This window comes from Oratosquilla oratoria, chromosome 9, assembly GCF_046742065.1.
Source record: "Oratosquilla oratoria isolate Oo_2021 chromosome 9, ASM4674206v1, whole genome shotgun sequence".
NCBI classification, from domain to species: Eukaryota; Metazoa; Arthropoda; class Malacostraca; order Stomatopoda; family Squillidae; genus Oratosquilla; species Oratosquilla oratoria.
The window spans coordinates 28,943,279-29,060,778 of record NC_134785.1 but is presented as its reverse complement, the minus strand read 5'-3'; the positions used below and the strand labels follow the sequence as shown (position 1 = coordinate 29,060,778).

General features: G+C 37.9%; 3 protein-coding genes across 7 annotated transcripts in view; 1 reads left to right on the top strand and 2 right to left on the bottom strand.

Annotated features, from left to right (window-relative positions):
• The first annotated feature begins 1,942 nt into the window (after nucleotides 1-1,942).
• Nucleotides 1,943-61,319, top strand: LOC143028292 (REST corepressor 3-like). 4 transcript variants are annotated; one of them, XM_076190163.1, is made up of 12 exons: nucleotides 1,943-2,193; nucleotides 10,849-10,944; nucleotides 11,178-11,240; nucleotides 11,430-11,504; nucleotides 12,524-12,738; nucleotides 12,824-12,937; nucleotides 28,658-28,803; nucleotides 38,157-38,259; nucleotides 38,576-38,686; nucleotides 43,990-44,128; nucleotides 50,220-50,383; nucleotides 60,195-61,319. In XM_076190163.1, exons 1-12 carry the CDS (start codon nucleotides 2,073-2,075, stop codon nucleotides 60,312-60,314), a joined length of 1,467 nt encoding a protein of 488 aa, XP_076046278.1. In that variant the 5' UTR covers nucleotides 1,943-2,072; the 3' UTR covers nucleotides 60,315-61,319. The 4 variants fall into 4 exon arrangements, with proteins under 4 accessions (XP_076046278.1, XP_076046279.1, XP_076046281.1 ...); XM_076190164.1 differs by lacking the exon at nucleotides 10,849-10,944; XM_076190166.1 differs by lacking the exons at nucleotides 1,943-2,193; nucleotides 10,849-10,944 and adding an exon at nucleotides 2,201-2,221.
• Nucleotides 61,320-99,674: 38,355 nt separating this feature from the next.
• LOC143027921 (lopap-like) lies at nucleotides 99,675-105,028 on the bottom strand. 2 transcript variants are annotated; one of them, XM_076189568.1, is made up of 2 exons: nucleotides 104,939-105,028; nucleotides 99,675-101,182 (listed from the first exon to the last, which is right to left on the bottom strand). In XM_076189568.1, the coding sequence occupies exon 2, from the start codon at nucleotides 100,392-100,394 to the stop codon at nucleotides 99,675-99,677; it is 720 nt and encodes a 239-aa protein (XP_076045683.1). In that variant the 5' UTR covers nucleotides 100,395-101,182; nucleotides 104,939-105,028. The 2 variants fall into 2 exon arrangements, with proteins under 2 accessions (XP_076045683.1, XP_076045684.1); XM_076189569.1 differs by having other exon boundaries at nucleotides 99,689-101,182; nucleotides 104,939-105,022.
• A 429-nt stretch (nucleotides 105,029-105,457) lies between these two features.
• LOC143028014 (uncharacterized) overlaps nucleotides 105,458-117,500 on the bottom strand; it is a 25,528-nt gene continuing 13,485 nt past the window's right edge. Inside the window, exons 2-5 of the mRNA XM_076189656.1 lie at nucleotides 110,185-110,300; nucleotides 109,880-110,034; nucleotides 106,877-107,010; nucleotides 105,458-105,563 (exon numbers count right to left, since the gene is read on the bottom strand). Coding sequence (XP_076045771.1) covers nucleotides 105,458-105,563; nucleotides 106,877-107,010; nucleotides 109,880-110,034; nucleotides 110,185-110,300 — 511 coding nt within the window. The remainder of the gene's footprint in view (nucleotides 105,564-106,876; nucleotides 107,011-109,879; nucleotides 110,035-110,184; nucleotides 110,301-117,500) is intronic.

Sequence of the window (117,500 nt, the reverse complement as noted above, 5' to 3'; positions counted from 1 at the left end):
ACCTTGCTTTTACTCACATCTATCTTCAACTTCCTCCTTCCATACCCCCTCCCAAACTCCGTCACCAACTTCCTTAATCCCACCCCTGATCCTGCCACAAGCGCAGCGTCATCCGTAAACAACAGCTGGCTTATGTCCCATTTTTCTCCATTTTCTTCAACCATCATCTTGGACAAAATAAACAGAACGCCTGATCCAGACGGATAGTTCGGCCACGCGACGACCAACAGGCGGATGATTTGTCCACTCGCTGCGACAACTCGTCACACCGGCAGATAACGTCGAGTGGGGGACCAACCAGACACATTGCCACGTTCTCTTTTTCTGTCAAGTATATATTGACCAGCTTGACTTCGAACACTGTTCCTTTGAAGAAGGCATTCAGGCGAAACTAGTCAGGAATAAAAGTATCCCCCCTTAGTCCGTGTTCCCTTTACTTCCTACCCACATTCGTCACAATGTTCACACAATGGTAATGATGATGATGATAATGATAATAATAATAATAATAATAATAATAATAATAATAATAATAATAATAATAATAATAATAATAATAATAATAATAGTAGTAGTAATAATAATAATAATAATAATAATAATAATAATAATAATAGTAATAATAATAACGATAATGACGACAACGATGACAACGATGACGATGATGATAAGTAAGTTTATTTGGCAATTAATCAATATACATGAAGTGCAGATAATGAAAAAAGCACATAGTTCGAAATAATTAGAATTGCCGAGGGTAACACAAAAATAGCATGTAAGCTTATTTCCATTGTGATCCTTGACGATGATGATGATGGTGGTGATGATGATGATGGTGGTGGTGATGATGATGATGGTGGTGATGATGATGATGGTGGTGGTGATGATGATGATAGTGGTGATGATGATAATGATGATGGTGGTGATGATAGTAACATATAGTATCAACTGGTAACGCTCCACATTAGCAAGATGAACTTCTAAAATATAGTGTGTTCCGAAGATGCACGATTTTGTAAATGTCGTGAAACATCTTTTACTTTTCATAATATTAGTCTGCCTACAAGTTAGTTTTACCCAACGTAAATGTCAAGAAACAAAAGCACTAACACATATAATGATTCAAAAAAATAGCGGTAAGTGAACGGTCGTATCTTTTATTGATAACTCAAATATATAGAGCAAGACAGTTTGTGCATGCAGGTAATCATATTATCACAGAAATCAAACTTTGAGTCATATCTAACGTTGGAAGGTTTATCTTTTTAGCTAATTCCTTCAAGTCCCATCGATATATTTAACTTTATCGAATGGATGCTGAGGAGATAGAATTCTTTCATTACTGATTTGTAAAGAGCTTCCATATAATAAAGAGACATTGCACCCATTCCAGGCTATGGTATACTAAAGTATCACATAACAAGTTAATATCTTATCATCACTTTCATTGGAAAGTACTGCTTGACATCTTATTTAATCTAAATACTTAATGTTGCCTTACTCCATAGTCTCTTCTGAAAAGAAATTGTACATGTATGACAATTCTTAGCAGACGAAGCTCGGGGCTTTCCTTAGCAAAACTATTTTAACAACTGTAGAAACGATTTTGTTATAATATTATTTCTGTTTGATGGCTTTGACCTCAAAAATGATTTCTATTTAACTGAATCGTTGGATATCTCAGCAAATGCATATATATCTAGGAAAAATATTGGATCACTGTTGAATGATAGATTGACCGTACCTACCGTACTAAGAATATTTCTTCGCTATATGATTATGTTTCCGTATTTTTCAATAAAATGCATGGAAAACTATCCAACGGACTTGAGGATTAATATTTGATATGAAACCTATAAAGAATTTTATTTGAAATAGCTTGTGATATTTGTATATTGCAATGTACATGGCTTACCTCATTTAGGTACGGTGAAAAGTGTTGTTTACAGCTCATCGGCGTATTTCGGAGGAAAACGCATCCTAGTCCTACTCGACGTCTCGTCTCTCCTTTCATCTCGCTGTTCACCCTTTCTTTTTCGTTCTCCTCTTTCAAGAATAAGGAACAAGTAAAGATGGTTACAGCAAGCAATAAGAACAACAATGAAAGCAAGGAAGAAAAAAAGGGAAGAGGTCCAAGTCCGAGCAATGGACATTTTTCCAACGCAAATGATGAACCCTCAGAAAAGGATGGAGGTATGATGTAAAACTGAAACATTTTAAAGTGAGGATAGACTTGTAATATATATATATATTTGTATTCTTAGCTTCTGTATGTTGCTTTTACGATGTGATGTAATAATTGTATTTATCAGGGCTTTTTTTGTAATAACTTTAATGATTTTCTGGCCTATTTCTGAATATTGTATGAAGTGTAAAAGATTGAACTGAGTTTAAAGGACCAACCCTTGGAAACTATATTTAGTATTATTTGACATTACTGCATGGAAAGTCTGCACAATGTTTTTTTATGTAATTATTATTCAAACAAATTCAACTTCTTATGACAAAATTACTTGCAATGTAAAGTTGCCATAAACAAATGATGATAGGGCCAATATATTTATTGTGAAATAAGAATCTATACAAATAGCAGAGTGGAGGAACTCAAAGGTTACTAGAATAGAGGGTGAGATCGTGCTTGCCAGAATATCAGAAAGAACTAACCAAAAATGTAGTAGTGTTTGGATGCATACCGTACTAGTAACTATCCTAAAACACACATTTTTGTGAATTTGTAACTGCATTTATCCATTGTGCTTGCATTTCTTGTATGTGGGAAACTAAAAGACGTTTGCAATTGTTACTCAATGTTTATTATGATTATTAATTTTGATCATGGATAAAACGAAGGTCCATAAAAGATGATGTTTATTTTCATGGTTGCCAGCTGGCTCGGCCCATCACCAACTCAGCTCATCAGCTGCTTGAGACACTAATTTCGTTTTGATAGATGCAGAGGTTGAAGAAACTAAATTATAAATTTGTCCACTCTAACCTAATCAAACCTACCAAACCTAATTATGCATAAAAAAAAGGAAGACAAATGGAGTTAGTCATGGCAGGCCGGCAGGCCGACTTGGTACAGTAGATGGCACAAGTTGGTGATGAGCTGAGTTGACCCTACACCATTTTCGCTGTAGTGATTGGAAATAAGAATTTTTTTTACCATATATCAATTATTATGGAGTCTGTCAAACAGTCTTAGGTAGTGTCGTCTTCTAGTGGATAATGCATCATCTCTTGAACTGTCTAGGGAGGTCTAAATGTGGTTTGCTTGGTTAATTCTAGGCAATACTTTGGCTGATGATAGTTTTTTTTTTTTTTTTTTTTTTTAGCAAAAAGGTCAGAAAATAAAAAAAGTTCTACCAACACCTTAGAATGACAGCATGTCAAATCAGTGTCTCCATTGATAAATAGAAATGTAAAATTTTAGAAATATTGGCCAATATAAAAAAAATTCAGACCAAGCTTAACCTAATCTAACAATATAAAAGGGAAGAGGTTTCTAGTATGATTTTGAAAAGAAATGGTGTTAGTATTAAGTGAAACAAAATTGAAAGAGAAGGGTAGGTTTTAGTTTGATGGGCATGGTATCAGTAATGATGAATGGGTAAGGAAGGGAAGAAGTGGCACTGGTGATGAGCTAAAGTGTGTGATAGAGTGTCTTTGAGGATAATATGGGTGAAGGTGAATTTTGGATGGGGATATAGATTTTCTGACTGCATATGGTCCTGGTAGTGAGAAAAGTGAAGAAGAGAAAGAGGCTTTTTGGATCAATTGAAAGGAATGGGTACAGAGTTTTAGGAGAAATGTAAGAGTGTTGGTATTGGAGGATCACAATGCTAGAGTCAGATATGAAGCAATAATTGGAGTAAAAGGAAGGTAAAGGGTGTCTGGTAAGAACTATGATGGAGAAGTATGTATAGAAAAGGAGTTCATGATAGCAAATGAAGTGTTAAGGAAAGGTGAGCATAAGTATATGTGGGAAGGTGTGATTGACGGAAGGTGGTCAAGAGGGTGTTAATGGACTATGTAGTGGAACCTTAACGTAGAATTGGAAGTTATAAATATATTCAGGTGAGAGCATGTAATAGTCAGATTATCATCTGGTAGAATGGAAATTGAGAGTGGAGGTATAGTGGAAGGTGAGGAAAAGGAAGGGTGGCAGGGAAGTGCTGAAGGTGAGTAAATGAAATTAAAATGAGAAAGAATACCAGCAGAATTTGAGAGAAATATGTGGTGTAGTGAAGGATAAAAGAGAAACAGGAGTAGAAGAAGAATGGTTGTATTTCAAGGAAGAAGTCATTGAGTGTGCAAAAACAGTATGTTGGATGAATAGAATGAGAGAGAAAAGAGAGCAAATGGTGGGATCCTTCTATAACTAGTACAATCACATTTGCCCCTCTTTCCTTTGGAAAGTAGAACTATACAGGCACTTCTTCAGTCCTTCAGCACTCTACTCTCCCATAGGCATACATTAAACAACCTCACTAGATAGTCTGCTATTAATCTACCTCCTTTCTTAAGACAATCCACATGACACTCATTCAATCCAGGTGTGTTACCTGCTCTTATTGTTTTTAATTTCTCCATTTTTGTCTCCCATCACGATCATTTTCTTAGTGCCTCCCACTGCTACCACTTTCATCGGCTCTCTAAAATAATCTGCCCATCTTCCCCTTACTGCCTTCTCTTCTGTTAACATCTGACCATCTGTGCCTTTAACATTTTCTTCTCTACTTGGCTCATCTCCCCTTCCTCTCTAACTTCGTTCCAAAATATCTTTTTATTAATTAAAAAAAATCCTGTCATACTCCCCTTCCATTTTACATCTGCTCTCCATTTTGCCTCCTTTATTTATTTTTTTTTCTTCTCTTCTTTTCTCTTTGTCTCACATGTTTCTCTCGTCATACTTTGCAACCAGTCCCTGAATGCTTCTTCTCTACTACCTTCTTCACTTCATCATTCCACCACTCCCTGTCTTTCCTTCTATTCCCTCCCATCCTTGTTCAACATACCATCTTTGCACAGCTTGTCAAACCCTCCTTGAAACACCCCATGCTTCCTCCACTCCTATCTACTCCATCCTTCACCACCTCCTACACTTTTGTCAGCTTCTTGTACTTGTGATCCTTTTCCTTCTCATTTAAATAGTTTACTCTAAGCACCTCTCAATGTTTTGTCCTTTTACTCTTTCTCTTATCTTCCACTCTCAACTTATCTTCCAAGTGATGATCTGATATTCCCCCACTTTCTCCCCTAAGAACATCGCCATTCAGAACTCTCCCTATTCTTTTCTTGGATACCACTATGTTGTCTATGAATGCCTTATCAATCACCTGTCCACCACCCTCTCCCATGTGTACTTATGCTTGAGCTTTTTCCTTAACAATGTTAGCCATCATCAACTCTTCTATATACATCTCCACCATTAACTCTTCACTATGATTTTTACCTGGCACCCCACATTTCCCAACCACTCCATCTATTCATTCATCCCCTACCCTAGCATTAAGCTCTCCCAAAACCACTACATTGACATTCCTCCCAAAACTCTAAACACTCATTTAAATCTAAAAAGCCTCCCTTTCCTCTACACTCTTCTTACTGCCAGGCCCATATGCATGTACAAAGACCCATATCTCCCTTCCCAGTTTCACCATCATCCACATTAACCTCCCCCTACTCCACCACATGTTTCCCTATCTCCTCACATACTAGTAGAGCCACCCCTGCCCTTTTGTCCTCTCCTCACTCCAGACACCCTCCTCACTACACTTCCAAACTCAAAATCACCCCTCCCTTTCAACTTAGTTTCACTTAATGCCAACACATCCATCTTCCTTCTCACAAACATACTGCCTATCTCTTCCCTTTTACTCTCATCTGTACCACACCCATGCTCATTAAAAGACCCAAACCTTAGGGTTCTGTTTGGAAAACTCCTCCCTTACCCTCTTCTGCATTGACTTATAGGAATGTACCTGTTAAGGTTACAGAGAGCAGGATACCTAGTCCCATCATTCTGTCCCATTTTAGCTGCCTTTATGACCCAAGTGAGAAAAATTGGTGGCAGTATTCTTTCTTCCCCCTACCACAGGGGACAGAAGTGAAAATGAAATATATACACAAAAATGTGGCACAGGACAATATTAAGAGGGACAGGGCAGCATAATGGAGGGACAGACACAGTACAATAAAGTATAATAATTTCTCTATGAGTAGAGATTTTCTCCAGCGTAGACCAAATGATTTGTGGCTCTGGTTTATAGGGGTGCCCCTTATAATCTCCAAAGTGTTGGCTGCATGCTACTGCATAAATTATACTGTATAATAACATGCAACCAATACCCACAAACCAGTACACAAAAAAAAATTGAGCTGTAACAAACACAAGACAACCTTCATATCCAATAATACATTAAAGAATAAACACACACCTAAACATACTACAGATAAACATAAATGGACTAACAAACACAGAACTGTTCCACTTCCTACTTGAACACAATATATATATTGTACTTGATCAACAAACAAAACTGGCACCACAAATAACAATTCCCTCATTCACAGATTACACAATGATAAAAGAAGACAACATAAGACAAAGGCGGCAGACTCATAACACTAGTACACAACACCACACCCTTCACCAACAAAACACAAGACGACAGGCAATCAGTCAGACACCATCACTGAAATAATCACAATCCAAGCACAAAGAAAACAACCAACAGTATCACAAACATGTATATCCCTCCAACAACATCAACCCCAAGAGGATAGATCCCACAGTCCCAACCTCTTAACTCAATAACAAACCACATACTGAATGCACACCATCCAGTCTGGCTTGTCACATAAACAGAAGATTAGAGAAGACACAAAATTCATTAACCTCTTCAGTATGAGTCAAATTCTTGCATGCACCATTGGATGCCTGATGTACAATGATGCATCACAATACTCTGTAAAATATAAAGGCACTTCTGATTTACTCATTTTCTTTCACTCTGAGTAATGATAAACACAGAAAGTGTGATCAAGCCAGTTCACAGAATTCGGGGGTCACTCAGCTACTACAAAATGAATAATCAGGACACCAATGCCAGCCTACGTAGGCATCATTACATAGAAGAGATTAACAACTCCCCAACCTAAATATAATTAACTTCAGCAACAACCCCACCTGACAACCTCTCTAACACAACAACTAACATCTCTTGACTTAATCATATGTTCACCCTCCATTCTTCTGATAGACAACAATGCCAGTGAAACAAAGAAAAAATGTTGATATTTTAGAATACTTCAGATGCAAAAAAATAAGAGCTTTCAAAAAAGAAAAAATTCATACTAATCAGTACATTTAGAATATGATATTACCAGTGGTTGATATCAATGCAACAAAATTTTTGTTGAGCTGTGTAATCTTTTTGTGTAGAATATATATAGGGACCTTGCCCAAAGCTATGTTTACATCTGTGGGAAGTGTAACTGTTCTCTCTGATGGGTCTTTTTTTTTTTATTGAATCACTCCAGTACTTGTGTGATGGTTGTAAGCAGAGTGCTAGTAGAGTTGCTTTCCTTGAAATCATGTTGGTTGGGGGAGGTGGTTACTATGACCAACCTCTCCATAAGCTTAGATATTGTGGATAGTAGTGAGATTGCTCTATATCAGGGTTTCCCAAACTTTTTCAGGCTGGCGCTCCCTTGGCTTCTAGAATAGACTCCTAGCGCCCCCTACCCCATAAACACATGTGAGCTTTCTTTTTGAAGTGAAAACAACAATATTATAAACAAAATATGTATTTAAAAAACAATGATATAGTACACAAGCTCCCCCCGATATCAAAGCACCGCCCACTTTGGGAAACGATACTCTATATGATACAGGGTTTTCTGGTGGTTTGTTTAGTCTCAGGATGGGTATTAAAAAGTGTAATGAGGAATAGACATTTGGGAATGGAGGCTAAGAAGAGATTGTATGAAGGAGTGATTGTGCCAGCAGCACTGTATGGGGCAGAAACATGGAACATAAGAGAAGAAGAGAGATGGAGTTTGAATGTGTTTGAGATGAGGTGTCTGAGAAGTATGATAGGGGTTACTAGGCTGGATAGAGTGAGAAATGAGGAGGTGAGGAGGAGAACAGGGGTGGTTAAGGAGTTGGGAGACAGTGTAGGTGAAAGAATATTAGGATGGGTTGGACACATGGAAAGAATGAGTGAAGAAAGACTAGTAAAAGAGGTATGGAAGGCAGATGTGGAGGGAGTGAACATGAGGGGGCAACCTAGGATGAAATGGATGGATGGGGTGAAAGGGGCTTTGAGGAAGAGGGGAATGTCTGTTGAGGAAGGATGGGAGAGGACAGAAGATGGGTGAATGGAGAATGGTTGTATATGAATGATGTTGTGATGCATGAGGTGGAATGGGTGGGGGATGGGGGTTGAGGTAGTATATGTGAAAAAAATTTGACGCAGCCCGAAGGGATTTTTCCCTGTCTTCTCCTTTTCTGCATGAGGGGATGGAGAGGGGGGGTCGCCAATTTAATGAAGCGGCCTTGCTGTGGATGTGCTGTGTCTTGTGACACTGCTTCTGACCCAGAGCAGTGGACAAGATGCAGGGATGACCCGTCATCCAGGAGGTGCCAAGATAAGAGGGAGGGTAGAGGGTGGAGGGGAGTGGAGTGTATTAGGGATGGAATGGGTGGGAATGGTCTCTATGCCTTTTTCTTTTTGGCTACCTCCCTGTAAGGGGGAAAAAGCCTTTGGTATATGTATGTATTTTCCAGACATTTGGGATGTTGTTCTTTAGCCTGGAGTAGTTGGAAGATATAAATTGAGGATCTTATGGCAGTTTGGTCTAGATGTTTGAGATCTTGTTTGGACCTTCATATTTGGATTTTTTTTTTTTTTCTTTATTGCTCCTGTGTCTGTTCACTAAAAGGGGGCTGGTTTTATTATCAGGTTGATTTTAGGTACTTCTTTTGATGTCTTCTTTTTTGGTATAGTGTGCTTGAAGCTAGTTTTGAATAAATGCTTATTGATGTCACATTGCTGTTAAAGTTATGGTATTTTATTTGGGGCTGCTTCAACTGTTTCATGGGTGGTAGATTCAATTTTGAGTTTTTGAATGCTTGTACTGCTCTCAATTTTTTTTCTGTTGTCAGTCTTTCCACCTATTTTGTTTGTTAGTTTTTCTGTTTATTATTAATTTTGTAATGTTTGTGTTTAGTTACTTTAGTTGTTTTTTTTCTTGGTCTGTGAGTTTTTTTTTTTTTTTTTTTAATGAAGCTCTCCATATTTGTCCATTGTCAATATTTCTGTTTTGTTTGTTATTTTTCTCTGGGTTTCTGCTTGTTATTAATTTGTGGGGATGAAATGGGTGGGGGTGAATTTATGCCTTTGACTTTGGCTACCTCCCTTGTAAGGGGGAAAAATCCCTTGGTATATATATTTATATATATATATGTATGTATTAATTTGTTTTGTAATATTACAGTTTAATTGCTATAGTTGTTCTTTTCCTTGTTGTGTTGGTATTTCCCTCTTTTGTTTTTTCTTGAAGAGATTATCACCTATGTGTTGTTTGGGGTTGAATGATTTTCTGTAGTCTCATGGTATGTTTCTTACTTGCTTTCTGAATGGAAACTACCATTTTGTTTACAGCTTTATCGAGAGATGAGAATTGGTCTATTTTAGTGCTTTTTGGTAGTTTATGAAAGTTGTTTTGGTCATGGGCTGTAGTTTCTTTTCCAGTTCTTTAGTGATTGTAACTTGGAGGTGATCAGATGATAGGTCTTGTTTGGTTTCCCATGTAGTTTGGGTTTGTATGGAGGATGAACACATTGTTATGTCAGGTGATGTTGATTATTGATTGTGTTGGAGAGGTTGTCTGGTGGGGTTGTTGCTGGAGTTAATTTATGTTTAGGATGGGGAGTTCTTCAAGAACTGTTCTGCTTTGGTCTACTGTTTGTGTGATAAGCCTGTTTCAATGGTGTGCATTCAGATCACTTGTCACTATGTGGTTTGTTATTGAGTTGAGAGGCTGGAGGTTTGACATAGAGGGATATATATATATATATATATATATATATATATATATATATATATATATATATATATATATATATATATAAATATATATATATATATTTATGTAAAGATTGACAGATATAGAGGCGAGGTGGCAAAATGAAAAGTTAAGGCTAGAGTAGTGAGTTTATTCAGAGCCAGATGTTTCAACCTTTATGGTCTTCCTCAGTGGACTGAAAACAGGAAAAGAATAAAAATTTGTCAACAGCTTTTAATGTGATCTGACAACCCTGTGTTACCTCACCCCGGTCTCATTTCCTCTCACTCACCAACTGCCAGCTGCATATTTTCTGTGTTTATTATTACTCAGAGAGAAAGAGAATGAGTAATACAGCAGTGACTTTATATTTTATAACGCAAGTAGTGTGATGCATCATACATTAGTCAGTCAATGCAGCCTGCAAGAATTTTTCTTGTATTGGAGAGGAGTGATCAACTTTCATTTTGAGTGGAGATTATTTTCCAGTGAAAAGGATTTTAAAGGGAATGTTTAACATCCAAATTGAGAATATTTCCACACTGAATATTAACCAAATTGGAAACAATATTATAAAGTTATCAAAATACTAAAACAAAGATTTAATCTAGAAGTAGAAAATTCATCTGTTGTATATTCATTAAATGTAGTACACTTTGAAATTTCAAAAATAGTCTTGTAAAAATCTATGTTGTAACATTTCTCAGCTAACTAACTTGTTTAATTACCCAGCTGTGTGATTTGTTGTTTGTTTATCTTTTCCTCTGCATCCAGCTCCATGGAGATGGGTGCCACTGCTGTATTCTAGTCAGGTGCCCCACTTCCAGGAGTACAAAGAATCCCTGTTTCCTCAACCCCACTGTGGGTCTGGTTAGTGGGTGTTTCTGGGCTTCTGGATGCTATGGGGTTCTCATGGTTTGGCTATGAGGCTAAAACTTTTAAGGCATTGTTATTACTAAAAATTATGGGAAACAATACAACATAGGTCTGCAAATGTAATATGGGTCTGCAGTATTAGTATTTAAGAATATAACTGAGCTCAGATGTTATAACTGGTTGATTGTTTATTATGGTATGTAGATAATCACTGTAAATTTTTGCAGAGAGTGGAATGCGAGTTGGGAAGGCATATCAGGCAGAAATTCCACCAATACTTCCTCCGAATGGTAATGTTTTGATATGTTCATACATGCATAAATACATATAATATACAATACATATATATATAATAGTACCAGAAGGCCCTTTCCCCTTTTCTCTCATGGTTTGAAATATTACTTTTCATTGGACTCTTTATATGTTGATCTTCATTTGGCCTTCATGATTATTACTTATATTTAAATATTCTTAATCAGAACGCCGTCCAGAGCAGTGCCCTGAAAGGGCCCTCCTTGTTTGGGCTCCCAGTTTTTCAGTTAATGAACAAAAATGTAAGTACCCATCATTTTTGCACAATTATGGTTTATGTGTTTAGTTATACTTAGTAAATAATATTATTTGTAAGTAAATATATATATATATATATATATATATATATATTTATATATATATATATATATATATATATATATATGCTATCATACCACACCCAACATGACTTCATACATGAAATTTCACATTTACATGAATAGTTGAAATATCCCAGCATTTACCAAACACTACCATGATTCCCGGTAGCATGATTTGAATAGCCTGCCTGATCATGTTGTGTGCCAGTGTCAGGAGGGGCACTGGGAAAGAGGGGAATGTCTGTTGAGGAAGGATGAGAGAGGACAGATAGGGGTGAATGGAGAATGGTTGTGTATGGATGATGTGGTGATGCATGAGGGGAGTGGGTGGGGGATGGGGGACTGAGGTAATATGTGTGAGAAATCAATTGACGCAGCCCAAAGGGATTTCTCCCTGTCTTCTCCTTTTCTGCATGAGGGTCGGAGAGGGGTGTTGCCGATTTAATGAAGCAGCCTTGCTGTGGATGTGCTGTGTCTTGCCACTCTGCTTCTGACCCAGGGCAGTGGACGAGATACAGGGATAACCTGTCATCCAGGAGGTGCCAAGATAAGAGGGAGGGAAGAGGGTGGAGGGGAGTGGAGTATGTTAGGGATGGAATGGGTGGGAGTGGTTTTTATGCCTTTATTTTTTGGCAACCTCCCTTATAAGGGGAAAAAGCTTTTGGAATATGTATGTAAGAAAATCAACATGAAAATGAGAACACTCCCCAAAATGACAAATGAAGCTGTACATTCTCTACTGCCGTTAAGTTGAAACAATGCAAGTCAAGGACAACATAGGCTGAGGACCCCCTGTATGCTATTTTTGTAAAGAGGGATTTTTGGAGTTGTAGGCTTTCATAGAAATTTTGGGCAGTGGTTAGTCGGTGAACAGTGTATATTGCCTCTTTATGTTTAGCAAAGAGTTTGAATTAATTTATCATTCTTATTTTTTTTTTCAGTGGAGGAATACATTTGGCTGGCAAAGGACAAGTTTGGGTACAACGCTGAGCAGGCATTGGGCATGTTATTCTGGCACAGACATGACCTTGAAAAGGCAACAGCTGACTTGGCTAACTTCACACCTTTTCCAGATGAGTGGACTCCTGAAGACAAAGTTCTATTTGAACAAGCATTCCAGTTTCATGGAAAGAGTTTCCATCGTATCAGACAGATGGTGAGCTCTACAAATTTTATCACAAATGAAACAGTTGATGAATAGAAAATTTATTTTTTGTTTACCCTATGTATTTTTCTCACAGCTCCCTGATAAGACAATAGCTCAGCTTGTTAAATACTATTATTTATGGAAGAAGACTCGTCAACGCACCTCCTTGATTGATCGTCATGCCCGGAAACATGCAGCTAAACATGAGGTAAGCCAGAATAAAATTTGAGGTTTCTTAAGTCAGAGAGAATGATAGCAGAATGGATCACCATGTGAGCACAAATTCAGAAGACTATACATCACAAACTTCTACATTTCACCGTCATCCACACTCCAAGGATATAAACCTTAACTCCAGTCACTTAACAACCAAGTAAACTGTGCAAGATCCCTCAATCTGACTCATCCTTCCCAAAACATCACACAAGCTTATCTAGCCGGATGCATCAAAATAAAACTAGCATCGTAATATACAAACATCTACAACAACCATGGATGTGAAGTCAGATTTGAGGAGCTGGCAGATTTTGGCCAGAGTCCGAGTTAGTAAAGTTCTTGTGACTCCAACTCCTTTACGGGATGGATTTTCGGTGAAAGTTGCTTCACGCTACTGTCACTAAATAGTAAGTACTTTGTGTTTCTTACTGGTCTAAACTATTTCCATTATCTCGTGACCCACAAGGTGTTGCCTGCCGTGTTGTTACGTACTGAATCAAAACATTCAGCATATACCGGAAGCTGTCCACTACCCTGAGTATGGCTGTACTGTATGTTGTTGTGGCAAAATAGCATGCAGTTGATACTTTAGGGTCTATATGGAGTGCCCCTATGGACCAGAGCCACACATAATTTTGTCTGTGATAGAGGAGAACTCTGCTCACAGAGAAATGATGACACTTTTATTATACTGCTACTGTCCCTCTGTTATGCTGTCCCCCAACCCCTTGTTGCTGTCCTGTACCATTTCTCTGAATATTCATTTCCTTGTTTTGCCTACCCTGTGGTGGGGGATAGAATGCTACCACCAAGTATTCCCTCTTGGATCATAAGAGGCAAGAAGAATGTAACAGGGATTGGGATTAGGCATCCTTCTCCCTGTAGCCCCACAGGGGACATTCCCAAAAAAAGTAAAGGCATAAGAGGGTCTAGGAGTTTTCCAACCAGTGCCCTAAGGTTTGGGTCTTTTAATAAGCGTGGATGTGGTGCAGATGAGAGTATAAGGGAAGAGATAGGTAGTATATTTGTGAGAAGAAAGATGGATGTGTTGGCTTTTTGTGAAACTAAGTTGAGAGGGAGGGGCGAGTGTGAGTATGGGAGTGTAGTTGGGAGGTTCTCAGGAGTGAAGAGAGGACGAGGGAGAGAAGGGGTGGCTATACTAGCAAGTGAAGAGATAGGTAAGCATTTAGTGGAGTGGGAGGAGGTTTCTTCAAGGTTAATGTGGACGAAGGTGAAACTGGGAAAGGAGATGTGGGTTTTTGTAAGTGTATATGGGCCTGGTAGTGAGAAGAGTGAAGAAGAGAGGCTTTTTGGATAGATTTAAATGAGTGCATAGAGGGATTAGGGAGGAATGTCAATTTAGTATTATTGGGAGACCTTGATGCTAGGGTAGGAAATAAACCAATAGACGGAGTGGTTGGGAAATGTGGAGTTCCAGGAAAGAATTATAGTGGAGAGTTGATGGTGGAGATGTGTCTTGAGAGTTGATGATAGCAAATACAGTGTTTAGGAAGAAAGTCAAGCATAAGTACACATGGGAGAGGGTGGTGGATGGAAGGGTGGTAAATAGAGCATTAATGGACTGTGTAGTGGTAGATAGGAGTATAATAGGAGGAGTTAAGGATGTACATGTTCTAAGGGGAGAGAGTGGGAGAATATCATATAATTTTTTGGTGGAAAGTAAGTTGAGAGTGCAGGATATATGGAGAAAGAAGAAAAGGACAAAAGGTAGGGAGGTGCTTAGAGTGAACTGCTTAAATGGAGAATGAAAGGAGAATGAGTACAAGAAAAGGAGAATGAGTACAAGAAGAAACAGAAAGAGGAGTGGGAGGGAGTGAAGGATAGAGTAGAACTAGGAGTGGAGGAGGAATGGTGATGGTTCAAGGAGGGAGTCACAAGGTGTGCAGAGATGGTGTGTGGAACAAGGAGGATGGGAGGAGATAAAAGGAAAGGTAGTGAGTGGTGGGATGAGGAAGCAAAGAAGGTTGTAGAAGAGAAGCAAGCTTTCACAGATTGGTTACATAAGAAAGGTACAAAGAAATGAGAAGAAGTGGACAAGGTGCAGGGATGACCCGTCATCCAGGAGGTGCTCAGATGGGAGGGAGGGTGGAGGGGTGTGGAGTGTATTCAGGGATGGAATGGGTGGAGATGATTTTATGCCTTTCCCTTTTTGGCTACCTCCCTTGTAAGGGAGAAGAAGCCTTGGTATATGTATGTATGTAATAAAAAGATGTTTTGGAAAGAAATTAAGAGAGGAAGAGGAGGTGAATCGAGTAGAGAAGAAAAGGTAAAAGGTGCAGATGGAGAGATGATAATGGAAGAGAAGGCAGAAAGAGGAAGATGGGCAGAGTATTTTAGGGAGTTGCTAAATGTGAAGGAGGATAGGGAGGGAAAAGTAGTTGCAGTGGGAAGTGCTAAGAAAATGACTGTGATGAGTGAGGAAAATAGAGGAGAAATAAGGAAGGATGAAGTGAAGGTAATTGTTAAGATGATGAGAGCAGGTAAGGCACCTGGTCTGGATGGATGCCATGCAGAATGTTTGAAAAAAGGAGGTACAGTAATGGTGGACTGGCTGGTGAGGTTATTTTGTGTTTGTTTAAGAGAGGGTAGAGTGCCGGAGGACTGGATGAGTGCCTGTATAGTTCCGCTTTACAAGTAAAAGGGGACAAGTGTGTGTAGTAGTATCAGAGGGATTAGCTTGTTAAGTGTAGTTGGGAAGGCTTATGGGAGGGTCTTGTTTGAGAGGATTAGGAGAGGAACAGAGGGAGTAATTGTTGAGGAACAGTGTGGGTTTAGGACAGGTAGAAGTTGCGTAGGTCAGATTTTTGTGAGAAGACAGATATGTAAGAAAGCTTTAGGAAAAGGTAAGGATGTTTTTTGAACTTATATGGATCTGGAAATGGCTTATGACAGGGTAGACAGGAAGGCGCCTTGGGAGGTATTGCAGATATACAGGATAGGAGGAAAGCTTTTAGGAGCTGTCAAGAGTTTTTATGCCTTTGTTTTTTGGCTACCTCCCTTGTAAGGGTGAAAAAGCCTTTGGTATATGTATGTGTGTAGTAGAGTGTGTGTCAGGATTAGAAATGGGGAGAGTGAGTGGTTTGAGGTGAAGGTGGGACTTCATCAGGGATGTGTTATGTCACTCTGGCTGTTCAATTTATACATGGATGGGGTGGTGTGAGAGGTAAATGGAAGGGTGGTGGGTCAGTGATTGGAAATGGTTAAAGAAAATGGAGAAAAGTGGGAGGTAAGCCAGCTGTAGTTTGCGGACGACACTGTGCTTGTAGCAGGATCAGAGGAGTGATTGAGGAAATTAGTGACAGAATTTGGGAGTGTGTGAAAGAAGAAAGTTGAAGATATATGTGGGTAAAAGTAAGGTGATGAGATGTACAAGGGGTGAAAATGGCAGCATACTGGAAGTGAGTATTAAGGGAGAGAGAGTGGAGGAAGTGGATAGTTTTAGATACTTGGGTGTGAATATGGCAGGAAAGGGATGAGTGGAGGTGGAGGTAGAATGTAGATTGAGAGAAGCAAGTAAATGCCTTGGTGGAATGAAAAGTGTAATGAGAAATAGACATTTGGGAATGGATGCTAAGAGGAGATTGTATGAAGGAGTGATTGTGCCTACAGCACTATATGGGGGCAGAAACATGGAACATAAGAAAGGAAGAGAGAAGGAGTTTGAATGATTTTGAGATGAGGTGTCTGAGAAGTATGATAGGGGTTACTAGGCTGGATAGAGTCAGAAGCAGTGACTCAAGACACAGGACATCCACAGCAAGGCTGCTTCATTAAATCGGCGACCCCCCTCCATCCCCTCATGCAGAAAAGGAGAAGACGGGGAGAAATCCCTTCAGGCTGCATCAAATTTTTCTCATACATACTATCTCACCCCCATCCCCCATCCATTCCACCTTATGCATCACAACATCATCCATATACAACCATTTTCCATTCACCCCTGTCTTCTGTCCTCTCCTGTCCTTCCTCAACAGACATTCCCCTCTTCCCCAAAGCCCCCTTCACCCCATCCATCCATCTCATCCTATGTCGCCCCCTCATGTACACTCCCTCCACATCTGCTTTCCACACCTCCCTCACCTCTCTTTTGTAATGCCCCTTTTACCTCATCCATCCATATCATCCTAGGACACCCCCTCATATTCACTCCTTCCACCTCTGCCTTCCACACCCCTTTTACTAGTCTTTCTTCACTCATTCTTTCCATGTATCCAAACCATCCCAATACTCTTTCATCCACCCTATCTCCAACTCCCTTACCACCCCCATTCTCCTCACCTCCTCATTTCTCACTCTATCCAGCCTAGTAACCCCTATCATACTTCTCAGACACCTCATCTCAAACATATTCAAACTCCTTCTCTCTTCCTCTCTTATGTTACATGTTTCTGCCCCATACAGTGCTGTTGGCACAATCACTCCTTCATACAATCTCCTCTTAGCATCCATTCCCAAATGTCTATTTCTCATTACACTTTTTAATTCACCAAGGCATTTACTTGCTTCTCTCAATCTACAATCTACCACCATCTCCACTCTTCCCTTTCTTGCCACATTCGCACCCAAGTATCTAAAACTATCCACTTCCTCCAGTCTCTCTCCCTTAATTAATACTCACTTCCAGTCTGCTGCCACTTTCTCCCCTTGTACATCGCATCACCTTACTTTTACCCACATTTATCTTCAACTTTCTTCTTTCACGCACTCCCAAACTCTGTCACCAACTTCCTCAATCCCTCCACTGATCCTGCCACAAGCGCAGTGTCGTCCGCAAACTACAGCTGGCTCACCTCCCGTTTTTCTCCATTTTCTTTAACCATTTCCAATCACTGACCCACCACCCTTCCATTTACCTCTTGCACCACCCCATCCATGTATAAGTTGAACAGCCAGAGTGACATAACACATACCTAACGAAGTCCCACCTTTACCTCGAACCACTCACTCTCTACATTTCTAATCCTGACACATGCTCTACTACTCTCATAAAAACTCTTGGCAGCTCCTAAAAGTTTTCCTTCTATGGCATAGGAGGAAAAGTGTTAGAATGGATTAGAGCTTGGATTAGTAACAGAAAACAGTGGGTCACCGTAAATGGAATTAAATCTAGGTGGGGCAATGTTACTAGCAGGGTCCCCCAGGGCACGGTTTTGGGTCCCTTGTTGTTCAATATGTACATAAACGACTTAGATGATGGGATAAATAGTGATGTTAGTTTGCGGATGACACTAAAATAGGACGCCTAATTAGGTCAGGAGACAACACCCAGATTCTGCAGGATGATCTTAATAGATTGTTAACATGGTCGGTGAAATGGCAAATGAACTTCAATATCTCTAAGTGTAGCGTGTTAAACGTAGGGCTACACAACCCCGAAAATAGATACAACTTAGATAACACGTTTTTTAGAAAAATCTGAGTACGAGAGGGACTTGGGAGTTCTGGTGAGTCCGGACCTTAAAACCAGGAAGCAGTGCATTAGTGCCAGAAATAAAGCTAACAAAGCATTAGGCTTCATTGTTAGGACGGTAACGAATAGAAGTGCAGAGGTAATTATTAAACTCTATCTAGTGATAGTTAGACCTATCCTTGACTATGCAGTACAGTTTTGGTCTCCGTCCTACAGAATGGACATAAATTCACTAGAATCAGTACAGAGAAGAATGACCAAAATGATCCATGGACTCGGAAATTTGCCTTACGAAGAGAGGCTTAGGCACCTAAACTTACACTCTTTGGAAAGACGCAGAGTGTGGGGTGATCTGATAGAAGTGTTCAAGTGGATCAAAGGCTATAACAAGGGTGATGCAAACAAGGTCAGCATAATAAAACAACAGGGCAGGACTCGCAGTAATGGGTATAAACTGGACAAATTTAGATTTAAGAAGGAAATAGGCAAGAGTTGGTTTACTAATAGGGTGGTCGATGAATGGAATAAACTTAGTAACCACGTAGTAAGCACTGAAACTATCAGTTGTTTTAAAAAACTATTAGACAACTTTATGGATGGGGATGACAGGTAGTGATGGATACAAGCTGCCTAGTGTAGGCCTTATGGTCTTTTGCAGTCTCCTTTATTCTTATGTTCTTATATCTGCAAAACCTCCCATAGTGCCCTTACGTCTACCATGTTATAAGCCTTCTCTAGATCCATAAAAGCCCAAAAAACATCCTTACTTTTTCCTATAGCTTTCTCACATATCTGTCTTACCACAAATATCTGATCTACTCAACCTCTACCTGTCCTGAATCCACACTCTTCCTCACCAATTACTCCCTCTGTTCCTCTCCTAATCCTCTCAGTCAAGATTCTTGTATATATATATATACATGTATATATATATATATATATATATATATATATATATATATATATATATATAATATGTATATATACATATATGTATACATATATATATATATATATGTACTGTATATAGATGTATGGATATATATATATATATATATATGTAAACATATATATATATATACATACATATATATATATACATAATTTATTTATATATATTTATATATATGTATATATATATATATATATATACATACATATATATACACATACATATATATACATATATATATTACATATATATACAGTGGCCGCGAAAAGTTTGGGCGCAAAATTATAGGCGCCCAAACTTTCAGCTAAACTCAAAACATGCGAAAAATACAACTTTCCGCCATTTTTCAATGCTAGCGTTTGTACCCGTACTTAGCCGAGACAATACGCACTACTTGGCAACTCTGTTTAGGCGCACTCGATGTCACGTGGAGTCAGTTTCTAAACATCTCTCACGGGGAGTAGTCTTTTTTTTTTGCGGTGGTCTCTGTATTTGTGCCTTGATATCTCCGTAATGGGAAGTGGTAAAGAGCTGGAAAGAGACACAGTTGTTACAATCATAACCCTCTATAAGGAGGGTTATAAGTGTAAAGATATTGCTACTCGTGTGGGAATTGGATTGCGTCAAGTGCAAAAGTGGACCAAGAAATTTCGATACGCAGGAAGTGACATCATTCCTACTCCAAAGCATCGCTCTGGTCGGCCAAGGAAGATGTCAAATCGTACTTCTACGGTTATTAGGAGGCAGTTAGATAAAGATCCAACGCTCACAGCTCGAAAACTGAAAGAAAATAACCCTGCAATGCTGCATGATGTGTCTGTAAGATGTATTTCTGATCATTTAGCCAAAGATTTACAATACCGTAGTTGCTGTGCTAAAGTTCTTCCCCTCCTAAGTGCAAAAAACATACGTGATCGCATAGCATTTTGCAAGAAATATAAGGACTGGTCCTTAGAAGACTGGGAACGAGTATTGTGGAGTGATGAGTCAACGTTTGTGGTGTTGTCGGGCTGCAGGTCGAAGCGTGTGAGGCGCCCCAGGGGGTCTGACCCTAATGACCCTCGCTATACAGCTAAAGTGGTGAAACATGCTGCAAGTGTTATGGTGTGGGGATGCTTTGCATTTGGTGGAGTTGGCAATTTAGTGTTTCTTGCACAAAATGAGAGTGTAAATCAGCACACTTATTTCGAGTTATTGTGTGATAACCTGCCTGAAAGTTTTGAAAAGTGCAATGCTAGTTGGTTTATGCAGGACGGAGCTCCTGCTCACACAGCTCGGTCTGTTACCCAATGGTTAGAAGACTGTGGTGTTGATTACTTCAAAAGATGGCCTGGAAATTCTCCAGACCTAAATCCCATTGAGCACGTATGGCATATAATTAAAAAACAGTTTCAAGATCGTGACATCTCCACTGTAGCTAAGCTAAAAACAGAAATACAGGATATTTGGGAAAATATTATTCCTCAACACGTACAAAACCTGGCAAGATGCATCCCGGCACGTTTGGAGAAGGTCATAAAGCTTAAAAGAAAATCGCTTGGTAAATAAGGTATGTAATAAGCCATTTATAGGTCTTTAAATGATTATTTAAATGTCACAAGTGTTTACATTTGTGTCTCGTTAATTACGCGCCCAAACTTTTCGCGGCCACTGTATATATATAATCATATACATCTATGAGGATGCTCGCTGGTTGAGTGGGTTAAGGCGTTGTTACTTGTGGCCAAGGTTGAGATAATGACAATTCGAATCCTGATTGGGGCAAGTTGAACTAAAGGCATGTTTCATTAAACTCCACGCTACAAAGTCCTCTGTATGTGGCACCGTCCTTTCCTTCGATAGGGGGGAGTTTATGTTAAACCAAATCATCATCATATATATATATCATATATATATATATATATATATATACACATATATATATATACACATATATATATACATATATATATACATACATATATACATATACATACATTACAAAGGATTACAAAGGCGGAGCATGCCGACAGGAGACCTTTTGATCCATATCTAGGTCGGATGCAAAAAAAAAGAAAAAAAAAGAAAAAAAAAATAATATTAATAATTAATAAATTAAAACTATAATAATGTAAAAATAACAAACAAAATACATAAATAAATGCATAGGTATAGTTGAATAACAAACAAAAAGGTAAATAGTAAATGATTATAAATTGACATATAACTAATAATAAATGAAAATCAGACAGACAAATTATAACAAAACAAAAACAAATAATATAACAAATTATAATCATTACAGCATCTTACTTAGGTATTTATCTAAATGATTCTTAAAGCTTCGAACTGAAGTACATTGCACTACCTGTGCAGGAAGTTTATTCCATTCATTAACTACACGGTTGGCAAAGTTGTTTCTACCTACTTCCAAATTGAATCTATTTCCGGACAGTTTGAGACCATTGTTTCTTGTCTGATTCTCATTCAATGTGAAAATTTGGTCACTTTTGATGTTGTCAATTCCCTTTAAAATCTTAAAGACCTGTATCAAGTCACCTCTGAGTCTACGCTTTTTTAGGGAAAACAGATTCATGTGCTTAAGTCGATTTTTGTATGATTTATTTTTGATATTTGGAATCAGTTTTGTGGCTCGCCGTTGTACTTTTTCCAGTCTGTCAATGTCTTTAATGAGATTCGGTGACCATACGGAAACAGAATATTCCAAATGTGGACGAACTAACGATTTATATAGCTTGTTAATGAGTGATGGACTTTTGAAATCAAAAGATCGCGCAATCAATCCCAGAATCTTATTTGCTTTCTCAGAGGCTGAAATACACTGCTTGGATGATTTGAGGTCGTTACTGATAATTACGCCGAGATCTTTTTCACTATCCACTTTTGTTAACGAATTTCCAAATAACTTGTAATCGTACTTACTGTTATTTTTACCTATGTGCATTACCTTGCATTTACTTGTGTTAAATTTCATTAGCCACTTTTCAGACCATTGCTGTAATTGATCTAAATCTTCTTGAATATCTAATTGGTTTGAGTGATCATTTGCCACTCCGCACAGTTTTGTATCATCAGCAAATTTGGAAACAGTAGATTTTAGTCCATGGTCTATATCATTTATATATACTATGAATAGAAGTGGCCCAAGAACGGAACCCTGAGGAACTCCACTTACAACACTTTTCCATCCAGAAGTTTTTCCATTTAAAACAACTCTCTGTTTTCGACCTTTCAACCAATTACTAGTCCAACCTAATAGGCTACCACTTATTCCATGCAAAGCTAATTTAGTAAGTAGTCTTTCATGTGGGACGGTATCAAAAGCTTTTGCAAAGTCTAGATATATTAAATCTATATTGTTTCTTTTGTCATAATTCGAGATAACTGTGTTGTAGAATTCGAGTAAGTTAGTCACGCAAGAACGTTTCCGTCTGAAACCATGCTGGCTATCATTTATCAAACGGTTACTTTCTAAATGATATTCGATATCATCTCTGATGATAGTTTCCATTATTTTTCCTACGATCGAAGTCAAACTTATAGGCCTATAGTTATTTGGTTTCTTTTTGTCACCTTTTTTGAATATGGGAGTAACGTTAGCTAGCTTCCATTCTCTTGGGACATCTCCGGATATGATGGATTTCTTGAAAATAATTTCTAATGGAACAACAATCTCATTTTTCATTTCCTTTAAGATTCTTGGATGCCAACCGTCAGGCCCTGGTGTTTTATTAACTTTGAGTTTGTCTATACACCTTTTAATTTTTTCTTTTGTTATATTTACCGTAGTAAGTTTACCCCAGACTTTTCACAGGTTTCAGTTTGGAATTCACTTTGAGGTGTTTCGTTTACGAATACCGAGCTAAAATAATTGTTTAAGATATTACACATTCCTTCATTTGAATATTCAAGTTGACCGTCAGCAGATAATAGTGGACCAATGTGATTCCTAACAACCTTTTTATCTCTAATGTAACTATAGAATTCTTTGGGATTCTCTTTGGATTTATCAGCGATGTTCATTTCGTATTGTCGTTTTCTTTTTCTTATTGTCTTTTTTAAATCTCTCTGTATTGATACATAACTTTCATAGTCATTAGATGCACCCGAGCACTTATATTTCTTATAAGCCTGTCTCTTTTTAGCAATACTTTTTTCAGTTTCTTTGTCGAGCCACTTTGGGCGAGCCTGATTTGGGGGACGTCTGTCCTTAAAAGGAATGTAAGTTTGAATCATCTTAGTGAGCGTATTTTGAAATATTTCCCACATCTGATCTACAGGCCTTTCGTTTAATTTTGCCTCCCAATCTGTAAGCTGAAGCTCCTGACGTAGTTCTATGAACTGAGCTTTACTGAAATCGGGTATTTTAGAAGCACAAGTATCTATTCTAAAATTGTTTAGGAGTTTGAATCTGACTAAATTGTGATCGCTATTTGCAACAGATTCACCGACTTCTACATCAGTTACCATGCTTTCGCGGCTAGTGATCAATAAATCGAGCAAGTTTCCATATCTTGTGGGCTCTTTTACATGCTGAATTAAGTAATTGTCACCAAGAAAATCAATCAAGCGACTACCTATATGGCCATGTTCAAGGGTCATCCAATCAATGTCAGTAAAATTGAAATCACCCATTATCAATAAATCCCGGTTGCAGAAACTAGACAGTTCTTGAAATAACAGTTTGTCGTCTGCTAATGATAATGTCTTTGGCCTATATATTACACCTATATTCATTTTTTGTCCATTTGTTAGGGTTAACTCAACCCACAAACTGTCATATGCATCCTGTTTCACTTTCTCTAAAACACAAGCATGAACATTGTTTTTAACGTACAATAGAACACCCCCACCTTTCTTGTGGTTTCTATCCTGATGAAAGTGTTTAAATCCCGCAATATTAAATTCAGCTTCAAACTCTGTACCATTTAACCATGTCTCAGTTATTCCTATCATATCGAGATTTTCGCTTTTGACATACGCCTGTATTTCTTGAAATTTGTTCCTAATACTACGAGCATTAAAGTACATAGTTTTAAGACACATTTTGAGTTTCAATATCATGTCTTATATTATCATTTTGTTTTTTATTTATGCCTTGCTCTATATTATTATTATTTGGTCCTTCATTGACATTCAATGCCTCATTAACATTTCTCCTATCAAAATTAAAATTTCCCCCATCACGGACATCTGGTCGATTACGGTCATCCGATCTATTTTGTACATTTTGTCCCCCTACGTCACCGTGATTCACGCCGGCCTCCCATCGTTCAGTGACATTATGTCCGGCATCCCTTTCTAAAATTATATTTTGTCCTCCAGTGACATTATATCCTACCGTGATATTTTTTCCTCCACTATAATTACATCCCATCGTGATCTTTTGTCTTCCACTGTCATTACATCCTATCTTGATATTTTGGCCTTCATTGACATTCTGTCCGGTATCTCTTCCTGAAATTATATTTTGTCCTTCACTGACATTATATCCTACCATGATATTTTCTCCTCCATTATCATTACATCCTATCGTGATATTTTGTTCTCCACTATCATTATTTCCCATCGTGATCTTTTGTCCTCCACTGTCATTACATCCCATTGTGACATTTTGTCCTATGACATTACATCCTAATGTGTCATATCGTCCTCTAGCGACATTACATCCTATCATGATATTTTGGCCTTCATTGACATTCTGTCCGGTATCCCTTCCTAAAATTACATTTTGGCCTTCAATGACATTATATCCTACCGTGATACATACACATACATACATATATATATATATATATATATATACATATATATATATATATATATATGTATATATGTATATATGTCATGCATACAGTAGATATGTATAGGTGATTTTAGGTAGTGGTAAATGAAAATTAAGAGTGACTTTGTATAGCTTGTATGACAGGAAATAACATGATGTAAAATTATGGTTGGGAGGGGCTGCTTGTAGGATTGAATGTGATGAGTGTGGAAAAAGGAGGAGAAATAAAGATGAAGTGAAGGCAGCTGTTAAGATGATGACAGCAGGTAAGGCATCTGGGTTGGATGGGTGTCATGCCTATTGTCTGAAAAAAGGAGGAAAAGTGATGGTGGACTGGCTGGTAAGGTTATTTGATATTTGTTTAAGTGGACTGGCTGGTGAGGTTATTTAACCACTTCCATATGGTGACGCCTATGTAGGTGGCATGAGGAGCAAGTGGGTACTTGATGATGTACTTGATGATGCCTGCGTCTTTCCAAAGAGTGTAAGTTTAGGTGCCTAAGCCTCTCTTCATAAGGCAAATTTTTGAGTGAATTTTTTAGTTTAGCGCGCTTTCCGTAGTTCAAACGATACTTACGCATGACGCTGCGTCCATTGTTTACATGGCACAAACGACAGACTGAATGTGCCTTGCCTCCTCCTCCTCCACCATCTCAATTTATGTTGCTTGAATTTAATTTATTTGAAATTAATGTTATTATTTTACAATGTTAAGTGTATAATTAATGATTTAGGGGTGTTTTATAAGATACGGTAATAGAATTTACGGATGTATAGTACAGTAACAACTTACGTTCATTTTTAACTTACGTTCGGCCGTTCGGAACGTAACTAAAACGTAAGTTGAGGAGCGTCTGTATATATATATGTGTATGTGTATATTGTCACAATCTTGGCAGTAGGTTTAAATTGAATTCTCTACTGTCAGGCTGTGATTAATGAACTTTGTTTCAAACAAGATATTATTATCACATTTATACACATTTATTTACTATAAAATTTAACAACTTTGGCCTTTGTAACAACAAAAATTACAAATGATGAGAATATGCAAATCAAAGTGCAGCACAATAATACTATAAGGTTAAAATCTTACTAAAGCTGATTAAAAGACTCCCACTTTTACTACTGCTAAACCAAAATTAAAACACTCCTAAGTTAAGATAAATAATTGTCACCACGTGTCACACTGAAGTACAAACAAAAGGGTAACGAGAAATATACTTAGGATTACCTTAAAATTATGGAAGGCGACAGCTTCCTCTTCGGAGAAAAGAAGATGGGAAAAAGCCTCAACCCTTGTCTGGTCAGTCCTTACATAGTTTGAAATGACCACGGGGTTGCCAAAAACCGCTTAAGGCATGGACTGGCTGGCTTTTTAAACACAAGAAAACCTCCTACACCTTACTAATCTTAAACCTATTCAGGGCCCATTACAATACTTATGGGACTCATATCTCAACCCACAAATATTAAAAGACATACAAACAATAAAAATATACATACGATGATCCGGCAATTCCCCTTGAATTGCTGGTTGAACCCAAAGGCAGTGAAAGCTTGTGCTTGGCAGGGGAAACCCAAGCTGTGGGACCATCCTAGGTGCCCACTGGCTAACCATAAAAATGTCAACATCGAAGACCTTTGGGTCTTCCACATTGTGACAGAAAGCAGAACACATGAAAATGGTGTGGAGTGTGAGAACGCAAAAGGAAAAGAGAAGAAAGAAAAGTGTGTAGACGAATAGGGGAATGTGAAACATGACAATATATATATATATATATATACATATATATATATATATATATATATATATATATATATATATATATATATATATATATATACCAACAGTATACTACTAAAACATATATGCCAATCAGCCACCTATACTACACAATACATCCACCGAAAACACATTGACTTTAAGATCACAAAACAAGCTGTTCAAGCTCTCTCTCTCTCTCTCTCTCTCTCTCTCTATATCTCCTCTCTCTCTCTCTCTCTCTCTCTCTCTTTATATATATATATATGTGTATATATATATATATATATATATATATATATATATGTGCATTATATACGTGATATATATATATATATATATATATATATATATATATATATATATATATATATACACACACCATTTTTTTCCATATAAGGGTGATAGCCAATCAAGACCCACACCTACTCCAACCTATTCCACTCTCACCTACCACACTTTGTTTCCCTCTCATCTTAACTCCTTGTAGATGAAAGGTCATCCCTGTCATCTACCCACTGCCAAGATCAGAAGCATTGCAGCAAGACACAGTACATCCACAGCATGGCTGCTTCACTTACACAGCGACCCTCCCTCCTCTTTCTTTTTCTTGTTCTTCTTTTTCTAGTTCTTTGTTAGCCAGAACCACACTGGCATGCCAATATTCATGTCATCATCCAGCAGTAATACAGAACCAGCACAGAAAGCGTTGTCTCAGAATCAAATTGCCCAAGATGCAACTATAACACAGAAAACACTGAGCACCTTGTCTTACACTGCCCAGCACTAGCAATTTCAATGCAACACAATATTTCTACCTTGATTAATGTATGGGCCAGTGTGATGGCTGTTGCTGGTTATCTGGGAGATGTGTGTCTCCTGCAAGTGGGACCTGGGGTAACTGATTGATTGATTGATTGATTGATTACAAAGAAAGGGACCAGTAATGAATGAGAGTGCAAAGTTGTCCTGCAGATATGGCTGTCAGAAAGATTTATTTCTAATGCTTGTCCCTAAATCCCATATTTGCCCTCACCATCACTAACTGGAGATACATTCCCAAGAGGCTGGTATTTAGTCACTGGACCTTGATCAAGATCTCATGACTTCAGCTACTTTCATGTATCATTTTACACAAGGAGAGCTGACAACTGGTGATTTAATTTACCCTCCAGAATTAGGAGGTGAATAGAGGAAGTAAGAGAAGAGCAGTGTGGATTTAGGAGGAAGATACATAGACCAAGTTGTTGCAAGTTATGAGAATTTTTTGGCTGAGGGTAAGGATGTCTTTTGGGCTTCCATGGGTTTAGGAGAATGCTATGAGGAGATGACAGGTGTCAAAGGGTTATTTCTAATGAGCTCTATAAATGAATGGATGAAAAGGGTGTCACTTTATGGTGGTGGTGTGGTGGTTCTGGTAAACCAGCTTCAACTGTTGGGACCTGCTTTGGAAGAGGTGTAATTGATCCAAGTCATGTGACAGAGCAGGACAACCCTACATCCCTTAAGTGCTGAAATGAAAGGAGTGAGTGGGTCCTTGATGTGGATTTTGTCTACTTAACCTGCCCCCTGTTTGCAACCTTTGCATATGTTATGTTGTATATTTTTTAATATCCTCAGAAAACTGTTAAGGTTAAAAGTTGAAATTTTCAACATGGTAGAATGCACATGGATTTCATTTAAGCATAGATTTTTTTTCTCCTCTATTTAAACTGTTGTTTTAAAAATTTATATTGTTAATATCACAGTCTTATGGTCCACTCTTATTTGTCTCACCAGGGTGATACTGTTGAGCGTTCTGATGATGAAGATGATGTCAAGCCTGGTGAGGAGACCAAAAGCTGCTCCAACTGTTCTGTACCTGCTACTAGTCTCAATGAAACACCCAAAGGACTTCAGTGTCTAACCTGCTACAACCATTGGAAGTGGGTTTTAGACCTAGAATGCATGTGTCTATCTAGTGATTCATGGAATAAATTATGGGAGTGACATCTGTTTACTTGCCTTAGCAAAATTGTTTTATGAAATAAACTTTGTTAATGCTTTCTTTACAGTTTGTGTTGCTGTCTTATCAAAAGAAACTGTCATTTGTGTACCACTTGTTAGATATTAAGAGCTAGTCTGTACATATAGAAAAAATTCATGAATTGTGAAGCACAGGGGCTACCAGATTAGGTGATTAATTTGTGAATTTGAAAATTGTCTTGCAATGTGTTAGAGGCTGATCAATTAATCTGTTGTTCCAGGCCTCTTATGTGGGAAGTTCATAGCTCACAGATAACTGGCTGCCAACAATGGGCAGGTTCATAAGTCACTCAGGGCAGAAATACTGTGTATTTACCTAGTTGTATTTTATGGGAAGAGAGCTATGCTCTTTGTATCTTTCGGCATCAAGTTTGTTTTTAAATTCTTGTATAGCTTTTGCACTCACTGTTTCCTCATCCAATTTATTCCAGATATCCACCACTCTGTGTGGAAAACTATTCTTTTTCAGATCTCTTCAATAACTATTCTTTTTAAGTTTCTTTTCGTGTCCTCTTTGTTTTTCTTTTATCCCACTTTAGTGAATCATCTCTATCAAGGACTTTGTTGTTGGTCTTTGGATTCTTTCTAATTTCTTATGTGTATGTATATATGTACATATATATATATAATATAATATATATATATATATCATATATATATCTATATATATATATCTATATCTATATATATATATATATATATATATATATATATTATATATATATATATATATATATATATATATGTGCATACACACACACACATTCGTCGGATGGACGGTGAAGATTGGAGTTCTGAAGAAAAAGTGAAATTTTCGTGGATCTCAACATCAAGGAAGTACCTTATTGTATATACAGGGAAGGGGAAAGCTCGTGGTGTAGTGGGAAGGTGATAAAAAAGGAGAAGGGGAGGGATTACTGAGGGAAATGGAAGGAAATGAGGACGGGGAGGACTTGGTCCAGGAGGCCAGGCGTCTTGTAAACAAGAGAAGGACCGATGATGATTTTGGTGAAGACGGGATTAACAAAAATGTAAAGATTAGAAATATAGATAAGAGCAGAACAATGGAAGGTAAAGATAATAATTTCCAGGAATTTAATGAGAGGGGGGGTGACACCAACCTCCCCCAATTAGCAAGACTAGAGGAAAAACTTGAGAAAATGACCGAACATTGGGAGAGTAGGTTCGGTAAAATAACAAAGATTGCGCAGAGAGTTGAAAAATTGGAAGAATTAGAGAAGGTGAACAAAAACCTAACTAAAGAAATAGAAGAATTAAAAAGACAGTTAAAAGAAGTAAAAGATGAGAATGAGGAATTAAAGAGGAATAATAAAGAGAATAAAGAGTCCATAGCAAAAGAAGCACAGGGTTGGAAAAAATCCAAGAGAACAGTAAAGTTGCATTTACTGACATAATAAAACAGCAAATGAAAGAACAAACTGAAGACTCAGTTATTAAAGTGATGAGACAGGAGAATATAGTAAGAGACTTAGCAGATAAAAAGAAATGTATTATTATATTAGGAATGGAATAGAAGTATAATCTAAATAGAACCACAAGAATCAAAGAGGAAAAAGAAAAAGTAAACAGTTAATAGAATTAGTTCAGGAAGATGAACCTGAAATCATGAAACAAATTGAAGAGATGTATAGACTCGGAAAATATAGTACAGATAAGACTAGACCAATTAAGATTAAATTCAGGTCACAAACGTCAGCAAAGAATGTCTCAGCAAAAACAGGGAAACTAGCAAACAGTGAACAATATAAAAAGGTATGGATAAAAAGAGAAATGAATAAAGAGGAAAGAGAGGAGGAAAAAATGAAAAGCCAAGAAGCTAAGGAAAAAAACGAGAACAGAACAGAGACAGAAAAAGAGAAATTCTATTGGATAATAGTGAATATGAAAGTGAGATGGGCCATACCAAAGAAAAGCAAAAGGGAAATAGAAAATACAATGGAAGTAGCAGAAAATTAAGAGTGTCTTACACAAATATAGATGGATTAATAATAGGATTGAATGAAGTGAATGATTATCTGAAGCTAAAAGAACCGAACATAATGGGAATTATAGAGACGAAATTGAAAGGTCCACTACCACCCACCAGTGTAGGACATGACGCATATAATTATTGGATTAGAAATAGAGAGACAAAACAAGAGGGTGGAGTTGTGTTCCTGACTAAGATATAAATGTGAGGAGTGTCACATATGGAAACAATACAGTAGAGATGATTATGATTGAAGTGGAAGACAGAGATAAGAAGAGCAGAAATTTTGTGATAAATTATGTGCCTCCAAAAACAGCCTCATGGGAAGAGAGTGAACATAAAAGTATGTTAGAAGACACAAGGAAAACATTAAATAAGATAATGGAAGATGGAAAAAGAATAGTTAGGATAGGCGACTTTAATTGCAAAGAAGTCTGCTGGGAAGAGATGACAGTAAAGTGTGGAGATGACTCGTGGGGAAATGTTCTACTCGAGATGATTATTGACCATACAATGACACAATGGATACAAGAGAACACTAGGTATAGAAATGAAGAAGAACTATCGAGACTAGACCTAATAATCACATCTGAACCTAAAATAGTGGAAAAGATTGAATATAAAACACCAATAAGTAAAAGTGACCACATATTGATTGAACTGGAACTAAATGAGGAAAAATACATGAAAAGAAATGAACAATATAGAAAAGGAAGAATGATGTATGAAAAAACAAACTTTGATAAAATAAGAGAATTCTTTCAAAAAGAAATCTGGGAAGGAATATACAAAGAAAAAACAACAGTGGAAGAGAAATGGAATATTTTGACAAAAATTTATAAAAAAAAAAAAAAAGAGGAGTGGAAAAGTATGTCCCAAGACAAAAGCAAGAAAAAGAATATGTAAAGTGCTGGTACAACAAAAGTTGTAGGGAGCTAAAAGACAAAAGAGATAAAGCTTGGACCAAATATAAGAAAGACAAAAGACCTGAAAAATGGGAAATATATACTTGTTATAGAAATGAATATGTACAAGTGTGCAGAGAGGAAAAGAGAAAATATGAAAAAGATGTCATTGAAAAATGTTAAGATCAACCAAAACTATTTTACAGATTTGTAAACAACAAACTGAAAAACAAACAAGATTTAGAGAAATTAAGACAAGGAGTTGAATACACAGAGGAAATAGAAATGGCAGAAATTATGAACAAGCATTTTAAATCGGTGTTTACAAGGGAGAACATACAACCTGGAGAGATTGAATGGGAAGAGAAAGTCACCCCCTATGAAAGAAATAGAAGTAACAAAGAATGAAATAATGAAACACTTGAGTAATCTTGATGTCAGAATATCGCATGGACCAGATGAAATAGCAAACTGGATTTTGAAAGAATGCAGGAATGAACTGGCAGACAAAATACATAGCATAATAAACAGTTCCTCGAAAGAAGGAAAAGTTCCAAAAGATTGAAAAAAACAAAACAAATATAGTACCTATTTATAAAGGGGGAAATAAAGAAGACCCTACCAACTATAGACCAGTTTCTCTAACAAGTACAATAGCAAAAATTTGTGAAAGAATTGTCAAAAATAGATGGGTAAAGTATTTAGAAAAAAACAACATGCTAAATCCAAGGCAATTTGGATTCAGACAAGGACGATCATGCGTCACCAATTTGATATGTTTCTATTCAAGGCTAATAGATATAATACAAGAAAGAGATGGATGGGCTGATTGTGCAAATTTAGACCTAAAAAAAGCTTTTGACAAAGTACCACATAAGAAGTTGCTTAAGAAATTAGAAACTGAAGGAGGAATACAGGGCAAACTGCTTAAATGGATGGAAGACTTTTTGCAAGAAAGAAAAATGAGAGTAGTGATAAGAGACAAACACTCAAATTGGGATGAAGTAATAAGTGGTGTTCCACAAGGAACAGTTCTGGCCCCAATAATGTTTGCTATATATATTAATGATATGGATGAAGAAATTGAAAGTTATATGAGCTTCTTTGCAGATGATGCAAAACTATTAAAAAAAGTGAACACGGAAGAAGATTGTGAGTCACTACAGAGTGATCTAAATAAAGTATGGGAATGGAGTAGGAAGTGGGAGATGGAGTTCAATACTAAAAGTGTAATATAATGGAATTTGGAAAAAGCAAAAAAAGAATAATAGGATCATATAAATTGGGAAAAGGAATAAAAAAAGTTGAAAATGAGAAGGACCTGGGAGTCATTATTATGAATAATATGTCACCTGAGAAACATATAAATAAGATTTTTGGAGAAACTTATAATTTAATAAGAATCAAAGTGGCATTTACATACCTGGATGAAGAAATGGTGAAGAAAATACTAATCACTTTGATAAGACCAAGATTGGAATATGCAGCAACGATGTGGTCACCAAGTACAAAAAAATGTATAAAAAAACTTGAAAGAATACAAAGAGCAATTACAAAATTGGCACCAACACTCTCAAAACTATCATATGAAGAGAGGCTAGCAAAACTTGAGCTACAGACACTAGAGCAAAGAAGAGAGAGAGGAGATTTGATAGCTATTTACAGAATCATGAAAGGCATAGAAATTATTGATAGAGAGGATCTAATAAAATGGGATGATAGAAATACAAGAGGACACGGAAAGAAAATCAAGAAAGCTATAGAAGAGATCTGAAAAAGAACAGCTTTCCTCACAGAGTAATAGACATTTGGAACAAGTTAGATGAGAAAGTGGTGTGTGCAAAAACAATACATGAATTTAAAAATAGTTTAGATAAAATGAGATATGAAGACGGGACACCATGAGCATAGCTCCCCTTCCCTGTAAAATACAACTAGGTAAATACAACTAGGTAAATACACCTAGGTCTTTTAATCCAACACTCATCAACTGCCACTTGTGCAGATGTTTGGGCTCAGGACATAAATCCGCTTCAGGAATTGGCCAAGAACTTAAAACACCATCAATTTCAGAAGTGGGTTTGTCATGGGCTCAGGACATAAATCCACTTGAGGAATTGGCTGAGAATATGAAATATTACCAATTTCAAAACTGGGTTTATGTTATGGGCCCAAATGTCCATATAAGTGGCAGTTGTTGAGTGTTGGATTAAGAGACCTACCGGTATGTGTGTTTATATATTTATATATACATAACTGTCTAGTTTCTTAACCAGGACTTGCTAATAATTGGCGATTTAAATTTTACCAACATTGATAGAACGATCCTCATACATGGCAATATAGGTAGTCACCTGATAGATTTTCTCGGTGACAATTATTTAGTTTAGCACATAAAAGAGCCCACAAAGCATGGATGCATACTCAATCTGTTCATCACTAGCTGCAAAAACATGATAACTGATGTAGAAGTTGATGAAACCATCATAAGTAGTGACTTAGATTCAAACCGCAAAATAAAATTTAGACTAGGTAGTTGTGTAAAGCTCAGTCCATAGGACTATATCAGGAACTTCAGCTTACAAACTGGGAGGCAAAATTAAGCAAAAGACCTATAGATCAGACGTGGGAAATATTTCAAAATATGCTTACTAAGATGATTTGTAAGGGCAGATGACCCCCAAATCAGGCTTGCCCAAAATGGCTTGACAAAGAACCAAAAAAAGTATTGCTGAAAAGAGACAGGCTTATAGGAAATACAAGTGTTCTGGTGCATCTAATGACTATCAAAGTTGTGATAATACAGAGGGATTTAAAAAAGAAAAAAAAAAAAAAAAGTGACAATACAAAATTAATATTGCTGATGAATCTAAAGATCCCAAAGAATTCTATAGTTACATTAGAGATAAGAAGGTTATTAGGCATCACATTGGTCCACTATTATCTACTGACAGTCAACTTGAATACTTGAATGAAGGAATGTGTGACATTTTAAGCAACTGTTTTAACTCAATATTTGTAAATGAAACACCACACATTTAAATCCTACCTGAAGCCTGTGATAAGTCTAGGGGAAATTTACTACTGTAAATATAACAAAAGAAAAAATTAAAAGATGTAAAGAAAAACTCAAAGTTATTAATGAAAAATGAAATTGTTGTTTCATTAGAAATTATATATATAAAAAAAAGAAAATCCACCATATCTGGAGATGTCTCAAAAGAATAGAAGTTACCTAATGTTACCCTCATATTCAAAAAGGGTAACAAAAAGAAGCAAATTAACTACAGGCCTATAAGTTTAACTTCAGTCATAGGAAAAATTAGGGAAACTATCGTCAGAGATGCTATTGAACACCATTTAAAAAATTACTGTTTAATAAATGATAGCCAGCATGGATTCAGACAGAAACATAATCAAATTCTCAACATGGTCATCTCAAATTATGACAAAAGAAATAATATAGATTTAATATATCTGGACTTTGTGAAGGCTTTTGATATGGTTCCGCTCGAAAGACATACATACATATACCAAGGCTTTTCCCCCTTACAAGGGAGGTAGCCAAAAAGGAAAAGGCATAAAATTCATCCCCAGACCAGTGAAGTGTATGCAGAAAACATTATGAGTGATGGGATGGTGTGGAAATGGGTGAGAGCTTTTAAAGATGGCCGTACTTTCTGCACCAAACCATCAGTAATTAGTGAAGGTCGTCCACTTCGTTCCTCATCATGCACATTTGTACGGCCATCTTTAAAAGCTCTCACCCATTTCCGCACCATCCCATCACTCGTAATGTTTTCTCCATACACTTCACTGATCTGACGAGGAATTTCAGATGCTTTCACTCCTTTAGCAGTAAGAAAACGAATCACAGCTTGTATTTCACAGTCGGAGGCATTCTCAATCAGCGGAGGCATTTCAAATATTCACAAACAAACTTAAACATGGTCAGATGATTCCGTAATTATGTTGAAAAGTAGGTTACAGTACAGGCTTTCATGTAAATATAAAATTGTTACGAAAAGTCTACTTGTTTCATTCTTATTTCAAAACAGTACTTATATATATATATATATATATATACAGTCGTACCTCGGTACTCGACCATAATCCGTTCTGAGGTGTTGGTCGAGCACCGATTTGTTCGAACACCGAAACCAATTTTCCCCTTATCACTGTCTTTCTTTGGACCCATTATTAAGGGCTAGAGCAACACGAAAAAGTTTAAATCTGGGAAGAAATACTCGAACAAACTGCATACGTCTTACTCCGCTGGCGGTCTGAGTCGAACTGACGCTTACCCGCTGTTCGAGCTAGTCGAGTACCGAAAATCTGTTCGAGGTCCGATGCATTTTCTACTCGAATTTTTTGGTCGAGCACCGATTTGGTCGAGTATAGAGGCGGTCGAGTACCGAGGTACGACTGTATATATATATATATATATATATATATATATATATATATATATACAGGCACTCCTCGTTTAACGACCTACTCGGTTAGCGACGACGTGGAGTTATGACGGGCTTTATGACAGACCAATATTCGTTTAACGTAAATCTCCCAAAGTTACGACGTCATGTACGATAATTAAGTTGGCTGAGGCAAATCTGTATGATGTTATAATTGAACTTGTACGGTGGATATTAGCTGTGAGGTAAAGTGTTCTGAAGCTTAGGTCTACATTACCATCCTGCAAGCTGCAAAAACTATCTGGGGTACAGTATATACCGGTAGTGGTAAATTTTTAGTTTCGACCATGGGCGCAATATAGCAATAGAAAATTAATTATTAATTTTGTAAATTATAATGTATCAAAGTAATATGCAATTTTGTGAGCGGAAATAAAAAAAAAAGGTGCTAAAACAAATTTCGTAAATAACGAAGTCGTGTCGGACGAATGGTACACCATGTTTGTTATGATAGATGCCGATGTCGAAGAAATAAAAGGATGATAAATTCGTCTAACCTAAACTAAACTAACCTGACCTGTGTTTGATAAATCATTACCTGCAAATTAAATGTCATCCGGCTCGTCCTCGTTGTCGTCGTCGTGAGAGACGTTGGCAGACGACAAGATGGCGTCCCGAGCCTATGCTACCGACTTCGTTCATTAGCATATTTTCTTGTAGCATGGTATTTTTTACTTTCATTTCCGCCCACAAAATTGCATATTACATTGATACATTTTAATTTACAATATTAATAATTAATTTTCTATTGCTATATTGCGCCCATGGTCAAAACTAAAAAAATTACCCGGTATTCAATATGGAATGTCAGCATATGCGGATTTGGTCATATACGGTAATTTCAGGAACCTAACCACCGTAAATAAACAGTAAATAAAGCTTTAATGTACTGTATAAAAGAGGGAAAATACACGAAAATAAAGATACATGTATTGCTGGACAATGTACATACAGTACATGTACGTATATGTATACACTTTAGCTTAACGACCAATTCGGTTAACGACGGCGCGCTGGTCCCAATTGTCGTCGTTAAATGAGGAGTGGTTGTATATATATATGATAATTTTTTTGACAGTTGCATATAGAATTCGAACCCACTGCTTTTAGCCACCCGTAAGATTACCTTCACAGAGTCTGAACCCATTACACCACTGAGACTTAGTCTCTGTGGTGTAGTGGGTTAAGGCTCTGTGAAGGTAATCTTACGGGTGGCCAAAAATTGCTGTCACTAGTGAATTTCTCTCTCATATACATAATTATATATATATATATATATATATATATATATATATATATATATATATATATATATATATATATATATATGTACAGAGAAGAATTTTATTTTTATTTATTCCACTATATTTGATTTTAAGTATTATGTATACATGTGTAAATGTATGTGTATTTTATTGATATATATATATATATATATATATATATATATATATATATTTTTTTTTTTTGTGAACTGGTGTCCTACCTGGTGATAAATGTACAGGGTTTGAAATTTAGGAATAAACTTATTTTGAGGAGTTCAGCTCTTTACAAATATATATATATATATATATATATATATTTGGTAATATATGTTTTGCATACAATGTATGTATGTAGTTTGGGTTGGGGGTATTTAGTGAATGCAGTTCAATATATACATGGTTACTTATAACTCCAATCCTATTGACATTTTCATTTGTTTATAAGCAAATAGTTTTCCTTTATATTGTGGACTGGTGTAATTCATTAAATTATCTACATAATGACATATCTAGTGATACAGGAACCTTCTAATGTTGGTTTTTTATTTATTTATGAATGTACAAATGTGAGTATGGCTTCCCTTTTTATTATCATGGAATTTCCGTATCACTTTTCAGACGGACAGGTTGTTTGCGTCCAACAGTTGGTCCAATGAAGCGTGACAAGCAGCTTATTAAGCACAAGCGAAGACCTCCCCGTGGGATGTACATCAACCATGAGGTGAGGTGTCTTGATATGAAAAGTTAAAGTAGGTATTATTAGAATGTTATTGACATGTGTACTTATCCAATTCCCCTTTCATTATATGAAATATACATAATGTACTTGCTTAGGTTGGAAGTAATTACTGTTAAAGAAATGAATAGCTCATATGGTCACTGAGACTAGAATCTAGGTGGGGAATAGATGTGCATAATATGCACTAATGGATAAAATTGCAAAAATATTTAAAAAAAGAAGCTTAAGCACCATTATTAGATGAGATTCAACATCATTGTATACAGTGAACGCATCTAATATCAATACAATCTTTCAGGACTTACTTGCAATGGTCTCTCCCTCAAATTCAAATTCACCACTTGCTCAACACCCTGGTCAACAAATCCTCAAGCACATGGAGAATGAAGTCATTGCCTTAAAGAGACAGGTATATGAGTGTCTTTATCCAAGTAGATTAGGTCAAGATAGATTTGCTAATGCAAGAAGGTCATACTAGTGCTTTTATAGGATATTTCTCTCTGAGAGAAAAATGTACATTCATCTAAAGAATGTAGTTATACAATAATGTATTGAATGATACAGTAATATGTGACAATTCTTAATAAAGGGATGGCCAAATCAGTAAATATAATGTCCAAAATACTGAACTGGCCTTTTAACTGCATGGGAAGTAGGAAAAGAGCCAGTTGTTGTATGCAGATGACTTTGAGGTTGTGGTGGGGGCAGAGAACATTTCACCATGACTATTTATAGCAGCCCTATCTCCTTTATTCATTCATGTAGTAAAAATCAACTTTTACTGAAAATCACTTTAATTAATGACAAACTAGCATAAATAAATATAAGCTCTACAGTACATGTATTTACCAAATTGTATTTAGCTAATTGTAGTATACAGGAAAAGAGCAACACTCATTGGGTCTCATCTGCTGTTCTCTAATTTTTTAACACTGACTCAAATTCATGTACAGTTTCAACTTAATCCATATCCTTGATTTCCAATTATCATATTTAAATCTGAATTCATGTATTGTTAGAGCTTGGGCTATATCACCTAAGCTATTCCACATATACATCTATATGAAAAACTGTATTTCTTTAAATTCTTTCAACAATGTTCATCTTTTCAAAATATTTGATCTATCAATCTTTCACAATCCTTTCACATAATTTCACTATTGTGTTAGTGGTGTTTCCTTGTCCCTTTGTGAATTGGCATCATGTTTGCCCTTTTCCAATCAAGCGGCACAGTGACTTCATTCAGTGAACATGTAATAAGAATGTGGATCTTGTCTGCTAGTTGTTCCATACATTCTTTAATTATTTAGTTTGAGATTTTGTCAGGTCCTGAAGCTTTTGTCACATCCACTGATCCCAGGAGATTAAGCACTTCCCTACCACATTTATATTTACTTTCCTCCAAAAAATTGAGCTCTTTTGCGAAGACCAATTGGAAACTTTCATTATTTCTGCCTGAGCTGAAGCCTCTTCAAGACCTCACCACCCACTATTAACTTGGTGATTTCTTCCCTGTGTCTCAATTTACCATTTATAAACCTGTAAAAATATTGGTTCATTTTTGCATTTATCTACTATACCTCTTTCAAAATTTTCTTACTTTCTTTGAATTCTCATATAGTTGTTCCTAGCTTGTTTGTAAGTTTCTTTTGTTTTATTGCTTCTTTTCTTCCTCCATTTTCCTCGAGCCATATTCTTGGTCTTTTTTGCAATCTCACATACATACATACATACATATACCAAAGGCTTTTCCCCCCTTATATGGGGGGGGGGTAGCCAAAAAGAAAAAGGCATAGAAACCACTCCCACCCATTCCATCCCCTACAATCTCACACTTTATGTTAAACCAGTCCTGTTTCTGCTTCTTCCTTTCTCTGATCTTTGGCACATGTTTGTTCACTCCTAGGTTGTAAATGTCAAGAATGATTTCCCATTTCCTCCATATTCCTGTGGTGTTCATGAATTCTTCCCGGTTTCTTCAAAGAATTTTTTCAACCTTAAGTAATCTGCTTTCCTAAAATTGAGTCTCCCTTACCTGTGTGGTTGATTCCTTGGCTCTATTTCCTCATCCTCCAGTTGAAATTCAGTTGTAACATGGTGACTTTTTAACCTATGGGGTAGAGATATTTCAAGGAACTGATGATGTCTGGGTCTTTGGTTAGTAACGGATCTAATCTTGTGGGAGTGTCATCTCCTACCTGGATCACTTCGTTTATCAACTGGGTCATTATGTTCTCCATTGCTATACTTGACAGGGTATTTCCTGATGAATCTTCTTTGCCATTTGCTTTTCATTCTTCCCAGTTACCCTCACCGCAATTGAAATCTCTAATAATGACTATATTGTTACTTTGTTCAATATTTTTCTTTAGGAAAAGAGCTGTATATAATATTTCTTGATATTCAGTTTCATTCCAAAGTCTTGTCTTATCATATGTCACTATGAAGGCTCTTTTATTGTGCTCTTTAGTACTAATCTTTAAGTGAATTGCTTCATCATTGCCTTCTCACCACAAACATTACTCCTCCGCCCTTTTTATCTTCTTTGTCTCCTCTCCATGAGGTGTATCTGTTGTTTTCCAGCTGTATATCAAAATATTTTGAGAGTTTAGTCTCCACCAGACGTAAAATATCAGGCTTGTTTATCTTAAGTAGTCATTTATCTTCAACCTTGCTGAAAGTAAACCAATAACATTAGCATATGCTATTCTAATTATTCTTGTAGTGTTTCCTTTGCAAGTACTAATCATGAGGTGAATTACTTCATCCTTGCCTTCACTCAGATTTGCTTCTTGCACCTTTATGTCACTTGTCACCACAAACATTACCCCTCTACCCTTTTTATCTTCTCTTTCTCCTCTCCAGATGTATCTGTTGTTCTCCAACTGTATATTAAATTTTTTTGGAGAGTTTAATCTCTATGAGCTTTCATGTCTATGCCTGTTCCTCTCTGTTAGCATCTTTCCTAATTTTTTTTTTTTTTTTTTTTTTTTTTTTTTTGCTAACTTCTAAGACTTGCTGAGTACTACTTTAGCCATGACTTGTGACTTAAACTTTATTTTCATTAGATGTGCACAATTTCTCTTATACTTGCTTAACCTATATATGTTATTAACCACTTCAGTACTAGTCAAATTCTCCCATGGAGCATTGGCTGCCATATGTAAGATGCAACTCAGTACTCACATTATGAAATATAAAGTCACAGCTATATTACTCGTTCTCTTTTACATTACATATACTAAAGGCTTTTTTTCCTCCTTATAAGAAAGGTAGCCAAAAAACAAAGGCATAAAAACCATTCCCACCCATTCCATCCCTATCACACTCCACTCCCTTCCACCCTCTTCCCTCCCTCTTATCTTAGCACCTCCTGGATGACAGGTCATCCCTGCATCCTGTCCACTGCCCTGGGTCGGAAGTAGTGTTGCAAGACACAGCACATCCACAACAAGGCTGCTTCATTAAATCGACGACCCCCCTCTCCGTCCCCTCATGCAGAAAAGGAGAAGATGGGGAATAATGCTAATAAACAGAAAACATGATCAAACAAATTCACAGAATCTGGGGGATAACTCATGTACAACTACAAAAAAAATATGTATATATAATCACGATGCCAACACTGGCATCCTCGTGTACCCACTCGCGCCTCATGATGCCTACGCAGGCATCATTGTACCGAAGTGGTTAATCTGGTCTGTTATATCCAAATCCTTCCCCAGAGTCGTTGGTCTAATTTCCCTAATTATTTGTATTCTTTGTTCTTGGCATGACTTCCATGAGGTGTTGTATTATTCTTGGCATCCAAGGAGTTAATAAGTTGAAAGTTTCTCCAACTAATTTGTTGACGTGTTTGTCTGGTGTCATGTCATTTGAGATAGTTACTCCTAGGTCCCTTTCCGAGTTTACTTTTTTACTTCCTTTGTACCATGAAAGGATGGAATATGGAAAAAACTTAGAATTTGAGTTAAAGGAGACAAATTGGAAAAGCTTAAATAAGTTTAATATGAAGTGTTTAAGAAGTGTTGTTGGGGTTATGAGGATGTAAAGAGTGAGAAAGGTGAGGAGGAGAGTATATACACATAGCAAGAGGTTTATCCCCTTTACAAGGGAGGTAGCCAAAGTCAAAAGCCATAATTCCACTCCCATCCATTTCATCCCCATCCATTCCACTCTCATTCACTACCCGTCCCTCCATCTCTACTTGGCTCCTGGATGACAGGTCATCTCAGCATCTCGCCCATTGCCCTGGATGCTGTGGTGCAGGAGGTAAATGCAAGGGTAATGGGCAGGGGATTGGAAATGGTTAAAGAAAAAAGAGGAAAATGTGAGATAAGCCAGTTGTTGTTTGCTGACAACACTGCACTTGTAGCAAGATCAGAGGAAGGATTAAGGAAGTTAGTGACAGAGTTTGGGAAGGTGTGCAAAAGGAGGAAGTTGAAGGTAAATGTGGGTAAAAGTAAGGTGATGAGATGTATGGAGAGGATGGCAGCAAAATGGAAGTGAGTATTAAGGGAGAGAGGCTGGAGGAAGTGGATAGCTTTAGATACTTGGAGGTGCATGTGGTGGGAAAGGGAGTAGAGGTGGAGGTAGAATGTAGATTGAGAGAAGTAAGTAAATACCTTGGGGGATTAAAAATTGTATTGAGAAATAGACATAGGAATGGATGTTAAGAGTAGATTGTATGAAATGGTGATTGTGCTGACAGCACTGTATGGGTCAGAAACATGGAGGATAAGAGAGGAAGAGTTTAAATGTGTTTGAGATGAAATGTCTGAGAAGTATGGTAGGGGTTACTATGCTGGATAGAGTGAGAAATGAGGAGGAGAGCAGGGGTGGAAAGGGAGTTGGGAGATAGGGTTGATGAAAGAGGATTGAGATGGTTTGGACACGTGGAAAGAATGAGTGAAGAAAAATTAGTAAAAGAAGTATGGAAGGCAGATATGAATGGAGTGAATATGAGGGGGCAACTGAGGATGAGATGGATGGATGGGGTAAAAGGCGCATTGAGAAAGGGTGATGTCTGTTGAGGAAGGGAGAAGACAGAAGATAGGGGCGAGTGGAGAATGGTTATATATGGATGATGCTGCGATGCATGGAAAGGAGTGGTTGGGAGTTAGGTGGATGAGGTGGATGGATAGGTTGAAAGGGGTACTGGGTGGAATAGGAATGTCACTGAAGCAGGGAAGGGATAGGGCAAGAAATAAGTGTTGGTAAAGAATAGTTATTAAGGGACAAGAAACTGATGTGGTCTGAAGTGATATATTTTTTTCTGCTCAATAGTTTCTCAGGTGGATGAGTGGGGATAGTTGCCATGTAATAAAGCAGTGGGATAAACCAGATTTACTTGGGCTCTGTTATAGAGATGCTGTGTGTTGCTGCTGACTTGAGCAGTGGGCAGGGAAATTGGAATAACCCATCACCCACAAGGAGTTAAGATAGAAAAGGCAACAAATGGTTTTTGGTTGGGAATGGGATAGGTGAAAGATGGGTATACCTTGACTGCTATCTACCAAACGTATGTATGTATGTGTGCCTCGTTATATGTAATTGCCCAAGTGGCCATAGAATTACTGTATTGTAACAATCTGTGCCATGGCAAGCATCATTTAGTAAATTGATGATAAACTTAAATAATTTACTAAAGTAAAAGAAGAGAGACCCATTTAGGAAGGTGATGTTTAACTGAGTGTTTGCTTGGGGTTTCAGGTGCAGAACAACAAGGCACAGATTGCTGGTTTGCGGGCCATGTTGCCTGGAGATGGTATCAGTTCTTTCCGGCCCTCCAACCCCACTTTCCGTTTTAATGCCAAGTGGACCAATGATGAGCTTCTCCTTGCTGTGCAAGGTGAGACTTTGTAGTTTCTTCTTTTGTTCTTTTGGTTTGGATGTGGTCTTTTTAATGCATAATGGGAACTTTATTTTTATTCAGCTTACCTTGCATATTAAAGGCTCTCTCTCTCTCTCTCTCTCTCTCTCTCTCTCTCTCTCTCTCTCTCTCTCTCTATATATATATATATATATATATATATATATATATATATATGTATATATATATATATAACTATATATAACTATATATAACTATATATATATATATATATATATATATATATATATATATATATATATATATATATATATATATATATATATATATATATATATATGGAATATATATGTATATATATATATGTATATCCATATACCAAGGGCTTTTTCCCCCTTACTAGGGAAGTGGCCAAATTAAAAGGCATATACTCACCCCCACACATTTCATTCCCACCCACTCCACTCCCATCCACCACACTTTCCCCCCTCTCATCTTAGCTCTTAATGAATGATGGGTCATCCCTGCATCCCGCTAACTGCTGTGGGTCAGAAGCAGTGTAGCAGGACACAGTACATTCACAGCAAAGTTGCTTCACTTAATCAGTGACCCCCCTTCTCACTTCCTTCATGCATAAAAGGAGAAAACATAAGAGGTATCCCTTTGTGCTACATCAAAATATCATTCACACATAACCACCCCCTGACCTACCCCTATCCCCCACCCTTCCCTTCCTTGCATCATAATATCTATACACAGCCATTTTTCACTCACCCTTAGTTCCTGCCATCTCCCTTGCTCAGCACCCTTTTCACCACATTTATCCATCACATCCTCAGTCGTCCCCTCAAGTTCCCTCCACCTCTGCCTTCCACACCTTTCACTAATCTTTCTTCACTTATTCTTTCCATGTGTCCAAACCATCCCCATACTCTTTCATCAGCCCTATCTACCATCTTCTTTTCCACCCCAGCTCTCCTCCTCACCTCATCATTTCTCACTTTATCCAACCTTGTAACCTCTACCATACTTTTCAGACATTTCATCTCAGACACATTCAAACATTTCATCTCTGCCTCTCTCAAATTCCAAATCTCTGCCCCATACAGTGCTATCAACATAATCATCCCTTCATATAATCTCTTTGTATCCATTCCCAAATGCCTATTTCTCATTACACTTTTTAATCCCCTAAGGCATTTACTTGCTTCTCACAGTCTACAATGGACTTCCATCTCCACTCCTTCCTTTCCTGCCACATGCGACTCCAAATACCTAAAGCCAGCCTCTCTCCTTTGAGACTTACTTTCAACTTGTTGCCATCCTCCCCCTTGTAAATCTTTGCCTGCAGTGTATGCAATTTCCCTATATGGGGTATTAGCTACATGTTATTCTGGGGTTGAAAGCTGCTTAGTATCATGCAGCTGATACTTTAGGGTCTATATGGGGCGCCCCCTATGGACTAGAGCCACACATCATTTTGTTTATGATAGAGGAAATTTCTATTCATAGAGAAATTATGCTACTTTATTATACTGCGACTGTCTGTTATACTGTTTCCCCACTCTTGACCTCTTCAATACAAGTCAAATTCTCATGGGCAGCATCAGATGCCTGCTGTACGATGATTTGATGATGCATCACAATATTTGTGTTACAAAATATAAAGTCATAGCTGTATTATATAAAATATAAAGTTACAGATGCATCACTCATTTTTGTTCACTCTGAATATTAATAACCACAGAAAATATGATAAAGCCAGTTCTCAGAATATGGGGGTCACTCGGCTACAACTACAAAATAAATATAATCCAGATGCCAACACCTGCATCCTTACATACCCACTTGTGCCACATGATGCACCATATGAAAAGGGTTATACTGACCTGTACCACTTCTCTGAATATTCATTTACTTATTTGCTGAACCCTGTGGTAGGAAAGAAAGAACACTGCCTCCGAGTGTTCCCAATAGAGTCATAAAAGGCAACAAAAACAGAACAGGGATTATGACTAGGCAAAGAGGACATTCTTAAAAAAAGCAAAGGCATAAGAGGGTCTGGGAGCTTTCCAATTAGAACCCTAAGGTTTGGGTCTTTTAATGTACATGGATTTGGTACAGATGAGAGTAAAAAGGAAGAGATAGGCAGTATGTTTATGAGAGGAAAGTTGGATGTGTTGACATGGAGTGAAACTAAGTTAAAAAGGAGGGGCAAATTTGAGTTTGAGAGTATAGTTTGGTGTCAGGGGTAAAGAGAGAACAATGGAGAAAAGGGGTGGCTATACTAGTAAGTAAAGAGATGGGTAAGCATGTGGTGGAGTGGAAGGTTTCTTCAAGGTTAATGTAGATGAAGGTGAAACTGGAAAGGGTGATGAGGGTCTTTGTAAGTGCATATGGCCTTGGTAGTGACAAGAATGTAGAGGAAAGGGAGGCTTTTTGGATAGATTTAAATGATTGCATAACAGGTTTATGGAGAAATGTCAATGTAGTTGTATTGGGAAACCTTAATGCTAGGGTAGGAAATGAACCAATAGATGGAGTGATTTGGAAGTATGGAGTTCCAGGAAAAAATCATAGTGGATAGTTGATGGTGGAGATATGTCTAGAAAAAGAGTTGATGATAGAAAATAGTATTTAGGAAGAAAGTCAAGCATAAGTATACATGGGAGAGGGTGGTGGATGGAAGGGTAGTAGATAGGGCTTTAATTGAGTATATATATAGTGGTAACCAGGAGACGAATAGGAAGAGTTATGGATGTACATGTTGTAAGGGGAGAGAGTGGGGAAAATTAGATAATTGTTTGGTGGAAGGTAAGTTGAGAATGGGGGATAGATGGAGAAAGAGGAAAAGGACAGAAGGGAGGGAGGTGAGTAAACTGTTTAAATGAGAAAGAAAAGGATGAGTACAAGAAGCTGAGAGAGGAGTGGGAGTGCAGGATTGAGTAGAACTAGGAGAGGAAGAAGGAGGATAGTTCAAGGAGGGAGTCACAAGGTGTGCAAAGATGGTGTGTGGAACAAGGAGGATGGGAGGAAATAGAAGGAAAGGTAGTGAGTGGTGAGATGATGAAGCAAAGAAGGTTGTAGAAGAGAAGAAGCAAGCATTCACAGATTGGTTACAAAATAGGACATAATGGAGTAGATGGAAATTTTGAAATGCCAGATAGAAATTATACTAGAGTTGATGTTGAAGGTGTCTAGAAAGGGGGTTGATGACAGCAAACATTATTTAAGAAGTCAAGTATAAATAAAATAACATGTGGTGGATGGAAAGGTAGTTGATAAGGCATTAAAAGACTGTAATAATATCCAAAGGAAGGATAGGAAATGTTCTGGTTGTTCATGTTTTTAGGGGAGAGTTGGGGAGTGTCAGATCATTTTTTTGTGTCATGCAGAATCAGATAAAGGGAGTTTTTTTTTCCACACTTTAAATTCTTCTTTTTTGCCACCTTTCCCAGGATTTTTCTCTTGTTTTTTGTCAGTGTACCTCTTCTGTTAAACTTTTTTTTCTGCTTGTCTAATCGTACATTTAATTATCAGCATTTTTCTCTCCTACTTTTTACATCTATTTCTTCTTTATGTTTCTCCATAACTTTTTTAGCTGCATTTGTTCCTTTTCTTCCAGTTTCAGCAACCCTTTTTGCCTTTCTTTAATCTCTTTAATATTTTTTTAAATTAATCTTGGTGTCTTCCTTGTTTTGCTTTACACATTCTTCCAGTTCTTTCTTTTTCTTATTTAGTTTATTATCATTCTTCTTTATTTCTTATAAATCCAACTTGAATTGTTCTTTATTAATTAATGTTTCATTCAAATTATCTTTTAGTTCAATTATTGTTGTGTGATTATCCATATATCTTTTTATTGATGTAATTTCTTCTTTTGTTTTCTTTATCTCTTCTACTACCTTTATTAGTCATTCATTTATTGATTATATTCTTGTTTTTCCTTGTTCAACATTTCCTAATTCTAACAGTAATTTTCTAAATTCGTCATCTTGTTCTTCACCATCAACAACCAATTTGGATTCTTTCTTTGTTGACATATTGTAACAAATGTCTCACCTTTTATTGTTTTGTTAATACGATATTATCTTCAGTAAATTCCTTGGTGGATTAAAAAGTGTAATGAGAAATAGACATTTGGGAATGGATGCTAAGAGGAGATTGTATGAAGGAGTGATTGTGCCAACAGCACTGTATGGGGCAGAAACGTGGAACATAAGAGAGGAAGAGAGGAGTTTGATTATGTTTGAGATGAGGTGTCTGAGAAGTATGATAGAGGTTAGTAGGTTGGATAGAGTGAGAAATGAGGAGGTGAGGAGGAGAACAGGGATGGAAAGGGAGTTGGGAGATAGGGTTGATGAAAGAGTATTGGGATGGTTTGGACACTTGGAAAGAATGAGTGAAGAAAGACTAGTAAAAGAGGTGTGGAAGGCAGATGTGGAGGAGTGAACATGAGGGGGCGACCTAGAATGAAAAGGATGGATGGGGTAAAAGGGGCTTTGGGGAAGAGGGGAATATCTGTTGAGGAAGGACGTGAGAGGACAGAAGATAGGGGTAAATGGAAAATGGTTGTATATGGATGCTGTTATGATCCATGAGGTGGAATGGATGGGGGCTGAGGGAATGTGCTGTGTCTTGCGACACTGCTTATGACTCAGGGCAGTGGACAAGATACAGGGATGACCTGTCATCCAGGAGGTTCCAAGATAAGAGGGAAGGAAGAGGGTGGAGGGAAGTGGAGTGTGATAGGGATGGAATAGGTGGGAGTGGTTTTTATGACTTTGTTTTTTGGCTACCTCCCTTATAAGGGGGAAAAAAGCCTTTGGTATATGTATGTATCTTCTTTTTGCCTATATTATCACCAATTTCTCTATTATCTCTGCTTTGTTATATTTCATCTATTTGTTAGTTTTAACCATCACTCATGATACTAAGACATTAATTGCCTATTTCAGACTTAACTATTGTGTGTGCATGTATTTACCTAGTTGTTGTGTACAGGGTTAGAACAATGCTCATGAGGCGCCATCTACTTTTCTTCCATTTGTCAAACTTTGCCTTTAATTTTTATATAGTGTTGACTTTGGTTATATTTTCATCCAATTCATTCCATAAGTTTACATTTCTGTGTGGAAAGCTATACTTTCTGACATCTTTTAAACAGTTTTGTATTATTTTTCATTTTTTTACTATGACCATTTGTTGATCTTTTTCATACCAGTAATTCTTTACTGTCCACTTCCTCTACACTTGTCTCCAGTTTAAACATCATTATCATGTTGCCTCTCTCTCTCTTTGCTCTTTCAGAGAGGAACGTCCCAGTTTTTTCAATCTTTCCTCATATATCTGTCATTTAGACTAGGGAACATCTTGGTTGCCACCTTTTGTATTCTTTCTATTTTTCTTATATCTTTCATTAAGTATGATGACCACATCATCTCTATGTATTCTGGTCTGGGCCAGATTAAGCTTTCAGTGATTTTCTTCAGTGATGTGGACAAACTAATGAATTATTTAGCTTGTTAATGACAGATAGACTTTTAACCTCTTCAATATGATGACACCTACGTAAGAGTCATCATGTGTGAGTGGGTACACAAGGATGCCGGCATCGGCATCTTGATTATATATATTTTTTTGTAGTTGTATACACATGAGTTACCCCTGAATTCTGTAAACAGTCTAGATCATGTTTTCCGTGTTTATTATTACTCAGAGCAAAAGAGAACGAGTAATATGGCAATGACTTTATATTTTGTAATGTGAGTAGTGTAATGTATGGTACATGTGGCAGCCGATGTGGCATGCGAGAATTTGACTCGCACTGAAGTGGTTAAGATCAGAAGATCACACAATCAGTCCTAGAATCTTATTTGCATTCTCTGAGGCTACTGGTAGATATACTGCGTAGATGATGTAAGATGATTACTGATAATTTTACATGTGTGTGCATGTTTGTGTACTAAACATTTTTTCTCCATATAAGGGGGGATGGGCAATTCAAAACAGTAGTTGAACTTAGTTTATTTTTTTGTATATGAACACACTTAAATTTTATACATGCATGTTTATAGTTGTCTGTAATTTTTTTTATATATTGTCTCAGGTGTACGTCAGTTTGGGAAGAACTTCAAGGCAATTGCAGAGATCATTGGGAACAAAACCGAGAACCATGTTAGGAGCTTCTTTGTGACACATCGTAAACGCTTCAACCTGGAAACTGTTTTAAAAGAATGGGAAGCTGAACATGGTCCAGCAGATGAAAATGAGGTATGAATTCATTCATTCATTCAGTAAAATTTGGTAAATATAGCATACCCTTTCAAGCAAGGGTAAGGCAGGTGTAATATTGGATGTTGAAGGAATATAAACAACCCTAACTGGTGTATAAATGGGTAGCAGAAAACTTGACCCAATATTAACTGCATGGTGACATGCAATCAATACTTTAGAGACTATTTGGGAGAGCCTCCATGGTCCAAAGCCACATATCATTCATTTGTGTCAGAGTAAAATCTCTACTCATAAAGGAATAATGAAATGCTTTTGTATTACTGCTGCCTTTCCTTCATGTTGTACTCTTAAACCAATTCTTTATCACTTGGATGGTGACCTCTTCCTTTTCTAATCCATCTGTGGTGGTGGGGGATAGGAGAATGCCACCACTGCATTCCCATGTACGTTGTGAAGGACAACTGAATGGGATGGAGGGAGATGACCATAGATTCCCCACTTTTCTCTCTCTCTCACACACATACATACATACAGCAATCGAAGAAGGACATTCCAAAATACGCTCTGAACTGCTATTTAGCGAGTTGATAACGAATGATTTTGGAACGATTTCGAAACCAACCAACAGCTGCCTGGTTGTTTACATACGGGAAAGGAGTGTTGGAGTTATTGTGACCGAAATGTTGTCTTTGTATCTTAGTTCAATTATTATAATTACACGATCAGTGACAACAGTGGATGAAACAAATGAAGAATTCATTGATAAGGAAACTGCAAAGCGATGTCTTGACATAAGTACAATAGAGTCCCCACTTGGTGTAATTTAAAAAAGAATGGGTCTGAATGAGACCCCAAAAACATACCAAAGGTTGGATAGAGATGTCTTTTTGGGGTTTAATAGAGAAAATAGTAATATATATAGAGGGCTAGACATGAATAGAGAACCCAGGTTTATAAATATTATAAGAAATAGAGAAATAAATGAATTGTTAGATGAATAATTGAACTGAAAAGTGAATGCAAAAGTATATATAAGGAAGTAGCTATATAAAGAAAAGCCAATGAAGAAAATAATAGGGAAATAGATGAATTGAAAGTGGAACTGAATAGGATAAAGGGAGAAAATATAAGACTGAAAAATGAAGATATGAATAGGAATGAGGCATTAAAGAAAGAGATGAAGGATCAAATACAGGCAGTGACTGAGAAAGTGGAAGAAAAGATTATGGAAAATGACTTTCAAAAAATAAAGAAACAGTGGAAGGTGGAACAGGAAAGTAAAAAATTATCTTTTAAGGAAATAGTGGAACAACAAGTTAAGGAGAATGCGAAGGAAACAGTAATCCAAGTGATTAAAGAGAAAGGAAATTTGGTTAGGGATACAGTGGACAAAAAAAGATGCATTGTGATCTATGGTATTAAAGAAAAGCATGATGTTCCTAGGTATCAGAGAGAAAGAGAACAAAAAGAGATTGCAAAAGAGATTCTGAAGGAGATTCAAGAGGAGAATCAAACCCTGGATAAAGAAATCGAGGAAACAAATAGGATGGGTAGATACTCAAAAGAAAAACAATGTCGGCCACTAAAAGTAAAACTTAGGTCACAAATGATAGCAGAGGAAGTACTATCCAGAACAGCAAAACTAGCAAATAGTGAAAATCACAAAAACGTATGGATAAAGAAAGAAATGAGTTAAGAAAAAAAGAAAAGGAGCTTAGAAATGAAACAAAGGAAAAAAATTAAAAATGAACCGAGACTGAAAAGAATGATTTTTTTTTGGAAAGTGGTGGACCTGAGGCTGAGAAAATGGTATATCACGAAAAAGGAAACAAAGCAGACAGAAAAAGACAAGAAAGAAAAAAATTGAAATTAGCCTATACCAATATATACCGACATCAGAAAAGCCGGACATAATGGGAATAGTAGAAACTAAACTTAAAGGGAATCTACCACCTAACACTGTGGGACAAGGTCTATACAACTGGATGAAGAAGATAAAGGAAAAACAAAGAGGGAGAGTACTATTTCTGACCAAGAAAGACTTAAATGTGACAAAGTTAACAGAAGGAAAAAACAATGTAGAGTCATTAATAATAAAAATTTAAAACAACCACGTGAAAAGTTGAAATTTTGTAGTAATGTATGTGCCCCCTAAAACACAGGCCTGGAAAGAACCCGATCATTCCAAATTGCTAAAAGATACTAAACATGAACTAACTGATGTACTGAAAGAGGAAATACAGTAATTATGGGTGATTTTAACTCAAACGAAATATGTTGGGAAGAAATGACAGATAAGGGTGGAGAGGACATGTGGGATAGCATTCTACTAAATATGATCATTGAATACATAATGACTCAATGGATAAAGGGAAATACCAGATACAGAAACAATGAGGAACCTTCGAGACTGGATTTAATACTTACATCAGAACCTGAAATTGTAGACAGAATAGATTACAAAACACCAATAGGAAAGAGTGACCATGTACTAATAGAATTCGAACTAAAAGAGCAAATAGACCTAAGAAGAAATGAGAAACATTGAATAGGAAGACCAATTTACAACAAAACGAATTTTGAGAAACTTAAAAAATTCTTTCATAATGCAAACTGGGAAAAATTCCTAAATGAAGAAACAGGGATGGAAGAGAAATGGAATATACTAAAATAAATTTATAATGAGGGTGTGACCAAATATGTTCCACAACAAAAGCAAGAATAGACATAAAGAACTGGCACAACAAGAAAGGTAGTGAAGCCAAGGATAAAAGAGACAAAGCCTGGAAAAAATGGAAAAAAGACCAAAAAGTAAAGAACAAATGGTAAACATACATCAAACTAAGACATGATTATTTAAAAATATGCAGAGAAGAAAAGAGAAATTATGAAAAGGAAATAATAGAAAAATGCAAGGAACAACCGAAACTATTTTATAGATATGTGAATGGTAAACTAAAAAACATACATACATACATATACCAAGGCTTTCTCCCCCTTACAAGGGAGGTAGCCAAAAAGGAAAAGGCATAAAATCATTCCCGCCCATTCCATCCCTGAATACACTCCACACCCCTCCACCCTCCCTCTCATCTTAGCACCTCCTGGATGACAGGTCATCCCTGCACCTTGTCCACTGCCCTGGGTCAGAAGCAGTGTCGCAAGACACAGCACATCCATAGCAAGGCCGCTTCATTGAATCGGTGACCCCCCTCTCTGTCCCTCCATGCATAAAGGAGAAGACGGGGAGAAATCCCTTCAGGCTGCGTCAAATTTGCTCACACATACTACCTCACCCCCATCCCCCCACCCATTCCACCTCATGCATCACAACATCATCCATATACAGCCATTCTCCACTCTTGTTTTTTTTTTTCCCCTAAAGAAAAACTAAAAAACAAACAAGAAATAAAAAAAGTTGTGCCAAGGAAGTCATGAATACACAGAAGAACAAGAAATGGCAGAAGTTATGAGCAACCACTTCAAATCCATTTTCACAATTGAGAACACACCTAACTGTGAGGGAATAGAGAGACAGAAATCCCCCCCCAATGAAGGAAATAACTGTAACAAAGAAGGAAATCAGCAACCAAATAAAAAACCTTGATGTCAGAAAATCGCAAGGTCCGGATGGAATTGCAAATTGGATATTGAAGGAATGCATAAAAGAATTAACAGATAAAATACACACTATAATCAAATGCTTGCTCAAAGAAGGTAAGGTACCACAAGACTGGAAATATTCAAACATAGTACCAATATGTAAAGGAGGAAAAAAGGAAAATCCAACTAACTACAGACTGGTCTCCCTAACAACCACAGTAGCTAAAATATGTGAAAAAGTGTTCAAAAGTAGATAAGTTAAGCACCTGGAAGAAAAATCTATACTAAACCCAAGCCAATTTGGATTTAGACAAGGAAGATCATGTACAACAAACCTAATCTGCTTCTACCTGAGACTAATAGATGCAATAGATGAGAGGGATGGATGGGCAGACTGTGCCTATCTAGACCTACAAAAGGCATTTGACAATGTACCACACAAGAAACTGATAAGAAAATTAGAATCAATAGGTGGCATCGCAGGTAAATTATTAGAATGGATGGAAGATTTCCTGACTGGGAAAAAATGATAGTAGAGACAAATACTTAAAATGAGAAGAAATGATAAGAGGTGTTCCACAAGGGTCAGTGCTGGCTTCAGTCATGTTTGCCATATACATAAATGACATGGATGAAGGAGTTGAATGTTATATGAATTTCTTTGCAGATGATGCAAAAATATTAAAGAAAATAAGAACAGAAGAGGACTGCGATTCATTACAGTCAGACCTGGTCAAAATCTGGAACTGGACTCAAAAGTGGGAAGTGAACTTCAATATCAAGAAGTGTAGCATAATGGAGTTTGGAAAAAGCAAAAACAGAATTTAAAAAAATTACAAAATTGGCGAAGAAGAAATAAAAAAGTGCACTTGGAAAAGGACCTTGGAGTACTAATCACCAAAGACATGACACCGGATAAACATATAAACAAAATAGTCTGTGAAACCTACAACCTATTAAGGTCAATAAAAGTGGCATTTGACAACTTGGATGAAAAAATTATTTAAAAAATATTAGTTACATTGATTAGACCAAAGCTGGAATATGCAGCGACACTATGGACACCCAGTACAGTACTACCTCCCATTAACGGACGTTAATTAGCTGTGTTTGCGTTGTTTTCGGTGTTTTTGGTGCTGTTTAGTGCTGTGCAATCACTATGCCACCCAAAAACCACTCCAAATCAACGGATTATTCACATCAACAGACACTGTTACCCCCCTTTTAGTCCGTTAATGAGAGGTAGTACTGTACTAAAAAGAATATAAGGAAACTAGAAAGAATACAGAGAACAATAACAAAGTTGGCACCAGCTCTTTCCAATTTCACATATGAACAAAGATTATTGAAATTGGAACTACCAACACTAGAGCAGAGAAGAGAAAGAAATGATCTACTGACTATATTTAGAATCATGAAAGGAATGGAAATCCTTGACAGGAATGATTTACCAAAAAATGACAATGGAAAAACAAGAGGTCATGAAAAGAAACTCAAAAAGGATAACTAGAAGAGATTGGAAAAAGAATAGCTTCCCACACAGAGTGCTGGATATATAGAATAACTTAGATAAAGAAACAGTGTGTGCAAATACTATTCAAGATTTTAAGAAAAAACTTGATGCTGAAAGATACAAAGACGGGTACTATGAGCATAGCTCCCTTCCCGTGTAATACATACATACATATACCAAGGCTTTTTTCCCCTTCCAAGGGAGGTAGCCAAAAAGGGAAAGGCATAAAAACAATCCCACCCATTTCATCCCTAAATACACTCCACACCCCTCCCACCCTTCCTCTCATCTGAGCACCTCCTGGATGACGGGTCATCCCTGCACCCTGCCCACCGCCCTGGGTCAGAAGCAGTGTCGCAAGACACAGTACATCCACAGCGAGGCCGTGTAATACAACTAGGTAAATATACCAAAGGCTTTTTCCCCCATGCACAGGAGGTAACCAAAAAGAAAAAGCAATAGAAACCACTCCCATCCATTCCACCCCCTACATACTCCACTCCCCTCCACCCTCTTCCCTCCATCACATCTTGGCACCTCCTGGATGATGGGTCATCCCTGCATCCTGTCCACTGCCCTGGGTCAGAAGCAGTGTCGCAAGACACAGCACATCCACAGCAAGGCCACTTCATTAATTCGGTGACTCCCCTTCTCCGTCCCCTCATGCAGAAAAGGAGAAGACAGGGAGAAATCCCTTCAGGCTGCATCAATTTATTTCTCATACATACTCCCTCACCCCCATCCTCCACCCCCTCATGCATCACAGCATCATCCATACACAACCCTTCTCCATTCACCCCTAGCTTCTGTCCTCTCCTGTCCTTCCTCAACAGACATTCCTCTCTTTTGTAATGCCCCTTTTAATCCATCCATCCATCTCATCCTAGGACGCCCCCTCATATTCACTCCTTCCTCCTTTGCCTTCCACACCTTTTTTCCTAGTCGTTCTTCACTCATTCTTTCTATGTGTCCAAACCATCCTAATACTCTTTCATCAACCCTATCTCCCAACTCCCTTTCCACTCCTGTTCTCCTCACCTCCTCATTTCTCACTCTATCCAGCCTAGTAACCCTTATCATACTTCTCAGACATTTCATCTCAAACACATTCAAACTCCTTTGCGAAATATGTTGGGAAGAAATGACAGTAAAGGGTGGAGAAGACATCTGGGGCAACATGCTGTTCGACATGACTATTGAATACACAATGACTCAGTGGATAAAGGAAAATACCAGATACAAAAGCAATGAGGAAACTGGATTTAATACTTTCGTTAGAACCAGAAATTGTGGACAGAATAGATTACAAAACACCAATAGGAAAGAGTGACCATGTACTAATAGAATTCAAACTAAAAGAGCAAATAGACCTAAGAAGAAATGAGAAACATAGAATAGGAAGACCAATGTACAACAAAACGAATTTTGAGAAACTTAAAAAATTCTTTCATAATGCAAACTGGGAAAAATTCCTAAATGAAGAAACAGGGATGGAAGAGAAATGGAATATACTAAAATAAATTTATAATGAGGGAGTGAACAAATTTGTACCACAAAAACAAGAAAGAGTATACATAAAGAACTGATACAACAAAAAATGTAGTGAAGCTAAGGATAAAAGAGACAAAGCCTGGAAAAATTGGAAAAAAGAAAAAAAAAACGAGGAAATGGCATACATCAAACTAAGAAACGATTATGTAAAAATACACTGATATGAAAAGAGAAATAATAGAAAAATACAATGAACAACCTAAACTATTTTACAGATATGTGAATGGTAAAGTAAAAAACAAACAAGAAATAGAAAAGCTGTTCCAGGGAAGTTATGAATATACAGAACAAGAACTGGCAGAAATTATGAGCAATCATTTCAAATTGGTATTCACAATTGAGAACTCACCTTACTGTGAGTGAATAGAGACATAGAAATCCCCCAATGAAGGAAATAACTGTAACACAAAAGGAAATCAGCGACCAAATAAAAAACCTTGATGTCAGAAAATCGCATGGTCCAGATGGAATTGCAAATTGGATACCGAAAGAATGCGTAGAGGAGTTAACGGGTAAAATATACAATATAATCAAATGCTCACTCAAAGAAGAAAAGGTACCACAAGACTGGAAAAATGCAAATATTGTACCGATATATAAAGGAGGAAACAAAGAAAATCCAACTAACTACAGACCAGTCTCCCTAACAAGCACAGTAGCAAAAATATGTGAAAAAAGTGATCAAAAGTAGATGGGTTAAACATCTGGAAGAAAAAAACTATACTGAATCCAAATACATTTGGATTTAAACAAGGAAGATCATGTACAACAAACCTGATCTGCTTCTATTTGAGACTAATTGAAATAATACAAGAGAGGGATGAATGGGCAGGCTGTGCCTATCTAGACCTACAAAAAGCATTTGATAAGGTACCACACAAGAAATTACATACATATACCAAGGCTTTTTCCCCCTTACAAGTGAGGTAGCCAAAAAGAAAAAGAAAAAAGAAAAATAGAACCAGTAGGTGGCATCGGAGGTAAATTATTGGAATGGATGGAAGACTTCCTGACTGGGAGAAAAATGAGGGTAGTAATTAGAGACAAATACTCGAAATGGGAAGAAATGATAAATGGTGTCCCACAAGGGTCGGTGCTGGTTCCAGTCATGTCTGACCATGACATAGATGAAGGAGTGGAGTGTTATATGAGTTTCTTTGCAGATGACGCAAAAATACTAAAGAAAGTAAGAACAGAGGAGGATTGTGAATCATTACAATCAGACCTGGACAAAATCTGGAAAGGGTAGTAATTAGAGACAAATACATGGGAAGAAATGATAAGTGGTGTCCCACAAGGATCGGTGCTGGCTCCAATCATGTTTGCCATATATATAAATGACATAGATGAAGGAGTGGAGTGTTATATGAATTTCTTCGCAGATGACGCAAAAATACTAAAGAAAGTAAGAACAGAGGAAGATTGTGAATCATTACAATCAGACCTGGAGAAAATCTGGAAATGGACTCAAAAGTGGGAAGTGAACTTCAGTATCAAGAAATGTAGTATAATGGAGTTTGGAAAAAGTATATACATACATACCTATACCAAGGCTTTTTCCCCCTTACAAGGGAGGTAGCCAAAAAGGAAAAGGCATAAAATCATTCCCACCCATTCCATCCCTGAATACACTCCACACCCCTCCACCCTCCCTCTTATCTTAGCACCTCCTGGATGATGGGTCATCCCTGCACCTTGTCCACTGCCCTGGGTCAGAAGCAGTGTTGCAAGACACAGCACATCCACAGTAAGGCCGTTTCATTAAATCGGCGACCCCCCCTCTACGTCCCCCCTTGCATAAAAGGAGAAGACGGGGAGAAATCCCTTCAGGCTGCATCAAATTTTGCTCACACATACTACCTCACCCCCCATTCCACCTCATGCATCACAACATCATCCATATACAACCATTCTCCATTAACCCCTGTCTTCTGTCCTCTCCCATCCTTCCTCAACAGACATTCCCCTCTTCCCCAAAGCCCCCTTTACCCCATCCATCCACCTCATCCTAGGATGTCCCCTCATGTTCACTCCCTCCACATCTGCCTTCCATAAAATTGGTGAAGAAGAAATAAAAAAAGTGAACTCTGAAAGAGACCTTGGAGTAATAATCAGCAAAGACATAACACTGGACAAACATATCAGCAAAATAGTCGGAGAAACCTTCAACCTATTAAGGTCAATGAAAGTGGCATTTGACTATTTGGATGAAGAAATGATTAAAAATATATTAGTTAAACTAATAAGACCAAAACTTGAATACACAGCAACACTATGGACACCCAGTACTAAAAATAATATAAAGAAATTAGAAAGAATCCAGAGAGCAACAACAAATTTGGCACCAGCTCTTTCCAAATTAACATAAGAACAAAGATTATCCAAATTGGAACTACAAACACTAGAGCAGAGAAGAGAAAGAGGTGATCTACTGACTATAGAATTATGAAAGGAATGGAAATCCTTGATAGGAATGATTTACTAAAATGTGACAATGGAAAAACAAGAGGACATGAAAAGAAACAGTGTGTGCAAACACTATTCAAGATTTTAAGAAAAAACTTGATGCTGAAAGATACAAAGATAGGTCACCACGAGCATAGCTCCCTTCCTGTATAATACAACTAGGTAAATATAGTTCAAAAGTAGTATCATTCCTCTAGGAGTAGAGATTTAACTCTTAGACAAAATGATATGTGGCTCTAGTCCATAGGGCCATGCCTAAAACAGTCTCTAAAACATTGGCCGCATGCTACTGTGCAGTTAATACTGTACAATAGCATGCATTCAGTACCCCTGGAGAAATTGCCTTTTTTTCAGATTCCAATGATTGAACTCTATGAGGTCTTTTGCATTCAGAGTTTTATGTCATTGAGGTTGCTCTTATACTGTAGTTAATATTTTAAAGACATACTGGAAGAGTAGATAAACTTAACCAAGCTGGGTTGGAAGATTTATTGGGTAGTATTGGTTTGTGAATAATGTAGAATGGTATGTATATTATGAAAACTTTGGTTGACCTGGAGAGGATAGGGAAGTGAGTAGGTATTTTACATATAGATTACATTCATATAAAGTGATGTGGTTTAAAGGTGGATAGGTTATAGAAATATAAGTGGGTTTAGACATTAGAGATGAATTGGACTGACTCCAGTTTTACATGTTTTTACATGTTTTCAGATGGAGACTGAAACAACCAACAACATTTCCCCTGCCAATTCTACAGCTGTAACCACTACTACTTCCACCACCACCTCCTCCTCCTCCTCCACCAGGGGAACTCCTGCCAAAAGTCACTAGCTGATTCATTCTGTATTGTAAAACCTTGAGAAGTCCTCAGAAAACCAGTATTGGTGGTTTGTTGGAAAATATCAAAGTTTCTGATATATTGCTTCTGTACAGGAATGACAGCCATGAAAATAGTGATATCCTTCGAGAATGATGAGCTTGAAATGTTAGTCACAAACACTAATGTTATCTTTTCTTGCATTTAACTGGGCAGTGATTTGCCTATTGTTGTTCCTTGAATCATACTTGAAAGTAACTATTTAATTGTCACTGCATATTATTATTTATTTTATTTTATTTTATTTTTTTATTAGTATAATAAGTATATTGTAAATGTATAAAGACCTTTTATAAGTATGTAAGCAAGAGGGAAAAGCTTACATTATGCGGACAGATCTTTACTTCTGGCAAGTGAAATGTGCCCTAATTCAGTGTTTAGTCATCTTTGAATTAGTACATGCTTTAATGTTTTGGGAGGACAAAGTGCATAGACAATATGGCCTATTCATTGTGTTCTGTGTTATAGGAAGCCTCAGTATCTGAGTATTTGTAATGGCCTTGACTAACCTTGACTAAAGATGGATTGAAAGCATCACCTACAAGGACAAATTTAAACAAAACTTATTTGGTTTGTATTTCATTTTTTCATTTCATGATGAGCTTTCAGTTTTGATACATTGAAAGCTAGGGATACTATTTAAAAGACAAGTAGAGTGAGTATACATTGATATGTATTAAGATGTTAACTTTCACTATAATCTGATTAATCTAGTATTCTTTGAGGGTTGATTCCATGAGGTTTATTTCCTTGTTACTGTGTTAAGTCTTCTTTCGACATTTGTTTGTTTTGAGTTGAAGGTAGATATCACTTGGAGATGACTAAACTGAATAATCACTCTTTAATGCCTTCAGTTTGAGGCTCACCTCCCTTCTGAATAAAATAATTTTGCTCCATTAGTCTGAGCATAATCAGGTGACTGTATCAATAAGTTGAATGAATAACTGGAATAATTTAAACATCCTTGTTTCCAAATGCCTCCCATAAGCATAAGATTGCCTGCTTGGTATAAGTCAGAAATCTGAACTATGAAGATTGAAGGAATCATTACTAAAATATAAGTGATATAGTAGCTTCAGATTAATTTGGCACATTTGGTAATTCCTTCAAATTCTGAAGCCATCAATTTGTGTTTGTATCACAAAGCCAGGTAAGATATATATGTACATTTTTGTGTATGTACATGTTTATATATATACATATATATATGTTTTCATATCCTGGCCTTTTTCATTATAACAGAATAGTCCCAACATTGAGTATAAGTATTTCATATTTATAAGGAGCGAGTTAAAATGGAATTTCCTTACCCTTATCCAAGTGTTTGGAAGAATTTAAACCAGCCCTTTTTCGAGTGACTTAACTTAAAAGTCAGAAACCTCCGCCATTCATATCAGAAAGAGAAAGAGCATATGTGGTAGCAATCACTAATGGCCTTAAAGAAATTAAATGCTATACCATAATTCACACCAAAACCTAAGCACCATGTATAAAAAAATTCACAACTTACTAGTTGGAGAGGGAGGAGGAATAATAATAATAATGATATTATTATTATTACTATTAACTTTTATTTATTTTTTATTGTTTATTTTTATTGTTATTTTTCCTTTATCAATCATAAAATTATATAACTGTACATATAAAAGTAAGAAAATAAGAAGAGGAAGGTATGAAAGGACTAAAGGCAAGTGCATATAAATCTTTGTTCATGTATCATCTGACTGTATTATAATGTTTAAATTAGTGGCAAAGAGGATTATCTAAGCCTTCCTTTTACATTTCTGTTAGAACCAATGAAATATACCTAGGTAAGATGAGTAGTGATTCCCCCTTGTAAGGGGGAGAAGGCCATATGGTATGTAAATGTGAAAATATATGTGTGTGTGTATATATATGAATATATATGCGTATATATATATATATATATATATATATATATATATATATATATATATATATATATGTATATATACATATATATATATATATATATATATGTATATACATTATATATGTATATATATGTATATACCCAAAGGGATTTCTTCTGGTCACTTTTTCTTCATGAGGGGATGGAGGGGGGGGGGTTGCCAACTAAGTGAAGCCGTCTTGAGTCTTGCTGTGGATGTGCTGTGTCCTACTGCATTGCTTCTGACCCAGGGCCGTGGACAGGATAAAGGGATGACCCATTATCCATGAGGAGCTAAGATGAGAGGGAAGAAAGGGTGGTGGATGTGAGTGGAATGGGTGGGAGTGGGTACTTACCTTTTGACTTGGTTCTCCCTTGTATGGGAGAAAAAGCCCTTGGTGTGTATGTATGTATATGTATATATATATATGTATGTATATATATATATATATATATATATATATATATATATATATATATATATAATATATATATATATATATATATATATATATATATATATATATCCACAATGAACTAAAGTAGAAGGGATAAAAAATGTGTGTTGGGTTGGTGTGAAAATGGTGAAGGGTGAATGTATTTGCCTTGCCTAGGCCACCCCCATTACTAGAAGAAAGGACCTTTTGCTGTGTGTGTATATACTTTGTTGTAGTGTATGGAGTTGGAGTATTACTCATGGAGTTTCATCTCTTTTCCTCCATTTGCCAAACTTTACCTTGAATCTTTTTATAGTGTTGGCTTGGGTTATATTTTCATCCAACATATTTCACAAGTCTACATTTTATGTGAAAGCTATACTTCCTAACAGCTTTTGTTTAGTTCAAGGCATTTACATGCTTCTCAATCTGCAATTTACCTCCACCTCCACTCCTTTCTTTCCTGCCACATGCAACCCCAAATACCTAAAGCTATCCATTTCTCCAGCCTCCTTTAAAATTAACTTCCATATTGCTACCATCCTCTTCCCTTGTACAGACATTTGGGAATAGATGAAGTGGTAATTGTGCTGACAACACTGTAGGCCACAGACATGGAATTCAAGAGAGGCAGAGAGGAAAAAGTTTAAATGTGTTTCAAATGAAATATTTGAGAAGTATGGTAGGGATTACAAGGTTGGATAGAGTTAGGGGATGGGGGGGGGATTGCTGATTAAGTGAAGCAGCCTTGCTGTGGATATGCAATGTCCTGCTGTGTTGCTTTTGACCCAGGGCAATGGGCAGGATACAGGGATGACCTGTCATCCATGGTGAGCTAAGATGAGAGAGAAAAAAGGGTGGTGGATGGGAGTGGGTATATGCCTTTTCACTTTGGCTACCTCCCTTGTAAGGAGGAAAAAGCCTGTAGTATATAGATAGGGTCGTAAAGGTGGCTAAAGCGGGATGGAGTGTGGGAGTAGCCATCCTACTCTCCATAGCCCTATGGATACTTTCCTGTAAGATGTCAAGGCATAAGAGGGTCTGGGAGGAGTTTTCCAACCAGAACCCTAAGGTTTGGGACTTGTAATGTGTGTGGATGTGGTACAGGTGAGAGTAAAAGGAAGATGAATGTGTAGGCATTATGTGAAACTATGTTGAAAGGGAGGGGTGATTTTAACTTTGTGAGTGTAGTGGGGAGGGTGTTATGAGGAGAGAACATGGAAGGAAAGGGGTGATTCTACTAGTAAGTGAGGAGTTAGGAAAGTGAGTGGTGGAGTGTAAGGTTTCTTCAAGGTTAATGTGGATGAAGGTGAAACTGGGAAGGGAAATGTGGATTTTTGTAAGTGCATATGGGTCTGGTAGTGAGAAGAATGTAGAGCAGGGGTGTCAAACTCCAATCCTTTCGAGGGCCAATTATGCACTTGATTATGGTCTTGAGGGCATAAAATTTAGAAATAAATAATAAATAGAAAATAAAAGTTATTCTGTCTCATCAGTTTAGTAACATTTTCCTCAGTTATAACAATTATAGTAATTTGAATTGAAAAATATCTTGTCACCTTGGGCCATGAGTGTGACACCCCTGGTGTAGAGGAAAAGGAGGCTTTTTGGACAGATTTAAATGAGTGCATAGAGAGTTCTTGGGAGGAGTGTCAATGTAGTGGTATTGAGAGATCTCAATACAAACATAAAGGATGAAGCAATAGATGGAGTTGTTGGGGAGTGTGGAGTGCCAGGTAAAAATCATATTGGAGAGTTAATGGTGGTGTGTTTAGAGAGTTGATAGCAAACACCGTGTTTAGGAAGAAAGTCGAGCATAAGTACACATGGGAGAGGATGTGTCAAGGAAGAAGTGATAAGGTGTGCAAAAATGGTATGTGGAACAAAGAGGATGGGAGGGAATAGAAGGAAGGGTAGTGAGTGGTGGGATGATGAAGTGAAAAAGGTAGAAAAGTGAGCATTCAGGGACTAGTTGCAGAGTAGGATGAGGGAAAATATGAGAGGTGTAAAGAAAAAAGAGAAGCAAAACAAAATATAAAGGAGACAAAAAAGAGAGCAGATGTAAAATGGGGAGGAATATGACAAAATTTTGAAAGCAGTAAGATGTTTTGGGAAGAAATTGAGAGAGGACAGGGAGGTGAGTCAAGTATAGAAGGAAAGGTAAAAAGTGCTGTGGGACAGATCTTACTGGAAGAGGAGGCAATAAAGGGAAGATGGGTAGAGTATTGTAGAGAGCAGTTGAATATGGAGGATAGGGAGATTGGTGGAAGCAGTGGGAAGTGCTAAGAAAATGATGGTGATGGGAGAGAAAAATGGAGGAGAAATGTGAAAAGATGATGTGGAAGTAGCTCTGAAAAAGATGAGAGGAGGTAAGGCATATGGGTTAGATGGGTGTCATGTGGAGTGTCTGAAGAAGGGAGGTACAATCATAGTGGATTGGCTGATGAGGTTGTTTAATGTGTGTCTAAGGTAGGGTAGAGCACTGGAAGACTGGAAGAATGTCTGTTGAGTTCAGGGGCACATGGTGGTTTCTGTCACTGGGTGTGCTAAACAGTGATTCTGTCCATAACAAACATATATAGCTACTGGTATGTGTATATATTATAAATGTGTGTGTGTGTGTGCAGTTAAAATTTTATGTTTATTCATATTGTTTGTTGGAAAATAAAGCAAATTATATGTGTAAACTGAGTTGGTGACGCAAGGTTGGAGTTTCATTTGTTTCATTCATCAACAGCAACTGACTTCGGTTGCACTCAATCTTTATTTCAGATTGAGTGATTTAATAACATTTGGTTTCATAATAAATACTATGTTATAATTCCTGCAAGTCTTAATTATGCCCATATAATGAATGGCAAAGACACTTTATACCTTCTAGCCAACATAAAATTTCAGCAGCAAAAATGAACTCAAGTTCACACCTAAGCCCTATATTTTCAACAGTCTCCCCTCACACTCCATATGTGCTATACCACACAATGATGTAATTAATTATTAGGTTTGCAGTGTTTCTACAGAACATCTATAGCACAAGATATAACAGGGCTAAAAACAATATGAAAAATATAATTTCCCAGTTACTGCTGAATTTATAACTATTATGCATTCCTCTCAGGCTGAAGATGTCCAACACACACCTAGCATGCCTTTAAATATATGTCCCTGGCATAGTTCTGCTTTACAAGGAAAAAGGGGACAAATGTGAGTGTAGTAGTTTCAGAGGGATCAAGTTTGTTGAGTGTAGTTGGGAAGGCTTAAGGGAGGGTTTTAATTAGGAGGATTAGGAGAGGAACAGAGGGAGTAATTGATGAGGAACAAAGTGGGTTTAGGAAAGCTGGGGGCTGCGTTGATTGGATTTTTGTGATAAGGCAGATATGTGAGAAATCTCTAGGAAAAGGTAAGGATATTATTTTGGGCCTTTATGGATTTGGGAAAGGATTTTGACAGGGTAGAAAGGCACTGTGGGGTTTTTCCAGATATATTGGATTGGGGTAAAGCTGGTAAGGGCATTCAAGAGTTTTTACGAGAGTAGTAGAGCCTACTACTATTATTATTTATTTTATTTTGATTTTATTTATTTTTTATTTATTTATTTTTAATACCAATCATCACACAGCAGCTATGATTGTGGTGGGGACAAAGGATGGATTAAGGCAGTTAGTGATGATATTTGGGAAGGTATGTGACAGGAGAAAGTTGAAGGTAAATATGGGTAAAAGTAAGGTGATGAGATGTATAAGTGGAGAGGAAAGCAGGGAGTTGAAAGTAAGTCTTAAAGGAGAGAGGCTGGAAGAAGTGGATAGTTTTAAGTTATTTGGGGTCACATGTGGGAAGAAATGGAGTGGTAGTGAAAGTAAACTAGATTGAGATAAGCAAGTAAATGTCTTGGGGGATTGAAAGATGCCATGATAAATAGGTATTTGGGAATGGGTGCAGAGATTACCTGTCATCCAGGAGCCAAGAAAAGGAAGGAGGGAGGGGTGGTGAATGGTATTGGAGTGGGTGGGGATGAAATAGGTAGGAGTGGAATTGTGCTTTTTGACTTTGGCTACTTACCTTGTACAGGAAGGTGGGAAAGTCCTTGGTATATGTATATTAGTAGTACAGCCAGTGTTAGAATGGGAAATAGAGTAGTTTGAGGTAAAGGTGGCACTGCATCAGGGATGTGTCATGTCGCTATGGCTGTTCAATATGTTCATGGATGGGGTGGTGACGGAAATAGGCAGGGGACTGGAGATGGTTAAAGGAAATGGAGAAAAGCAAGAGGCGAGTCAGTTGTTTGCTGATGACACTGTGCTTGTGGCAGGGTCAGAGGAGGATTAAGGGAGTTAGTGACAGAGTTTTGGAAAGTATGTGATTGGAGGAGGTTGAATGTAAATGTGAGTAAAAGCAAAGTGATGAGATGTATAAGGGAAGAGGATGGCAGTGTGTTGGAAGTGAGTCTAAAAGGAGAGAGGCTGGAGGAAGTGGATAGCTTTAGGAATTTAGGGTCACAAATGGTAAGAAAGGGAGGAATGGAGGTGGAGGTTAATTGTAGATTGAGAGAAGCAAGTAAATGCCTTAGGGGATTAAAAAGTTTTATGAAAAATAGACAACTGGGAATGGATGGATAGAGGAGATAGTATGAAGGGGTGATTGTGCCAATGGCATTGTATGGGGCAGAGTCTTAGAATTTAAGAGAAGCAGAGAGGAAATGTTGAAATGTGTTTGAGGTGAAATGTCTGAGAAGTATATATATATATATGTATTTACCTAGTTGTGTCTTACAGGAAGGGGAGCTATGCTTGTGGTGACCTGTGTCTATATTTTGCCATATCTAATTTGCTCTTAAATTCTTGTAATATTTTTGCACACACTATTGTTTCATCTAGCATATTCTGTACATCCACCACTCTGTGGGGAAAGCTGTTTTTTTTTTTTTTTTTTTTTTGTCTCTTATATAACTGTCTTTTTTTGAGTTTCTTTCCATGTCCTCTTGTGTTTCTCATATCCCAATTTAGTAAGTTGTTTCTATCAAGACTTCAACACCTCTCATAATTCTGTAGATGGTCAACAAATCACCTCTTTTTTCCTTTGTTCCTAAGTCGGTAGTTCTAGTTTTGACAATCTTTCTTCATATGGCAATTTTGATAGTGTTGGGGTAATTTTCATAGTTGCTCTCTGGATTCTCTTAATTTTCTTTATATTCTTTTTAGTACTGGGTGACCATAGTGTCATTGCATACTCCAATTTGGGCCTTATCAGTGTGACTAATATTTTCTTTACCATTGCTTCATCCAAGTAAATAAAAGCCACTTTTATTGATCTTAGCAAGTTATAGGTGTCAATGACAATTTTGTTTATATGCTTATCAGGGGACAAATATTTTTTGATGATCACTGCCAAGTCTTTTTCAGATCCCACTTTCGTTACTTTTTCACCAATTTTATATTGTCTTGATATCCTTTTTTTTACTTTTTCCAAGTTCTATTATGCTATATGCAGATCTCTGTAGTGAGTCACAGTCTGATTCAATACTCACTTTCTTTAACAATTTTGCATCATCTGCAAAAAAGTTCTTGTAACATTCCACACCCTTGTCCATGTCATTCACATAGATAGCAAACATTATTGGAGCCAATACTGATCCTTGTGGAACTCCACTAATTACCTCCCAAGTAAAACTATTATCTCTGAGCACTATCATATTTCTTCCATGCAAAAATCCTCCATCCATTTCAGTAGTTTTCTTTGTATCCCTCCTATGGTTTCCTGTTTTTTTTATTTTTATGAGGGACTATCAGACCTTGCCCAACACAACTTCACTGTGCATAAAATTCACATTTGCACATATAGGTAAAATATCACAGCATTTGCCAAGCATGACCATGATTTACAATAGCATGATTTGAATAGCCCAAAAGGTCATGTTATGCACCAGTGTTTGGAGAGGGTCTGGCAGCCTGAGGAACCTATTTTTTCCCATAAGACCTGTTATTTGCCCAACATGAATTTTATCCAGCACAACGGGCTAAAGAACCTAACAATTGTGTTGGGTGAGGTCTGACTGTATATATGTTAATGTAGTGGTATCAGGATATCTGAATGCTAGGGTAGGAGATGAACCAATAGACAGTGGTTGGGAAGTGTGGAGTGCCAGGAAAAAACAGCAGGTGATGGTGGAGATGTGTCTAGAAAAAGAGTTGATGATAGCTAACACAGTGTTTAGGAAAAAATGAAGCATAAGTACACATGGGAGAAGGTGGTGGTCGATAGGGCTTTAATGGACTGTATAGTGGTAACCAGGAGAACAGTAGGAAGAGTTTGGATAGACATATTTTTACGGGAGAGTGGGGGGGAATATCAGATAATTTTTTGGTGGAAGGTAAGTTGAGAGTGGGAGATATTTGGAGAAAGAGGAAAAGGACAGAAGGTAGGAAGGTGCTTAGAATAAACTGCTTAAATGAGAAAGAAAAGGAAAAGGCATACAAGAAGCTGTGAGAAGAGTGGGAGGGAGTGAAGGATAGAGTAGAACTAGGAGTGGAGGAGGAATGGGGATGTTTCAAGGAGGAAGTCACAAAGTGTGCAAAGATAGTGTATGGAACAAAGAGGACAGGAGGAAATAGAATGATGGATAGTGAGTGGTGGGATGATGAAGCAAAGGAGGTTGTAGAAGGGAAGAAATGAGCTTTCACAGATTGGTTGCAAAATAGAATGAGAGAAACTTGTGAGAAATATAAAGAAAAAAGAAGTAAAACATTGTATAAAGGAGAGCAGATGTGAAATGGGGAAAGAATATGAACATTTTGAAAGTAATAAAAAGATGTTTTAGAGGGAAAGTAAGAGAGGAAGGGGAGGCAAACCAATTAGAGAAGAAAAGGTAAAAGGTGCAGATAGAGAGATGATAATAAGAAAGGCAGAGTATTTTAGGAACTGCTAAATGTGAAGAAAGATAGGGAGGGAAAGGTAGTTGCAGTAGGAGGTCCTAAAAAAAGTGATAGTGATGAATGGGGAAAATGGGAGAGAAATATGAAAAGATGGGGTGGAACAAGTTATTAAATGATGAGAGCAGGAATGGTACCTGGGTTAGACAGGAGTCATGCGAAATGTCTGAAAAAGGGAGGTACAGTGATGGTGGACTGGCTGGTGAGGTCATTTGAAGTGTGTCTAAAAGAGGGTAGAGTGCCTGACGACTAGAGGAGTGCCTGTATAGTCCTACTTTACAAAGGAAAATGGGACAAGTGTGATTGTAGTGGTTTCAGAGGGATCAGTTTGTTAGAGTGTAGTTGGGAAGGCTTATGGGAGGATTTTGATTGAGAGGAACAGAGGGAGTAATTGGTGAGGAAGAATGTGGGTTTAATACAGGTGGAGGTTATGTGGATCAGATTTTTATGGTAAGACAGATATGTGAGAAAGCTTAAGGAAAAGGGAAGGATTTTTTTTTTTTTTTTTGGGGGGGAGGCCTTTATACATACATATACCAATGCTTTTTCCCCCTTACAAGGGGGGTAGCCAAAAAGAAAAAGGCATAAAATCATTCCCACCCATTCCACCCCTGAATACACTCCGATTTAATGAAGCAGCCTTGCTGTGGATGTGCTGTGTCTTGCAACACTGCTTCTGACCCAGGGCAGTGGACAAGGTGCAGGGATGACCCGTCATTCAGGAGGTGCTGAGATGAGAGGGAGGGTGGAGGGGTGTGGAGGGAGGCCTTTATGGATTTGAAAAATGCTTGTGACAGGGTAGAGAGGATGGCACTGTGGGAGGTTTTGCAGATAATGGGATAGGAGGAAAGCTGTTAAGAGCAGTCAAGAGTTAGAATTAGAAATGGAGAGAGAGAGTAGTTTGAGGTAAAGGTGGGATTTCACCAGTCATGTCTCCATGACTGTTCATTATATACTTGGATGGGGTGGTGTGAGAGGTAATATAAGGGTCATGGGCCTGGGATCAAAGATGTTTAAAGAAAATGGAGAAAGTGGGAGATAAATCAGTTGCTGTTTGCTGACAATACTGCACTTGTGGTAGGATTAGAGCAGGGATTAAAGAAGTTAGTGACAGAGTTTGGGAAGGTGTGTTTAAAAAGAAAGTTGAAGATAAATGTGGGTAAAAATAAGGTAATGAGATGTACAAGGGGAGAGGATGGCAGCAAATTGGAAGTGAACATTAAGGGAGAGAGGCTGGAGGAAGTAGAAAGCTTTAGATTCTTTGGTGCGAATGTGGCAGGAAGGGGAGGAGTAGAGGTGCAGGTAGAATGTAGATTGAGAGAAGTAAGGAAAAGGAGTTGGGATATAGGGTTGATGAAAGAGTATTGGGATGGTTTGGACATATGGAGAGAATGAGTGAAGAAAGATTAGTAAAAGAAGTGTGGAAGGCAGAGGTGGATGGAATGAACATGAGGGGTAACCAAGGATGAGATGGATGGATGGGGTAAAAGGGGCATTGGGAAAGAGGGGAATGCTTATTTAGGAAGGAAGGGAGAAGCTAGAAGATAGGGGTGAATGGAGAATGGTTGTGTATGGATGATGCTGTGATACATGAAAGGGAGTGGGTGAGGGAGTATGTGTGAAGAAATTATTTGATGCAGCCCAAAGGAATTTCTCCCTGTCTTCTCTTTTTCTGTATAAGGGGACAGAGAGGGGGGGGTTGCCGATTTAATGAAGTGGACTGTCTGTGGATGTGCTATGTCTTGTGACACTGCTTCTGATCCAGGGCAGTGGGCGAGATGCAGGGATGACCCATCATCTAGGAGGAACCAAGATAAAAGGGAACGGAGAGGAGTATGCGGGAATGGAATGGGTGGGGTGGATTTTATGCCTTTGTTTTTTGGCAACCTCCCTTGTTAGGGATATATGTATGATATGTGTATGTATATATATTTCTTTAATTATGGTGACTACATCATCAATACTTATTCCAGTCTGAGCTGTATCAATCTTTTAATGGTTTTCTTAATTACCTCATCCATGAAGTGAAATGCCACTTATATTTTTCAACAGATTATCTCTTCTATCATTATCTACAGTGGCCGCGAAAAGTTTGGGCGCAAAATTATAGGCTCCCCAACTTTCAGCTAAACTCAAAACATGCGAAAAATACAACTTTCCGCCCAAACTTTTCGTTATTTTTCAATGCTAGCATTTGTACCCGTATTTAGCCGAGACAATACGCACTACTTAGCAACTCTGTTTAGGCGCACTCAATGTCACGTGGAGTCAGTTTCTAAACATCTCTCACGGGGAGTAGTCTTTTTTTTGCGGTGGTCTCTGTTTTTGTGCCTTGATATCTCCGTAATGGGAAGTGGTAAAGAGCTGGGAAGAGTCACAGTTGTTACAATCATAACCCTCTATAAGGAGGGTTATAAGTGTAAAGATATTGCTACTCGTGTGGGAATTGGAGTGCGTCAAGTGCAAAAGTAGACCAAGAAATTTCGAGACGGAGGAAGTAACATCATTCCTACTCCAAAGCATCGCTCTGGTCGGCCAAGGAAGATATCAAATCGTACTTCTACTGTTATTAGGAGGCAGTTAGATAAAGATCCAACGCTCACAGCTCGAAAACTGAAAGAAAATAACCCTGCACTGCTGCATGATGTGTCTGTAAGATGTATTTCTGATCATTTAGCCAAAGATTTACAATACCGTAGTTGCTGTGCTAAAGTTCTTCCCCTCCAAAGTGCAAAAAACATACGTGATCGCATAGCATTTTGCAAGAAATATAAGGACTGGTCCTTAGAAGACTGGGAACGAGTATTGTGGAGTGATGAGTCAACGTTTGTGGTGTCGTCGGGCTGCAGGTCGAAGCGTGTGAGGCGCCCCAGGGGGTCTGACCCTAATGACCCTCGCTATACAGCTAAAGTGGTGAAACATGCTGCAAGTGTTATGGTGTGGGGATGCTTTGCATTTGGTGGAGTTGGCAATTTAGTGTTTCTTGCACAAAATGAGAGTGTAAATCAGCACACTTATTTCGAGTTATTGTGTGATAACCTGCCTGAAAGTTTTGAAAAGTGCAATGCTAGTTGGTTTATGCAGGACGGAGCTCCTGCTCACACAGCTTGGTCTGTTACCCAATGGTTAGAAGACTGTGGTGTTGATTACTTCAAAAAATGGCCTGGAAATTCTCCAGACCTAAATCCCATTGAGCACGTATGGCATATAATTAAAAAACAGCTAAGCTAAAAACAGAAATACAGGATATTTGGGATAATATTATTCCTCAACACGTACAAAACCTGGCAAGATGCATCCCGGCACGTTTGGAGAAGGTCATAAAGCTTAAAGGAAAATCGCTTGGTAAATAAGGTATGTAATAAGCCATTTATAGGTCTTTAAATGATTATTTAAATGTCACGTGTTTACATTTGTTACGCGCCCAAACTTTTCGCGGCCACTGTATGTGTGCATCAGGTGATAGGTCATCTTTGATTATGATATCTAGGACCTTTTCCTCCTTTACTCTTCATTTTTCCTTCATCAGTCTTTTTTTTTCCATTTATAATATTTTGAATTTCTTTGTGTTGATTTAATTTTCCACTGCTGACTCCACTCATATACGCTAGGCACCTTTGCAACATTATGTAGTCATCTCCAATTCTCACCCTTTTCATGATCCATTCATTGTCAGCATAAATATTTGCATAGCTATAAATTTCTTTTGTCATGTCATTAAAATATTCAAGAAACTTTACAGAAGCCAAAACTGAGTCCTGTGATATACCACTGGTTACTTTTCTCCACCCTGACTTTTCATCTTTCACTACTGTTCTTATGCATTTATGTTTCAAGAAATCTGTTATCCTTTCTAGTACTGTATGTCTCCACTAAGACCTCCTACATTTTTCATATTTCAATATTAAACACTTGTACCCTCTCGGGCAGTGCATCAGTCACTCTTGAGTAAAAGCTTAGGAGGTTTGTAATAAAGGACTTTCTTTCTCTGAATCCAAATTGATTGTTTATTAATTCCTTGCTGTTTGAGATGTTTCCTCCATCTATCTTTTACTATTTTCTAAAATTTTTGCTATTGTACTAGTCAAGAGCAGGATACATAGTCCTATCACTGTCCCACTTTGTCACATTTTGCAACTCACATGGTAAACACAGTGGCAGAATTCTTTTCTCCCCCAACCATAGGGGACAGAGGCAAAAAGAAAAGGTATACTCAGAAGTGGTACAGGACAATTTTAAGGAAAGAGAATAACAGGGATAGTTGTAGTGCAAAAGTAGCAATATTCCTCTAGGAAATGAGATTTTACTTTAACATAGACAAAATGATGTGTGGCTCTAGTCAGTAGGGTTGCCTCAAAACAGTCCTTAGGGCATTGACTGCATGCTACTGTGCAATCAATATTGCAAAATAACATGCAGTTAGTACCCCAGTATGAGGAATGGAAGAGATATAAGAAAAGTTGAGGTACAAGGAGATTTGAAAATTATGAGAGCTGGTGAGGTACCTGTGTTGGATGGGTGTCATATGGAGTGTCTAAGAAAGGGAGGTGCAGTTATAGTGGACTGGTAAGTGAGGCTGTTTAATGTGTGTTTAAGGGAGGGGAGAGTGCCAGAGGACTGGAGGAGTGCCTTTATAGTTCCACTTTACAATGGAAAAGGGGACAAATATATTTGTAGTAGTTTTAGAGGGATCAGAGTGTAGTTGGAAAGGCTTAAGGAAGGGTTTTGATTGAGAGGAATAGGAGGGAAACACAGGGAATAATTGTTGAGGAGCAGTATGGATTTAGGAGAAAGGGCATGTAGATTTAATTTTTGTGTTAAGGCAGATATGTGAGAAAGCTTTAGCAAAAGGTAAGGATATTTTTTTGGCCTTTATGGATTTGGAGAAGGCTTATGACAGGGTAGACAGGAAGGCACTGTGGGAGGTTTTGGAGATATATGGGATTGGGGGAAAGCTGTTGAGGGCAATCAAGAATGTTTACATGAGTAATAGAGCTCGTGTTAGGATTGGATATGGAGAGAGTGTGTGGTTTGAGTTAAAGGTAGGGCTGTGTCATGTTGCTATGGCTGTTCAATGTGTACATAGATGGGGTGGTAAAGGAGGTAAAGGCCAAGATAATGGGCAGGGGATTGGAGATAGTGGAGAGAAGTGGGAGGTGAGCCGATAGTTGTTTGCAGACAACACTACACATGTGGTGGAGCCAGAGGAGGGATTAAGGCAGTGACAGCATTTTGGAAGGTATGCAACAGGAGAAAGTTAAAGGTAAATGTTGGTAAAAGTAAGGTGATGAGATGTACTAGGGGAGAGGACGGCAGAGAGTTGGAAGTAAGTTTTAAAGGAGAGAGGCTGGAGGAAGTTGAGGAATTTTTAAGTTATTTCAGGTCACATGCGGCAAGAAATGGAGTGGGGGTGAAGGTAAACTGTAGATTGAGATAAGCGAATAAATGTAGGGGATTGAAAGGTGTCATGAGAAATAGGTATTTGAGAAGGGATGCAATGAGATTATATTAAAGGGTGATTGTGCCTACAACATTGTATGGTGTGGAGACTTGGAGTTAAGAGAGGCGGAAAGAAATTTAAATGTATGAGGCATGTTTTTTAGGTAAGTACCGTTTTAAAATAAAAATTAAACAAGTAGACTTTTCATAACAATTTTATTTTTACATGAAAGCTTGTACTGTAATCTACTTTTCAACATAATTACAGAATCATCTGACTGCGCTTAAGTTTGTGAGTATTTGAAATGCCTCCTCTGATTGAGAATGCCGCTGACTGTGAAATACGCACTGTGATTTGTTTTCTTATTGCTAAAGGCATGAAAGCAGCTGAAATTCATCATCAGATCAGTGAAGTGTATGGAGAAAACATTATGAGTGATGGAATGGTGCAGAAATGGGTGAGAGCTTTTAAAAATGGCCATATAAATGTGCATGATGAGGAAGGAAGTGGACAACCTTCCACTTCGTTCCTCATCATGCACATTTGTACGGCCATCTTTAAAAGCTCTCACCCATTTCTGCACCATCCCATCATTCATAATGTTTTCTCCATACACTTCACTGATCTGATGATGAATTTCAGCTGCTTTCACATCTTTAGCAGTAAGAGAACAAATCACAGCACATATTTCACAGTTGGCAGCATTCTCAATCGGAGGAGGCATTTCAGATACTCACAAACTTAAACATGGTCAGATGATTCTGTAATTATGTTGAAAAGTAGATTACAGTAGAATTGTTATGAAAAGTCTACTTGCTTAATTTTTATTTCAAAACAGTACTTACTTAAAAAACATGTCTAGTATTTACCTAATTGTAGTGTACAGGAAAAGGAGCAACACTCATTGAGACCCATCTCCTATTCTCTAATTATAATTATTTATCCTATATAGCCTCAAATTCATGTACAGCTCCAACTTAATCTATATCCTTGATTTCCAGTTATCATATTTAGTTTTGAACTTGTGTATTGTTTGAGCTTGGGATATATCACTTTCTAAGCTATTCCAGGTATTTATGCATCTATATAAAAAACTATTTTTTCACATCCTTTAGAAATGTGGTTTTAATTTACCCTCTCATCTTTATTCAATAGATCTCTTTTGTCAGTGCAATCTATCCCCTTTAGTGACCTAAATACTGTAATCATATCACCTCTTTCTTTTCGACCTTTCAATGCTGGCAGACCCAGGGCATTTAGTCTTTCTTCATGAATTTATCTGCCAGGCTTGGGACCAGTTTAGTTTCTGCCCATTGTATTCTCTTGATCTTGCTTATATCCTTCACTTTGTGTGGGCACTATACTACTAACACATATTCCAGTCTTGGATGGATCAGGGTTTCAATAAGTTTTTTCGTCATCACTTCATCCATATAATGAAACACCACCATGATCTTCTGCAGTAGTCCATATATATCTCACACAATCCTGTTGATATGTTTGTCATGTGACAGGTTGTCTTTGATCAAAAACCCCAAATATTTCTCCTCTTTGGCTTTTGTAATGGGTTCACTTCCCAAGGAGTAGTTTAACCTTTTACATATGATGGTGCCTACATAGGCATCATGAGGCATGAATAGGTATACAAGGATACTGGCATTGGTATCTTGATTATATTTATTTTGTAGTTGAAGCTGAGTGACCCCCAAATTCTGTGAACTGGCTTGATCGTATTTTCTGTGTTTATTATTACTCAAAGTGATTGTTTGTTATTATTTGTCTGTTTATTATTTTGTTGATTTCCATTTATTATTATTTATTTGTCAGTTTATTATTTACTATTTACCTGTTTGCTTATCGTTTAACTATACCTATGTATTATTTATTTTATTTATTATTATTTACATTATTAAATTTTTTATTCTATTTTATCTTTTTTTTTTCATTTATATATATTTTTTTCGAATCCGACTTAGTTATGGACCAAAAGGTCTCCTGTTGGCATGCTCCGCTTTTTTAAACCTTTGTAAACCGTTAAGAATGAGTAAATTAGCAGTGATTTTATATCTTATGACATGAGTATTGTGATGCATCATTGAATCTTTAGGCATCCAATGCTGCACACGAGAATTTGACTTGTGTTGAAGAGGTTAAGGATGGTCTTTTGCCACTACTGCCCATTTCCAGTACTTTGCAATTTTTGGTATTGAACTTCATTTCCCATTCTTGGATTCATACAAAAATAGTGTCTAGATCTTTGTGTAATAGTCTACTGTCCTCCTCATTTTTTACCTCATGATTTTTGTTTCATTTGCAAACATAGACATACATACATACATATACCAAGGCTTTTTACATTATTGGTGCAAGTACTAAACCTTGTGGTACTTCGCTCATTACTGCTCTCCAACATGCTCCAATTTCCACATAAGTTGGTTGTGAGGTACTTTGTCAAACGCCTTCTCTAGATTGAGGTACACGCAGTTCACCCACCCCTTTCTCTCTTGCGTCGCATCAATCACTCAAGTAAAAGTTGAAAAGGTTCAGCACAACCTTCCAGATCTGAAGCCAAATTGACTGTGTGTCAGGATGTTCATCTTTTCGAGATATTTGGTCCATCAATCTTTCACAATCCTTTTACATAATTTCACAGTTGTGCTGGTTGGTGATACCAACCTATAATTTAGTGGTGTCTCCTTATTTCCACCTTTGTGAATTGGCACCACATTTGCCCTTTTCCAATCAGGTAGCACAATGCCTTCTTTCAATGAACATGTAATAAGACTGAATCTTGTCTGCTAGTTGTTCCATACATCCTCTGTTTGAGATGAAGTGTCTCAGAAGTATGGTTGGGGTTACAAGGTTGGATAGAGTGAAAAATGAGGAGGAGAGAGGGGGTGGAAAGAGTGCTGCCAGATAGGGCTGATGAAAGATTATTGGGATGATTTGGACAGATGAGTGAAGAAAGATTATCAAATTAGGGGTGGAAAGCAGATGTGGATGGATAGAACTTGAGGGGATGACCAAGGATGAGATGGGTGGATAAGGTGAAAGGGGCTTTGAGTAGAAGGGGAATGCCTGTTGAGTTAGGAAAGGAGAAATTAGGAGATAGGGGTGAGTGGTGGGTGGTTGTGTATGGATGATATCTTGACACAGCTCGGAGGAATTTCTATCAGTCTTCTCTATTTTCCACATGAAGGGACGATGGTCACCATGTAAGTGAAGTGTACATGCTGTGGATGAGCTGTGTCTTGCTCCATTGCTTTTCACCCAGGCAGTGGTCAGGAGATAGGGATGATCCTTCATAGATGAGGAGCTAAAATAAATGGGAAACAAAGGTAGTGGAAGGGAGTGGATGCATTCCTTGACTTAGCTACCTGCCTTATAAGGATGAAGAAGCCTTTGGTATAAAGCTAGACTAGTGAAGGACACTGCTTTTATTTAGTGATACCTTTCTGTTACCTTCTTTTCATATGACAAGTTTGAAAGTGCTGGAGCCATTTTTGTGGTTGCTCTCTGGATTCTTTAAATTTTCTTTATATTCTTTTTGGTACTGGGTGACCACAATGTCACCACATATTCCAGTCTAGGCCTTATCAGTGTGACTAATATTATTTTAATCATTTCTTCATCAAAATAGGTAAATGCCACTTTTATTGATCTTAGCAAGTTATAGGATTCTCAGACAATTTTGTTTATTTGTTTATCAGAGGACAAGTCATTTGAGATAATTACTCCCAGATCTTTTTCAGGTACAGTGAGTCCTCCTTATACGGTAATTCTTTATCCGGTAAATTCACAGTTACAGTATTTAGTAATTACTACCCTCGATTCTATTTACTTGTTTTTTGGAGGTAAAATTAGATATTTTGAAGAGGAAAGAGCAGGGAGAAGGTATGTCTGCCATAAGGCGAAACTTGGGTTCGGTATACGGTAATTTAAATTTGCAGTAAAGTTTTCAGGAATGCATATGTACCGTATAATGAGGACTCACTGTACCACTTTCCTTACTTTCTTAGTTCCAATTCTATACTGTCCTGATATTCTATTTCTACTTTTTTCTAACTCTATTATGCTTCACTTCTTAATGTTGAAGTCCACTTCTCATTTCTGACTCCACTTCCAAACCTTGTCCAGGTCTTCCTGTGGTGATTCACAATCCGTTTCAGTTTTTACTTTCCTCAACAATTTAGTATTTACTTAGTTGTATTTTACGGGATGAGAGCTATGTTCGTAGTGACCCGTTTTCATATCTCTCCACATCCAGTTTATTCTTAAAATCGTGTATAATTTTGGCATTCACTGTTTCTCCATTCAGTTTGTACCAGACATCAATCACTCTATGTGGGAAGCTATTCTTTTTCAGGTCTCTTCTGTAGCTTTCTTTAGTTTCTTTTTGTCTCCTCTCGTTTCTCTTCTGTCCCACTTTAATAAGTCGTCTCTGTCGAGAATTTCCATTCTTTTCATAATTCTGAAAATGGTCAACAAATCGCCTCTTTCTCTTCTCTGTTCCAGTGATGACAGATGTAATTTTTCCAATCTTTGTTCGTATGTCAGGTTTGTCAGAGTAGGCGCTATCTTTGTTGTTGCTCTTTGTATTCTTTTTAACTTTATTATGTTCTTCTTTGTGCTAGGTGCCCATAGTGTTGTAGCATATTCTAGTTTAGGTCTTATCAGTGTAACAATTATTTTTTTAACCATCTTCTCATCTATGTGTGTGTGTGTGTTTATATATAAGTATATATAGTATAAATGTATAATATATATAACAAATCTAAATATGATAATTGGAATTGAAGGATATAGAGTAAATTGTCACTGTACATGAATTTGAGGCTAGGTATAATAGATTGGAAAAGTAGGAGACCAGCATTGCTCTTTTCCTGTATACTACAATTAGGAAAACACACACACACATGAATTTGAGGCTAGATATGATGAATTGAAGAATAGGAGACAGGACCCAATTAACATTGCTATTTTTCTGTATACTACAATTAGGTAAATACACACATACATACACACTCACAAGAAAAACAAGAGGACATGAAAAGAAACTCAAAAAGGATAGTTATAGAAGAGGTCTGAAAAAAAAGTTTCCCACACAGAATGGTGTATGTCTGGAACAAACTGGATAAAATAGCAGTATATGCAAAAACCATACAAGAATTTAAGAGCAAACTAGATGCTGAAAGATACAAAGACAGGTCACTTAGAGCATAGATCCCTTCCTGTATAATACAACTAGGTAAATACATCTGTCAACCTGTCAACTGACAGACATATCAGCAGGATTGTGGGAGAGACATACAGACTACTGCAGAAGATTAAAGTGGCATTCCACTATATGGATGAAGGGATGATGAAAAAACTCATTGAAACCCTGATATGTCCAAGACTGGAATATGTGTTAGTAGTATGGTCCCCACACAGAGTGAAGGATATAAGCAAGATCAAGAGAATACAAAGTGCAGCAACCAAACTGGTCTCCAGGCTGGAAGATAAACCATATTGGGAAAGACTAAGATTACTGGGTCTGCCAACTTTGAAAGATTGAAGAGAAAGAGGCGATGTGATTACAGTGTTCAGGTCACAAATGGGGATAGATTGCATTGATAGAAAAGTTCACCTGCTTAAAGATGAGAGAGCTTTAAGAGGTCATGGAAGTAAATTAAGAAAGACATGTCTAAAGGATGTGAAGAAATACAGTTTTCCCTATAGATGCATGAATATGTGGAATAGCTCAAACAATACATGAGTTTAAATCTAAATATGATCATTGGAAATCAAGGATATAGATTAAGTTGGAACTGTACATGAATTTGAGTCAAGGTATGTTAGAAAATTAGAGAATAGGAGACGAGACACAATGAATGTTGTTCCTTTCCTGTATACTACAATTAGGTAAATATACATTCTCAAATGGATGAAAGAACTCTTGAAGGGACAGTAGTAATGAATAAGATGTCAGGATGGAGAACTTTAACCAATAGAGTTCTACTATAATGATTCTTATTTATGTATATGATGTGATGGAAGGTATAACCAGCTATGCCAGTATGTTTGCAGGTGATATAGGAATTAAAAGAGGACTGAGGGGTATTGTGAAAAGCTGTAGATACCATATTTGCATGGAGACAAGAATGGAAAATTAACTTCAATACCAAAAAATGCAAGGTATTGGAAATGGGCATTAGCTCTAGAATATATACATACATATACCAAGGGCATTTTCCCCTTTACAAGGGAAGTAGCCAAAGTCAAAGGCATAAATCCACTCCCACCCATTTCATCCCCACATACTTCACTCCCATTCACCACCTTTCCCTCCCTTTTTTCTTCACTCTTCCTGGTTGATGGGTCATCCCTGAATCTTGCCCACTGCCCTGGGTAAGAAGCAATGTAGCAAAACACAGCACATCCATAGCAAGACTGCTTCATTTAATCACCGACCCCCCTTTCTGTCCCCCCATGCAGAAAAAGAAAAGATGGAGAGAAATCCCTTCAGGCTGTGTCAGAATATCATTCATACATACTCCCTAATTCCCCCCATCCCCCACCCACTCTCCTCCATGCACCACAGCATCATCCACACACAACCATTCTCCACTCACCCCTATCTTCTGTCTTCTCCCTTCCTTCCTCAACAGACATCCCCCTCTTTCCCAACACCCCTTTTATCCCATCCATCCATTTCATCCTTGGTTGTCCTCTCATGTTCACTCATCCACCTCTGCCTTCCAAACAAAAAAATAAATAAATAAATAAAATAAAATAAAATCTTTGAACTACTCCCTGGGAAGCAATTCCATTGCAGAAGCAAAAGAGGAGAAATATTTGGGAATGTTGATAAAAGACAACCTGTCCACTGACAGATATATCAGCAGAATTGTAAGAGAGATATGTGAACTACTGTAAAGATTAAATTGGCTTTTCACACTAGCTTGTAGAGTTACTGCCCTTCCCATAAAATTATGAACAATGAATTGCGGGAAGGCATAGCACTTTCACAAGAGAGCCTATCAGCTAGAGTTTGATTAACCCCATTGTTTCATCATATAAACACCCTTCCCCCTCCCTTTTCATGCTACCAGTCTAATATATACTAACAGGCTTCTTTCCCTGCACATGGGAGGTAACCAGCCAAGGCATGCAGAACCCTCGTCATGCACTCAAAATAATTTACTGAGCAGATGAGAAAATCATACCTTTGGTCCACATCATCCTTTTGTCCATTCACAAGCTCCCTCCACTCATATCTTTTGCACTTTTGTCCCAGCTTGACCTACATTCCTCATGCATCTAAGGTCCCCCTTCACCCTGTCCATCTACTTCATCCTTGGTCTTCCTCCCAAGTTCACTACATCCATTATAGTTCTTGCACTCCAAGGAATTCAGAATGGGATAGAAGCAGGGATTCCCCTGAGTGTGACATTGCCAATTTGACCACCAGCTGTCAGATTGTCATTGTCACCTGTCACCCAGTGAGACTTTGACATGGCAATATGGAGAAAAAGCATTGCTATGTGTCATAGAATTGATTCAAATCATTGTTATAATCCTTAAAAGTGATAATCACTGAACTACACATACAGAATATATAAAAAAAAATTAAAACTTAGCATAGAGATGGGAATAAGAAAGAGAGGTATATACAGTGAGACCTCTCATAAAAGACGTTAATTAGTTGTGTTTGCGGTGTTTTCGCTGTGTTTTTGGTGCTTGTTTAGTGCGTGCAATCACTATGCCACCCGATAACCACTCCAAAACACCGAAAACACAGCAAAAACACCACAAACACAGCTAATTAACGTCCGCTAATGACAGGTCTCACTGTACTAAGGTTGATTTGGCAGAATAGCTCACAATGTACAGTATTCCACACCCTGAACATCATTGGAGCACAAGGATTAGTCTCTCCTTGCTCATTTTATTTATACCTAAACCAACTCAGTATTCTTTAATCTACCCTATCCCAGTCATATACTGTACATATATGCAGTCATTCACTTCATAAAATCTATTTGGGCAATGTGTGATTACATATAGTTACCTCTTAATTTATATGAGGGTTCCATTCCTGGAGACCATGTGTTGTAAAAAAAAAAAAAAAGTCTAAATTGATATAATACTCTCTTTAGAAATAATAGAAAACTAAGGAGTTATGTTCTGCACATATTTACTGATATTCATATTAATGTGAAAAATCTCAGATTTTGATATTGTAAATGTCATTCTCCTACTCTAAGCAAATAACCTTTGTATTCATTTAAAGATTATATTAAAATTTATATACATTAGTCATAAAACAAAAAACAGAAGAGACAGTGTTACATGTAACAGTAGTGACACATGGAATGGAACAGTTTGTATACAAAACTCCAAAACTGCAACATGGCTGTCCCACAATTTTTTTTCTCCTCTCTCCATTGAGATGTTATCATTTTCAATACATATAAATCAAACACACTTGAAAGAAGAGGTATCTATATGTCAGTGGTCCCATGAGGGTATATAGTTCAGAAACCTTGATCAGAGAATGGGATATAGCAAAATCATTGGATGTAGCAAATGCAACAGCTTCCCACATGTAGCATATGTATCTCATGTCTCTTGTATACAAAGCAGTTGTGCTGCCAGGTGTATAATGGTACAGTACATATATAATCTGACACATATGTCTTGATAGTCATAGTAAATGCTTATGTTGCTAGCTTATGTATGTATTGTACTGTACTTTATATCATTAATAATGTGAACATTCTTTACAAATAAAAAGTTTACTGTACAACAGTGTGTGATTTGACTTATAGGCAGCAGCATCCAATGTCATGAATTGCACATCTTTTGAGTGTTGTAGCAATATTTCTGTTTAATTTTCTTTTGGAAAATACTTCTTTAAAAATTATGATAGAGTTCAGAAATCCCAATCAGATAATGGGACTTTCAGGATGTATGTAACTAGGTGCAGCAAATGCAACAGTTTCCTCTATGCAACAAGGATGTCTCATCCACCATGCATACAAAACAATTCAGCTGCCAGGTATATAATAGTACACTGCATATATAACCTATAATACATGTCTTACTAATAAATGCCTACATTACTGGCTTATGTATGTAGTGTACTGTGCAATCATTCTAATGTGAACTTTCCCTATTTACAAATAAAAGCCTTACTGTATAATAGTGTATGCTTTCACTCATAGACAGCAGTATCTAATCATGTATATTGTATATCTCTTGAGTGTTGCAATATTACATAACATCCTGCAGCAGAAGACCAAACAATGTTGCAAACTGTCATCCAGGCTGTGGTTTCACTGAAAGTATGCAAGCAGATAAACATGGCTGCTGCTGTTATTTATATAGGTATCAATGATATGAGCAGGGTAAGCTCAGAGGATCTTGTTCAGAAGTACAATTTTCTCCTCTTGGAGCTTATAGAGCATAGTGGCCAACACCTAGTCGGCAGAGTCCCCTAAGAGTCTGGTTTGTGGGACAATAGCAGAGCTATAGGAATCAATGAAAGTGAAGGTGAGAAGCCTATGCCAAGAGGTGTGAAGCTGCAGCCAAAGCAGTCACCTTTGCCCTATGCATTTTGGGGATTGTTGGAATAGGTAACAGTCACTGCTGGGAGTCAGAAAGGATTGCAGTATTCGAACCCACAACTATGCAAATGCAAGACCAGCACACATCTGATTGTACTACCAGTGCATATGGAAAGATTATTTAAACTGTACATACAGCTGGGATTTCACTTTTTTTATCCTTGAGGTCCGTTTTCCCAACACCATGACCTTTATGCTTCTGATTGTATCCATCTAGTTTGCAAAGGCAAAGAGGTTCTTACAGACATCTTTATAGATGTGAGTAGCAAACAGGCTATTTTTTTTGGGTAGAGACAAAGTGAGAGCAAAGCTGGGCACAGTATGGAAACTAGGTTAGAATCCAAACCAGAATGCAAGAGCAAGCCAAGTAAAAGTGTTAGAAATAATTCTAAAGCTGAAAACCATGTAATTTGTTGCCTACAAATGCAAAACCAAATGAATGTGGTGGATCAGTGATGACTATGGTAAATGATATAGTCCAATTGAATGGTTATAGTAATGGCCACAACTCGAAAGTTGCTGGCAGGCCAGCATTGTCCTAGAGCACTCACAACTATATTAATTGATATAGACTGAATGCTTGGTCACAGTGGTGGCCACAACTTGAAAGTTGTTGGTAGGCCGGCAACGTGATGTAGCACTCCCAACTATGCTAAATGATATAGACCCAAAGCTCAGACACACTGGTGGGCATAATTTGAAAGTTGCTGGGAGGCCGGCAATGTGGTGGAGCACTCACGACTGCTAAATGATATAGACCGAGTGCTGGTCACAGTGGCAGACAACTCAAAAGTTGCTAAGAGGCTGACAACGTGGTAGAGTACTTCCAACTATTCTAAGTGATATAGAGGAAGTATTCAGTCACAGTGGCAGGCACAATTAAGAAGTTGCTGGGAGCCCAGCAATGTCGTGGAGCACTCCCGACACTTCTAAGTGATATAGACTGAGTGTTCAGTTACAGTCACGGTCATGTGGTGGAATACTCCCAACTGTAGTAAGTGGTATAGATCAAGTGCTTGGCCACGATGGCAGCCATTATTCAAAAGTTCCTTGCAGGCCGGCAACGTGGTGGTGCACTCACTGCTATGCTAATTATATACTGTAGACCAAGTGCTTGGTCACAAATATGACCACAAATGTAAAGTTGCTTGCAGGCCAGCAATGTGGTGGAGCACTCCTGGACTACACAAAGCAATATAGACCAGTTCCTTGGTCCCAGTGGTGGGCACAATTCGAAAGTTGCTGGCAGGCCGGCACCGTGGTGGAGCGCTCCTGACATGAATATGCTACGTGATGTAGACTGAGTACTCAGTCACAGCGACGGGCACAACAAAGTTGCTGGGAGGCCGGCAATGTGTTTGAGTACAGGTTTCCCTCACTATTCGATGGTTCAGTATCCTATATTTTGTTTATATGATCCTTGTGAATCTATACCACTCGCTCGGTTTTCGATGGAGGTGCTCGATTATACAATCATCAAACCACAAACAAATGCACCGTGATCACAGCGCCACCCATGTTCCATTGGCCACCCATTGAAACTCGTTCCCTCTCCTTATTCAGTTGTGTTTACTCCCTCGGCCTGTGTATCAGTGTGTGTTTTGTTACTACTTCAATTCACTGTTGCTTTCACGAGAGTAATACATCATGTGGTGACTTCTAAGCTGCCTGCAACAACTACTGCTGGTGAGATAAAGCCCAAAACTGAAGAAGAGTTAATTTTTGGTGAAAAAAAAATTGTTAAGCACCATGAGGGAGGTGAAGGGGTCAATTCCATTGCCAGAATCATGCAGTTGGCCCAGTCAACTGTCTCCACAATAATCAAACAAGGAGACAGTGTAAAGCAGGTGAATCAGCTTCTACATTAATGACAAAGACACTGACGAGGCAGGGGGAACCAATAATGGAGGAAATGGACTCTTAAGGCTGTGAATTGATGACCTGTCTCGCAGCAGCAGTTCTCTTTTTACCTCTCTTGTGACAACAAAAGCCCTCTCGATTTATAAAGATCTACATACGAAGGGATATGAAGTTAAGGATGGGTCAACTTTCAGTGCCAGTAAGGATTGGCTCGACCATTTTAAAGCCCAAGCAGCCCTACACAACATCAAGATGACTGGTGAGGAAGCAAGTTGTTGTTGTTGTCGTTCCTTAGACTGTCTGTCCGAGCAGTCCCGTCTCCCCAAGGAATGCCACAGCCGAAACTGGGTTTTTCCACAAATCCTTTATAGAGTGTATGTTGTGTTGTTTGCATGCATGATTGTGTATAATGCAGTCTTCCATTATGTGTTGTATGGTATGGGGTGAAGTATTACATCCTGGGCAGCTGTCCACAATGTGGTCATCCAGCCTCTTCTGGTAGCTAAGAAGTGCTGGGTGGTGGCTGCACTGCAGTCTGGCCAGGTGGACTCTGTCCTTTCGTGGGAGACAGGATTCAGAAGGGTGGATATCAGGGGGTCTGGCATGCAGCAGTGTGTTGTCTTTCAGTGTGTTAATGGAGCGGTGAGTGATATGATTATGAATATGTTTCCGGAGGCTGGTATTTGGTGGTTGTGGAGGAAGAGAAGAGAGTATCTGTGTGTGATACAGGTCTTTGGGTGTTGTTTTAGTGTTTCTTGGTGTGTGTGGGTGTTCTGCTAAGTAGTGTAGCGGGTGTGATGTGTTTGTGGTGGCTGCGGCAAGTGTTTGTGTGTCTCTCATGTCGAGGTGGTCCTTGACTTTGAGGACTTTTGTTTCATGGTGTAAATGGTCAGTAGGCGTTGTATTTGTGCAGCCTGTAATTGTTTTTAGGGCTTTGTTTTGTATGATTTGAAGGGTGTTGTGGTGTGTCTCACTGAGATTAGGAGCCCATGCAGGACTTGCATAATTCATCACTGAGTGTATGCATTGTTTGTATATTGTTGTATAAGTTTCTTTGTTTTGTCCAAATGTTGTTCCAGTGATTGACTTAAGTGCGTTAAGTCTAGGTGTGCATTTGTTTTTTATGTTTGTGATGTGTTGTTTGAAAGACATGGATGTATTGTATGTTACACCAAGAATTTTCGGTGTGTTTGTGTGTGGTATTAGAGTGTTGTTGATGTAGAGATGAGGTATGTATTTGTGTTCTTTTGTCCAGTTGGTGAGAAGTGTTGCTGTAGATATGGTTGGAGCTATTTTAAGTCTGTGATGAACCATGTGTTGAGTGTATCAAGGTATGGCTGGATTATTTCTGCAGCTTTGTCTGTGTTATGATGTGTGCATGTGATTGTTATGTCATCTGCGTAGGAAGAGATTTGTATTTCTGAGGTGTCTGGTGTGGGTAAGTCATGCATGTATAGATTAAAGAGTGTGGGGGATAGAACAGAGCCCTGTGGTACTCCATTCTTAATGTTTCTGATGTGCGATGATTGGCCATTATATGACACATAAGCATTCCTACCTGCCAGATAATTGGCCAGCCACCTTTTGGTGTTATTGTGCATGTCTGTGTTATATATTCTATTTGTTAGGTTGTGGCAGGGGATAGCATCAAAAGCTTTACTAATGTCTAATGTTACAAGAAGTGTTCTGTGGTGGGGCCTATCTGAATTGATGCCATCTAAAATTCTTTGTGTGAGGTGTATCAGAAGAGTGTTTGTGGAGTGTAGTGGCCTAAAACTGTGTTGTGAGTCAGCAAGGGGAATATGTGGTGTGACAAGTTGTAGTATTAGGCGTTCAATGACTTTAGAGGGGGGGCAGAGAAGTGTGATTGGGCAGTGCGATGTTTGGATTGTTGGGTCTTTGTTCGGTTTTGGAATGGTGATTAGTATTTTACCATGCTTCCAGATGTCTGGTATAGTGTTGTGTGAATAGCTGTAGTTTGCAATGTTTGTGAGTGCGTGTATACCTTGTGGTCCAATGTGTTTTAGGTGGATGTTACTTATGTTATCAGGGCCACAGGCAGATGAGTGCTTGAGATTATGTATTGTGTTTTGTCTGACTGTCTATGAAGGGTGTATAGTCTGAGTCTGTGGGAAAGTCTTTCTTACATCGAATAGTGTGTCGGTCGTCAGGGTGAGAAGTGAGATGGCTTGTCTGTGCAAAATGGTTTATGAGTGTGTTTGCTTATTGTCTGTTTGAGGGTAGATTGTCTGTTGTTGTGATTATTGCTGCGTGAGAGCATGTTGTGTTACTGTTGGATAGTGTAATGCTGTTGAGTGTTTTGTACAATTTGCTGGTGTTTGTTTTGTGATCAAGTGTATTGATAAAGTTTTGGCAATTTTGTGTTTTTTGTTCGTGTATTTTATTGGCAATCACGGTGTTTGGTGTTTGTATTTGGTCTGCTATGTTTTGAGGGATAGGTGTGGGGTGTATTGTGTTTAAGCGTGTCTCGTTGTCTGATGAGGCCTTGGATTTCTGGTATGAAGTTGGGGTTGTGTGATTTTCTGTTGTCTCTAGGGATGTATCTCTTGTCTGCATTTTGTATGATTGTATTAAAAGTGTGCCCAGCATTGTTTATGTTTGTGATTGGTGTACTGTTAAGTGTTTCAAAATGTTGTTCTGTCTCTTCAGTAAAAGCTTCCCAGTTAGCTCTCTTGTAATTGGTGTATATGTGTCTGTGTCTGTGGCCAACTGGGAAGCAAGTTTTACAGGCCTGCCACTGCAGCATTCATACCAACACTGAAAAAACACAATGAAGAGTGTGGCTACAGTGACAAACAGGTGATAAATTATGGCAAGGCAGGCCTGTATTAGAAGAAAATGTTATCCAGAATCTTTATTGCTAAGGAGGAGAAAACAACGCTAAGATTCAAAGCATCCAAAGACAGATTATCCCTGGTTGGTGCTGGGTGGTAATGCAGCTGGGGACCTGAACCTGAAGCCTTTAGTGATCTACTGCTGTAAAAACCCAAGGGCATTTAAAGGCTATGTGAAAGAATATCTCCCAGTGATATATAGATCCAACAAGAAGGTCTGGATGACATCTCTGAACCAGCATTATGTTGCAAATTAATTGTCCCCTGCACTGCGTGATTATGTTGCCAAAGAAAATATTGCCAACCATTTCCTCCTGCTGGTTGACAATGCCCCAAGCCATCCAACAACCATGGAAGATTGGGCAGACAACATAGAAGTGATGTTTCTGCCCAAAAACACATCATTCATGCAGCCTATGGACCAAGGTGTGATCGCCACTTTCAATGCATATTACCAGCCCACCACAATGAGTCAGCTGATTAACATGACTGACAGCCCAGACAAGCAGTTCTGGGCCAATTATAATATCAAGAAAGCAATTGACAATATTAATGCAGTAAGGAAGGTGAAAAAAAAAAAAAATAATAAATAAATAAATGAATAAATAAATAGCTGCTGAAGAAACTGTGGTCCGAGTGTGTCAAGCCTGCTAATGACTTCATTAGATATAGTGAGGTGGTACCCATTCATAAGGTCATCATCAGGCTCTCACATATGGCTAGCTTCAAGGAGGTGGATAAAGATGATGTGAATTAATTGCTACAGTCCCATAATAAGCCACTCAACATTGAAGATCTGATGGAGTTGGAACAAGAATGAGCTCTCCATGGTGATGATGATGATATGCCTCAGCAAGGCCTTGACATCAAAACACTTCATGAGGTGTTCTCAGGCCTAGATGCAATCATCAAAAAAATAAAGGAAAGCTACCCAAACCCAGCACAAAGTGGAACAGTTGCCTATAATATGGAGCAAGCCTTTAAGGTTTACAGAGATCTATTAGAGGAAAAAAAAAAAAAAAAAAAGGCAAACCACCATTTCCAGCTTCTCCAAACCTAACGCTCCCTCCCACCCAGCCCTACCCCTCCCCCACCCTGAATCAGTTGATCCGGATTCCCCTCCACCACCTCTCCAGTCTACGTCTGGCGCTCTTCCATCCACCTCTGCTGCCCAGGATTCATCAAGCCCCACCACTTCTGATGACAAGGAGAAGGCTTCATCGGAATATCAGTAAGAGTAGCCATAAAAGGTATGTGCAGTGCGGGATCAGGTAACCAGTGGCAAGTGACATTCTACAGAGCCTCTTTTTCTGCTCTTTCCAGTGAATATAGGCCTACCGGGGAAACCACTGTATAAAAAAATAATGCGTCTATAACACTACCTCTTTGGATAGCATGGAAGTATTTTATATCTTAATACAGGCTACTCTCCCCATTAAATTAAATCCTATTAAAACTTAAGTTCACTATCCAATCGTTATTCGATCTAGTTTTCAGGAATGTAACCCAATCGTATAGTGGGGGAAGCCTGTACTCACGACTATACTAAGCGATATAGGCCAGGTGCTTGGTCACATTAGCGAGCACAACTCAATGGTTGCTGGTCGGAGTTTACCGAGAGGGAGGGCCAGAAAAGATCCCAGGGAGAAGTTATTTCTCTACCATAAATGTCAACACTTGGTTAAGCAAATTAAGCCAAATGGAGAGCTTGGAAGAAAATCTAACCCAGCACCTCGGAGTCTCAGCATAGTTAATTGATGGTAGTCATCAGAGAAAATCTCAGCTTGCTTCAAGTGTCCCTACGAGGACAACAGTCTTATAATCTGTATAATTTGTCTCCCGAGAAGAGAGAACAAATGTAGAAGGAAATATTTTTCCCCTTCAGGACGGGCTGGTTGTATATAGACCAGGCCATGCATCTTGATCCCTAAAAAAAATGTAACATCACAGTTACGCACGAATTATAATAGACTAAACTGGGTAAAGAGGGTGGATCCTCTTTTATTTCTACTCACTGAAAAACTGGACGCATTAGGGTTGGTAAGCTTCTTAACAAAATTAGACCAAGAGAAATGCTTCAGCATTCCCCACACCCACCGGACATTATGAATATTTGTCGTCCCATTTGACATGAGGAAAAGCAGAAGTTTCCTCCAGAACCAAGCTAATTGGCTAATCAACGGCTTGGAAGGTGTGAAGGGATATATTGACAATATCCTGGTGTACTTCTGACATGTAGGAAGAGCATGCAGCCCGAGTAAGGGCCCTGCTTGAGAATATGGTCCAAGCAAATCTGATCCTGAATCTGCAGAGGTGCGAGTTAGCCATTACTTGGTTGATATACTTGTTTGGTCATGATGTTGAATGTGGAGACATTGGCACTTTGACAGGCAAAGATAAAGGGCCTAGTCAATTTCCATCCACTCTCCACAAGGAGGGTGTTTAGGAGGTTGTTAAGGTTGTACGATTTCTACCACTGATTTTGCAAGAACTTCCTCTGAAAGACCTGTTTAGTGAAAGGGGGCTGTTCAATTGGTCAGAGACCTGTTAATTGGACTTCAAAGGAGTTAAGCTACTTCCTCATCGACTCCAATTCTGCGTATCCAGATTCTGGTAAGGACTTTTATCTTTGTGCTTCCACGAGTGGTGTAATGGTTGAGGTTGTGCTGTATCAGATAGATAAGGGAATCTTAGTGCCTGTTGCCTATATGACAAAAAGCTAACACTGCATCAAAGGTAGTACAGTGTGATTGAAGGGAAGGTATTAACAATGGTGGAAGGTTTGAATTGATTTAGAATATACTTAGGAGGGATGATGGTCTTTGTGACCATAATCTGCTGAAGTTTCCGAATAGAGTAATCATGCATAAAATATGTTACATTAGCCAGGTGGGCCTTGACAATACAATATTTTGACGTAGAGTTAAAAAAAAAAAAATCCTGGAAAATTATATTTTGAGGGGTATGACTTGCCATACTCTAAACTTTAGGATGTAGTGAAGAGTGTTAGAATCCCAATAATCTCTACTTTCCTTCATCACTTCCAATCTATTCTTTCATCTGACTCCCATCTTCCACCTGCTGTCTCTTTTGGTCAGGGGTACTTACCTATAAATATAATCCGAAAACCCTCTCTTTTCCTCTTCCCCAGGTCAAGACAATAGAGTGAGTAGAGAGTACTTGTGATGCTGTGTATATTGATCAATATGGTTTATTATTCATGGCAAGAATTAAACAAAAATTCAAAGAATTTTTTTTTTTAATTCTATCTTCATTCAACTATTAGTAATACATACATCTATTAGGCCCTTCAAGATCATCCCTCCCGTCACGATGAGATAGCGTATCCAAATACTAATACACTATTGTATATAAAACAACGGTCAAAATCATTTAGTGCTTTTCTCATCTGCTCATCTCGAAGAAAGCAAGAAGCATGATAGTAGATGGAAGGAAAGAAACTGAACATTGACAACTCTCACACAATTGTCTAACTGGAAATCACCATTATAGATTCTATTTGGCTTGCTTCTAAATACAGCTTAGAATAAGAATTTTAATTTATCATACACCACATTGAAATTACTGGTATCTCACTTTTAAATTCTTCCAAATTAGGGATTTGTGTAGCGGGTATTACAAACTAACGGCTTTATAATTTGCATTATATTATTTATTCGAGTAAGGCATATTGCTGCTGACATAACTGCATAACGCTAAAGTAAAATGTGGAGATGAGCTTCGTCTGTGAAAGTGTCAAGCTATTTAGCATAGTAATATTCAGATAACTTTACGTTATCTCTGTCAAGTTCAGGATTTTTTTTTTTTTTTTTTTTTTTTTTTTTGTGGCCATTTTGACCCACCATCACAAAATTTTATTGAAGCACTATAAGTCTATTTTGGAATCAAAAGAAGCCCTTTAGAATTGTAGCTGGCATATTTCTATTAATCACCGATTTTTACTAGACGATTACATTCTTCACTCTGTTCCATTGAGTAAACATCTTGCGCTTAGGGTACATTTATGTATGCATATAAAGAAAGAAAAAATACCAATATTTTCCATCGGAATCTTGTATATACTAGCATCAAATATATTTTCTCAATTTACAACTAAAGCGCGCGAAAATCAAAAAGCAGTGACGAGGTTTGCCAATTATCAATCTTCGGTAAAATTAACACATCGATTTCTAAATACATGTGACGTCTGTACTTATGCTTATGTCCCCAACACATCCATACACGTACACAGCGCTCGTTGAGGTCGGACGTCTCTTCAAACCAGCTCTCTCAACAAGCTCCAAGGAATCTTCGCCGGCCGGTGGTGGCTAGGAGATATATCTCCTAGCTGCTGCCGGTCTGGCATGGCCGACCTCCACGTTGACGTCGGCAGGCGGGTTTACACCAAGACAAATACACACATTTCCCAAGTCACGTAAATCTCTGTTTTCAGAGTAGTGCTTGGAAGAAAAGAGGCACACGCACACTTTCTCGCTGGCAAAGCAGAGGCCCAAACCGTCTCACTCAGAACGCTCAATCTGATCGCAGGCTGGTCGACGGAGAGACTTGGGACACCTCTCTGTCCAACCGGCTCGCAACCTAACGCTGGCCTCTTCGCTGACGCTGGTGAGCGAGTTTACACTTCTGACATTTACACACAATTCCCAATCGCGTAATTCTCTGTTTTCAGAGTTGTGATTGGAAGGAAAGAGACCATACAACACCCGCCCGTCTGCCCCTCCCTCGCACCGCCACTGAATCAACTCTTCTGGAACCCAAACCCAACCTGGGGAAAAATAGGCAACGTTCGCCCCACCTGTGGCTCATCAGGAACGCGCTCGCCAGCGGTGGTGGCGAGGAGTTACATCTCCTTTGCCGCTGCCGGTCTGGTTACGGACCGATCTCTTCGTTGACGTCGGCAGGCGGGTTTACACCGCCCGTCTGCCCCCCCTCGCACCGCCACTGGATCAGCTCTATAGGACTTCAAACCCAACCTGGGGAAAATCAGGCAACGCTCGCCCCACCTGTGGCTTATCAGGACCGCGCTCTACACGCGGGAAGTGAACCCAACTCACTTCCCGTAAGATACACACATACACCTCTCACGAACAATGCCACAACACACGCACAAACATCTGCACTTACTTTTTCTTCGACTAAAATTCGCTTCCCTTCTAACTTTCTCTTCTACTACATCTTCTCATTTCAGTTTACCTCCCACTAAAGATTTTTCCGTTTTTCCACCTTTCTCTACTACTACGCCTCCTACCATTTTCTAAACTTTCGTTGGTGATCCTAATCCTAACCCCGGCGTCAAGCGCTGCCCTCCAAGCTCCCGGCCCATTTCTCCCGAGCCACGACCACCAATAAACCCCTAATCGCTCGCAATTCGCCCGGTGGCAATAGCCCTCTTTTATACGCTACTATCTTTTCATTTTCCTACAGACATTCTTCCCCTCCCAGAAAAACCGATCCCGCGCAAGCGAGGTGGTCTTTCCTAGAGATTCAGATTCAGACACACACACACACACACACGTACACATACACATGCACACGCATACATACTCATACAGACTCTGAGCTCACTGCCGTAGGGTGGTGTCTGGCTGTCTCGACAGAGACTACAGCAGATCCGAGGTGAATACACATATATACAGACAGACACGCACAAATACACATCCCAATCAAGCACACATAGACACACACGCACACACATAAATACATGTACACACGCGTGCGCACGCACACACACACATACTCACACACACACACACGCACACACAAACACGCACGCGACACAACATTCATACATATACACACAAATACACACCTATAGGTACACACACACAAATACACACATACAGGCACACATACACAAATGCACACATGGAGGTATGTACATGTATTTCTGTGTATTTACCTAGTTGTATTTTACGGGAAAGGGAGCTATGCTCGTAGTGTCCCGTCTTCATATCTTATTTTATCTAAACTATTTTTAAATTCATGTATTGTTTTTGCACACACTACTTTCTCATCTAACTTGTTCCAACTGTCTATTACTCTGTGAGGAAAGCTGTTCTTTTTCACATCTCTTCTATAGCTGTCTTTCTTGATTTTCTTTCCGTGTCCTCTTGTATTTCTATCATCCCATTTTATTAGATCCTCTCTATCAATAATTTCTATGCCTTTCATGATTCTGTAAATAACTATCAAATCTCTTCTCTTCTTTGCTCTAGTGTCTGTAGCTCAAGTTTTGCTAGTCTCTCTTCATATGATAGTTTTGAGAGTGTTAGTGCCAATTTTGTAATTGCTCTTTGTATTCTTTCAAGTTTTGTTATACATTTTTTTTGTACTTGGTGACCACATCGTTGCTGCATATTCCAATCTTGGTCTTATCAGAGTGATTAGTATTTTCTTCACCATTTCTTCATCCAGGTATGTAAATGCCACTTTGATTGTTCTTATTAGATTATAAGTTTCACCAAAAATCTTATATGTTTCTCAGGTGACATATTATTCATAACAATGACTCCCAGGTCCTTCTCATTTTCTACTTTTTTTTATATACCTTCTTCTCCCAATTTATATGATCCTCTTATTCTGTTTTTACTTTTTCAAAATTCCATTATACTACACTTTTTAGTATTGAACTCCATCTCCCACTTCCTACTTCATTCCCAGACTTTATTTAGATCACTCTGTAGTGATTCACAGTCTTCTTCCATGTTAACTTTTTTTTAATAGTTTTGCATCATCTGCAAAGAAGCTCATATAACTTTCAATTTCTTCATCCATATCATTAATATATATAGCAAACATTATTGGGGCCAGAACTGCTCCTTGTTCAACACCACTTATTACTTCATCCCAATTTGAGTGTTTGTCTCTTATCACTACTCTCATTTTTTTTTCTTGCAAAAAGTCTTTCATCCATTTAAGCAGTTTGCCCTGTATTCCTCCTTCAGTTTCTAATTTCTTAAGCAACTTCTTATGTGGTACTTTGTCAAAAGCTTTTTTTAGGTCTAGAAATGCACAATCAGCCCATCCATCTCTTTCTTGTATTATATCTATTAGCAGTCGTGGGCGTTGCGATAAGTAAAGCGATAATGCGATAAAGCGATACTATCGCTTTAACCAAAAGTTTATCGCTTATCGGTTATCACAAGACCAGAAAAATCTATCGCTTATATTTATCGCCTTAAAATTTCCCGAGATAAATCCAGCGATAAAGTAGAAGACGAAAAACCGTTACGGCGGGAGGTTACAGGCTCATTGTTACGCGGCAAACAGATGCAGCCAGGCGCCTGGCGGCCCGCTCTTCTGTTGTCACTGTTTCTTTGAATAGCCCCCCAACTGGACGCATCTGATCTCAGCTCTGTGTTTCATTGTGCTACCAGCGATCCAAAGCTTCTTTGTGTGTTATAACTTATATATACTTAATTCTTATTGTATATTGCTATCTTAACTAAATATCTAATTAATATATATTAGTTTTATATATTTTTTGCGTTTTGAGGTGCGCCTCGCGCGTGTCTCCCGTTCGTACGAACGCTGCGTGATTTTCTGTTTTAACTTTTCCTTTTCAGGAAATCGTTTAGGGTTTTGCGTTTTATATTGCGTTATTAATTAGTGTCGCGGCGGTCGCGCTTCAGTGTTCGAGAATAGTGAATTTAGTGATTAGTGAGTGTCAAGATGTCAGGCAAGAGGACAGTGGAGGACTTTTTCCGCGTGGAGGCCAGCAGCAGTGATGTGACTCAGGAAAGGGAGCGGAACATTTCCGGGAGTTCGGGATCTGTGGACATTCCCACCATCTCCCGCTCGAGCTCCCTCATGTCCCTGGGCAGTGAGCCAGAGGACAGCCGCCCTGGCAGCCAAAGTATAGGGACCAGTGGGTGACCCTCTTCATCAAGTACAACACTGGGATCCCAAGCTCAGCAGCAGTGGAGCGATTATTCAGTACAGCTGGGGACGTCCTGAGGCCAAAGAGGGCGTGCCTCAGTGAGGACAACTTTGAGCACCTGGTGTTTCTGAAGGGAAACCTCCACCTCCTCAAGCAGAAGTTCAAGGTGCCAAGGGGGGTGGATGAGGAGGATGAGGAGATGTTTTAAATTGTTGTATTTGTGTTTGTGATGTACTGTGATAGTTTTGTTAATTTGTCTTCATTAAGTGTTATTATAAAGTAATAAAATGTTAATTTCGGGTCCTTTAGTCTTTTATTAAGTAATATATGGTGTTTTAAATGTAAAGAGGTTTTCAAATGCATAAGTAGCAAAAATAGAGTATTTTTGGATTTATCGCAGGATTTATCGCTTATCGCTTTATGGTATCTTGGAAATTTATCGCTTTATCGTTATAGAACTTAGCGGAAAATTTTATCGCTTTATCGTTATCGCTTTATCGCAAAATTTATCGCTGCCCACCACTGTCTATTAGCCTTAAATAGAAACATATTAAATTGGTGACGCATGATCGTCCTTGTCTGAATCCAAATTGCCTTGGATTTAGCACGTTTTTTTTTTTTTTCTAAATATTTTACCCATCTACTTTTGATAATTCTTTCACAAATTTTTGCTATTGTACTTGTTAGAGAGACTGGTCTATAGTTGGTAGGGTCTTCTTTATTTCCCCCTTTATATATAGGTACTATATTTGCTTTTTTCTAATCTTCTGGAACTTTTCCTTCTTTCAAGGAACTGTTTATTATGCTATGTATTTTGTCTACCACTTCATTCCTGCATTCTTTCAAAATCCAGTTTGCTATTTCATCTGGTCCATGCGATTTTCTGACATCAAGATTACTCAAGTGTTTCATTATTTCATTCTTTGTTACTTCTATTTATTTCATAGGGGGGGGGGCTTTCTCTTTCCATTCGATCTTTTCAGGTTGTATGTTCTCTCTTGTAAACATTGATTTAAAATGCTTGTTCATAATTTCCGCCATTTCTATTTCCTCTGTGTATTCAACTCCTCCTTGTCTTAATTTCTCCAAATCTTGTTTGTTTTTCAGTTTGTTTACAAATCTATAAAATAATTTTGGTTGATTTTTACATTTTTCTATGACATCTTTTTCATATTTTCTCTTTTTCTCTCTGCACACTTGTACATATTCATTTCTATAACAAGTATATATTTTCCATTTTCAGGTCTTTTGTCTTTCTTATATTTGGTCCAAGCTTGATCTCTTTTGTCTTTTAACTCCCTACAACCTTTGTTGTACCAGCACTTTACATATTCTTTTTCTTGTTTTTGTCTTGGGACATACTTCTCCACTCCTTTTTTATATTTTTTTGTCAAAATATTCCATTTCTCTTCCACTGTTGTTTCTTCTTTGTATATTCCTTCCCAGTTTTCTTTTTGAAAGAATTTTCTTATTTTATCAAAGTTTGTTTTTTCATACATCATTCTTCCTTTTCTATATTGTTCATTTCTTTTCATGTATTTGTCTTCATTTAGTTCCAGTTCAATCAATGTGTGGTTACTTTTATTTATTGGTGTTTTATATTCAATCTTTTCCACTATTCTAGGTTCAGATGTGATTATTAGGTCTAGTCTCGATGGTTCTTCCTCATTTCTATACCTAGTGTTCTCCTGTATCCACTGTGTCATTGTATGGTCAATAATCATCTCGAGTAGAACATTTCCTCATGAGCCGTCTCCACCCTTTACGGTCATCTCTTCCCAGCAGACTTCTTTGCAATTAAAGTCGCCCATCATAACTATTCTTCCACCATCTTCCATTATCTTATTTAATGTTATCCTTGTTTCTTCTAACATACTTTTATGTTCACTCTCTTCCCACGAGGCTGTTTTTGGAGGCACATAATTTATCACAAACTTTCTGCTCTTCTTATCTCTGTCTTCCACTTCGATCATAATCATCTCTACTGTATTCTTTCCATATGTGACACACCTCATGTTTATATCCTTCTTAGTCAGGAACATAACTCCACCCCCTTGTTTTGTCTCTCTGTTTCTAATCCAATAATTATATGCATCATGTCCTACACTGTTGGGTGGTAGTGGACCTTTTAATTTCATTTCTACAATTCCCATTATGTCCGGTTCTTTTTCCTTCAGATAATCATTCAGCTCATTCAATCCTATTATTAATCCATCTATATTTGTGTAAGACACTCTTAGTTTTCTGCCACCTCCATTGTTTTTTCGGTTTCCCTTTTGTTTTTCTCTAGTATGTTGTATTTCCTTATTCACTACTCTCCGATAGAATTTCTCTTTTTCTGATTCTGTTCTGTTCTCGTTTTTTTCCTTAGCTTCATGTCTTTTCTTTTTTTTCCTCCTCTCTTTCCTCTTTATTCATTTCTCTTTTTATCCATACCTTTTTATATTGTTCACTTGCTGCTAGTTTCCCTGTTTTTGCTAAGATATTCTCTGCCGTCGTTTGTGACCTGAATTTAATCTTAATTGGTCTGGTCTTATCTGTACTATATTTTCCGAGTCTATACATCTCTTCAATTTGTTTCATGATTTCAGGTTCATCTTCCTGAATTAATTCTAGTAAACTGCTTACTTTTTCTTTTTCCTCATTGATTCTTGTGGTTCTATTTAGGTTATATTTCTCTTCTATTCCTAATATAATCATACATTTCTTTTTATCTGCTAAGTCTCTTACTATATTCTCCTGTCTCATCACTTTAATAATTGAGTCTTCAGTTTGTTCTTTCATTTGTTGTTTAATTATGTCAGTAAATGCAACTCTACTGTTTTCTTGGATTTTGTTCCAATCCTGTGCTTCTTTTGCTATGGCCTCTTTATTGTCTTTATTATTCCTCTTTAATTCCTCATCCTCCTCTTTTACTTCTTTTAACTGTCTTTTTAATTCTTCTATTTCATTAGTTAAGTTTTTGTTCACCTTCTCTAGTTCTTCCAATTTTTCAACTCTTTGCGCAATCTTTGCTATGTTACCGAACCTATTCTCCCACTGTTCGGTTATTTTCTCAAGTTTTTCCTCTAGTCTTCCCCCCCCCCCTCTCATTAAATCCCTGAAAATTATTATCTTCACCTTCCATTGTGCTGCTCTTATCTATATTCCTACTCTTTACATTTTTGTTAATCCCTTCTTCAAAATCCTCAGTCCTTCGTTTGTTTACAAGACGCCTGGCCTACTGGACCAAGTCCTCCCCTTCCTCATTTCCTTCCATTTCCCTCAGTAATCCCTCTCCTTCTTTTTTATCACCTTCCCACTTCACCACGAGCTTTCTCCTTCCCTATAAAATACAATAAGGTACTTCCTTGACGTTGAGATCCGCGTAGATTTAGCTTTTTCTTCGGAACTCCAATTCTCGCCGTCCATCCGACGAAAGTGTGTGTGTGTGTATGTGTGTTTGTGTTGGTCACATGTCAATCGCAGTTCAACCTCCTGTCTATTGACCACATTGTAATGAGGTTATACAAGGGTAAAAAAGGGCAACTGTGTTCCCTGGAGCAGAATCTCTCTAACCATAGAAAATACTACAAAGGTAAATAAATAGTAACAACAAAATGATAACAACACTAGCTTGAAGTAAAACGGCGTGATATCTGGGGCACGGTCCTCCGCCTAGAATTCAAACGTGAAAGAACAGATTCCCTGGATCGGAGAGTGACTGGGTCTTCGAGGAAACTATCGAGCACATCCTTTGAAATCAGGATCACCCGGTGGACAACCATTGTCCATTGATACGAGGTTAGCACTGTTGATGCTGTGTCTCGCCAAGGCGGCAGCGATAGCAGCATTCTCATCATCTGTGGGTGGTCTGTTCCGCGACAGGACCCATATGTTCTCTGCAACAAGGCAAGACGATGGTCAGGCATAACAAAAAGTGGTAGCATATTGAGAAGAAATCAGTGCCCTGTAAGAAAAGAGGTATAAAAGTTTTCCTGTCGACAGTTTCTGAACCACATCCCGTAGTCTTGTAAAGTGCTGTGTGACGCCAGAACAAACGTGAGCAAATAAAGAGAATATGCCCAGCAAGGAATCCTAATAAAAGGTTTTTGAAAAGACCAGTGAAGATCTATCTATCTACATATCAAGATCTTTTCGCCCCTTATAAGGTAGATAGCCAAGTCAAAAGTACGTGCCTACTCCCACCCATTCCACTCCCCTCCACCACCCTTTCCTCCCTCTCATCTTAGCTCCTCGTGGATGGTGGGTCATCCCTGTATCCCACCCATTGCCCTGGGTCAGAATCAATGTAGCAAGACACACTACATCCACAGAAATGCCGCTTCCCTTAACCAGCGGGCCCCACTCCCCGTCCCCTCATTCAGAAAAAGAAAAGACGGGGATAAATCCCTTCGAGCTGCATCAAAACACCATTCACACATCTCTCCCTTCCTTGCATAATACTATCATCTATACACAGCCACTCTCCACTCACCCCCATCTCCTTCCTTTCTCAACAGAGACCCCCCTCTTTCTCATCGCTCCCTTCACTCCATCCATCCATCTCATCTTCGGTCGACCCTTTAAATTCATTCCCTCTACCTCTGTCTTTTACACTTATTTTACTAATCTTTCATAATTAAATTTTTCCATGTGTCCAAACTATCCCAATTCTCTTTCATCAGTTCTATCCGTCATCGTTTCCACTCCTGCTCTCCTCCTCACCTCCTTGTTTCTCACTCGACCCAACCTAGTAACCCCTACAATACTTCTCAGATATTTCATCTCAAACACATCTAAATTTATCCTCTCTGCCTCTCTTAAATTCTAAGTTTCTACCCAATACAATGCCATTGGCATAATCACTCCTTCATACAATCACTTTTTTGCATTCATTCCCAGATGGCCATTTCTCATTACACCATTTAATCCTCCGAGGCATTTATTTGCTTCTCTAAATTTACAATTCACCTAAACTTTTCCTTTTTCTTGCCACATGTGACCCCAAATACCTAAAGCTATCCACTTCCTCTAGCCTCTCTCCTTTAAGACTTACTTTCAACTCACTGAAATCCTCTCCCCCTTGTACATCTCATCACCTTGCATTTACTCACATTTACTTTCAACTTTCCCATATCGCATACCTTCCTAAATTCCATCATTAACTCCCTTAATACCCCTCTGATCATGCCACAAATACAGTGTCGTCATCAAACAACAACTGGCTCACCACCCAGTTTTCTCCATTTTCTTTAACCATCTCCAGTCCCTTGCCCATCCATGTGCACACTGAACAGCCACGGCGACACCCCTGACGCAGTCCCACCTTTACCTTATACCACCTGCTCTCTCCATTTCCAATTATAACACAAGCTCTACTATTCTCGTAAAAACTCTTAACTACCCTTAACAGCTTTCCCCTATTCCCATATATCTGCAAAACTTTCCTCGGTGTCTTCCTGTCTACCCTGTCATAAGCCTTTCCTAAATTCATAAAGGCCCCGAAAACATCATCACTTTTTCCTAAAGCTTTCTCACATATCCGCCTTATCACAAAAACCTTATCCACGCAACCCCTACCTTTCCTAAACCTACACTGTTCCTCACCAATTACTCCATCTGTTTTTCTTCTAATCCTTTCAATTAAAACCCTCCCATAAGCCTTTCCAACTACACTCAATAAACCTCTGAAACTACTACACTCACATTTGTCCCCTTTTCTTATGTAAAGCGGAACTATACATACACTCCTCCAGTCCTCTGGTACTCTACCCTCCCTTAGACACACATTAAACAGTTCTCTCGCCAGTCCACTATTACTGTACCTCCCTTCTTCACACACTCCGCATGACACCAATCTAACCCAGGTGCCTTACTTCCTCTCATCATTTTCAGAGCTACTTGCACCTCATCTTTTCTTATTTCTCCTCCATTTTCCTCTCCCATTACCGTTATTTTCTTAGTGTCTCCTATTGCTATCACTAATGCCTCCTGAGTCTCCTCCACACTCAACAGCTCTCTATAATACTCCGCCCATCTTCTCTTTACCGCCTCCTCTTCCATTCAGATATGTCCATCTGCGCCTTTTACCTTTTCTTCTTTACTAGACCCCCTCCCCTTCCTCTCTTAATTTCCTTCCAAAACATCTTTTTATTAACTTAAAAAAATTCTGTCATACTCTTCCCTCATTTTATATTTGGTCTCCTTTCAGCCTCCTTTATCTTTTGTTTTGCTTCTCTTCTTTTTTCTTTATAACTCATATTTTTCTCCCATCCACTTGTACCTTCACCAACTCCCAAACTTTTTTCAGTGTCTCCTTATACATCTGCTCTTTTTCCTTCTCATTTAAACAGGTTCTTCCAACTACCTATCAATCTTCCGCCCATTTCCTCTTTCTCAACCTATAATGAACATCTAGGTCAAACTACCCACCTTTGCGAGATCTATTTTTATGTGAAAGAAATAAAAATCTACAGGAAAATTAAATGATACATGTGTATCCTAATTCTAACGGCCATTTTAAGGATTATTTTATTTTTCATTTTTTTTTCATTTATTTATTTATTCATTTATTTATTTATTTATTTATTTATTTATTGTGTAGCGCGGCTCAGGAGACACTGGGAAGAGGAGCGGGACTTACGTCGATGGTAACCAGCTAAAGTGAGGAAAGGAATTGTAAACATAGTTGCAAAGAAAGGTAGAAAGGCGAAAAAAAATCAGCGAGAGGAAAACTGAAGTGAGTAGATACAGTGTGAGTAAAAGGTAGAAATAAAACTAATTCTAATCGAAGAAAAAAAAAAGTGTATATATTTGCACTTGTAGGCGTGTTATCCCATTGAAGTGTATATTTCCTTCTCTAGGATTCTCTGTAGCCAGTGAATGTCGTGCAAGATAGCGTCAAACCTACGACTCTTAGGACGGTGGAGGAAGTCAGTAAATATTTTACGTAGTGCAATCTTAAGTCTGTTTGTACGCAGAGAAACTGTAAAAGTAGCACCGTTGTTGTACTTTATTTTTGTAATGTGCTTATTCAGTGTTTTTGACAACCCTTGCGACTAGGCGCCATTTCTTTTCAATTACTGCGTGTGTAGCGTCGTGCATGTCGGTGTTGGTGTATGGCATGAAACTGTTTCTGAGGTTCTCCCAGCCACAAAAGGGGATCAGTAGGGATAAAGATAGGTAAGGTGGATATCAGGCTCAGTTGAGCAAGAAGGAATGAGTGTTGGAGACCACCAATTCAGGCTTTCCCTCTTCCGCAGGCTAAGATTATAGGAAAGGTAAAAAAGAAAGATAAAACAAAGAAAAATTGATATGTCAAAAGAACAGAAATTGAGAAAGGTCACAAAATTGAAATTAAGAAAGGACATAGATCACTAAAAGAAAAAATAACATTGAAAAGGAAGTGGGTTCGGAGAGGTCACAGCCTGCCAGTTAGGTAACACTAACGTAACCAATGGGAAGAAAAATCAATGTGACCAATATGGGATCATGACCATCGAGGTAAGTAGTATTTGTAAGTCTTGAAATTGTTTATTCAAGCCAAGATTGTTACATCTAATGAAAATGGTTTCAAGAATATACATATCCGTACGTGGATGTAATTACGGATATAAATGCACTGAAAACACCTTTACAATAGATTTGTCACTTACCCCTATTGAAGAAGCCGTAGTTTTGGCACCGAACTAAGATGGCGTAGTTATCGTAATCCGTATCGATCACCATGTAATTAATTCTTCTAACTGTGTTCACGGCAAAGTACACGAACCACCACGTCGAGCCAGGTCAGGTTATGTGAAAGAGAGCCGAAGGAAAGGAATCAACATTACCGTACTTTTGTCTGAATTTTCTTTACCATTCTGAAAACTTCTTTGTCATTAATGATGAAGGAGGCCCAAATCTCATGTACTCCCTCAGAGGGTCTGATCAATGACTGCACATGAGTAATGCGAGCAAGATAAGTTACTCAATGCTCAGGATTAAGCAGTCCTACTTAAAATCCACTCAGCTCTCGTCAATTTGGCTGGAAGATGCTCCTGCCATAGGCTGGCTCCTCTTCAAATGAGGGAGCGAAAATTTTATTCTACTCCCCCTTACTACAGTAAGAAGAAGAAAAAGAACTGAGGGGCTTTTTAACGAGACTATGTAAAGGAGACTTAAATGGCGGGTTGCTACTTACAGGGTGATTTGAGGTCGTAGGAGCCGGAAATAATTCCGGTATCTGCATCTCGATCGACCTGTACGATATTGCCGGTGAAGGTCTCTTCCGTGCCATATCTGAGATGTGGAGAAGTGCGGTGTCAGAAGATAATATTTGTCTTACTAGGAGAATTAAAAGGATAAATTACCAAATAAACAATGCAGTCACCGCCGTTGACTTTAACAAAGCCTATCCTCATTTACTACAAAAACCCAAGAACTTCTTTGCTAATTATGAAAAACATCCTTTTCAGGCGAACTATCATAGCATCAAAAGCCAACGTACTATATGAATATCAGCGCGCAGACTGCGCGCCTCAACTCAATAGTTACATTGGCTATATTCGATGTAGTCTTAGCCGACGCAGGACTTTCCACTAGCTAGAACGTGCTACAAAACAACATCACAAATGACACAACAGCCAAGAAATTACTAGGGAAACTTAAATGAATTCCACCAAAAACATTGGAAGTTATGAGGACCCCAGACGACTTCAACTGCTAGAGGCAATACATATGAGATATTGTTGGAAGAAGATATATTACGCGTCACAGGACGTCACACGACAAGAAGATAGATATCAAGCCAGACAACTTTGCGTAGCCTACGTCGCAGCAGGGGCACCAAGCGGCTGTTGAGCGTCAAGTCTAACCAGAACCCGACCAGAGGCCACCTAATAATGGAATTAGGCCGACATGTCATTGACCTCTTAGGACATCTGATCCAGACAAGAGACAACCGTTGAGACGCGTACGTCCACAGAAGGAATTATCCTTATATTTTATTTTCCACCATGTATTATTAAAATATGCCATGTCCTTGTATGTATCATAATTGTATATATTTTTGTTTAATATTGAGTGTATCACTCCCATGTAAATACCCATTTCTGTCACATTGTTAATATTACTGTACGACAAAAAATTGATGTAGTGGCAACCGTCACAGCCTTCGTGGTCAGTTGCCTTGCTTCTTAGCGAAGATCTCGACTGGCTCTGCACAAGACAACTGGCTGCGATTTACTAGAGTAAATCCGTAGAACTAAACAGCCTTTACTTGCTTCACTACTCACATCGCCTCCAAAAGTGTGGATCACAACTTTCCACATTTTCTGGTAGCAGCCACTGGGATTCGAAGATCGCCACAACTCAACATTCTCGTATCAGCGGTCGGTAACAAAGATCGTCTAGAACACCGCACAAATCTACCAAGGGACGCTACCCAACGTAACCAGCAAAATTATAAGGCAATCGACTCCACCGTATATATATATATAAGACCCTCTTAGCGACGAGCCACATCTATGGAAAGATGAGTTTCTTATCCCTTCCACGAAAAAATTACATATATCTATATAAAAAGGAACATGTAGACTTTTTTTTTTACTTACTTCGAAATATATGTTTTCTTAGCAATGAGGGGTTGACGGTTGCTCTCTTGTTTGGTGTAGATAATCCTTACACACCTGCCTGAGAAATCAAAGATGCCTCTTGTCCGCATGACCTCGTACCAGGTTCTCCTAAACTGTCAGGAAAGAAAAAAAAATATCTTATTTAAATCATGAAATTATATAAGGGTTTCTCTTAGCTAGATAAAATAATTTTCTTTCGCCAAATTTATCTAAAACTGATGTTTGTTCAAACCACCTGTCTCTCATGACGTAAACACATAGCCAAAGTCACCCTTTTCCTGGTAGATTGTTCCTGGTAAGCCCTTAGATAGACCTGACGTCTTGACCTGACCAGTGGAAAAAAAAAAAAAAAAATACACGGGAGCGACGAGCGATTTCGCTCGGGAAACTTCCAATGTCGCTCTCGCAAATCCAATAGCGGGAGCGATCCCCCACAAAAAAATCGCTCCCGCGGCAAGATTCAACGTTTTTCATGCATTATCCATTATTTGGCAATCCCTGAATCCCATTACCATTGATGAAAGGATCAGAGCAAACACAATTTACCCGTGATCAATCACTGCATTATCAATCGATATCATAAACGCAACGCATCAATCAACTTTATTTTTTTGATGTACGTACGTATGTGTACGCGGTATAGCTGCTAGAGTTCAATGGGTTACCAAGCCTAGCTTCGTATCAGCTGCATGCACGCGTATACTAGTACATGTTGACTAAACTCTACACGACTATCGTGCTACATCATGTCGCTAGTTGCGAATTGCATGGTACCTGTATGCAGGGAAGTTCATTGGTTGCATGTAGCTAGCTGCCCAATCAACGCGCTCACTACATGTACAATGCACCATACCCAATACCACATACCGCATGCATACGTACACTGTACATATGCAAACTCGCTCGAGGCCTAGGAGGGAAACTGGGAAATCCCATTTATAACTTCGTTCGCGTATTTATGAGAAAACAAAATAGAATCAAATGTTTGGTTAGTAATTGAAAGTAGATAAATTTAAGTACAAATATGAACATTTGATAATTATATATACATGGCTCTGGAAGTATCAAAAATGGCTCTGGTAATTAAAAAATGGCTCTGGTGAAAAAAAAAAAAATGGCTCAGGAAAAATAAAAAGTATTTTTTTCCCCTGCCTCTGACTCTCCTAGTACGTAGTGCGTCTTGTCTTGATCCATGATTTGCTGAGACATGCTCCATGTGATTGGTCTACCGTTACGTCGGCGATTTAGATATGCAATTTAATTCATCCATTTAGGATGCAAACCCCAAACAGAGCTTTATCTGAACATTAACCATAGGCGAATAGTACTATTCTTCAGAAATCTCAGTGATACTGTAAAACATTCTGATTTCATGAGATTGGTATGAATCATTTTAAGGAATGGGAACACAAAGGTATGGAAACAGGGAACTCTAGAAATGCCTTATTAGATGAGTAACATACTACTTGACGTTATTAATTTGTGTCTTTCTCAAGGGTTGGTGTTATGGAACAGTTACCAACCAGCCTTATGCTGAGCCCTCTCAAGATATCATTGCTGACAGAAGTGTTGCCGAGAAATATGATGTACGGTATCTGGCGTCTTCTCTATTCTTGGGTCCCCCTCCCAGTCCTACGAAATGTTTACCTGGTGCGGTCGAATTATTGTTGTAGGAATTCTAGGCTGTATACGCTTATTGATCTCAAAAAGAACTCCACGTGGATGCCTCACTTCACGCTCGGGTTTCCCATTCCACAGAATGGATACCTACGGTGACCTACTTCTCTAAAGAACAAAACCCTTGAAATAACTGTTCGGTAGCCTACATTTGGTGCGAGGCTACACGGTTTGGTTCAGCTGAAACAGGCCAACACATCTCAACCTATATAACGTGGTGGTGTACTTTACTGCATGTGAAAAACGCCTCGGAGTCTACAGTACGTGGGTAAAACTAGCAGAGGGCTGGAGACACGCCTAAGAGGGGGTTTACACGGTCTAACGGCTCGTCGAACGCGGTTCGACAGACACGTGTGTGAACGTGAGAACGGGGTATTTGGTTGTCGAACACGTTGGTTGAACCCCAAATACCCCATTCACACGTTCACACATCACTTTAAAGACGTGTCTGTCGAACCGCGTTCGACGAACCGTGTAAGCCCCCTCTAAGGGAGCACAAGAAGAATTTCAGGTACCACAGTACTCGAATGTGATGGTGGTCAATGCCAATCTCGCGGTACAACTACCAGGCCCATGCCAATGTAGCATACTGGCCTGAGGCATGGGTAAAAAGACGAAGCTTGTGAATAAATTTTGTTTGGACAACAGCCAGCATGAATCATAGATACAATGATGTAGATGTCATAGGCGACAGAACTAATCACCTGGGGTACACAATCCACCCGAGCCGTAAAAAGAGGACAGGACACAGCACGACGCCACACAGAAACCGACTGCTCATAGTCATACTAACCCTTAACCCCTTAACCTTAATTAGCCAATGGCGGACACCACCTAACAGGGGAAAGCAGTTGCACCCAATCGTACCACAAGACCAACGAGGAGGATGAGGTCGATGACGAGTGAATGTATAAGCCAATCGAGTAACCTACAGATCGCTATTACAACTCTTGAGAAATCGGACAAGAAATATATTATTCACCTGAAAAAAGAGAGAAAAAATCCACCGTTGTCATCCCAAAGGTTTTTAACGTTTTAAGAATTCTATAAGACTGATTCTTTGAAGAAGAAACATCGAAATGTATGTCATCAGGTTATAAGGCGCCAAGTAGGAAATTCATTCGAGTGTTTTAAGATATGAGAACTTAGTCTGGAAATGGGCAATTAAATGTAGTTGGAAAATTTAAAATTTCATGATGATGTTTTATGACATATATCTTGCATTCATTCATTTATAATTTGATTTGAACTTATTTTTTATGAACTTGTGTTAGTCACTAGATTTACACAAATAAGTAAACTTACGCAGGACATGTCAAAATCTTCCACGGGAGTCCGTGTAGGACACCGCGACATGACCGCTTCGGTCGAAAGGCCTAAGAGAGCCACCAAACCCAAACACGGCAACAGGTTTCGCCACAGCATACTGATGGATTGGTACTCTAGTAGCTCTGCAGTTCCTTAAAAGGATGAGGAAACATTAGAGAAGGGTTCTCTAAGTCACCTTTGTGGTACTCAGTGGTGCTTTTAGCACTCTATGGACTTATATGTGCACATGATCCCTGGTACCACCTACTGTTCGTGTATACACCTGAAGGTTTCAATGGAACTTGAGGGCCTCAGAAGCATGGAAGTCCCTCGTGTCACTCTGTCCTTGACAATACGTAGCGTCCCTTTTGAGAGCAAGTCCTTTGTGGCACTCCTGACGGCGTGGAACTCTCTCGAACTGAAAAAAATGAAAAAAAGTTAAAATAACACAGGAAAGTATTAGGAACCTTCTCCAATCTGAGTGAAACCATCTTGTTTCGAATGAAATCCTTATGGAAGGTAACATGCTTTATAGGGATAACACCCCAACTTAAACACGTGTGTGTATTTACCTAGTTGTATTTTACGGGAAGGGGAGCTATGCTCGTAGTGTCCCGTCTTCATATCTCATTTTATCTAAACTATTTTTAAATTCATGTATTGTTTTTGCACACACCACTTTCTCATCTAACTTGTTCCAACTGTCTATTACTCTGTGAGGAAAGCTGTTCTTTTTCACATCTCTTCTATAGCTGTCTTTCTTGATTTTCTTTCCGTGCCATCTTGTATTTCTATCATCCCATTTTATCAGATTCTCTCTATCAATAATTTCTATACCTTTCATGATTCTGTAAATAGCTATCAAATCTCCTCTCTCTCTTCTTTGCTCTAGGTCTATAGCTCAAGTTTTGTTAGTCTCTCTTCATATGATAGTTTTGAGAGTGTTGGTGCCAATTTTGTAATTGCTCTTTGTATTCTTTCAAGTTTTTTTTATACATTTTTTTTGTACTTGGTGACCATATCGTTGCTGCATATTCCAATCTTGGTCTTATCAGAGTGATTAGAATTTTCTTCACCATTTCTTCATCCAGGTATGTAAATGCCACTTTGATTGTTCTTATTAAATTATAAGTTTCTCCAAAAATCTTATTTATATGTTTCTCAGGTGACATATTATTCATAACAATGACTCCCAGGTCCTTCTCATTTTCTATTTTTTTTTTATTCCTTCTCCCAATTTATATGCTCCTGTTATTCTGTTTTTGCTTTTTCCAAATTCCATTATACTACACTTTCTAGTGTTGAACTCCATCTCCCACTTCCTACTCCATTCCCATACTTTATTGAGTGACTCACAATCTTCTTCCGTGTTCACTTTTTTTTTAATAGTTTTGCATCATCTGCAAAGAAGCTCATATAACTTTCAATTTCTTCATCCATATCGTTAATATATATATAGCAAACATTATTGGGGCCAGAACTGTTCCTTGTGGAACACCGCTTATTACGTCATCCCATTTTGAGTGTTTGTCTCTTATCACTACTCTCATTTTTCTTTCTTGCAAAACGTCTTCCATCCATTTAAGCAGTTTGCCCTGTATTCCTCCTTCAGTTTCTAATTTCTTGAGCAACTTCTTATGTGGTACTTTGTCAAAAGCTTTTTTTAGGTCTAGAAATGCACAATCAGCCCATCCATCTCTTTCTTGTATTATATCTATTAGCCTTGAATAGAAACATATTAAAATAGTGACGCATGATCGTCCTTGTCTGAATCCAAATTGCCTTTGATTTAGCACGCTGTTTTTTGTTTTTTCTAAATATTTTACCCATCTACTTTTGATAATTCTTTCACAAATTTTTGCTACTGTACTTGTTAGAGAGACTGATCTATAGTTGGTAGGGTCTTCTTTATTACCTCCTTTATATATAAGTACTATATATGCTTTTTTCCAATCTTCTGGAACTTTTCCTTCTTTCAAGGAACTGTTTATTATGTTATGTATTTTGTCTGCCAGTTCATTTCTGCATTCTTTCAAAATCCAGTTTGTTATTTCATCTGGTCCATGCGATTTTCTAACATCAAGATTACTCAAGTGTTTCATTATTTCATTCTTTGTTACTTCTATTTCTTTCATAAGGGGGACTTTCTCTTTCCATTCGATCTCTTCCGGTTGTATATTCTCCCCTGTAAACACTGATTTAAAATGCTTGTTCATAATTTCCGCCATTTCTATTTCCTCTGTGTATTCAACTCCTCCTTGTCTTAATTTCTCCAAATCTTGTTTGTTTTTCAGTTTGTTGTTTACAAATCTGTAGAATAGTTTTGGTTGATCTTTACATTTTTCTATGACATCTTTTTCATATTTTCTCTTTTCCTCTCTGCACGCTTGTACATATTCATTTCTATAACAAGTATATATTTTCCATTTTTCAGGTCTTTTGTCTTTCTTATATTTGGTCCAAGTTTTGTCTCTTTTGTCTTTTAACACTCTACAACTTTTGTTGTACCAGCACTTTACATATTCTTTTTCTTGTTTTTTTCTTGGGACATACTTTTCCACTTTTTTTTTTTTTATAAATTTTTGTCAAAATATTCCATTTGTCTTCTACTGTTGTATCTTCTTTGTGTATTCATTCCCAGTTTTCATTTGAAAGAGTTTTCTTATTTGATCAAAATTTGTTTTTTCATACATCAATCTTCCTTTTCTATATTGTTCATTTCTTTTCATGTATTTTTTCTCATTTAGTTCTAGTTCTATCAATATGTGGTCATTTTTACTTATTGGTGCCTGGTATTCTATCTTTTCCACTATTTCAGGTTCTGATGTGATTATTAGGTCTAGTCTCGATGGTTCTTCTTCATTTCTATACCTAGTGTTCTCTTGAATCCATTGTGTCATTGTGTGGTCAATAATCATCTCGAGTAGAACATTTCCCCATGAGTCTTCTCCACCCTTTACTGTCATCTCTTCCCAGCAGATTTCTTTGCAATTAAAGTCGCTCATCATAACTATTCTTCCTCCATCTTCCATTATCTTGTTTAGTGTTATTCTTGTGTCTTCTAACATACTTTTATGTTCACTCTCTTCCCACGAGGCTGTTTTTGGGGGCACGTAGTTTATTACAAACTTTCTGCTCTTCTTATCTCTGTCTTCTACTTCTATCATAATCATCTCTACTGTATTCTTTCCATATGTGACACACCTCACGTTTATATCCTTCTTAGTCAGGAACATAACTTCACCCCCTTGTTTTATCTCTCTGTTTCTAATCCAATAATTATATGCATTGTGTCCTATGCTGTTGGGTGGTAGTGGACCTTTTATTTTTGTCTCTACAATTCCCATTATGTCCGGTTCTTTTTCCTTCAGATACTCGTTCAGTTCATTCAGTCCTGTTATTAATCCATCTATATTTGTGTAAGACACTCTTAACTTTCTATTGTTTCCATTGTATTCTCTGTTTCTTTTTAGTTTCTCTCTGTTATTTTCCATTGCTTCAATTTCATATTCACTACTCTCCAGTAGAATTCTTCTTTTTCTGACTCCGTTCTGGTCTCGTTTTTTTCTTTGGCTTCAAGTCTTTTCATTTTTTCTTCCTCTCTTTCCTCTTTATTCATTTCTCTTTTTATCCATACCTTTTTATATTGTTCACTTGCTGCTAGTTTCCCTGTTTTTGCTAAGATATTCTCTGCTGTTGTTTGTGATCTGAATTTAATCTTAATTGGTCTGATCTTATCTATACTATATTTTCCGAGCCTAAACATCTCTTCGATTTGTTTCATGATTTCAGGTTCATCTTCCTGAACTAATTCTAGTAAACTGCTTACTTTTTCTTTTTCCTCACTGATTCTTGAAGTTCTATCTGGGTTATGTTTCTCTTCCATTCCTAATATAATTATACATTTCTTTTTATCTGCTAAGTCTCCTACAATATTCTCCTTCTGTCTCATCACTTTGATGACTGAGTCTTCAGTTTGTTCTTTCATTTGGTGTTTAATTATATCAGTAAATGCAACTTTACTGTTCTCCTGGATTTTTCTCCAACCCTGTGCTTCTTTTGCTATGGCCTCTTTATTGTCTTTATTGTTCCTTTTTAATTCTTCATTCTCCTCTTTTACTTCTTTTATTTGTCTTTTTAATTCTTCTATTTCATTAGTTAAATTTTTGTTCGCCTTCTTTAGTTCTTCCAATCTTTCAACTCTCTGCGCAATGTTGGTTACGTTACCGAACCTATCCTCCCAATGTTCGATAATCTTATCAAGTTTCTCCTCTAGTCTTGTCAATCGGGGGAGGTTGGTATCCCTCCCACTCTCATTAAATCCCTGGAAATTATTATCCTCACTTTCCACTGTGCTGCTCTTATCTATATTTCTAATCTTTACAATTTTGTTAATCCCATCACCAGAGTCATCGGCCCTAGGTTTGTTTACAAGCCGTCTGGTCTCTTTGACCAAGTCCTCCCCTTCCTCATTTCCTTCCATTTCCCTCAGTAATCCATCCCCTTCTCCTTTTTCCTCACTTCCCACGACACCACGAGTTATCCCCTTCCCTGTAAATACAATAGGTACTTCCTTTGCGTTGAGGTCCACGAATATTTAACTTTTTCTTCAGAACTGTAATCCTCGCCGTCCATCCGACAAAAGTGTGTGTGTGTGTGTGTGTGTGTGTGTGTGTGTGTTTACCTAATTGTATTTTACGGGAAGGGGAGCTATGCTCGTGGTGTCCCGTCTTCATATCTCATTTTATCTAAACTGTTTTAAATTCATGAATTGTTTTTGCACACACCACTTTTTCGTCCAACTTGTTCCAGATGTCTATTACTCTGTGGGGAAAGCTGTTCTTTTTGAGTTCCCTTCTATAACTATCTTTCTTAATTTTCTTTCCGTGTCTCTTATCACCACTATCCCATTATATTATATCCTCTCTATCAATAGTTTCTATGCATTTCATGATTCTATAAATAGTTATCAAGTCTCCTCACTCTCTTCTTTGTTTTAATGTCTGTAGTTCAAGTTTTGTTAGTCTCTCTTCATATGATAGTTCTGAAAGTGTTGGTGCCAGTTTTGTAATTGCTCTTTGTATTCTTTCAAGTTTTGTTATACATTTTTTTGTACTTCTAACCACATCGTCGCTGCATATTCCAATCTTGGTCTTATCAAGGTAACTAGTATTTTCTTCACTATTTCTTCGTCCAGGTATGTGAATGCCACTTTGATTGTTCTTATTAAATGATAAGTTTCTCCCAAAATTTTGTTTATCTGCTTCCCAACGGGACATATTATTCATAATAATGACTCCCAGGTCCTTCTCATTTTCTACTTTTTTATTTCTTCTTCTCCCAATTTATATGATCCCACTATTCTTTTTTTTTTTGCCTCTTCCAAATTCCATTATGCTACACCTCTTGATATTGAACTCTATCTCCCACTTCCTACTCCATCCCCATACTTTATTGAGATCACTCTGTAGCGACTCACAATCTACTTCAGTGTTCACTTTTTTCAACAATTTTGCATCATCCGCGAAGAAGCTCATATAACTTTCAATTCCTTCATCCATATCATTAATATATATAGCAAACATTATTGGGGCCAAAACTGTTTCATGTGGAATACCACTTATCATCACTTCATCCCAATTTGAGTGTTTGTGTCTTATCACTACTCTCATTTTTCTTTCATGCAAGAAGTCTTCCATCCATTTCAGTAGTTTGTCCTGTATTCCTCCTGCATTTTCTAATTTCTTAAGCAACTTCTTATGTGGCACCTTATCAAAAGCTTTTTTCAGGTCTAGAAATACACAATCAGCCCATCCATCTCTTTCTTGTGTTACATCTATTAGCCTTGAATAGAAACATGTTAAGTTTGTGACGCATGATCGTCCTTGTCTAAATCCAAATTGTCTTGGATTTTGTACGTTGTTTTTTCCAACTGCTTTACCCATCTAATTTTGATCATTCTTTCACAGATTTTAGCTATTGTACTTGTAAGAGAGACAGGTCTATAGTTAGCAGGGTCTTCCTTGTTTCCCCCTTTACATATAGGTACTATATTGGCTCTTTTCCAATCTTCTGGAACTTTTCCCTCTTTCAATGAACTGTTTATTAGTCTATGTATTTTATCTGTTAGTTCATTCCTGTCTGTCAGTTTGTTTGTTTGTTCACGATCTCCTAGGGTTTTGGAGATAGACCCCCATAATCATATATATTCTGATATCCTATCACTCCAGGTGCTTGAATAACTATATTTCATTTCCAAAAAATATGATTTTGTCTAGGGTTAAAGGTTAAACCGGTATGGTGGGGTACCACGCCACTATTACAGTGTCCCCTTACCATGATTGGCATTTTGTGACAAAAATTACCAACCAATGTATATGTTTATAAATATCATTTATATTTGTAAAATTAATGTTGCCACAAACTATGATAGCCTGTGTAAGGAGAAAGCATGTAATGTAAAATGATTATATAATTTTACCAAATGTTTAGATATTGGTTATTTTTATTTCATTTTTTCGCGAGTGGTCATATATTCGAGTTCATCATGAAGAGAACGAAAAAACGTAGAGACTCAACAACTTCACACCAGGCTTAATGACCCCCTTATGGGCCGATAGCCTTAAAAATCTATATAAAAAAAAAAGTACTCGAGTTCCAAGATAATAAAAACTTAGTTCAATTATTCTCTTACAGCCGAATATATTTTATTTCCAAAGGGCGTCTCCCTCCTCAAATTGATCTTTCTTCTTACATTCTTAACATTTTATTTGTGTTACCTTTTCCATTGAGTTATAAAGATACGTGTAACTTTTCTCCACAAATTTTATCAAAATTAAAATGATCATTTGCCCGCAGCAACGCAGGTGTGATTTGGCTAGTATATATATATATATATATATATATATATATATATATGTATATATATATATATGTGTGTGTGTGTATATATATGTATATATATATGTGTGTATATATATATGTATATATACAATATAATATATATATACATACATACATATATATATATATATATATATATATATATATATATATATATTTGCTGAGAATGGGTGGCGGGAGGCACGCGGAATCCTGAGGTCACGGTCAGGTTCTACGAATGGGACCTTTCGCAGTCAGGCTCGTAGATTCCTATTAGCGCTAGAATTTTCAATTGTCTCGGATTTCACGAGGCAAAGGGGTGACTTAGCTAATTTGGAAACCGATATTTAAAAAAAAATACGACATAAATTGCTGCATAAGTGTATTCAAAATTAAAAACATGACTCTTAATGTTATATTTTTTACTTACTGGTGTGTGATAAGGTTTTGTTAATATAATTATAAGATAAAACTAAAAATGGGTAATCATTTTTACTGAAGTAAATATGAGCAGTAAAAATAAGAGGATGTTGATTTCAAATTGTGCATTTTAACTGAGAGTGTTGAAAAATAATGGATATCACTGTCACGTCCTGTATATGAAGATAATCAGTGAGATAAACAACAGTGGTGGCGGACGTACAAGGTGAGCAACGTTTGTGTAAACAATTGCCTCTTAGATCTGCTGGGAGCTATTTTCAAACCAATATGACTAATTTTACGCGTGCCGTGGCAG

Excerpts from the sequence above, each read along its gene's own strand:
- LOC143028292 (XM_076190163.1), top strand. The coding sequence starts at position 2,073 with ATGGTTACAGCAAGCAATAAGAACAACAATGAAAGCAAGGAAGAAAAA. Across the intron at positions 28,804-38,156 it reads ACCTGCTACAACCATTGGAA|ACGGACAGGTTGTTTGCGTC; the intron begins GTGGGTTTTAGA and ends ATCACTTTTCAG. Across the intron at positions 38,687-43,989 it reads TCATTGCCTTAAAGAGACAG|GTGCAGAACAACAAGGCACA; the intron begins GTATATGAGTGT and ends TTGGGGTTTCAG.
- LOC143027921 (XM_076189568.1), bottom strand. The coding sequence starts at position 100,394 with ATGAGAGGGGGGGGGGGAAGACTAGAGGAAAAACTTGAGAAAATAACC.